Genomic DNA, 144179 nt, shown 5'->3' on the forward strand with positions numbered 1-144179 from the left:
GTCACTTGAGCCCTGAGTAGCCACTGTGGCCCAGACTGGTTGAGCAGATGAATCTCATGTCCCATTCCATCTTTCAGGAGTCTCTTTTTCATTTTTCCTTCAGATCTGAGGACCAAACCCAACATCTCCCACACGTTAGCAAGTGCTCTACCACTGAGCTACACCACCATCTGTCTTTCAGATTAACAAGCACAATAGTGTTCTTGGTAGTTGTTCGTTCATGGCATTTCTTTAAAGGTACATTGAGTTGTTTGTGCACAAATAGAGGCTCGGGATTCATGTAAATGTGGATATATGGCTCAGTCCCAGGCGGGTGGAAGCTTTGGCTAGGCAAGAATAAAAGTTTACAACATTTTCCTACCTAAAAGAATGATTTGTTGGAAGGGAGAAAGAGCTTAGCTGTCTGATAAAACATATCATAATGAAGATTATATATCTGCCTCAATTTGAAGAATGCAAAATTTGGTACTTCCCGTGTAGCCCCACCCTCCACACACACACCAGTTAATGTCCTCCCTGTAGCTTTCATGAAACAGATCAGTCAAAAAACACACGGTACCCCTATTTTCAAAGCAGAATCTCCAGACTCCTTTTAAAAGACTGGGAACAAAGATGGTAAAGCTAATAACTTAAAGATAGAAAAAAATATGCCTATGTACCCGTCTCAAAAATGTCTGCTCAGTCTCTTTTTGCCAAAAGCAGTCATTTAATAACTCCAATTAAACTCTCAGTGAACTTCAATTAGAAGCCTTCCTAAAAGAAACAAACGTCATATGAGAGCAGCTTTTCTTTTTCATTCTTTTTTTCCTTTTCTTCTTCCTTCATTTTTCCTTCCTTCCTTTTTTCCTTTCTTTCTTCCTTTCTTTTTTAAATTGTCTCTTTGTAATGAAAGCGAAAATCAAGTCATCGATATTCAATGAAAGAAGATCCACATTTACTTGCCAGAAGGAACTCGAGTTTTCAACACAATTATTTTCATAATTACATTTTTTGAGAGGGGGACCTATAGTCTTAGGAAGCACAATTGCATTAGAAAACTAATTATAGATCCTTATTCTTTCAGTATAATTTAGGGTGAGACTTGTGTTCATAAAATTATTTTCTGCCAGAAAAAAAAATACTTTTTTTCCCCACATGCTTCATTTGCATAGCAGTGAATTTAAAAAGATTGACTTCTCATCATTTTTGCCAGAATACAATGAATGCAGATGCTCTCTGGAGCTGGTCTGGATGTTTTCTTATTGAAATTAGGGAACATAATGAGGGATTTCACCAGCTGACTCAAAAGAAGTATCCAGGGAAAAATGGATGTTTTCGATGCCATCATTTGAGGAGGGTGACACAGTGTTGTGAGCCGAGTCTGCAGAGAGATGAAATGTGCTCTCCCAGGAAGGATCCGCTGTCCATGAGCATCGTGCCTCTCCCAAGTGGCTCCATTGATTCCATCCTAAATTGTAGTTTGTTCCTTGTGGAACTTCCTTTTCACAAGATCCTTGGTTTTACAGACACACTTGGGTCTCTCTCCCCCTCAATTACTAAAATGTTATTTGTCAAATTATTCAATTTTTTTTTTGAATGACACACCATATTTCCCTGAACTGAGCCTTCTGCTTCTGTGACAGAATAATCCTGTCTACAATAAGAAGCACTGTGGGAGCGGAGCACTTTGTCTGACAAAGCTGTTTGCATCCATAAATGCCCGACAAAACAATGACTGCTTTCACATTTCAGTATTTTTTTAAGCATCTACAGAGGATCTTCTATGTATAAGCCCAAAATTTAATATTTTAATCAACTCATTGAATAGGGATTTTATTCAACTCCACTGGAATGGTTATTGTGTAGAGTGCTAAAGGGACTGCTATTTATTGTCTACCAAGTTCCTCGAGCTTGATGTGGAAAAGCTTCATTTTAGTTCATATAATAGTTCTGGCACGTAGTATGTTCCCATTTTACAGCCTGGGAAATTCAGGTGCAGATAGTTGCCATAGAGTCTCGTGGTTTCGTGGAGGCAGGATTAGCATCTCTTCCAGGAAGGTGTGGCACCTGTGCCCAGAGGCTTTCCCTGCACTGCCCAGAGTTGGTCCTGGAGACTGTGAAAGCTGGGCTTCTCGCTTCCACCCAACTCATGTCAGCTCCCTCCCCTGCTGGTGTGTGAGTGACAGCCTATATACATCCATCTCCTGTCCTCCTTGTCCATGAGAGATTGAATCATTACTTCTACAGCTGCTATGGGGTGAGTCCTGACCATCACCAGCCTCCTCCAATGGGGTGACTGGCTTGAGGTCCCTACTCATAAATTGCTGCTCTTCTACTGCTCAAGTGCCAAGTCCCTGCATTTTACCTGCATTTTACCTGCTCCCTGACACAGGGGGCTTGTATTTATGGTCAGATTTCTCAGACCCAGTGCCCACCTGAACTTGTTTGTGTCACTAGTCATCAGGATAAGATGCTAGCTTACTGACCATAACTAATAGGCTCCCTCTACCCTCTGATAAACAGTCCTATGAAGAGAACCACAAACAGAATAACTGTTGAAAGTGTGCAACTATTACTCATAAGATGTACAGGCCAGGCTCCAGGAGACAGTAGTTTTTCCTATTTCATCAAATGTAAAGACAGATTGTAGACTGCATTCATAAATCTTTGTGCTTAGAACCAGAGCACAGTGGGTGAGTGGTGGACAGTCCCACCTCCCTGGCCAATGTCTGCAGCTTCATCTTCCCAAGGTCCCTCCTTTCTATCAGTCCAGTGTGACTCAGGAGCACATCCTAGAAGCTCCTGGGGTCATAATTGGCCTTTAACTCTCTAATTATCAATGTGAGCACTGTTTTTATTTGCGTGTGTGTGCGCGCGTGCGTGCGTGCATGTATATGTTGGTATTGAAGGTTAGAAACACTTCCTTCTCAGGAGGGGATGAGAGGAGGAGTCATGGGAAAGGTGGGGCTGTTCTGTGGATGGATCATGTGGGGAAAGAGAGGACTGCTTTTCTTGTTTGTTTGTTTCCTTTGATATGAGTGAGGCAAGTTCTAATGTTGTCAAAAGTGTACTGATCATGAGGAACAGTGGTGAGGAATGGCAGCACAGACAGCCCCAGAAGCTCATCTAGAGACAGAGATTTCCACAATTTCAGAGATCCTCGACAACCTCTCATCATTCTCCCTTCTCCTGCGTTCATTATTTCTAAGGTAAAAGGTGAGTTTCACATGGACTCACAGAGAGGTGGCTCCTGAGAGGAGTCTGAGTGTCAACGGATTTGGGAGGTGGGGAGAGGGCCTTGGGAGGCGCTTTTAGAGGCGTGGGGAAGTAAAGCAGAGAAGGAAGCCAGCCGTGGGCTGATGTCATGTAGGTTACCATCCTGGATAAGTAGAGCTAACCTGGAGGTCACTCTGGGGCACAGAACACACCCAGGTGTTGATCTTCCTGAGAATCTGGGAAGCTGGGCTTCTTGTCCTTTGCTTCCTAGAGCAATGGTGGAAGGGCACTCCCAGATTGCATCCTGGAGTATTTCTAGTCCATAATGAGGCTGAGAAAGCACCCTCAGAAAGAGAGCCCTGGAGACCTTCAGCAGGAGATGCCTCATGAGAAGGAGAAGCTGGAAAGGCAGCAACAACAGAACCTTTATAATACAGCATTTTACAAACTTCAATAAAACTCTGTCCTGGATGTCCTACTACCTTCATGAGACAGTGTGCATTGAGAGAGAGAGAGCAAAAGCCAGAAAATCATTATAGATAGAGCTGAATTTGAATCTCAGATCTGCCATTAAGAGACCTTAAGAGTCTGGGTAAATTACTTTGTGTTTCTCAGTCTCAGGGAGAGACAGCCAGTTACATCTTCATGCTTGTGTTACTCCATTTTTCATTGCTACAATGAAATACCTAAGACAGGATATTTTTTAAAGAAAAGAGGTTTATTTAGGACCGAATTTTGGAGGCTGAAATTCCCAAATTGAGCAATCTCATTGTTGTGGACTCTGGAGAGTCGTTTTTGGCTGTGTCACATCAGGTCAGATGACACCATGATGGGAGTACAAGCAGGAGCCAGAGATCACATTGCAAAACAGGCAGCTGCAGAGAGACTGAGGTGCCACAGTCCCTTCCAAGGACACGCCCTCCAATTGACCGAGTCCTCCCTGTCTGGGATGTCCAGGGTGTGCAGAGCTTCTTCCAGAGCCAGCCTCAGCTCCAGCAGTTCCCCGAGGTACAATCCAAGCCATCCTATTTCCGTACATGGTCCATCCAAAGAATGTCCCCACCTCTCCATGGCACCCCTCTCTCGTCCCCTCCTGAGAAGGGAGTGTTTCTAACCTTCAACGCCAGCACAAGAAACACAGAAGAAAACATTTGTGACACTTGCCTAGTACTAACCTGACTCTGCCCCACTCTGGCAGCAAGACAGGGTCCTCTGTGGTGAGGGTTTTGTGGCGCTATGTATGCAAAAATGATGTTTCAGATGTTCTCGAATGAAAGGAGGAAATAGAATAAAGCTAAGCAGTGGTTAAGGAGTAGAGAGAGATGGAAGTTGTTTTAAATAAATGTTTAAGCTGTCAAACAACAGAAGAAATGCTGAATTTGTCACTGAAACCAATGGAAGGGAAACAGCATATAAAGAGGTTGTCAATGTGGAGTCAGGTCTTCTGAGGCAGATAGGTGACAAAGGAAATTGCCTATAGTGCTTAAGGGGAAGAATTTTCCAAGACTTCTTCACACCTATATCCCAAACATTTAGAATAGTACCCAGGGTGCAATATGGCCCACACCAAGAGTTACTAGCAAAATGAATAAATGGATGACATCTCTGAGGATGGACCCTTCTGAGGTATTTGTGAAAGGATAGCAATGGATAAAGAGCCTGGGATCAATCTTTGTTCTACAAAATTTGCAGGATATTGCCTCATACTTGTTACCTTACAAATCATTTCCCTCCTGTGCAAAAACAAATCAGACTTGTTATCTTATTACCATTCTTTATACCATTCAAACAGTCTCTTCCTATCCATGCACATGGGATATATTTTTTTTTAATCTATTTAGACATTTTTGACATGATTTTTTTTTACTTAAAGGTAAATGTAGAATCAGTAGGCAGAATTTTAATGCCTGCACACCTCATGTTTTTATGGTTGGAAATGTTTCACCCCTGAATCATCCAAAACATTTTAGCAAAAGCAATACACCTGTCATCTGAAACTCCCATATCCCCAGGTCTACACAATGTCTTTGAATACTCTTCTACCCTATGCACACACAAAAACCCAAACACCTAGTTTGAAAGTTCCTCCAGTATTTTTCTACTTAGTGAACTTTTCATCATTATCATCTCAGAGACCTATGTCTTTCCATCACCATGTCCTAGGATTAATCTTGTCTCATATGCACCTGCTGCAGATTTAATGTGTACCTCCTCTGCTTTCCCTCACCACCTGATGGCACCCTTCCTTCCAATTCTACTAATTAGTAACTTTAGTAATTTCAACAAACATTATTCATAGGTGTATATTACTGCAAATTAAAATTCTGCCTACTGATTCTACATTTACCTTTAAGTAAAAAAAATCATGTCAAAAATGTCTAAATAGATTAAAAAAATATATCCCATGTGCATGGATAGGAAGATTCAGTATTGTAAAGACGTCACTTTAATCCAACTTTATGAAGACTTTTCACAATCCCAATAAAAATCTTCAAAAGTTATTTTGTGAATATTTACAAACTTATTCAATGCTTCAGACACACAGTCAAAAGAGCTAGAATAAACAATATTGAAACAAAAAAAAGCAAAGTCATAAGACTGACTTAAAGACTTGCTATAAATCTATAATAATCAAGGCAGTGTGGTATAGGCAAAAGAAAAGACAAATAGATCTAACAAGACATAAAAGCAAGCTCAAAATAGACTCATGCCATAGAGTCAGCTGATCTTTAACAAAAGAATAAAGGCAATTCAGTAAAGGAAAGATTGTCTGCACAAAAACATTTTCCTCTTTTCACAAAAATCAATTAAAAATGGACCACAGATCTATATGCAAAATGCAAAACCATAAAACTCTTAGAAGATAACATTGGAGAAAAATCTAGATAATCTAGAATGTGACAATGACATTTTAGATATGAAAAATAAATATGATACAATACAAATAGATACAAATAAATATGATTATTTTTAAAAAATAATCTGCATTGCATAAATTTAATTAAAAACCCCTTTCTATTCCAAAAAAGAAAAGAAAAAACTTAAGAGAACACAAAGATGAACCACAAAGGAGAAAATAATGTATGAAAACATGTATCCAAAAAGGAACTAGTATCCAATATATTCTTCAAAACTCAACAATAGAAAACAAATATCTGGGTTAAAAAATAGAAAACATTTACTTTACCAAAGAAGATGCATAGGTGACAAATGATCACATTAAAAATTGGTACCCTATGCCATTGGGGAATTGTAAGTTAGAACAAAGACATATCACAAAACAACAGTTAGAATGACCAAACTCCACAACACAGATGACCTCAAGTCCTGGTAGGATGTGGAGTACAGAAATCTTCACCTGCGGCTGGTGGGAATGTAAAATGTATAGCCACACTGAAACAAGGTTGGATGGTCTCTCGTACAACCATACATATGCTTACCTTAGGGTCTGGCAATGAGCTCCTTGTCATTCATTTAAGAGAATGAGTTAAAAACTAATGTGCACCCAGAAAAGTGCACACAGATTTTATACCAACTTTAGTTATAATTGCCAAAACCTAGAAGTAATCAAGATGGCTGTCAATAGACAAATTAACATACATGGAATAGCCAAGGAATGAAATATTATTCAGAGATAAAATGTAATGAGTAACTAAGTTACATAATCATGGAGGAATAGTCAATGCATATTGCTAAGTGAAAGATTCCAGTCTGAAAAAAATACCACATTTTTCCAACTTTATTCTATTCTGAAAAAGGCAAAATTATAGATTAAGTAAATTAGCAATTATCAGGAATTAGCAAGGTCTCTGTGGAGGAGGTCAGGTTGAATAGGTTGAGCACAGAAGTTGTTCAAAGTAGTAAAATTATTTTGTATGCTATAGTAATAGAGGATATATGTGATCACATTTGTCAAAACCCATAGAATGCATAACACCAAGAGTAAGCATAAACAAAATCTGTAAACTTCAAGTAATAATATGTCAAAATGTACTTATCAATTATAGCAAACCTGCACCATTAATGTAAACTATTAATCATTGGAAAAGTGAGGGGATAGTTTGGGGGTACATATGGAAACTATCTGGACTTCCTACTCAATTTTTCAGTAAATCTAAATTTGCTCTAAAAATGAAGTGTTAAAAATACTACCAAGCAATTCTCTAAAAAAAGAGTCATGTAACCAAGTGTTTATAATCTGAAACTGATTACAAGAAAACTGTTTTATTTGAGTTTGAATAAATTGGTCTTTGGACAATTTATATAGTTTATGCCATAAAAATGTTAAAAGTCCTATATACCCAGATAAGAAGGAAAAATATATTTCTCAAGAAACATTAGCACCTAGATGTAAATTACCATTGGGATTTGTAATTGTTTGTGAAATGAATATCATATGTATTTTTTCAGCATTATATATGTCTAACAGTTAATTATGTAGGATCTTGTCTTACTGACCATAGAGTAGGTGTTCTGACGTCAAGGCCAGTATTTCCCTTCAAGTTCATTCCAGGACACCCTGCTTAATGTCTCCGCTAAATGCAGCATTTTTTTTTTAACTACTCCTTGATTATTAGCTAGGCATGCTCTCTGTTCCTTTTTTCTTTCCATCTCACATTGGAGTTTAGAATCAACTGGGTGAAATGAAGTGTCTGGATGGGCAGAAAGCCCCAGCATTGATTGCCCCAGAATGACTGTAAGAAGGGAGGATAAGGCAATGGGCAAAACTAGTCAGAGAGCCACTCCTCTTCTGTGACTGTGAGCTAGGCAACTAACTCCTCTAAGCCTCAGTCTCTTTTTCTAAACAATGAACAATTAAGATGCACCTTCCTGCTCTCAATATGTTGGGCAATTCTTAGATCTTTATCTCCATGCCATGTTTTTTTTTTTTAGCTAACTCAATAGCTCTATATCTTGCAGCTAGACTCTGCCAAACCAGATAAACAGATTTACTTTTGCTCTGCACTTCTCTTTAAATTGCTCTTTCGAACCTAACACGCCCCAGAGTCTTGCTATTTATAAACAACGTGACTCTCTCTTTTCCAAAGAGACTCTATTTTTAGTTTTAGCAAAATCACCACGATTTTGTGTCTGTTAAAAGAACAGTCATGTGCCAGTTTTTTTTTTTTTTTTGACTAAAACATGGAATGCAAAATCATTTCTTGAAGAATAAAACCATGCTCTTTCAGGTTTTGCTCAAGTGCTTTAAAGAAACCTAGATAACTAGGTTATCTGCTGATTGTGAAGGCAGAGAGTGACTTGAGGAATTATATGGTCCACCTCTTCTATTCAAGGATTTAGAGACAGGGTACCAGAGAGAAACCTCTTTCAAGGTCACATAAAACCCTAAACATGGGAACTGAAGATTAAAAACAAAGCTCTTCATCTGGTTGGCCCTAAAAGTAAAGAAAAACAGAAAAAGTAAGAGAAAAGAAAATAGAATGAACATAGCTACTGGTGGGATAAATTTACTGATATATCATGGGTAAATGTACAAATTCTACTACTTTTCCTCCTGGTCTCAGTGAGGGAAGATTCCTAAAATTTCAACCTTTGAGTGGGTCTTATTTCCTTAAGGGATAATTTTAAAGTAGAAGCAAGTTGGAATACATAGATGTGTGTTTCTGTGAAATGATGTTTCCTTGTGACAGACTACAAGATGCTAGCCTTGGTCTCTGTTCTTCTAAATAAATGCTGGATTTGAGTTTCTGCTTGTGTATGGAAAGGTGAACAATGGACTGGAGTTTATACTGGCACAGATACAATATCCCAAGCTTTCTACCTCTCTCTGTTAATATTTTCCACTGCTGAGCAGTTAAACATTTTACTGTAATTTGAATGGAGAGTTCCATAGTTACGCTTTGAGACAAAGATCTCCTCTGATCTTAACCTTGACTAAGGGGTCTTAACACTTTGTTTGTGCTTATTCTAACAATTGTTTTAGATGAAGACCCCACTATGAATAAAGTGTTATTCTGGTTTTTATTATTTTCTCCAGTGGTCTGGCATAGAAAAATAGCTGACCAACTCAGGATACTAGCATCCCTGCATTCCCTGGACTAAACCTTCTACTATTTTAATAGTATCCCAACTTTGTAGTGAAACATATTGGATCCCTAATGAGGAGCAACTATGATCTATCACATGCTCTCTGAGATGCATTGTCTAACTCTTTTTTAAAAAATCTTTAATGATCCTGCAAGAAATCAAACATTCAGACTGAAAAATACATTTCCAGATCATTAGACTGCTAAGTATTTTTATGTCCTAACACTAACGGATGGAAACAAAGCCAGCACTGAATAAAAGGACGCATTTCATTTTTAATCAAACAACACCAGCAAGAATACCACCAATAACAAATATTAAGGAAGCATTGTCTATTTTGCAGCTGTGAAAATTGATGATCAGATTTCTGATATGAGTTGCTCAAAGTCGAAGAGTTACATTGTGACATAATGTAGGCTAAAACTCAGAGACGGCAGTTTCGTATATAACTCTTCCATGACAGCAGAACTCTTTATTTGGCTTGAGAAATGATTGATGTTCTCTTTGAGAAAATGCTTTTTAAAGACATGCACATTTGTGCATGGGTGTGCCTGAAATTCTGGGAATGCACTGCAAATAGGGTAATCAAGCAGAGCCAGAAGAGCCAGCTCAGGAAGAACGAGAAGTCATTAAGATTCTCCATCCTGGCCTGGCCATGGCCAGGAATAAATAGCAGCTTCCTATGGAGACTTGTACAGAAAATCAGAGGGTGGGGATCTGAGTAAGGTGTTGGGCATCCCAAGGCCTTCCTGACCAGATAGAAGTTCACACAGGGAAAATGGGGGCAGCCTAGAGAATTCCAAGGCATGAGATAGAATGTTCCAGTAATAGTCGATAGTGGTGATTTATTCAGAATCAATTACTAAAAAGTCAGTGGAATCAATGATGTTTGTCCTCCTTGACTGTCATTCACTGCCCTTTCTGCATTATGAATAATGGAAAGGACCCAGGTGAAGGTCACTTCTCTGAAAGCATGGTTCATTCCTCCATTACTCACTCCTTTACATATCATTATGTGATAGCACGTAAGTTTCCGTGTTATGACAATGCACTCATCATGTTCATCTCTACTAGATTGGGTTCCATCAAGGAAGCAGGGTCAACATGAGTAATATGAAATTATTATAGAAGGGGGCTAGGCATATGTAACCATGAGAGAAGGTGGAGAAATATAAGGAAAGCTGTTGGCTTAGCATCTGGAGATGGCCCTAAAGTCACTAAAGGTCAGCAAAGCCAGTAGTTAGCAGAAAAGTATGGAAGTGAAATTGGGGCCAGCAAGGACAAACTGGGATATCTAAAGGAAAACTAAAACCCACCAGGAAAACTGGTCCCATAAGGGCCCTGCCTTCCGATCCAACCACGTTAGTGACCTGCATAAGCCAATGCCTTTTGCCACAAGGAAGTGCTCACCTGGTTAAGAGACCGGGAAAGGCTGAAAGAGGCTTCTGCCCCAGGCTGGCAATTATATTAGCATGTCAGCCACAGCATATAGAACTTGGAGTGGCTTTGTCATTTAACTTGACACAGTAAAAAGTCATTGTAAACTGGCACCTTCCCAAAGAGATAAAGTATGACTTAATCATTACTGCAACACCTAAAAAGGCATAAACCTGACCTGGGACATAGTAAGAACTTTAAAAAGGCTAAAAAATTCAGTTCCCAAATTCTGACATGCAGTGCATCCTATGAGCCCTCTATTTACAATCAGGATCCATTTGCTACTTCTTGACCAATGGAGTGAGACAGAAGCAACACTCTACAAGTTTCTGAGTTCGGGGCCTAAAGGAAAGGTCCATTCTCTCTCCTGTTTCTTGGGATCTGTTGGATCTGAGCCATGCCCTAAAGAAGCCTGAGCTATATGACAAGGGCATGCACAAGTCTCCCACTCTCAGCTCTGGTTCAACTCCAGCTGCCAGCCAGCCGCAGCCACTGGGCCCAGGTTTATGGAGGCCTTTGTAGTGACTTAAACTACCAACCACCAGGCTTACCCCAGTGAAATACGTTGAGTTAGAACACCAAGGTAAGCTGGCTCAGTATACTGAGTTATGTGAGATAATAATAGAATGATACTTGTTTTAAGTCACTAATTTCAAGGTAAATGTTTTTCAAGAAATAGATCAAAATACCAAAAGCAAGGTGTTGTCATAATTTTTAAAAAATTGTCATTGATTTTGTAATTCCGCAAAGGGAAGTTACAAATAAAGATCTTGAAGAGACTGCTAATAAAATCTGATGATACCTCAAGAAGGCTATCAGGAAGGGTCTAAATGAAAGTGAGGGTGATGTTTCTGAAAGCTGAAGGAAAGGACACAGACACATGTGGTGGTTGAAAGTCTCACAACACTGGTCTCAATAAGAGGCTTCTGCCCCAGGCTGGCAATTATATTGGCATGTCGGCCACAGCATGTGGAACTTGGAGTGGTTTTGTTATTTAACATGACTTCAACAAAGGTCTCAGTGAGAAAAAGACAACTGATGATCTTAAGGCTGCAGATAAGATGTGCAGCCCATTGTGTTGTTATATGTCAAGAATTCAAGGATTGCTATATTCCAGATTAAAGCTGGTTCCCACTCCCAGCCCCTTCAGAAAGTAAATAATTCTAAAATTAAAGTCTCAGTTCGAAGATCATATACAAAGTGAAATATTCCATGACCTGAGGGCAATCTAGCATTGTCTTATTGAACCCTGCAGGCAGATAAAGGGGCCTATGTGGCTCTTAAAGTGACAGACACCTTGCAGATCGACTGCATTAAACAGTAGGTCTCCTAAGAACTGTAAGGTCCTTTTTCATTAGCAGTTTTATAACAAACCCAAGATAGAGAATAGAAGTGCTTTTCTCAAAGACATTTGTGATTTGGTTTAATCTAATGGAGTGAACTGATATGAAAGTCATAAAACATCCCATCAAGACTTCCAAGTAAGTGCATGGTAGAAGAAGTACCTGCTTGGATGGAGGGAATGGCAGTGGGCAAAATGTGGGGAAGCAAGAGAGAAGACTGATTATTTGCATAGTTAATTTTGTTATGAAAAATGATGAATGACTCATGAAAAGAAACCAAGAGCCAGCAGTACAGAACCAATGGCTGGGAGCATTACTGTCAGGAGGAGGAAAGAGCCTATAGAACAGGGGCAAGGCTGGATTTCAGAATTGTTAAAGGCTAGTTCAACTGTGAATGCCTTTTATTTTCTGCCTTTTCCTGAGTTTGTCAATAGATGTAATTCTGTATGGAATCCAGCACTGTATGGTGTGTGTGTGTGTATGTGTGTATGTGTGTGTGTGTGTGTGTGTGTGTGTGTGTGAGAGAGAGAGAGAGAGAGAGAGAGAGAGAGAGAGAGAGGTGGAAGGGGAGGAGTGGTCAGATAAATAGTCCATTCAGCTGATAACTTGAGAGAAACCAGAAGCCAAAGATCTGTACCCTAGGGTCCACAGTCAAGGAGCTTGAACCTGGATTCATTGACTGTTGTTCTAATAGAATACAGAAGAGGGGGCACTCTGGTGGTTTTCAGGCCCACTCAATATAAGTGGGCCCCTTTGGCTGCCTGCTCAGGGGAGTCTAGCACCATGCCAGAGGAAGCACAGTTTACATGGCAAGGCTGTAGTGGCTGTTCCAGTCTGAGTTTTAATACTGACTAATGACCAGCATCAGCTACCAGGCATGTGACTATGAAACCTTATGGAATAAACCCTGTCTTTTCACTGTCTAGTTAAAACCATTCAAGAAGTAAAGACCACCAAGCTGAGCCTACTCAATCCCCAGACTTTTGAGAAATATTAAAAAATGAATGTTATTCCTATAGGCTACACAATTTGGGAAGATTATTATAGGACAATGGATACCTGGAGAAGCATTTAATACTGTTTGCCATCTGGTGCAACTTTCTTGTGAACTGGGAAATTGCAACAGTCCTTTCCATTTTGAGCTGGTGAAAAAATTTTGGAGACCCATCTCAGGCTTTCTTGGCCTTGATATCCTAAGCAGTCAGCTTCATTCCACAGCTTATCATAGGCTAGCTTGTCACTTACTCTTTTTTGGCCTTCCTATCTAAATTGGCTGTCACCGCCTGCTTTGATATACCCTGCTTCATTTTCTTTATTATACTTATCACAAAAATTATCAGAAATTGTCTTGTTCTTTTATATCTTGGCCTCATAATTATCTGCCAAGCTTATTCAGATATTAATCTGTTTTCTGATTTGTTAAGCATCACATTCTCAGCACCTACGAGTGTGCTTGCTATCTTTTACAGGTTCAATACATATGTCTTGAGTGAACTGAATGAATGAAATATTATCTCATTCTATATGAAAAAAACAGATCTTACATGAACCTCAACTGCTCACTCTAGTGTCTAGCTTCCAGTTGAAGAAATTTTATGTTTATATAATTCAGCAGAGTAAAAATATCTATGACAACATGTAAGATTTTGTGAAGACATTGATGGAGAGGAGTTGAGAATGCCTTAGTATTGAATGGGAACCATCTAGTGTGCATTTAGCATGAGCATATTCCAGGGATTTAATTGTACTGTTTAAAGAAAGTACACCAATTCTGTTTATTTGATTATTTCAACCATTTCTGCTTATTTGATTATTATAGCTTACTTAACAAGAGTGTGCTTTGTCAGCTGCCTATTTTCAGAGAGTCCATCAATACAGTCTCCTTAGTATACCTTATGTTCTGCAACTCTAATTATTAGTATTTGTCATCTATATCTCTTTCTCTGTATATGTGTGCATTTGGGAATGGGGGTGTAGTTCCAGGGCCACTCGTTTTATTGGACATGCACTTTCCAAACTGAATCTAAGTGGAAAATAGATTGTTCTTTTGGAAAAAAAAAAAAAACATAGATACTATTACACTATGTTCCTCTCTCCCTCTGTCTAAAGCAGATAAGGATTTTTCTCAGAATCCATTTCAGCACCAGTAGTATGTAGGCACAAAAGCCCAGCATTCATTACGTGCTTACTGAACCTAACAGTGTTCTGAAGAATACAGAAGAATAGTTACAAGACAAGGTTGTGCGGTCACCTTTAAATAATTTTGTGTGTGTGTGTGTGTTTAAAAAACTAGCTTACTAAAGAATGCAGAGGTGCATAGCTTCATAAAAAGATAAACGAAATTCCCTTTGCATCTTTTCCATCCTTAAATGTTGATGAGGTAGTACAAATCCAAATGTGTAGGATTTAATACTTAATAAGACAGGGTCTGAGAAGGGGTGGGTTTAACAGAGTTCATGCCTGAGTTTCATATATCAAAGAATGTAAATAAAACTATGGATTCTTGGTGTTCATTCCTTCCTTCTTTACCTGATTTAATCTGGACTCACTCTGTGAAGGTGTGGTGAGGGATACAGAATGAGTGCTTGCTTGGATGGACTGAAGGCTTCTTAAGGATTTTGAATTCTGTCTGGAAGGTAGCTGGTGGATAATGATAGGTTTTAGGAAGCAAATTGCTTTGTCAAATTTACAATTTAAAAGCTGCCTCTGGATACAGCATGGGTGATAAATTGGAGAATGCTGAGACCAAAGACAAGGAGAAGATTCAGAAGCCTGCTGCCACTGTCTTTAAAAAGCATAGTAACTTTGAAATAGAGAACAGGATGCCTGTGAAGAGGCGAGGGAGGGAGATGCCAATTTTGGTTCAGGAGGTTCTGGGGAAAGCCCTTCCAGGGGTGGCAGTTGAGCAATGCCTGCATGACTCTGGGTTCATTAGTATGTCCCCGATATCCACCCCTACCTACTGAAGCTCCAACACCCCCAGAGTAGGGGGGTATGGAAAAGCCAACCTGATTATAATCTAATTCTAATATAATAAAAAAGAAAATCATCTTGAGTTGGCTTGGCCAGAGGAAAATCTGATGTTTTCTGTTTCTTTCTTTTTTTTTTCCAGATCCCTAATAACTCACTGTATTCTCAGGAAGCACACACTGTATCCCAATGTGCAAGTCTCCACGCACATAACTCAGTTATGAGACCTGCAGCAGGACCTCCTGAGCCAGGTTGGACCTGCCCACCGCCCCCACTCGCCACTTCCTCAACTCCTGTCCACCCTTGGAGGATTCCTCTCCTCCTCTTCACTAGCTGTCACTGAAGTGTGAGAAGGAATGGGGTGAGGGTGGTGCAGGAAGCTGAGTCAAATATATCAGGGAAGCTGAAACAGAGATGGAACGGATAGATGGGAGGATGCTGTTCAAAGTCAGGGTTGGGCTGTGTGATCTGCTGGTGGAGCCCTGAGTCACTGGATCTTGAATAATGACCTGAAGCTCTTCCTGTGCTCTGCTATTTGAGTTCTAACCAAGGTCTTTGGGATCTCTGGTTTCTCAACCCTGAGATCTTGTGTGACACACTTACTTGATTTGTACAATTCTACCATCCATGCTGGGATATAATGACATAAAGATGATGTTGGTAATAATGACAATGGGGGGGTGGATTATGGCAGTGGAAAGAGGGCATACAGGTGATTCTGATGGTTCCCCAACCTGTTTCTCTGTTCCATACTGGGGATCACTCATCCAGTGTATGGCCAGGGTTTTTCTGAAGTCCAATTCATGATATTGACTGCTGTAATTCAGACCCTTTAAGTAGAGATTCCACCATTGTTTTGTTGAGAATCACAGTTGATGCTAAGTGAAATAAGCCGATCCCCCCCAAACCAAAAACTGAATGTTCTTTCAGATATGCGGATACTAAAACTCAATGGGGGGAAAGAGAGGGAAGAAGAGAAGTTCACTGGATTAGGCAAAGGGGAATGAGGGAAAAAATGGGGGGATGGAAATAGGAAAGACAGTAGAAAGATAGTAGAACTTTCCTATGTTCATATATGACAACCCAAACAGTGTAGTTCCACATCATGTACAACCACAAACATGAGAAGTTATGCTCCATGTATGTATAACACGTCAAAATACACTATCATGCATGACTAAAAAGAACAAATAAAAATAAAATAAGAATCACAGTTGAGTCAGGGGCAGTGGCGAATGCCTACGCTTCCAGGGACTTGGAGGCTAAGGCAGGAGGATCTCAAGTTCAAAGCCAATCTTAGAAATTTTTAAGGCCTTAAGTACCTTAGTGAGACTATCTCAAAATAAAAAGTAAAAAGGGATACTTCTCAGTAGTTAAGTGCCCCAGGGTTCATTCCCCAGTACCACCACCAAAAAAAAAAATAAATAAATAAATGAAAATAAAAAACTAAGGAGATCCAAGATCCAGGTGTTAGGAGAGCTGGATCCTTCTGATTGCCATGAGGATGAATCAGTTCTTCATCTCTCCTTTGCCTTCTGGTGGTTTGCTGGCATCTTGGGCATTCCTGGGCCTATAAGAAGCATCACCCCTTACCTCTGCTTTCATCTTCACATGATATTCTCTGGGTCTGAATTCCCCCTTTTTGTAAGGCTGCTGTCAAACTGAATCTACCCTGATCCATTGCATCTGCAATGATCCTATTTCCAAGTAAGTTCATATCGCTGGGGCATTGGGTGTTGAGACTTCCATCTATGAATTAGGGGAAACGCAATTCAACCCGCCCCCCTCCCTTGCTGAGGTCTCAATGGAGGAGAAGTTGTAGGAAAGTCTGGCTGAAAGGCAAATGGGGGCAGGACAGCAGGAGAACTTGCTGCAGTCTCTCTAAGGAGTTCACTCTCAACATGACAGTAAACAAGCTTATCTCCTTGCAGAGAGAAGGATCAGGCTAAAAGCCGTGGGCTGCTGCTGCTCCCACTGAAGTTGTCCTTAAGCATAGCAGAGCTGTTTTCTCCTCCTGACATCCCTGAGGACACAGCAGGAGAACTTGATTGACAGCGATTATGCATAATAGACCAAGCAGGAATCTGGCTTTGGGCCTGCTCTCCTTCTCTGTAAAGGATCCTCACGGGGGCGCCGTTCCAGGAATCCAACTGCCAGGCCCAGCCTTGGGCCACCTGTGTTATCTTGAATCATTCATTAGCAGGTGTCCTCATCTCAACTTGGAAAACAGAAGTGTCTTAAGCCAGTAAGAACTCTCCATGGAGAAGGGGCATGGTGCCTCCAGGAAGACTGCATGCTAGACACAGTGATCAGGTTCAGGCTTTGGGGCAAAGAGAATTAATGAGCTGCAGTTGGAGTGACACCTCGTATTGCTATTGTAAGGACAGCACCCCTTATCCCCGTCAGCTTCTGTCTCCCTCAGAAGTCCTGGCTTCCAAGCTGAGTTTGAATCACTATCATTATCCTTAGACCAGACTTCTCACATTTCTCTTTTGCAGACAGTAGCATACTTGGGTTAATTTTAGATATAGCCAACTTGGAGTTTATTTTGGATTCCAGGAGTTTACATTTAGGTCTGCTAAAATGCACAACCTGCAGGTTTCAGTGTGTGTGTGTGTGTGTGTGTGTGTAGTGTGTATGTGTGTGAAACTCATCCACTTTCTTCAATAATTCCAAATATGAGTTATTTCAGAATATTGTCAATGGATTGCTAATTTTGTACCAAAAGAAAAATAGAATTTTAAACCTAAAGAACATACAGATGAATCTCAGTGCTCATTTGCTTTTTACCACATTCCTTCTGCTTGGGACTTTTCAATTGTGATTTTTGTATCCTGTATATTTTTCTGCCAAACTTTAATTTCTAAAGCTTCAATTTTAGTGATTAAAAGAAATGACACTGAATGATCATGTTATGCTCTGATTTTCATGGAAATTCTGTGGCTTAATTTCTTAAATTTCAGAATTCCAAGTGTTGTAATTTGGATGTGGTTAGAGTGTGTGTCCAGAGGCTACATGTATTGTGAACGTGGTCCTCAGTGGGGTAGTGTTTGGAGGTGGTTGACCTAGACAAGGTAGAACCTCATGGAACTGGTTAGACCATTAAGGATGCTGCCCTCACAAGGGATGAAGGTGGTTGTCAGGGGACCCTGAATATTTTTTGCATGAAAGCAAACTCTTATAAAAGAGCAAGCCTGAGACCTGAATCCTCCTCCATCTTTCTGTCTCCTTTGATCTATCTCTCCTACCTGTGATTGCATTATGACTCTGCCATGTGGCACAGCCAAGGGGCCCTCTTCAGAGCCTGACTGATGCTAGTGCCATGCTCTCGAACCTCTAAAACTGTGAGCTAAATGAACTTCTTTTCTTTATGAAGTACTCAGCCTCAGGCATTTCATCATAGTAACATGAAATGGACTAGTGCACCAAGAATCAGAGAGATGACATCTTGCTGAAGGACATTCAGCAGAAGAGCAGCAGAACAGATGTTGACATCATGCTTTCTTGTTTCAAAGCTTGCACCATTTCTGTAGGTACAGTTTGCATTAGGGTACTCCTTGGTGGAGGCTCATAAAGACCCTGCTGTGCCATAGTACAGAACTGGGTAAATTTATCAGATAGGTACATATTTCAGACTGTCAAGAAGGTTTATGCAGACTCCTGTCCCTATTTGAACCATTCAGAATGTCTCCAGGAGAGACATAGGGAGGCAGATTTTGTACACATCATAACAAATTGTGCTGATCAGCAACAGATATGACACATGGACATGGCAGAATATTAAGCAAACTTGAACTCACAGTGGCTGGATTTTAGCTTTGATTCTGTCCTTAGTGGGTAAGTTTAAGTGAGACAGTTAATCTCTGTCTTGAGTCTGAATTGTAAAATGAGGAAAAAATGATTTTTATCATGAAGATAACATGAGATAAAATTACTGAAAGCACCTTAAATCTATGATGAAGCAAAAATGACAGTTATTTCTATTCCTGAAACACATAGAGTGAACATTTGCTATTGAATCATTTTTTTTCTTTCCCTTGAAAATTTCTACCATTTCAATGAAATATTCAAAACAGGGGGAAAGAATCTTGGCATTCACATGGAAGAATAATAAAATTTAAGAAAGGCTTAACACTGGATTCAAAAGGGATTTATTTCTTACAGTTTTGGAGTTCACATATTTGCAATTTTCCCTCAATACTCTAGCAAAGAATTAATCACGTCCAAAATCAATCTTCCTGCACTTTGCACATATTTTAACTACCCATCAAAACAAATAGAACCAAGTCAACTAATGTTTTTCTTAACACTGCCACAAGCCACAGTTTCATTAGCTATAGTCATATTTAACCTTAACATGGCAGGCCAAGGTCTCCTAATTACCAAGTCAATCTTGGCATGGACTAGCATTAGAGCAGGAGTTGTGGCTAGGTGGGATTTGGAATTGATCATCTGTCCAAATCCAGAGGTGTGATATGAATTTTCATAGTCTGAGTTCCAATGCCCAGGGGTGAGATCTGTGCTGACTCTCCTCAACCTACCTTCCCATCCTCCTCAACGTACTTGCCCTGTCTCTTGAGTTTCTTGATTTAACCTTTTACGTTTTGCCCCAATAGACATTTCTTGGCTGTCACTCAGGGCTCTAATCTTGGTATCACATCCCCTGGTTCTCTGGGACTACACACCTCTTTTTGAAAACTCTGGCGTTTCCTTGGATGAAAACATCTTCCAGATCAGACAGGGCACTGGAACCACCTTATCTTAGTTATCAAACTTCTCAGACCCCTTCCCTGATCCAATCTCATGCTCTCTCATTTACTCAGGCTTCTGGCTCCAGCAATTTTTGCTTCTCTGATGTCATGACTGTTGTCCCTCTCTCTTAAATCCTTCATATTGATAGAGAATCATACAGTATTATCTTTAAAAAAAAGAACAAAATCTTTGATTCCATAGGATTTCTGGCTAGGGGCATGTTTTATCTGCTTTTTCATGGCTGTGACCAAAAGAACAATTAGAGGAGGGAAAGTTTATTTGAGGGCTCTTGGTTCCAGGGGTCTCAGTCCATACATGGTTGATTCCATTGCTCGTGGCCCAAAAGGTTAGGCAGAACATCATGGTAAAAGGGAGTGGCCAGGTAGGATCTAGAATTGATCATCTAGAGGGAAACAGCTCTGGACATCACACCAGGAAGCAGAAAGAGGGACACCCCTCACCATGGACATAACGTATACCCCCAAAGCAGGCCCCAGTGACCTGCCACCTCCAGCCACACCCCACCAGGGATCACCAACCAGTTAATCCCTATAAGGGGATCAATGCACCGATTAGGCTGAGACTCTGATAACCCAAGACTTTCACATATAAGCTGTCTTGCATTATGTCACCAGGAGCTTTTGGGGGACATCACATACCTACATCATGACAGGCCCTATTTTACTGGGCTTGCTTACAGTAAAACTCAAAAAAGCATTTTTTACTCTTTCTTCAGTTTTGCTTCTCCATTTTATTTAAACCCCAGATCAAAAAACTATCCTTGTCTGTCTCTGCCTCAATGGCTGCTCCCTTACTCTGTGCAACTGCTCCTATCTGGTCCTGGCCTGTGCGCCCAGTCGGATGCAATTCAGTGACCCAGGGCACCTTGGCCTTTAAGGCACCACTTTCTCAACTCTATTCCTACCTCATCAGGTCCTCTCTGCACTCTTCTACTAGTTCTTGGTTATCCTTCTTTCCGCTAAACAAAAGAATTCCATGGGGTTAGACCTGGTATCATTCTGTTTTTCTCTCTCCTTCCTTTCCAAATCAGATGTAATGTGACATAATTTGCATATAGTGTAGGTATATTTCACGACTGGTTCTTTGAAATTTGGCCAACACAAACATTCAAGTGATCACCACCATAGAGCATTTCCATAGCCTCAAAGTTCCCTAAGGCCCTTTTAGGTCACTGTTCCTCATTTCTCCCATCCCATAGAGGAAACAGATGTATATTTTACACCTATATTAAATGATACACCTATATTAAATGATACTATGTGATTCTGTTGATAATATAAACATGATACTTTATATTATATCCCATATATTTATATTATATCCCAGAGAATGTAATACATTCTCTGGGATATAATATAAGCAGAATCACATAGTATCTTTGCCTTTTGAGCACTATTCTTAATAGTGCATTTCTTATGCACCCACGTGATTGCTTTTATCATTTTTATTGCATGGTATGGATTTGACATCATCTATTCATTTATTTTTGACAGACATGTAGATTGCTTCCAGTTTAGGGCAATTATAACAAACATTGACATACAGGCATTTCTCTTTGTTTGAACAAACATTTTCATGTATCCTGGACAAATACCTAGAAGCAGGATTATTGGCTTTATCGTTAGTACATGTTAATTTTGTAAGAAAATACTCGTCTGTTTTTAAAATTTGCTTTACTACTACTTATTCCATCCACACATGTTGAAAGTTTGAGTAGCTCCAAAGTTTTTCAGCACTTCGTATTGCCAATTTATTTTATATAATAAAATTAATTTTATATATTAGAATTGAGGTGTGGTGGTAACTTAAAGTACAGGATTTTCTATGTTGCTGTCTACAAGTTCTATGATCATAAGTTATACATTTATGTCTGATAAATCTTAAGTTTTGCTGTTGTTATGGTGTGAGGTTTGGGTAGAGGACTTGCTTTTCTCATTACTGTACAATTGTTCTGGAACCATTTATGAAAAAAAAAAAAACCACTAAGAATTATCTACTTATTCATTGGTTAAAATAAATTGACCATGTCTCAATGGGTCTATTTTGACTGCACTGATCATACATCTATTTATCCTGAAGCCCAGAGCTCAATGAAATCCGGCCTGTTGCCTCTTTTTACCTGACCTATGAATTAAAAATGATCTTTATATTTTTTTAAATAATAAAAAGAATGAAAATTAAAATAATATTTCATGATCCCTGAAAATAATATAAAGTTCAAATTTGGATAGTATAAAGTTTTATGGGAACTCAAGTACCCTCATTTATTTATGTATTGTTTGGGGTTACTTTCACACGAAAACAGCATAGTCGATCGGTGGTGCTGCCCCTCCTCATTTGCCAACTTTTTATCCCAAATCTTGACATCACAGACTATGTAAATTTTTCAACTTTGCTTTTTCTAAAAGTATTTTGGCTATTTTTGTAATTTTTACATTGAAGATTTTAAATTATTTCATTGAAAGAAATTGTGGAAATTTTAACTGGAGTTGTGTTGAATTTGTAGACAAGTTTTGACAAAACTCACTAAAGTTGAGTCTTTCACTTTCGATCACGGCATGTCTATTTTATAGAATGTGCTTCACTTACCTGTGCTGAACATTAGTAGGAGGTAAAGTAGAAATCGAGAAAGCCACAACCTTGCCTTGTTTTCAGCTTCCTGGGAAAACCTTCCGTCTTCCTCTTACACATGAAGCTAGGGCTGAGGTTGTGGCTCAGTGGTAGAGCTCTCGCCTAGCACCTTCAAGGACCTGGGTTTGATTCTCAGAACCACAAACAAAAATAAATAAATAAATAAAGGTATTGTGTCCAACTACAACTAAAAAAAATATATATTTTTTTTTAAATGAAGCTAGCTGGAGGGTTTCTGTAGGTGACCTTAGATTATTAAATTTCACTTTAATTTCTGGTTTGCTAGGTTTTTAACATAAATGATTGTTGCACTTTGTGATATAAATTTGATTGTATTTCTTGATAGGATCATATTTCTCTTATCTGTTAATATGGTGAATTACATTGACAGATTGTCAAGTATTAAACCAATTTACATTGCTATGGCAAGACTACAGTTGATCACAATCCATTATTCTTTCTATATATTGCTGGATTTGACAATAGTATTTTGTGGATTATTTTTGTACCTATTTTCTGAGAGACAGTTGCCTGTATTAGTCAGAGTTGTCCTTACACACACACACACACACACACACACACATAAATATATACTTAAAACGTACATGTACATAGTACATATATATGTCTATGATATATGCATATATATGTACATACATAAGAGAGGACTGTTTTGGAGGAATGGGCTCAAGTACCTGTGGGAGCCAAGAAGTTCTACAACATGCTCCTTGGGGGCTGAAGAGCAAGGGAAGAGGGTGGTGCAATTCCATCTGAGTCCTGAGGTCTGAGAGCCAGGGGGAGTGTGGAAGTCACTGGTAGGAGTCTGAGAAAATCAAGGCTCAAGAAGCAGAAGGTCCTAGGTCTGAGGGCAGGAGAAGATGGGTGCTCCAGCTGAAGAAGAGAGAGAATCTGCTCTTCCACTGCTTCCTTTCTTCTTGTTCCAGCCCACAATGGATGGGGCAATGTCCACTCACACAGGTGACAGCCTACTGTGTCAAATGCTCATCTCCTCCATAAACGCCATGGTAGACACACTCAGAAATACTGCTTTATAAGTATCTCAACATTCCCTGGCTCAGCCAAGTTGATACTTAAAATTAATCATTGCATGCCTCGTTTACTTCTTTTTTTCTTAAAATCATCTTTGTCTGGTATTGGTTATGTGCTAGGGTTGGCCTTATTGACTAAGTTGGAAATTTTTCACATTCTCAGGTTCTGAAAGGATTTGTATAGAAGTAGCATTTTCTCTTTAACTATTCAGTAGCTTTGCCAGTGAAACCATCTGGCAAATGGAAGTGTTAGAGAGAGAGAGAGAGAGAGAGAGAGAGAGAGAGAGAGAGAGAAAGGAGGGGATTCCATAGAGTTCTTATAGAAATAATTTCAGAAAGGAAAAAGTTTACTTTGATTGGCTTGACCTGTGCTTTTTACCAGTCTTGAAGTCTTGAAGTTCGGTAGAACACTAATTAGTTTAGTCCTGTGGAGCATGCTCTTTATTCTCTTACATCAAAAACTGAGTTGGAAAAAGGAATTCCTCTTGATGGAAATTAAGGCCCATTTCTCAGAAGCAAGACTAATAGATGCTCAGTGGTACAAACCATAGTTCCCACAAATGGCCAACATTCCTTTCTGTGGATCTACAGATCTGGAGGCCAAGGTGTGGAAGGCAGGGGGTTGAGAGGGCTGTTCTCATAGGCTGAGGGAGAGCTGGGTGGCAGGGAGGATGGGACACAGCTCTTCCCTACAGCCCTGTGTCAAAGGCTGATTATTGACTTCAAAGAAATAATGGATAAAATCAAAGAAAAATTATATTCTCATATCTCTTAGATCCCATTACAAATCTTAATTTCTAGAATTCTATGATTAAAAGATGTCCCAAATCAATATAATATTACTTTATAAAGAAATGTTACGGTCAAGAATCTTTTGTAGATATTCAGAAACAAGACCATTTTGGAGTGGGTGAGCAGAGAACAATGTTGGAAACAAAAATAAATCTGGGTCTGGGAGTAGGTGTAGACTGTCTATGTAGGAAGGAATGGGGGAGAGGGAAGGGGCATTAAGGACATACTGATGCAGTAACCAAACATTGCCCAGCACATTCCATGCTGACACTATAGATACTAAATACAAGTGTCAACAGCTTTTTCTTTCCAAAATAATTCCAAATTATTGGAAGAAAAAGGCATTTTAATGCTAAATTGGAGAGTTTTTAAATGGCATCCTAACATTATCTCTTCAAATGTTTCAATTCCTAATTGGAAAAGAAAAAGAGTGGCCGAAACATAGCAGTGGCATTAACAAGAAAATATCTTAATCCATGCATGGCCCCCAAGCTTTCCATAGTGTATTGGTCCTGCACAGTACATTTGCCCAACTTTGTGTTTAAGCTTCTGACACCTCTCTTCCATAAGCAAAAAAAAAAAGAAAAAAAAATCTCAAGACATTTTTAACCAAGCAGAATGATTGCATTCTATTTTTAAAGCTATAAAGGTATACATATCTGATGTCCACATTTTTTTTTATTTTTAGTTATTCTTTTTCACTCTTTTCTGAGATTTTTGTTTCTTTGTCATCTCTTATCTGATGATTAAAGGACAAGAAAATGTTCTATGGGGTGCAGTATCTAAACCCTGAATTCCCTTGCTAGCATGAAATTTTATTCCTTCGTTGTCTAGGAAATATGTTCTATGATAATCCACATAGACAGATGCTTTTATCTTGGTTACACACTTTTTTGGGTCTCATGTCTAAACATATAATCATTTTCATTGTTTAATTCTTTGACAAAGAGACCCAGACAATATACGTTTGCAAAAATTTAATAAATTTTTTTAACATGGACTGTGGATTTTAAATATGATTTAGAAAGCACATTTACACAGTTACAGTGAAACATTTGCAAAAACAGATTTTGAATGAAAGATACTGGATTGTTGCTAGATGAATAACAATCCACAAGCAAATAGCAAAATGACCTTAGGAAAATTTATACCTTATATGAGATTCCATTGCTACTTCTGCAGTGGAAGAGGATGGATTAAAATTAGAAACCTTCAGGACTTACTTTGATGCTCAGTGTATATCATAATGTTCACCAAGTTAAGTGTTACACGTGAATAGAGACCTTTGGGAAATATAGTCAACTCAGGTTATATCACATTTTAAATGTACATGGTGGGCTTTTAGAAATTCTTCACTAAAATTCAAAAGGAAGGTCTGAACAGAACTCATAGAGAAATAGTAGGACATGTTATTGCCTTTCTCCTTCATCTTTTGGAATAAAGATTTGGTGTCAAAAATTTTGATGGGTGTTTAATATTCCCACCTGTATAAGTGATTTGGTCTTTTTATATGGATACCTAAAGTATTTTTCTTCATTATATGGTCATTAACTTATGTCTTGGCATTGTTTATAATGGGTTAACTTGACTTATTCCATGGTGTTCTCTTTAAATATGTGACTCCAAATCAATTTTTCATGTTATGTCAAAAAATTTTCTTAAATATACCTTCAGAATTTATGTCTCATTCCTTTCATTTTCTTCTATACCAAAACACTATTTAATGTCTGTTAGATCTTCTTTGGTAGTCTTCTTTAGCTATCGTGTTTCCTTGAGTATTATTTATCTTTAATTTTTTATTTATTTTGGTTTAAACTTTTCCTTGTGCCTTCTACTTTATAAGGTGGTATCAGTGTTTCCTACTTGTTTGTTGCTTCTGGTTGAACATTCATTTCTAAAGTTATTTTTTGAGTTTTTAAAATTATTCAATGATTTGGGGCATTTCTTTGTTCAGGTCTTTCTTTTCCTCCAATCATGCAATTTATGAACATTTTCAATTTTTGTTTGTAGTTACTTTCATAGATTCTAGTATTTTCTCAATTTTTTTGGCTGTTTATATTTATTAATTCATATTTTTTATGTTTCAGAAACATAATTCCTGGCAGGATTTCATTGTCAGTACAGACTTTGTTCTGCTTTTTCTACTTACTATCTTTTCTTACCCATACATAGTATAAAAAATATTTTTTCTCTTCCCCACTTTTATATAAAATAGATATCCTGGACATTTGGGTGGAAAGCAAAGGGGTAAGCTCCTTTCTTGAAGTTCACTTCTCTGGAATTCCCTCTTTTATTTTGATTATTGTTGTTTTTGTTTTAATATAGTAAAAATGACTTTGAAATTTCTGGTAATACTTTTGACAATTTCCAGATTTCATTTCTTTGTCACTATTTGGCCTGCTGACTTCCATTTGTAGGCTACCTTCAATACTTATTCTTCAGCATATCCTTGCTTGGACTTGCTGGTTTGGAGAATCCCAGGCCTTGGACTGCTCCAGCTCCTTACCGTGGTCCCCTTGGAAGCAGCCTGTAAGTTGAGGTCCATTGATCACCCTGCTTGTTTTAATTCCCACTCTCCTTCCAGTGGGTCCTTTTGGTGTTCAGTGAAGTGCTACCCAAAGTCCTCAGGAATGGAGACTTCCTCTTCCAGTCAGCGAGAGTGTAGCCCATAAGAAATTCCTTACCTGTTGGCCCACTGTGAGCATTGCCCCACCCATGACATCAGCCTCACGCAATGTCACATAGCCTCGTAGGATTAGCCCACAGTCAAGGGCTACTAGGTGTGGATTTATGAGAATATGCAGGTGACCATGCCCGACCTTGGAACAGCTCTGAAGACCCAGGAGAGTTGCACAAATCATCTTTGGAGTTCTACCACAGCTCACCTCCCTCTTCCCAGTAGTGCTTCTGCTTGCTGCCTTCTGTAGGGGCTTCTCCGAGGACCACCCTGACACATCTTTTCTGCAAACCCCCCTCATGTTGCCATCTTCTAGGTGAACACAAGCTGCAGGGAGAGCTGGGACAGTTGCAGCTGTTCAGTTTATGAGACTTCCAGCCACCTCATTCCTCTTCCTACTATTAATACCCACAGGTAACTGTCACAGGAGGCTCAATGGATAGTGGTTTGTCCCACTTGCTTATGTGTTTTGGGTTTGTAGAGATGTCTAATCACCTAGCTGTGGTGCACACATGGCTGACTGGCTACTGTCTTGCTAATTTAGGTGCTCTTTTTGCTATATTTAGGCCTCAGGAGAGTCGCATTAAAGGATATTCAACAAATAATATGGTTTCCTGTGGGTCCCACCAACCCACTGCATTATCCATTGCTAAACAATATTTTTTTTTAAATATTGACATAAAGAGAAGAATAATTTGGTGCCTAGCAGAAGAAGCAGTATGAGAAAAGACATACTTGATTAAGGAATGGCCATCAATGATAATATTTCTATAGAGATGAATTTGGTGCTGACTTCTCATGCTTCTCATGCTACTGAATGGTTATTGAATTTGTGATCCTGAGACTGAAGTGTGAATTCTCATTTTGATATGTTCCTCGAGACTCTGAGTAAATATCGGCTCCATTATCTGAGATATGCAAATACTAAAGTCACCCCGCCTCTATCACAGTTGCACTGTGAGGCTAAGACTGAAATAGTTCAAGTAGAAGCTTTCAATAAACATTAAACAACTAAAGAGAAGCTTTCCATACGAAAAGCATGTAGGATGTGAACAATTTAACAAATAAAACCACTGACGAAATTGACAAAAAAAGCCCATCAGCCAAAAGCAACTAAGTGGCATGCATTAGTTCCGGCAATGTCATTTCTGAAGTGGTCCAAGTGGGATGCAGGAAGATCACTTGCACTTTTCAGCTTCCCCCTCAAAGCTTCCAAAAGGTTCAAAGAAACCTTTTATGGAGGTTAGTCCATGGAAAGCACAGTTGACTGATGCTGTTGATTTTGGAATGCAAATATATTTGTTTTGGCAAAGGGAAGGAAGATGAATGAAGAGCAAAAACAAAGGAGCCCGTTTCTTCTGTAAATCTTTTAGTGATCTTGCAACAATGAGGACTTTTTCTCCTGGAGATACAAGGGTCCTAGGAGGGAATATGAAAAGAAAAATAAAAGAGAAGGAGAAATAACACAAAATAAAACCACCTTAGGTCTCTTGAGATGCACCTTCCTTCTTGGCTCTGTTTTACATCTTAATTGGTGTTGTTATTTCCATTTTTTTCATAGTAACTTTTCTGGGAAAAGACACAGCTCTTCACAATGCAGGCACTCAATCAATATTCACTGAGAACAAACAGCTCCAGCATTCTTGCATGGCTATTTTGTAAAGCATTAAAAAAAAAAAATAAGGCATTGTCATGCCACCTAAGGCAAGATTTGAAAGGAAAATAGATAAGTTTACTAAGGAATATTGGAAAAAATTGTACAAAAAGTACCTTCCAAATTATGAAGACTGGTATTATAGAAGTACATATGATTGGTCAATATTGGCATCTATTTAAGATTTATGACCCATTGATTTTGAAGATTCTTACATACATTCTCATCCTTAAGCATTATTTTACAATGCTATAGATATTATTTCTCCTCCTTGAAGATGATAAGTGTAAAACAAAGTGCATATGAATTATGAAAAGCCACAAGGTTGAAGTAGCTGAAAGACACAGTATTGAGACAGAGAAACAGCCATGTGTGTGGCTTGTTGGAAATGTCACATCTGCACCACACATGGAACAGCAGTCACCCTTCCCATGAAAATCATGGGGGCAGGTTGTCACCCCTGAAATAAAGACAGAGATGTGGCAATGAAGAGGGGCCCAGGCTGCAGTATGGTTTGGATCTGGCTTGAGTGTGTCCTCAGTGGCTTCTGTGCTGGAAGATTGGTCCTCAGTGAAGTGATGCTGAGAAGTGGTGAGAGGTGGACCCCAGTGGAAGATTGGTCACTGGAATCACTACTCTCTGGAGCAATGAATGTAGTTTCCTGGGGCTCTGATTAGTTCCTTTGAGAATAAGTTATAATAAAAGGGGCAAGCCTGACTCTGAATATTTCTAGCTTCCTTCCTCACCTATGATCTCTTCTACAGATGTTCCTGCCATTATTATGCTATGTATCATGAGCCCTCACCAGAGGCCTGAGTGACCTGATATTAGACTTTCAGTCCTCAAATTTTAAGCTAAATAAATCTCTTCTTTATAAAATACTAAATCTTGCATATTTTACTATAGCAACAGAAAATAGACTTAAGACAGATTTTCTGTCCTTTTCCTATTTTGAGGTGGAACATGGGTTATAGGGTAAATAAAATAAAAACACCTATAAAGAGTACTGAGGACTTGCCATGTCTTCAGGTCAAACCCCTGAACATCTATTCTTATATCAAAAACAGACAAATCCCAGAACACAAAATATACAAAAAGACTGGCATATAAGGCATATAAAAGTAAAAGGGGAATTCTTTAAATTAATGTATAAGTTCAAGAACTTCAAATATATGAGAAAACAGGCAAACAAATTTTCCTTCACAATTTGCAATATCCCAACAAATAATCCCGTATAGTGGAAACAGATGGAATTCCACAGAAAGATTATAAAAATGTGATTATTAAAATATAATTGAAATAAAAAATGTCTAAATAATGGATTAAGATGGCAAATGTAGAAAAGACCATTTAAATAAAAAAATAGAGATATTAAAATGAAACCAATAAGTACTCCTGGAAATGAAAGACAATGAATCAAATTAAAAATTCACTAGAAATCATCACCAATAAATTAGATTGCTTAGAAAATAGAACTTCAATACTTTAAGTAAGAGTAAATGAACTAGAATACCCAATATTCAATGAAGATAAAAAATAAAAGTACATGTTCAGAATATATAAAACTCTGGGGTAGCATCAAAAGAACAAACCTGAGAGTCACAGCCATAGAAGAGAATATCAGGTACCAGAGAAATGCATTAATAACTTTTCCCATAAGATAGTAACACAAAACTTTCCCCAAACCAGAAATGAGATATACCTCAATATACAGGTGCATATAAGATCACAAATAGACAAGATCAGTAGAGAAAATCTCCAAGACACATTATAATTAAAATTCTTAATGTAAAAAATGAAGAAAGAATTTTAAAACTGTGAGAGAGAAATGTCAGATCCCATTTAGAGGCAAACCAAAAAGAGCTACTCCTAATTTCTCAACTCAGACCCTAAAACCAAGGAGAGAATGGAATGAGATACGATAAGCTCTAAAAGAAAATAATTGCCAGCCACAATTACTATTGATAGCAAAATTCACTTTCAAAATTGATGAGGAATTAAACACTTATCATAACACAGACAAACAAAAATAATTTGTTACAAACAAGCCAGCACTACAAAGAATGCTCAAAGATATATGGCATACAGAGGAACACTTAAAGAAACACCAAAGCTCCCAAATATATGAAGATCACTAAAAGAGCAACCAACTAAATGAAAACCAAGACAAATTAAATATAGCAAACAAATCAAAATGGCAGGAAACTACAAAGATCAATTGTAACACTCAATGTAAATTGTCCCAACTACCCAACTAAAAAACGTAGATTTACAGAATGGATCATAAAGCAAGATCCAACTATATGCTATTTGCAAGAGACTTGTTTCATAGGCAAAGACACACACATGCTTAAAATAAAAGTATAGAAAAAATATTCTATGCAAATGGAGTTTGAAAAGCAGCAGAAGTAGCTATTCTCAAAACCAGCAAAGCAAATTTCAAGAAAAAATTAATCAGAAGAGGCAAAGAAGGCCACTGCATTCTGGTAAATGGGTCAATCCAACAAGAAAATGATAGTAAATATATATGCACCAAATATCAGTGAACCTAATTACTTAAAAAATCAAAGTGACATTAAATCCCAGGTTGAATCCAATAAAATAATACTAGGTGATTTCAAAACCACCTTATAACCAAGAGAAAAGTCATCTAAATGTAAAATCAATAAAGATATTACTGACTTATATGGTGCTGTAAATCAAATGGACCTAAGAGACATTCACAGAATATTTCATCTCTGAACAGCTGAATTTAACTTCTACTCAGCTATTCTAAAATAGGCCATATTCCAGGTCACAGTATAAATCTTATGAAATAAAATAGTTGATGTAATGCCATGTATTCTATCAGATCATAATAGAATAAAACTAAAAATCAACCACAAAGAAATGCTAGAAAGCACATAAATACATGAGGAGTGAATAATGAAGAATGAATAATAAAAGAAATGAGAAAAAATCAAGAAATTTTTATTAATAAATGAGAACTGTGATACAATATATCAAAATTTCTGTGACAATAAGAAAGCAGTTCTAAGAGGAAAATTTATAGCACTGAGTGCCTACATTAAAAAAGAGAGAGAGAGAGAGAGAGAGAGACCCCAAATAAATAAGTTATGCTCCACCTCAAGGTCTTAGAAAAGGAACAAACTAATTCTAAAAGTCAGCAGAAGATAGAAAATAATTAATATCACAGATGAAATTAATTATATGAATAATAAGAAAAGAATCCACAGAAACAATGCAACAAAGAATTATTTCTTCCAAAAGATAAATAACCTTAATAAACACTTAGCAAAACTGATCAAAAGAAAGAGAGAAGATCCAAATAAAAAAAAAATTACAGATATCACCACAGACACTTATGGAATCCAGAAAATCATCCAAAAAATAAAATCTATTTTGAAAATTTACCTTACAATAAACTAGAAAACAGAAGTCATTGACAATTTTCTAGACATATATGACCTGACTAATTTCAAACAGAAAGACATAGAAAACCAAAGCAGACTATACATTTAAACACAATTAAAATATTTTCAACAAATCCCAGGACCAGATGAATCCTCAGCTGAGTTCTTCCAGAACTTTAAAGAAAGAATAACACCAATTTTCTCTAATTATTCCATGAAATCAAAGGAAGGAAATGTACCCAAATACATCCTATGAAGACAGTGCAACCCTAATAACAAAAACAGACAAAGACACATCAAGGAAAAATAAAACTACAAACTAATATCCCCCAAAGAACATACATGCAAAACTCATCAATAAAATATTAGCAAAACATGTACAAAAACACATCAAGAAGATAATACATCCCAGTTGGTTCAACACGTGAAAACCAATAAATGTAATTCACAAAATAAATAGAACTAAGGAAAGAATTATGTGATTGAATCAATAGATTCAAAAAAGACTTAATAAAACCAGCCTCCATCCATAGTATAAATGATGGAGAAGCGGAGAATAGAAGGAACCCTTACCTCAACCTTGTAATGGTGATATATGACAAACCCTAAGTCAACCTCAAATTGAATGGAAAAAAAAAAAAACTCAAAGCATTGCCTCTAAATTTAGAAACAAGACAAGAATGTCCATTCTCCCCATTTCTCTTCAATACAATTCAGGAAACTCTAGTCAGATAAATCAGGCAGAGAAGAAATTTGATTGAAATTTGAAAATAAATCAAACTCTCGTTTTTCAGATATCATCTAAAAGACCCCAAAACTCTACCAGAATACTTCTAGATCAATAAATGGAATTGGCATACTATCAGCATACAGGATCAACACCCATAAGTCAACATCTTTCTTATACACCATCAGCAATTTTTCTGAGAAAGTAACCAGGAAAACCATACCTTTCCCAAGAAACTAAAAATAAAAGCAATAACAGCAGCAACAACAAAAACCTCAAGACACTTGGGAATTAATCTAATCAAGGAAGTAAATGATCTCTGTAATGAAAATGATTTTAAACAGTGAATAAACTGAAGAAAACCTTAGAAGACTGAAATACCTCCCATGTTTTGGATAAGCAAAATTAATCAAAATGGCCATACTACCAGAAGCAATGCATATGTTCAATGCAATCCCTATCAAAACACTAATAACATTCTTCACAGAACTACAAAAACAAAACAGTACTTATTTAATATGTAAAACTAAGTAACCCAGAATAGCCAAAGAAATCCTGAGCAAGAAGAGCGATGCAGGAGGCAGCATAACACCTGATCTCAAATCAGGTATCTCTGTATCTATAGAGCTATAGTAACAAAAATGACACGGTATGGGCATCAAAATAGACATGAAGACCATATTCAATGGAATAGAATAGGAGACCCAGAAATAAACCCACAGACTTACAGTCACATGATACTTGACAAATAGAGCCAGAAATGTATGTTGGAGAAAGACAGTCTTTTTAAAATGGTGCTGGGAAATCTGGATAGCCATATGTAAAAGAGATCCCTCTCTCTTATCATGCACAAAAGTCATATCAAGAAGAAACAAAGAGCCAGGGGTGACGGTGTACGCCTGTGATCCCAGTGTCTTGGGAGGCTGAGACAGGAGGACCAACCAGGAGTTCAAAGACAGCCTCAGCAAAATTGAGGTGCTAAAGAACCCAGTGAGACCCTGCCTCTAAATAAAATACACACACACAAAAAAAAATAGGGCTGGGGATGTGGCTCAGTTGTTGAGTGTCCCTGAGTTCAATCTTCCATACCAAAAAAAGTTTTTTTTTGTTTTTGTTTTTGTTTTTAAAGAAAGAAAGAAAGAAAAGTAAAAATAGGTCAAAGAGTTAGGAATTAGAATAGAAACTTTACAACTGCTAGAAGAAAACTTAGGGTCAATGTGCATGACATCAATGCAGTAAACAACTTCCCTAACAAGTTCAATTAATAAAACCAAGAATTAGTAAGTGGGATGGTATCGAATTGTAAAGCTTCTGCACAGCAAAGGAAATGATTGAGAACATGAAGAGAGAGCCAATGAAATAAAAGAAGATCTTTGCCTTCTGCTCCTCTGACAGGGATTAATATCCAGAATATATAAACAACTCAAAAAGCTTACCACCAAAAATGCAAATAGCCCAGTCAATAAATGGTCAAAGGAGCTAAACAGATCTTTCTCAAAAGAAGAAACTGAAATGACTAACAAATATAAAAATTTTCAATATCACTATCAATCAGGAAAACGCAAATCAAAATAACACTAAGATTTCATCTCACTCAACTCAGAGTGGCAACTGAGAACATCACAATAATAATTAACACTGGTGAGGATGTTGAAAAAAGGTATCCTGATATATTTTGGGTAGAACTGCAAATTAGTACACCCACTCTGGAAAGCAGTGTGGAGATATCTCACAAAATTAGGAATTGAATCACCATATGGTTCAACTATGCCACTCCTTGTTACTTACCCAAAAGAACTTAAATCAACATCCTATAGTGATACAGCTGCTTCAGTGCTCATACCAACATAATTCACAATAGGCAAATTATGGAATCAGCCCAATGCCGGTCAGTAGATGAATGGATAAAAAAATGTGGTATTTATGTACAATGGAGTTTTACTCCACCATAAAGAACAAAATTATAATATTTGCCCATAAATGGATGAAAATTGAGAACGTCATGCTACATGAAATAAGCCAGGACTGAGAAAATCATGGGACAAATGTTTTCCCTCATCTGTGGAACCTAGAGCAAAATACAGAAAAAAATGGTGAGGGCATCAGATATCATAAAGACCTAGAGAAGATTATTTATTGAGTAGAAGGAGGAGATCAAGGGAGAGAGAGGAGGATGGAAAAATGGAGAAACGTGGATTGGATGTAACAAGGTCACGTCATATGCATATATAAATATACCACAGGAACTTTCACCTTTATGCATATGTAGAAAACCCCAATCAAAGTAAATAAAGAAATGAATAAAAGGAAGATCAGTTCAGGAAGGAGAGTATGGGGGATAGAGAAGGGAAGGGTAAGGAGCGAGGCAGGGATTTAAATCAAATTGTATGCATGTAGCATTTTGTCAAAATGAACTCAACTACTATTTATATCTATAATGCTCTAATTAAATAAAAAGTTAAAAAAAAGCTACCATAAAAAAGGAGACCAAGGAAGATATAAAATATAAAAGACTAGTATTTGAAACAAGAGTTTAACGCAATGGCTAATACAGAAAATTCACTAGAAATATGAATGTATTCAATGATTAAATGAATCACCAAAAAAAAAAAAAATAGCTCTCGTTTACAGAGAATAAGTCAGTGCAAACTAGACTTTTTTAGAATTTCTGACAGCCCTTTTAGACTCTGATGTGGTTTTTACCTGATTTTAGACAGAATTTGGTGAACAATCTTCTGGTCTCATCATGTTCAACCTACAGAAATGTGGATTACATGACAGTATAATCATTAAATTCACAGGTGATCACATAAATTATAAGCAAGGAAAGAATGTATCAATGTCAAACTCTACAGAGGTCTCCAGCAATGCATCTGGGGGCTGGTCTTTTGCCCTGTTCTTTTCAACATTTTAATTAAATGCTGATGATTTCAGGTAGTTAATTACCAGATGCAACAGTAGTGTTAACTACCCTGAGTGCTAAGGTTACCCAAGATCCTCAAAGTGTGCTGTGATTTTAAAAGAAGAAATGGAACATTTTCTTAAAATTCTTTCAAGAAAAAAAAATAAATAAATTTCATAGGTATTCATAAGTATTGGCTTTTTAAAAATGTAAATAAATATTCATGAGCTAAAGTTGGGCCCCATACTATCCATTGTTTTATCTACTTCCATCTGATGTCTCAAAAAGAAGCACAAATGTAGGTGACACTCTGATACGTTTGTCCTTCTCACTAAAATATGATCTGCCCCAAGTCACTGTTTTCTGGCTTACACTGAGGATTTCTCTTTTTAAGGAACATGGTGTAGTGCATTCTTATAATTCTAAGTTGTCTCAGCTCTCATTTGGAATGCAAATTTTACTTTCTCATGCCAGAAGCAAGAGTCAGTCACAGTTTCTGGTCTGCTCAGGCTGGTAGCCAGAGATAACAACTAGGAGGAGTTTCTCCTACCTAGCAGCATGGATTCCTTTCTTTCCTAAAGTTTCTTTTACATGGATCATTCAGGAATTTTTCCAACAACTTGCGGTGACCAGCTCCTTATTCTTTTATATAGATCACTTGTTGCATTTCTTTCTCTCTCTCTACCTGACTCTTCATCCCTGCTTCCAGTGAACCAGGGATAAAGGACAGCTTATTCCAACTTCTCACACCCTCCTTACCTAGAATCTGTAAGTAAAGTCTTGGAATGTGTGTCTTATTTTGGCAATGTATTAAACATATGCTCTCTATCTACATACAGGGCCTGCCCCAGGATGGGTTTTCCCCAGGAAAATATTAACCATACCAGAGCAATGGTTAATATTATAAATTGAACAAAGATCAGAAAAGAACTATAAGGGAGTCGTCCAGTATGATCAAGTGTTCCCTATGGGAGACTTCTACCCTAAGGTCCTAGATCTAGGAATTCAGCAATCCTGCCAGGTAAGGAAGTAATCCATGGCACAAAGTAAGCACCCCTGTCTAATGCCCCTTGATCTCCCTAGCTGCTCAGTGCTAGAATCTGTTTAGCTAGGGACTCTCAAAACACATGGGAAAGTCACCTTCTCTTTCTTTCTATTAAAAAGGTTGGAAAGAAGCTTAATAAGTGAGCAACTTGCTTTCTTTTTTTTTTCTTCAGGTTATACCTTATTTTCTTTAAATTTTAAAATCTAGTTTTAAAACCCCAATCAGAGGTGCTCCCATCACAGGACAACCATCCTAAAATATTGACTTTCTTTAGCACCATTGCATATTATATTATCACATATCCTTTGGTTTTACTCATTTATTAATTCATTTCCTTACCACTGACCAAATACCACCTTTGCACTGGAAAGAGTTAAATTAATATGGACATACTGTCCTTCATGAGCACATATTGATAAGAATGGAAACATGGAAATAGGAATAGGTGAGTATGGTATATAATTGTGAGTTTAAAGGATAGAGATAAACATGGGGGATTATGGAAGAGAAAGAAGATTAAATTTTCTGGGGGAACTGCCCCAGATGGAACAGCAGAAGTTTCTGATATATGTTAAAACTCAATGGAGAGCTAACAATCAAAACAAATACAGATTAGATGTAGAAGTAAGGAGAAAAGACTTTAGGGATATATACAAATGTGTCTCATTCTCTCCAAGATGTAGGAAGCAAAAACCCTTGTTTCCTTTTACAGAAGGTGTTGAACTTGCAGGCTACGGACACAAAATCTTGGCCAGCACTCTCTCTAGTGGTGAACCAAAGAACTACCCCTCTGCATTTCCTAAACTGCATGAAAATGAATAAGAAGGTATATATGAAGACACCCAGTGCATGCATTTAATAATTGTCAAATCTGAGGAAGAATAAATATGTGAGTATTACAGAGATATATATCCAAGAAAGCAATTCCAACAGGAAAAAAAAAAACCCGTTAAATCTATGAGATCCTCCCTATTAGGGAGAAGTGGACCCAACCAAAGAACAAACTTGCGATGAAATTTAGGACCTGAAAATCCATAGAAAAGCAATGGGTACGGAACAGATGAGGTTTCATTTTGATTCCCAGCTAAATTACCAGCTATGGATGGGGACAAGTCCCTTTAGCAATCTGTATCTTTCCTCAGCTGATACATTTCGGTTGACCCTATGTCCCAATTTGAGTAGGACAATTTTGTCTTGTGTCAGTTATCCCATATGCCTAATAATAACATATTTCACTTCTAACACATCCCAGTTTGGTGATATATGATGTGGCACTCCAATTATGGGATTAAGTCTAGGAGAGTTAAATGGGCTAGGACAATGGAGGTGCAGCCAGCACTCAAATGCTCAGTACTCATTCAATGTGTCTTTAGCTAAAACTTTTTTTTTTTTTTCTGCTAGTGGCACCAATGACTCTGAGCAATGTCTCTCTGAGTTTCCAGTGAGTCATGTGATGTGAGACAATGGAGATAAACTGAGTTGTGTGTCTTCCCATAAAATTAATGGAGTTATTGTTATTCAGAAAAACTTGGGGTAAGTGCTCTCCCAAGTCACATGTTTCTTTGCATCTTCTGCTAGCTTTGAAATCCTTATATAAATTTTGATTTTTTTAAACAATTAATTGTAAGACATTGACATTTCCAATAAAATGTAAAAATGAAAAAGGAAACAAAACAAGGGTGGTATATGCTCTGTATTTGGGATTTGGGTGTAGCTGGTCATCTGCACAGCTGCACATTCAGTTCCTCAAAAACACAAACATAACCCACCCCAACATTGAATAATAAGCAAAGAGAGGAGTAAATTGCAGAGCATCACACAATGGGACCACTGCAGTCTCTGAAATGATGGAATTGCACTATATGAATTGACATGGAAAATAGCTCATAGCATATTATCAAGTGAAGAAAGCCACTACTGAGAAGCAGGTGCAACATTGTTATACATTTAGGTAAAAATTATAAAATATAGATGTATGCATGCTTATATGGATTCAAAATTTTTTTTAAAAGTTAAAAAAAAGTCTAAAATGTACATCAAAATATTAATAGTGGTTATCTCTTTGTGGCATGATTTCAAGGGATTTTCCTTCCAACTTTTATTATTGTTGTTAAACAATGAATATAATTTTTCTTAAGAACATAAAATGTATGACATATATTACATTGCAAGAGGAACGTATATTAAATTATAATTCAGAGTTTGGAATATTTGTTGCAGATGGTGAGAATAGGCATTGACATAAAACAGTTAATTATCCAGAATCTGCACACCACTGGCGCTTTCTTTTGTCACTATCTAAGCAATTCTGTAACTCCAATTCTCATTGCTATTCTCACCCCAGCAAGAAAAAGAAACAGCAGACCTTAAATGCTAATAACACAGTTACTTTGGAGTTTCAGTCTCCCATATGTTCCTCAATGGTCCTTGACCCTGGGAGACTGCGTCCTTTTGTATCCGGTCCCATTGAGTATACAATGCATTTAGTAGCTCACTTCTAGTGAATAGAATGGACTGTGTGATGTAGGGATTAGATCACAGAAAGCAGTGTGCCATCACCCTGTCTCTCTGTACCTCTTACTTTGGGGAAATTCAGTCACCATGCTAAAAAGTTATAGAGACAACTAGGAAGAGGCCCATGGAGTGAGGAACCAAAGTCTTCAGGGAGAAACCATGCTGTCAACAACTCAGATGACTGCAGCCCCAGTCATCTGCTTAAAGGATTCCCATAACAGACCCTGAGGTAGAACCACCCGATGAACCCCTCTGGGACACCAGACCCACAGAAACAGCAATGTCATCAAATACTTTAGGAGCATGTGACAGCCGCTCTCTGGCTGAAAATCTTGCCTGAAATGAGGACTTCAGAAGCACAGCTTCTTGTGATCTCTGAGTCCTAACTCTTCTTGGGTTTGGTTGGAACTTCCTGAAATTCCTAGGCAGAGTCTTATTGCTGTAGCTTGGATATGGTATGAATGTGTCCCCCAAGGGGTCACACATTGGAAATGTGATCCTCAGTGAGATGATTTTGAGAAGTAGTGAAGATTTTAGCAGGTGTAGTCTGGATTGGGAATGTAGCTCAATAGTTGAATGCTTGCCCAGCATGTGCAAGGCCTTGGGTTTGATCTCCAGCACTTCAAATGACAGGAAGGAAGGAAGAAAAGAAGAAAGAAAAGAAGGAAGGAAAGAAATAAAGTGGGAGGGAGAGAAGGAAGGAAGGAAGGAAGGGTGAGTGGGTCTGTAAGTCCATGTCCCTTTCCCAAAATGGGTGCTTAACTTGACTTCTATATACCTTACCACTGATTTATTTAAATGAATGAAGAAAAACAGAGAAGCTACCAGTGGAGAAAATTTTTCTATCACCACTTTCTAAAATTTTTGTATAATTCTCTTTTATACACTGTAATCATCAACCCCCTAATCATCCTGAGGGCAACTTTATTACATATAAGCCAGTTATTCTAAACTTCTGTGTACATAAGATTGACCTTTCTTAATTGTTGTATAAACTTGGAGAAAACAAAGTTCTTTTCTAAGTCTAAATTTCTTTTTTGTAATAAAGTGATGATTTTAATAAGAATTAATACCTTAGTTCTCATCTTGCTATAATTCAGAAAATAGACCAGACCATGTCTGAGTACACAGATTTATTTAGCTCACAATTTTGGAGGCTGAAAGTCCAACACAGGGCAGTCCCATCAGTTCAGCTTCTGGTGGGGGAGGACCTCTAACTCCATCACAACATGGCAGATGGCATCATGGCAGGAGTGTGTATGAGAGGAGAGAGCAGACACAGAGGAAGGTAGTGTGTAACAGGAATTCAAAGCCCAGGCTTACTCTTTTTTATATAACCCTCCCTCATAGGAACTAACCAGGGTTGCTCAAGAACTACTTTCATCTTAGGTCTACTCAGGATCCCCAGCCAGCAAACCACCTTCCTTTAGGCTGTGCCTTGTAAAGTTTTCACCCGCTCAGCGCCACCACACTGAGGACCAAGGGTCTAGCACATGCATCTTCAGGGGGGAACCCTCATATCACATCCAAACCATAGCAACCATTCTATAATGTTGTTGGAAGTGCTGACTGAAATAATCTACATGAAGCACTTTGTGTAATTTTCAACAAATGGAAAATAATAGTGTTCTTTGTTCTTACAAGATACAGGTGGGGTCTTGGAATGCATATTTTTAATAAGTAACTCAGGTGATCACAACCTAAATGGCCTTTAGGTCATTCTATGAGAAACACTGAATACAACTGAATCTTATTTGATTATACTGATTCTATTGATAGTAGGGTATTCTCCAGTTTGCTTCTATTTGACCTTTGCATCTGACTCACCAATAAATGTTCTGATTTTTTTTTTTTTGAATTTTCTCTTTTATTTATGATGTGTTGAATAGCTGACTCTGTCTAGCAGAGATTTTTTTTTTTTCCACATGGACAATTTGGTAATTGGACTCAGTAGGGCATGACCTAAGGCTCTGATCCATTTTCCCTCAAAAGCACTTCCTCTAAGGCTGGTCCATAATCCAAGTTTCTTTTCCACATCAACTCACATAACTGATAATTCAGTATGTAAAGCACACCCTTTCCTAGTTTAAGGGCCCAAAGATCATGGTGTCTTGCTGGAAATATTTGTGTTTTATTATTATATTTTAAAACTGATTGATAGGAAAAGCACACTTATTTTGGAAAGGACAGAGAGTGGATATAGGACTTATTCTTTGTCTGTAGAAATGACAGCAATGACATCAGAAACTGGACAAAATACATGAAACTGGTTTGAGGTCTTTGCAACAGAGATCTCATGGCTTTAATCCACACATGAAACATAACAAAACATAGAAACAAATAAAGACAAGTAAAATTTTTTTAAAAATTGCAAAACAGGGGACTTATATCCAATCATATTAATACTTAGATTTCATGTAAATGGGAAGATGATACATGTAAATGAGCTAAGTTTCCAATTAAAATGTAGAATTAGCACACTAGATTTAAATTAAATAATCAAATTATATGCTGTTTACATGGAATCTATTTTAAATACAAAGATATAAGTAGGTTAAAGGTAGAATGGTGGGATAAGATATAACCATTAAAAACCTGAAGTGACTATAATATTGTTCCATAATGTAAACTTGAAGATGAAGAGTATTATTAATAACAAAGAGAATTTTATAGTGATAAAGTATTATTGATTTCAAGGAGGTATAAGAATCCTAAAATTCGGGTAATAACAGAGACTGAAAATACATGAGTAAAAATGGATAAAACTAAAGCCACAGATTTTTTTTAATCAAGAATTTCAGCTGGAGACACAAAACAATCTTTACAATCTTTATTTTTTAAAAATAAATGACAGCAGAATGTGTTCCAATTCTTATTACATATATTCAGCACAATTTTCTTCATATATGTACTTTGGATAATGATGTGATGATATCACCAAGTCTAGTTTTTCAGTTATCCTAAAATAATAGGATAACTTGAAAACGCCATCAACCTACTTTTCCTAATTGATATTTATAGATTATCCCCAAATTGTCTAATGCATATGGTTTTTCCTTGCCATTCTTTTCATAACAAGGTCCATATGTTCTTCCATAAAATACCTCAACAAAAATTTTAAAACATTAATTCATGCAAAATCTACCTCTTAGAAACTAAATAAAAATATGTAACAATTTTAAATATTTGGCAGTAAATGAAAAACCTTAAAAATAACCCACAAATGAAAGAAATAATTTATAATGTCTTTTATCATTTATTATTAAAATAATAGAAAATAATACAATAAGATTATAAAAATAAATGTTATATTATCCAATGGATATTTATAATATTATGACAATATATAGGGTGATGCTAAAGTACAATTACAGAGAAATCTGTTGTTTCAAATTTTTTCATTAAAGAGGAGGCAGCTTTAAAACTAATAATTAGAGCTTAAACTTTAAGAAACAGTAAAAGAAGAGTTAATGATCTGCTTTTAAGGAGAAAGAATAATAGCAGTTAGACTAATCCTTCCTTAGATCTCTAAAGTTAGTAACAAAAACACAGCTTACCAATATCAAGTGGGAAGGAAATGAGATGCCGCTAAGAATCCTAATATTGAAAGTAACTTAATGGATAACTATAAAATTTTCTATGCCAATAAAGTCTTCAATTTCAGTGAAATGGAAACATTTGCTGAAAATGTACCACCAAAACTGTCTCAAGAAGAAATAGAAGATCCAATTAGCTCCATGCCTCCTAAAGAAAATTAACTTATCTTTCCACAAGGGAGACTCAAGGCCTACAGTGCTTCATTGGGGACTTGAAACAAGTCCTTAAAGATTACACAAATTATCTTGGAAAATAGAAAAGGAAATACTTTGCACACATTTTATTGTCACACAATATCTGTTGTGACAATAAATCTAAACAAAGACATTGCAAAAGTGTAAGACTCAGATTTCTCTAATTAACAGACACAGATCTCTTCAAGCATTAATAGATCATGGCTGGCAATATGTAAAATAGAGAGTGAACCATGATCAAGATAGAGTTATCCAAAGCATGCAAAACTGCTTTATCACTACAAGATAAGTCAATGAATCTCCTGATATTGACAGATAAAGAAGGCTGTCCCCTAAATCATCTCACTTAAGGCAGAAAATCAGTTGATCAAACCCACAACCCGTGAAACATCAAAGGTGACTTCTTCAAACTAATAAAAAACATCTGTGACAAATTTGCAGATACGATTATATTTAACAGTCAAATCATAATAAATATCAAATAATGATATCAAATGTTATATGCTTGATTGGAGTAGAAATAGAAAAATAAAGTGATTAGAAATTTGCAGCCCTTAAATGTAGATTATAAAACATTGCTGAAGCAAATTTAGAAAACTAATAATATAGAAATATATATTTTTTCTCCTTTTAAAGGGTCAATATTATCCTAACATAATTTTTTTTTCAAACTGGTCAACAAATTCAACATAGAATTAATCAGATTATAAGAAAGTTTTGTTCAGTAATTTGAAAGTTATATTTTCATATCCTAAACTTAGAAATGTCAGAAATGTTTCAGAAAATAACAAATCTATATTTGACATAAAACTTCAGTAATCAAGAGAGTGTGAATTTTTCATTAATATAAATAAAGAGATCAATGCAATAAATCATAGTTTCTACAAACACACTCCGTGTTACCATGTTAAATAATCTTAACAAAAGGCAGCAATCAGTTCAGTGATTAAAAAAAAAAAACTATTGTTAATAAATCAACTGAAACAATCAGAAAAATGAACGTATAAAAATATATATGTATATGTATGTATATATGTTAGGTAGTGATAAGTAAAATGATATATATTAATCTCAAAAACATTATTTTGAGCTAATAAATTCAGAACCAAACCAATATATATATTGCTAATGCCATTTATCTGGAATTAACTTATAAGCAAAACTTGTATCAGAATTTAAAACTTAATTTGGAGCAGCAGTTGCCTCTAGATCAGAGGTAGAGGCTGGAATTTCTTGGAAGGTGACAGAGGGGATCTTACAGGAATGCTAGAAATGTCCTCTTTTCCGATTAGGAGGAGAAATACATGAGTAAATGCATATGATAAAACATATTGCAATATACATTTCAATTGGTATTTAACCATATGGAACTGTATTAGTCTTCTAGGGCTGCCATAACAGAATGTCACAGACTGGATGGCTGAAACTACAAACTTTTTTTTTTTTCTTCACAGTTTCAGAAGCTGGAGTCTGGAGGAGAACCATTGGTGTCTGGTAAGACCTGTCTTTCTGGCCCTTTCTCTGAATGCACAGAGCAAAAGAGGGCTCTGCTGTCTTTTACTCTTTTTATAAGGACACCAGGGATATTGGATTAGGGCTCTACCTTTGTGACCTAATGGATTTTGACATACCAACTTAAAGGCTTCATCTCCACTGGGTGTCCAGGACTTCATGTATGAGTTTGTGGGAAGACATAACTGAATTCATATTAGTAACTTACGGACCTAAAAAGAAATATGACAAAGGCAAGATATATTCCTTAGCAAGTTTTATTTCTAGTGATATAAAGAAATTACAATATTCGAAGTCACATATTTACAAACAGGTACAGCAAAAATATTATGCAGTACTAATCAAAGGAAGCAGATGTAATTACTTGAAATTGAACACAATTGAGCTGTTTTCACTGCATTACCCTTCCTGGCAATAACACTTCAGTAAGGAAGAATCAAATGGTTTCCCTTCATATAAGGCTTTGATTTGGCCAGGTTAATGAAGAGCCACATCCATTTTCATAAATTCTAATTCTAACTAATCCATTTGTCTTTCTGACATGTTAAAATGATTTTTCAAGAATCTGCATCTATCACCTAACTTCACATATTATACTTGTAACAAATTACTGTTAATAAAATCACATTAAATTCCAGAGTCAGTGTTACACAAGAAATAAGCTGTTGAGTGCTGGACAAATTTGAGAAGCTCAAAATATTACTACTTATTTTTCTCCTTGTCCATGCAGATCACTATGTAGATTTGTGAGAAACTCTGTCTCAGGCTTCTCATCATGAGTATCTCCTATTTGCCTCGGGGAAAGGCAAGGTTCTTTCTTCTCTCCTTGTATGACACATGCATGGAGTATATCCTTAATTCTGAGCATAATGGTTGGTGCTGGAGTTAAGAGATGAAGGTGTGTTCTTTGCATGAGGAATTTAAACCAGCAAGAAACCATTGCAGGAAATGCTGTGGGTGTCAACAAGACCAGATCCTGAGACTGATGAGGAAAGCAGATGTGTGAGTTTCAGCTACTGGGTAACCTGAGGCTTATCTGGAAGACACTAAGCAAAGAATGCTCAGAGAATTCCAGTAACAAAGAAGGGCCTGGGATATTGAAATCTTGGAGGCAGCATGGCACATTTCTAAAATTCAGTAGATCTCTGTAACTGTTGCAGATGAGACTGGAATTCACAGGAGAAGACAGGACATGTTACAAGTGTTGCTAAGGATTTCCAACATTTATTATTTTAAACTTTCATGAGCTCAAGATAATTTTAAGCAGAATTTTATGATTATATTTCTCTCTCAGAAAATCTAGGGTACCCTCTATGTGGAAGTGAGTTAGAAGAGATAGAGTTGTAACCCCATTGTCATTGGGGAGCTGGTTTGCAAACAGACCAGCCACACAGTTCTTTGAAATTAATCTATTAGTGGAACCAGCTAATGAGCTAAGAGGAAAAGCTTAATTGGGGGATCATGGTTTCAGAGCTCTCAGTCCATGGATGCCAGCTCCATTCCTTGGAGCCTCAAATAACCATTAGTCTGGAGTGAGGCAGAACATCCTGGCAGAAGTATGTGGTGGAGGAAGGTGGCCCAGAACATGGCCACCAGGAAGCAGAAAGAGAACTCTCTATTCAATAAGAACAAAATATATACCCCAAAGGCACAGAGGCACAGACTCAGGGACCCACCTCTTCCAGCCACACCTTACCTGCCTACAATTACCACCCAGTTAGTCCCTATTGGTAGATTAACGCACTGATTAGATTAAGATTCTCATAAAACAATCATTTCACCTCTAAGCTTTCTAGCATTATCTTACACATGAGTTTTCGGGGAACATCTAATATCTAAACCATAACAACTTTAAAAACCTATCATCCACTGGTGGGGGTAAATAGGTGAATGGGTATTTAAAAATATCAGCCACATCCTGACCTTTCACACGCTTTCTCTATCTTCAATATCTTTAATGAGCAAAATAGTAGCACTTTCTCATCTTTATTAGGCATTTGGTAATTTCCAATGAGTATTTATGTTTATTTTACCATTTGAGCCTCAGGAAAGCTTCATTAAAGAGAAAAACATCCTAGGAAGATGCTGGGGTCCAGGTAGAGAAAATGACCTTCAACAGACCTAAGAGTGGCCAGGAACAGACCTGAAGCCAGTGGAGCAATATCTTGTTGTGTGTTTATTCGAGGTTCTGTGCCACTTCTCTTCTGAATTGTGCTTCAGCCTTACTACTGTCTCCCTTATTTCCTGTAAATCTTCACATCCTGATTGTTCACCCGGCACGGAGTCCTCCTGCCTTGCCTGTCCATTCCTTCCCATGAGTGTTCTGCTAACCGCCGCAGTCTGGCTGCAGCAAAATAACCCGGGGGGGGGGTTGATGAACAACGTGTGTAGATTGATACAGGCAGGAGTAGGAGCCAGTTTATTGTAGGACAGGAGTGGTATTTATACATTCCACACAGCTTATCTTAATTAGCATAAACGTAGATACAGCAGTCAACCAATAAGGAATCTCCACACTTAATGGCTCACTGGCATTACTTCACAAACCACTGCCCTCTGGCATTTTGCCAGGCGCCATCCAGACTTGTTTACAAACCCTAACAGCTAACCACTGTCTTTTTCACAGTAGGTGACTGTAGACCCTGACAATATTCTCAGACTTCGGATCCCTGTTTTTCTCACCAGCCTCTGATCCCGGGCACTCTCTTTCCTGGGGACTACCCTCTTTCTATCCCTGGACTTGAACTAAGAAGACTTTCGAGGTGTTGAGGATTTCCCCTCAAGATCAGTATTTCATTTTAACTCTAAGCACAGGTATTGAATGCACAAGGTCTACCATTTCTATTGCTTTCTTAAAGGACCTCAAGTGCAATTCCATTAGTTATCATCCTTGGCAGTGAAATTTATCATTGACTCATGTATTACTCTCTTTTAACATTTTAAAGTTAAGTTTAATGAATATGAAATAATGTGATGAACATCCATGAATCCACAAATCAAACCTGGTGTTGACAGTAAGTGTGTGGAGTCCTTTTCTATCTTTTTCATATGTAAGCCTCAAATAACCATTACTCCAAATTCTCTATCATTCCTTTCTCTTTATCACATAATATCCAACTATTTTCTAAAGAAATTAAAGCTGTTGCACATCCACCAGTAACACAGAAAGGATCCTGTGGATTTGAAACTTTCCAACATCTGATGTTGTTTGGATTTTTGACTTTTGCTAATTAAATGAGTATAAAATAGTAGCATACTGTGCTCTTAATCTGCATTTTCTTCATCATTAATCTGGTTGAATATCCTTCTGCAGTTTGTAAATTGCATGCTTTGTGTTTTCAGACAACCCTCTTTGATTGTCCTCATTTCTATTGGGTGTTATGTTTTTCTTATTAACTTGTACAAGTTACTTATATTTTCTTTAGTGAACATATGAGACATCTTGTGTCTCAGCTTGAATTGATCTATGTGAGTAAATATGGAGTAGTGTGGCCAATGCTAGTTTTGGAGACAGGCTGACTTAAACAATCCCACGGTTGGCAGTTATCCAAGGAGTGGCACATGGCCATTGAGCATCTCTTGGCTTCAGCTCTTTTATAAATGAAGTGGTCCTGGCATCACAACACTGCTAATAATTAGGAATCAAAGAATACTGTTGATCTCTTCTTACTTGCCTGGCCCAATGGCAAGACCTAGATTAGATATAGAGGACACTTTCTCCAACGTTACCACCAGCACAGAGTAGGGGAGAGTGAACTGAATGAACAGTTATCTTGAAGTTTAATAGTGATGTGATCCATAGTCCCAAGAGCTGCAGAAGCTCTTATGTGTGCCCCTCACAACCTAAATGAACACTGTTAGGAAAGGCTGGCTCCCCAGCCATTCATTTATGCATTGATCCATTTATCAAATACATAATGAATACCAACCTGGCCAGTGCCAAGTACTTGGCTAAGCATTATATTTTTGTAGATTAATTCGTATGACTTAAGTGGATTTTTCACTTTGCAGAGAGAAAAATATAAGGAGTTAAAAAGCATGAAGGTTTTCACCTGCAGGGACTGTGTTTGTACAGGATGTACTGCTCCTGCTTTAGGCTTCAGACACATCTTTTGTTTCCAGGTGCATTATTACTACTAAGTTATCTGCTCTCTAATTCCTGTAGCAGATTACATTTTTGTTCTCAACTCTGTACTTCTCCTGAAATGGAACTATGCATACGGGTTAACCTTACTGCCTCACCCGATGACATTGGATTGGGTCCTGTGACTGACATGTGTTGGCCAACAAGATGTGTGATAAGTGCTTTATCTGCTACCACATTTGGCAGCTCAGTCCCCCTGGAATTTCTGTGCATGGCCCAAAAAAAGGGAATGTCCCTGCTTTTTGGGTGCCAGAACGAAGAGCCACAGGGAGCATTGCTGGACAGTTCTTCTGTCCAACAACAACACGTTGGCAGCAGACCCTGAAACTTGATGGACTCCTGCTTGTTCAAATATCAGCTCCTCCAGAAAGTGTGTGTCCCACCTGTTTGGGTATCTGCACACTCTCCCTGCAGACTGTGCGCTGAAGTCTGGGACCCAGTAGTTTCATTTTTCTACCATTGTTCAGCAGCCAACGTTTGATTCAATGGAAGCTCCCTTTGCAGGGTCATTGAATGAGTACATGAGTGAGCAGGGTGGGATGCCCAGAAGAGAGGAGTTGGATTCTCATGGATAAAATTTCTAATGTCATTTTACATATTTGTGTTCTTAATTATTTAGTTTCATTGATGATTTAGTGTTTGCTGGAAAAAAGAAATGTGGACTATGCTGACCTGAGTAACATAAGCATCTGCAAAGCAGAATTTGTTCTAAAATGTGCACAGTCAAGTCAGGCATGGTAGCACATCCTGTAATCCCAGTGACACTCACCTATGATCCCAGAGCCTTGGGAGCCTGAGAGAAGGATTACAAGTTTGGAGTCAGCCTTGGAAAATTAGCAAGATCCTCAACAACATAGCAAAGCTCTGTATCAAAAACAAAACAAAAAAAAAATGGGGATGTTGCTTAGTGGGAGAGTATTCTTGTATTCAATCCCTAGTTAAAAAAAAGTACCCTCAAAAGCATTTTGGTCATCTTAGCAATGATTTTTTTTTTAAATAATTTTCCTCTTTGATTACTCACCCACACTTTGATTTGACATTTATATAGTGACTCTTATTTGAACACTGTAACGCAAGTTTCTCATTTTATACTTGAGTTAACTAAGTATTCATAAGGGAAAAACATTTGTCTTATTCAAGGGTAATGACTCATGACGTGCAGTTAATGATCTCTGGGGAACTTCCTGGAAACAAAATCAGCTGTTGATTATCTGAAAGACCTCGTTCTTATCCTTCTAGTTTTGACATTGACAAAAGAAAGTGTATTCTACCCTGAGATTAAACAGTGCCTTTGGACAGGTGTATGAGTGTGTGTATCTGTGTCTCTGAAGATATATGACAGTGTGCACGCCTGTGTGTGAACCTATGTGCATGTCTTTTTGTGCACCTATGTGTGTCTGTGTGTTTGCTTCTGTGTGCGTGTACCTGTGTGTCCCAAGACCCAGAAATTTTATTCTGCTGAATAAAAAGATCTTCACCAATATTTATTCATGTGTACTAGTGAAATTTGAACTGTCTTTTGAAGTTAACAAAGTATTTTGAAATTCATTATTTTATGCTGTAGGCACAGGTATCTAATCCTTTTCATTTCAGAAAAGGTAACTGAAATAAATATAATTACTAATACAAAAGGAGAGACTTCAGTGTGCCCGGCTCTGATTGAAGTGGGTCATGGATATTTAACTCAGTTAACTCCCATACCCACCATATTTCCTAGACTTTATTGATATCTATGAGTGCTATTATGTCAATATCCTTACTGACAACATCACCGACATTTACCATTTGAAGAACCTAAAATACAGTTGAGTACAACCTTCCCAAGAACCACTCACTTCACTGGGAATTGTATAGGTTTGGAACCAGGTACTTGGGTCCTGAGTCAGACTTTGAACTACTGCATGATATTGATACTATCTGTAGATAATGGTCCAATATTGCCCAATCTGTAAGTAGAAGATCAAACTTCAATCTCTGACTCGATTCTGGCACTTTACTAATTCTTTTTTAGCCTCATATCCCTGGTTGCAATTGTAGTTTACAAAGCACATGTATTATAATTCCTTTATTTATAGACTACAGTCGGGGGGTGGGGAAGTTAAGTTACCTTGCTCCATTTCTAGGTAGATAACCAGGACTCAAAATCAGAGTGTATAAAGAAGCAACCCAGGGTTAGGCCAGCTGCTAGAAGAAGACCTGAGACTGAAACCTGAGTGAGACTCTAGGCTTTTAGGCTGCCATGACATCTGTGGTCTATGTAAGCACACTCTGAGTTCATCCTATTCTAAGTGAGCTGTGCCTGCAGGTGTCTTTTCAAGTTGGGGCTGCTATGATAAAGTACCATAGATGGGGTGGTTTATAAGCAAGAGTAACTTATTTCTAAGGGTTATAGGGGCTGGAAGTCCGCATCAGGATACCAGCATATTTGGATTCTCATTAGGGCCCTCCTACAAAATTCAGATGGCTATCTTCTAATTCTATAGTCACCTATAAGGAAGGAAAGAGAGCTGGCTGGCTCCTGGGCCTCCTTGTAGATGGCACTAGTCCCACCTACCAGGGCTTTAATCTTATGGCCTACTTATCTCCCAAAGATGCCAACTCTGAATACTATCACATTAGGGTGAGATTTTCAAAATATGAATTTTGAAGGGACAAAGATATTCAGTATATTGTAACCAACACAATGATTTCTGAGTTCAACCTAGTAAAGTGATAGATAAATTCAGGCAACCCAGAATTTCTCCACAAACAGGCCAGGATCCTGGCCCCACTTTCCGTGCTGAGAGGAAATATCGTGGGAACAGACAAAATGCAAGATTATTGTAATATTTGGAGATTTTTAGGTGATAGTGGCACTTGAAGCTTCTGCATTAGTCCGCTTTCCATCACTATAATGAAATAAATGATATCATTAACTTATGAAGAGAAAAGGTTTATTTTGCTCAGAATTTTGTAGGTTCCAGGGCCAGATTTGGGTTTCAGTGCTTTGGATCTCTACTGGAGCAGCACCTCATGGAGCAAGTATGTAGTAAAGCAAACTGCTCACTTCTCAAACCAGGAACCAAAGCCAGAGAGAAATAAAAAGACCAGAAGCCCTGCAATTTCCTTCAAGATCTTATTCCCATGACATACGACATCCCAGTAGGACACTTCTACTAAAATATCCACCACCTCCTTTAGCACCATCCTGGAGACCAAGTCTTTAACACAAAGGCCTTTAGAGGTCATTCAGTATGTAAATTATAGCAATCCCATGGGCCAACGAGTTGGTATCACAAAGTAAATAGAAACAACAGCATTTGTGGTGCTAGTGGCCAAAGAGATTGCTGGAACCCTCTCATCTCTCTCTGAGCTGAGGCCATTAATTCAGGAAAACAACTGAGGAGGGGTGATGGGGGATGAAGAAAAGACAAATAGACACACATAGAGAGAAATAGGTGGACACAGGTGAGACACTGTTCTCTGGTGGAGAAGCAGTGACCCTGAGCTAGCTCAGCACATTTATTATATAGGTTTTTTCAAAGGGTTATTTGAAAAGTTTAAATAAAACTTTAGTTTAAAGTTTTATTTAAAACTAAAGTTTTAGCAAATCAGGGAATGTGTCTGAAGGACGCCAGACTGGTGAGACATTAGGGTTATTTTTTTTAATACCTTTATTTTATTTACTTATTTTTCTGTGGTGCTAATGATCAAACCCAGAACCTCGCACGTGATAGATGAGCACTCTACCGCTGAGCCACAAACCCAGTCCCAGGATTACGTTGTTATGTTCAGAATTCTCTATTCCAGGGAGTTGGTGCCTGAGATCAAGGTCCCAACTCATATAACTGAGCCTTTGCCCAGAGTTTTCTCAGGCCGATGTCACCATAGCAAGTGGGCCATCTTGACCTGCACCTTGGCTCAGGCAGTTCCCAACACAAAGGCAGCCACGTAAGAGTCAGAAAGACTCAAACCACTTCTCTCCACAGGAGATTAAGGCCCATATAGGGAGCTGGGGGCTTCCTTGTTGGTATTTACTGAGAAAGGTTTTCATAGGTACTGTTTAATTAAAGACATTTTATCAGTCTCATGGGTTTTTGACTCTCTTAAATTATCCCAACTCCAATATCAGACAAAACATAGCTCTCTTTTGCACTAATATCATAAGTTGATCCATTTCACATGCAAATTATCTACAGTTAATACTGTGTCAAGCTGTGCTCCGGTGGAGTCATCTCAAGAGCAAGGCCTGTTGCATAGCCTCACTGAAGTCGCACAGATAATTTTGGGATAATTTAAATTGCCGAGTGCCATTCCTCCTTTCCTTTTCAGTAAGTTCCTTTTATTTTGCTAGCCATCCCATCATTCCAAGTACAATTCAAAACCTAGATTGTTTATTGCCTGACTTCTTCCAGAGGCTTTCTCCTCAGTTCCTTACAAAACAATAGCATTAGATATTACCATTTCCCTTTTAGAATTTCCAAATTCCCTTTTTGATTCCCCAACGCTGGAGAATTTTAGATACTTGCCTGAGGTCACATGGTGAATGTGTAGCAGAATCTGATGGTAATGTAGGGGGTTTTAATTCCAACCTGAAACTCACCTGCTACACGCCATTGCATGGTGATAAAAGAAGATGCACCCAGTTCTTCAAAAAAGCAGTAAAATGCCTGGGCATACAAAGATCCTCCTACATACAAGGATGTAAAGGAATGCATATTCTTCGCTATTGTATGCATGTTATTTTGGAGCTGACTCTGCTAAAGCCTCCCTCATATTTGCCTCCTATTCACCATAGAATAAAATGAAGCCCACAGTCGTCAGCTTTCACTTCTGGCATTTGTCTTTGTCTTCCATCGCATCTGCTACCCTTTTCATGTACTCACTCTACCTTCCATCACACAGGACTGGCAATCCCAAACCACAACCATCCTCTCTGCCGATTCTGCATAGATTGCACTGTTTTTAAAGAAAAGGAAGGTAACAAAACACCATGTCCTGGAAGGCCCCTTTCCATTCCCAAATGACAAGCCACCTTAAGGGATTAAGGAGGATGAGTCTGTGCAGGAATGTTCAGATACAGATTGTCTTAATGAGCTCTGTATTCTGGAGTTAGGGTAAGTCAGTGGTATCGATAGAAAGTTGCTTTCTCGCATGTACTCCAGGACAACTGCTCCTTAAGGTATCGCTCATCCAAGGAACAAAACAAACTAAGAGAATTTTGATTGTCAATGGTTCTGAGGCCTAACCCTTCTCCCTGCAGTGGGCCAGAGCCCTTTGGTGAGGGAAGTACTATTTCAGGTGGCTATCACTGGCATCTTGAGGCTAAAGGTGCTATGTTTTGGTGAGGCGTGGGAGGCATTGTGTAGAACAGAGGTGTACCCGCCCAGCCTAGCACAACTGGACTTTCTGGTGAAGCACCTTTCTGGCTCATTGAGACTGGATCTTTTGGTGAAGCACCTGACCATCCCATAGCCCCTGGATCTCCTCTGTAAGCATTTCTAAATATACCTCACCCCTTGTACCTTCTCTAGGTGTCTTCTTTGGTCTCTTTGCAACCTAGCTCACTGCTCTAGCCCAACTTTTTCTCTCAAGTGCCATGCCATTCTTCTTCTGATGCCTGGTGAAAACCTCCTGCTCATCGCTACTCAGATCATAAGCCAACTGACTATAGATAAAGTTCTAAGCTTCACTCTGTGATGAAAATAACATTATGCATCTGATGGGGTCTAGATAGGGTTAGCAACTCATCATATTTCAATGACCAAGGATTTTCCCAGTTTGCAATCTTATAGTGCTAAAAGTAGGATAGTCCTGGGTAAACAGTTGGTCATCCACAATCTACAGAAACAAAATGACTCTTCCATGACCACTTATCACCCCCCAGGTATTTAGATATTTCCTCCTCTGGGTTCTCTGGTTCTTACCTCTACATTTATCTTATTATTCTATTTGCTTAGGAATTTCTATCTCCCAAATGATGGTGGCCTAGGGAAGGCATTCTTAACATTTGTTTTGCTTATCCCTGAGCTTGGCTCTGAGCCTGGATATAGGAAGGGCTCTTTGTAGGCTTGCATGTTGAATCTGGAGGAAAGAGAGTTCATTCCTCTGAATGGTGGACACTCAGGAACTTAACGATGGCATTTTTAGTAAGATAGGAGAATTCAGTTCCTTGCAAATATTGAAGAGCCACTTCCTGAACCCTGATGAGCTCCATTCTTTTGGGCCCTTGAGATGTCTAATACAGTGAATTGGGACAAGATCAGTCCAGACAGTTACATAAAAGGGATATCTCTGCAAGGGACATACAGAGAAAAGACTGTCAAGAAATGTAGTAGAATAGAAAATAGAGGTAGGAGAGGTTGTAGAACAAGAATGCTACAATTAGTGCCTTTTTCTTTGTTTAAATATAAGATTATTATAGCAAGGATACAATGATTCTCAAAAGAGAACCAGCTAAATCCACACAGGAAAATGACAACTTGCTCAGAAGATCTTACATTCAATTTCAGAAAGTGGTCAAAATTAGGTTCAATTCCAAATTTATATAAAGTGCTACAGAAAACTGGCATACACGTAATGCACCTGCATTTATATCATGAGGTGGAGGTGATCTTAATATCAAACCCTGCAAAGACTTTACTAGAATGATGCACAACCTCCTGTGTTTATAGCAGTGCCTTTCACAAAACCATGTTATGAACTCAGCCTAGGTGCCGTCAAGAGATGAGGAGATAAAGAAAATGATGTGTGTGTGCATGTGTGTGTGTGTGTGTGTGTATTCATGTTGGGTTTGATTCAATCATGAAGAAGAATAAAATTATGTTATTTTCAGGAAAATGGTTGAAACTTGAAAGCATTTTGTCAAGAGAAATAAGCCAGACTCAGAGTGAAAGTTCATATATTTTCTTTCATAAGTGGAAGCTACAGAGGAAAAAAATGGACAGACCTCATGAAAATAAAAGAAAAACTAATTCAGCAAAGGAAGTAGATCCCTGGGAGGGAAGAGAGAAATGAAAGGGGAGAAGAATATAGACCAGATTGTTTGTCACAGGAAAGTCACTGTTATGTATAATTATAATTCAACAATAAAATTTACTTTAAAAAGATAATAAGTGGAAATTATCTAGCATTCTTAGGAGCATAGTTGTAAAAATTTTATGCAACATTAGAAAATGAATCCCATGGCACAGGAACAAAATAAGGACTGATTTGCTTGTATATCAAGAATGCTGTCCGATTTAATATTAGAAAACCCTTTAAAGTAATTCCACTTCTCAGTCCATTAAAGAATAAGCACAATAAATTCACATCAATTGATTCAGGAAATAGATTCATCAATTCAGAAAACTTGTAGAATACATAAATTCTTTAGAAAAAATATTTAGATAGGTATCTGAATAATTATAGATTTAAGGAGAGTATTTTAAAAATGACACAGATACACAAATTAAAGGTCATGAACTATACATCAAAGACACTAGAAAATAGTGAAAGGCAGGGTCATAATCTGGATCATTGTACTTTAAATGTGTGTATTCCACCCAGGGATAGGGTTCCAGTTCATGCAAACCTGCACTGTGGTTCTGCCTTAGCACCAGCTCACAGAGGTAAAAGCACAGGCTTATTTTACCTCTTAGGACATAAAGGATTGGGTCTGTATAATTTTGCTTCAGGTGCCCAATTGCCAAAAAATGGTCAGATGTCCACCACATAGCCTTTTACCTTTGGACCACTGGAAATTATTCTCTCTTTTAGGTCTAGGGTTATAGCCTGAGTTCAGAGAAGAGAAAAGGCTTCTTCAGAGCATGACTTCAGCAATAACCATCTTAAAAGCTCCATGGTTCTCAACAAGTGTGGGTTTTCCCTTCCAAAGCATTTGAAAATGAGGAAGGGTGTTTTCTTTTTAAATTTACTGTGGGACCTTACTAGAACTTGATGGTAGAACAAGATAAGTAAAAGAGTATGTGGACCAGTCACGTAGCAAGAATACTGAACCTCTTCTTCCACTGTGGGTAGCTGTCACTGCAGGGGGAGAGTCACATTCTATGTGGGACCATGGGCAGGCTACTGGGCCTTTGGGGAGTTTTGAAAACAAACTTATATATATATATACTGTGCAAGAAAGGAGAATAGACTGATGTAGAAATATGTCAACCTAGAATCTGGTCCACTACTCTTAAATTTCCTGAAGATTATAGGGTTCTCTGAGACTGACCAGACCTCAGGGCTCTACACCTAAGAAAACCCTGTATTGGTGGTACTTAATCTATACCTAGGTTTGGGGAAAATATTTCCCTTATCAGAATACATTAACATCTTCATGCACTCTGTTTTGAATAGTATTTTCCTCTGAGTGTATGTGTGCTTTTAAACAAAATACTCTTTACATATTATTTAGCTACGGTTTTATTTAACTACATGCTGTGTTGATGTACACTTTATAGCACAAACCTTCATTTTATTTGTAATTATGGCTAATATTAATGACCACATTATTTTCTCTAAATTATACATATATATATATTATACATAAATACACACATGTATACAAACATACATCTAAACCCTCCTTCATGTCTATGATTCTTTATCTTAGGGTTTAAGCTTTCCATGGTTCATGTTATTATTTAAAAATCTTAAAGTAACTAAAACTCTGAGTTTTAACCTCCAGTGCTATTTCCCCTACAGAAACAATCAAAAGTCATAATAATGTTTGCATAGTGCTTGATGGATCATGGAACACTTTCAAATCTTACATAAAATAAATTTAGTGTTAGCAATAATAGAAGAGAATTTTATAGAAATCAAATCTCTTAAGCAGAACAAATCAGAGCCAGGCTGTGACCCCAATCCTTGTGCTACCATAGCCCATGGTCACCACTGCATGACAACAGATTCTTCTGAATGCTAGTTTGGGAATATAATATCTCCTTCCTATGAGCACTGATTTAAAGATTTAAACTTGAGGAAGTAAAACAAAACAAAGCACCTCATAATTAGATAAGAATAATGGTTATTTCTCTCCTTCCCATTTACACTCCTATACTTGTTGGAGGACATACATCCAATGAGAAATGTGAAAATGTAACTAGGAGCTGTGCAGATAACACTGTAAGATGATGACAGGGAGCTGTGGACACGTTGGTGTGTTTTGTAAGCAGATTCAGTTAGATGGTTTCCTGATTTGAACAGCACACAGGAGCAAGGCCTTGGGAATAATGTGGTAGCCACGTTAATCTAATTTCAAATACAATAATTTCCAGACTCCTCAACAAAATAGTCTGTAGTTCATAGTGGGCATACATTAAATGTGGTTCCGATATAAACAACAGGGCTGCTGGTGGCTTTTCCATGTCAAAAGAGTGTATCTGGAGACTTATTGCTGAGGTCTGGTCTGGCTTGTAATCCTAAAGGTCTGATGTCTTCACTGACTTATTATACTTATAAATATTGGCCTTTTATTTATTTTTTTACAGAACTTCTATGAATAAAATATTGTCACAAATAAAATGAGATAAATCGATAAATCATATACCTTATTTATTTATTCTCATATTATTTATCAATATTTTAAGTCAATTAAGTAGTTATCAACATTTTTTGCATGCAAATCAATTTTAATATATTTGATTTTTAAAAATTCAGAAAGGTGATCATACAAGTGTGTGTATATATAGTTATTATTATCATGACTATTATTATTTAAGCAAGAATAATACACTTACCTGCAGAAAATTGACTTGCCAAATATGACTCATATGTGCACGCAAGAACTAGAATTCAAATGCACTTTCAGAACTGTAAATATCCCCCTGCCATCTCCTCTTTAGGCCTGGGCATGTTGGCCTGTTCCAATGACTGGACTCATTCTGTCCCTGGGGCTCACCCCTGTGGTTGGCTCATAAAGCCCGTCTGTGGGGCTGGCCAATATTGCTGTGCTTTATTTTCTCAAAGCCCTTAAGTAGCATCTCTGGTCCTTTCAAAGTAGAAGATATAAACAAAATAAAGTAAGACTTTCTCAAAGTTTCACTTTTAACAGGATTAAATTCTGTTTCCTGGTATATTGTAATCATGAAATAACTATGATATTAAAAAAATGTTTTTGTCTTTTAAAATAAAGGTCTGGTCAATGAAATTTATGATGTTACTGTGGTCTGTAGAAGCAAGGTATTAACTATATAAATATTTTCACAAATATATAAAGAAAGCTAAGTTAGTTTTAAGAAATTTCTGTTACGGGATTATCTCTAATTTCTTTATAATAATGCTATCTCCTATCAATTAACAACAAAGTAAAAAACAAATGTACAGAGTGTAAGTTAGCAGATGTCAAAGCTTGGCTGAAAACAGTCTCAACAGTCCCAGTTTCCCTAGGTTCTGTCATTACAGTGTGACTTTCAGATTGTGTTCTGATATCACAATCACATTTTCTGATTGTAAAAACTTTCTTATTTACATGACAGTATTAGATGTGATCAAATTATACATCACAGAATTCTACAGAGACATCTGATTTTTTTGGAGCGTTATCACATAAATGAGTTTGCCACCCACAGAACTAGATATTAAAGATCTCCCACAGCTTTGGAGTTACAGAATGCAACATGGTTTTTAAAGTTCAGATTGTCCTAGAAAAGCAATCAGATAAGATCATCCACATATGTATAAGTTGAGAAGGTGAAAGTGTAAAGATACCCACAGATTTTTATCATGAAAAAACTTTGTGGAAAAGAACTCTCAAGACAGTTTTTTCTTTTTTCTTTTTTTGGCAATTGGTAGGACTTCAAAGTATAAGAATAATGAAGCTGGCAGTTTTATTATAGTATATTGTTATAATTATTTTGTATTATTTTTCATTTTAGGTCACTTATAAGTCATAATTATAGATTGCATTTTACCATTGTTATGTGGGTATAAGAGAAGACATGATAAGGATACTCTCCATTGCTCTCTGTAGCTTCAGGCATCTACTGGGGATCTGAAGCAACTTAGGATTTTGGTGGACATATACTAGATTGTTATGGACAGTGCCTATACCCAATACGCTATTCAGAAATGAGCTATTGAGTCTGTATTTGGTTCCAAGTGCTGCAAAATGCAAAACTTTAATCTCAAGTCATTGTCATGGTCTAGTGTATGACTGTGGGGACACATCCAGTGACAATGTAGAAAGTTCAAGCACTGTGACAGAAGCACTTGTTATGCCACCCTGTGCAAATTCAGAGGAGAAAATGATATAAGTCATTAAGTGAGATAGCTTGAAGGGAAGTGGGAAGGGCGGGGGCTAGAACCAGGAAAGCCAGATACAGGGTGTGGGATCAGCTAATGCAAATATGATAAGTCATTGGACAGAGGCCCTGGAAGTGGGCACGGCCCTGTGGAAGCAGATTTGCTGAGTTCTAGATAACTTGAGTAACAGATTTTCGTGCCAGGTAAAATAAGGGCCAATTAGCGGGAAAGAGTACTTTTGTGTAACTTCATAAATAAGAAAGACGCTTTTTAAAAGAGGGAGAAAATTGTGGGGAAGTGCAGCTGAATTTGAGACCATAGATTTCTAGTGGCTTGACTAGATCCAGATAGACTCCTTCAGTGAGAAATGACCAGCGGGAAGGCTTGTGGGTCTCCCCTCCACTTGACTTCCTATGGTACCCTCTTTTCAGGTTATGGCTGTCTGAATTAAACCTGTTACTGGGAAGGTCAGAAATCCTTCCTCTACAGCCTCGGGCAGGCAGTGCTCAGCAAGTAAATTTGCTGTGAATTTGGATGTTTAAAGAGTATGGTCATGGTGCTGTCTTGCTCTCTTGGGCCAACTTGGTTTGAAGGGTTATCTCATAGTAAGTATAAAAAGTGCCCTCAATGTCTCAAAAATGCCCTGGATTAGTCATGTCTGCCATTAACAGTATCATCATCATCTTAGTGATGCCTGTAAGGTTCATCTTACATATTCTCTAAAGCTGTAAATTCTGTTCACATGCTTTACCTATGGTGACCTTCACAACAGCCCAGTGGGCAGGTGGAGGCAGAAGACTGCTGTTTTCCAGAGCGCGATCAGCAGGTTGGTAAGGCAAGGTGGTGGGAATCCTTGTCATTTGGATACACAATTGTAAGATTTTCCCACTATGTGTGATTGTTAGGTTGACTTGATAGTCTCATGGTTTTTTGACTTTCTGATCTGATGGCAAGAAAACATTCTCTCTCTCTCTCTCTCTCTCTCTCTCTCTCTCTCTCTCTCACACACACACACACACACACACACACACACCTCCAAACCAGTGGAAGGTTATCTGTGCTGCAAGGCAAATTTTAACAGGAACCTTTGAAGGGACCCACCCATGATTCATAAATTCACATTTTTGTGCCAGATGTTTCCGAAGTTTCCTCTTGCTTACAAAGCCCTCTTCCTTTTTGTCAGCCTGAGACTCAAGTCAGCAATTCTGCTGCACCCCTTCTGCCTGAGCAGGGCAATAGGAAATTTAAAAAACAAACCAAAACAAGCCCTCAAAGAGGCATCCCATTCAAAAGGAAATCCTTTGAAAGTGAACACATTTTGTAGGCCAGAAACAAAACTTTGACCCAACCCAACACGGAAAATCATAGCTGGCACACAGAGAGATTGCCTTTCTAGCCTGCAGAACACATGGCCAGCATTTACCACGTAACTGCCACTCTGTAGCATAAGGGAAACCAAAACCAGTGTGAGCTCTGCTTCTCATATCAGATCTTCAGATGCTGAAAAGCACGTGTCCCCCATTACAGCTCCAGGTTCTCTAGGATGAAGCTGCATTCTCAAACATGTGTATATAGTACCTCTTAAGGAGAATTGCAGTTTGCTTGCCCTGGAGAAGTATCTATTTGAGTTTCATCCCAGGTTGAACTAAGAAAATCTGAGATCATTTCCTACTTCGAAAGAGCCAAGAGCTGTTTGATTTACAGCATTTCCTCTCACTAAATCTCAATTTCCTCAACTAGTGCTTGGCAGTGATTTTTTGATAGAGACACATAGAGGATGTGTGAGGCTTTGCTGACCTTTTCTCTGTAGCAACTACTCAGCCAGTAGCTAAGATCATACTTTAATAAATCAAAAGTAGCTAGAGACCATACACACAAAAATGAAAGTGGTAGGATCTAATAAAACTTTATTCATTTAAAAGGTGTCAGGTTGTATTTTGTCTGTGGAATATAGTTTTCCAAACCTATTTAAGGGGGAAATGTTATGCACCAAGTTTTTTTAAAGAATTACATTGCAGTTGTCTAATGTTAAAAATGACAACTAACAGCTTTTTTTTTTTCCGAATTCTATACTCTTAATTCTACCAGCTCTTATTTTTTATGTTTTAATTAGTGTGTTATAATTATTCATTGTAGTGGGGTTCTTTGTGACATTATGTCATGTATATAATGTAATTTACTCCAATACATTCACTATTACTTCTGTTTTATCAAATCTGGTGTGGGCATGGGGAGCCATGACAAAATGGAACACCATAGCCAATACTGACATTTTGTATCTGCAACAAATTTTTGTTTCCTATTATCTTAATACCTTTTAGAGAAAAGGTAAGGAACAAAGGATATTAAGTTATTAAGGTAACAAAATCAGGAACAAATCTGAACTCTATTTATTGTCAGTTTTTCCTACACGTGTTCCTTTAAAAATGTTGCTTAAAAATAGCCCTTTTAGTGAGATTCACAACAGACATTTAAAGAATCTTGCTGCTTAGGCCAAAGGTCCAAGCAACAGCTGTGGGTCTTTGTTTGAATAACAATAATAATGAGGAATCAGCTTCAGAGGCATTATTATTTTCAGCTTGACCTCTTGTGCTTGCATTCCGTGTCCTTCCTTGCCTGCCTCCGGGAGCAAGTCACTAGACCTGCCCCTTCGTGCCTCTGAATTGGCATATTGTTCTTTGGCGCTTGCCCTCCTGGCTTCAGTGTTTCAATTGCTTTTTAAAATGCTCTTACACATCTCATTTCCCCCCAAGTACCTTTAGATTATTAACGCAAAAGAACAATTACTGAAATGCACTGTAATACAGGAGGCTGGAGTGGAAACACGCTGAGCTTGCATCAAGGTTGCCAATTCAAGGTCTGGCTGCAAGGTGGCTCACCTGAGGGTCTCACACACACCACCTCACCTGGGCCAAGCAGGCTGCTCTTCTGTGAAATGCAAAAAAGGAATGATCCTTGCTACCTCTGTGGACTTCCTGAGTGAATAGACCAGACAAGGGTTATGAAAACAAGACACTGTGAAGTTGCAGGCTTTTTTCTCTTGGTTATAATTATGAATAAAATAACAATGACAGCTGCAGTTCAAACAACAGTGTGTGTGGGCCATGAAGTACACTAAGCATTGCACATAAATTAGTTAATATTCATAATAAATGTGTGGAGTAATTACTTTTCTTCCCATTTGGAGATTAAAACACTAAGAAGCCCAGTGGTAAGGTAATATGCCTGAATCTAAGGTTCAATAAACTGGAGACAAGGATGAAATATCCGACTCCATAGTCGTTCCTCTTAATCAAAATAGTGCCTGGAGGGAAGATGCAATTCTACCTCCTCTTTATGGCTTCGTGGAGTCTGTTAAGTTTAAAGTTTAAATATATATATATGGATAGATAGATAGATAGATAGTTTTCTCTGCTTTATAACAGTTTTATAATCATGAACACTATTCACAAAGGAATATTTTGTGGTCTTTATGTTTATTTGTGCTCTTACCGAACATTGACAAATCATACTTGTATGCATTTGTAGAATGCAAAATGATGTACTGTTACATGTGTCTGCTGTGGAATGACAGAATCAAGCTTACTGACGTCTCTGCTACCCTAAGACCTTCCCATTTATTCCTCCTAACTAAGTGATGTACCCTCTCGTCAACATCTCCCCACTGCCAACCTCCCCAGCCTCTGGTACCCGCTGTTCCTCTTTCATCCTCTGTATGTTTGAGTGCCTTAGGTTCTACATATAAGTAGCAACATTATATCTGCCTTCTGTACCTGGACTATTTTACTTACCCTGTTGTCTTCCGGTTTTGTTTTTGTGTTAAAAATGTAATTTCCCTCATTCTTAATGAAAGAATAGTATTCTATTGCAGGCAGGTATCACCTTTTCTCCTCTCTCTCTCTCTCTCTCTCTCTCTCTCTGTAACCTTATTTCCAAAGTGTCTGAAGAAGAACAGCTCAAGACCACTCAGTGGCTGTTCCTATCCACTCAGTGGCCTGAGCAGTGGGAGCTGCAGAGCAGTCTTCAGTGGCTGGCTGGGCACTCCAGTCTTCAGTAGGAAACTGCTGGATAGGCACAGAGGGCACCTGCATGCCTTCAGACCTGTCTTCTACCTCTGGTTGAGTAGCAGTGAGCTACTCAGGAGCTGGAGCAGTCCATTTACCCTGAAATTCCTTCGTGGTCACAGTGTTTTCTTCAGGATCTCTGTTGAAGAAGAGCTCAGGTATGACATCCCACGGGTGATGATGGGAAATGGGGCCACACAAAGGCAGAACGTCTTGGCCACATCAGACCCACAGAATGAGCTCCCTGGTTGTTGCATGGAATGGCAATGTCCACATGGTGCAGAGGAGATTCTGTGTCACACAGAGCAATGGTAGGCAGGTTGACATGAGATGCTTCCGTAAGTGGCTGGTGGTCACCCTGGGATCAGGAACCACCAGAAGATGTGGCTCTGGGAAGGCTGCCTGGATCTGGTTAGTGAAGGTTCCAGGAATGAAGCAGCTGGCAATAGGAGTGGCTCTGGGGCAGCAGCAACTTCGCACAGCCCGCTGGCCAGTATTCCTGGAGGATATGACACGGACATCAGCAGAGTTTTCAATGGCAACAATGGCACGAGCTGCCAGCAGAAGCTTCGCCCATCTCCTCTTCAGATCTGTGATGTAGAGGCCATCACTTTTGCTTTTGTAGATACATTGTTCCACCTGGAAATCAAGGTTGGTGCCACCAAAGTGGGTTCCTGCTGCAAGGAATTTGAGGACATCCTCCTCCTTCGTTTGCAGGACATTAAGGGCTCCAGACATTGTGACAGTTTCCCTTCAAGATGGGAATAGGGAAAAATGCATTATGGATCCCTCCCTAAGGCAGTGTGGGAAAACCCATGTTTTGGAGCTTTGTCTCTTTTGCTCAATACTGGTTACCTGTGGGTTTTTTGTTTTTTTTTTTACTTTTATTCATTCATTGGTTCATGGGTAAAGGTTGATTCTCTAACTTGATCATTGTAAATAATGCTACTACAATAAATATGTGAGTGCAGATATGCCTTTGATATATTGATCTCACATACTTTGGGTATATCCGCAGAAGTGGGATTGCTAGATATCAAGGTAAACACAATGATTAGCTTTTTGAGGAATCTCCATTGTGTTTTCCATAATCACTACAATAATTTGCATCCCCCTCTATGGTTTATCACAGTTATGGGCTCACATATCCTGAGAAGTTGCATCTTATTGTGGATCTGATTTGTGGTTTTCTAATAATTAGTGACATTGAGCATTGTTTCATGTATCTGTTGGTCATTTATATGTCATTTCTTGATAACTGGCTACTTGGATCCTCTGCCTTTTTGTGTGTGTGTGTTTTTTTTTTAACTTTTTTACAAGATTGTATTTGTCTTTTCATTGCTGTGTTGATTTCATTATACTAAAATTGTGACTTATAATGACTTTGCAAATTTACTGTTTCACACTTATAGATCAGGAATAGATTCATGAATATATCAGTTTCATATTACTATTGTAACAAATTATCATCTGCCCATTTCTTAATAGATTGATTAGTTCCCTTGCTACTGAGTTGTTTGAGTTCCTATATACTTTGTATATTAACCCTTATCAGATGTATGGCTTGCACATATTTTTCATAGTTCTGTAAGTTGTCTTTTTACCCTGTTGTTTCCCTTACTGTGCAAAAATGTTTCAGCTTGTTTTAATTACATTTGTTGATTTTGCTTTTGTTACCTGTTTATAGAGGCAATTCTCCCCGCAAATTATTAACCAGACAAATGTGTTATAGATTTCTTCATGTATTTTTTAAAAGAATTTTTGAAGTTTCTGGCCTTATGTTTATGTTTTTAATATAGTTTGAGTTGATTTTTATACAAGGTGTTAGACAAGGGCCCGATTTCATTCTTTGACATGTGGATATCCAGTTTTTGTTGACAGACTCTTATCTTCATGTTGTATATTCTTGGCACCTCTGTTGGAAATTGACATACTGGAAAGGCATGGGTTTGTTTGGAGGCAATCTAGTTGCTCCATTTACTGTTGTCATTGTTTTTATTAATCAGTATCATTCTTCTTAAATTAGTGCAGCTTGAAATCAGGCAGTGGGGTGTTTTAAGCTTTGTCCCGTTTGCTCAACATTTCCTTAGTTATCTGCGTTTTTTTTTTTTTTTAACTTTGTTCTATACAGATTTCATGATGCTTTTCTCAATATCTGAGAAAAATGACATTGAAATATTGGTAGGGACTGCATGGACTCTCTCTGCCTCACTTTGGGTAGTGAGTACATTTTACAATATTTTTTCAATCCATGACCAAAGAGTACCTTTGTATTTACTTGTGTCTTTCCACTGTCATTTATTTGGAGTCATTTCTTGCTATCGTGTTTTGTATTTTTTCCTTGACCAGTTCTTTATTCAGCAGCATGCTACTTTCCATGTATTTGTGGATTTTCTATGATTTCTCTTGTAATTGATTTCTACTTTCCTGCTGCTGTGGTGAGAAAAGGGAGTTAAGTGCTGGGGATAGAGTACAGTTGGTAGAGTACTTGCCTAGCATGCACAAGGCCCTGGGTCCAATCCCCAAACACACACACACACACACACACACACACACACGCACACATACACGAGAAAGTTAATATGATTTGAATCCTCTTCAATATGCTCAGACTCATTTTGTGGCCTGACATATGATCTATTCTGGAGGGTTTTCTGTGTGCACTTGAGAAAAATGTGCAAGTATGAATTAAGTCCAATGTTTCCTCAATAATTTTATGTCTGGAGGTTTTTTTCCCACTGTTGAAACTGGGGTATTACAGTCCCCTGCTGTCATTGTAGTGCAAACTTGTTTCGCTTCAAAATTCCTTAATATTTCCTTTATATTTTTTAGGTTTGCCCATGTTGCATGCATATGTGTTTATAATTGTTAGGTCTTTTGGATGAATTCATCTCTTCATCATTGTGTAATGACTTTCTTTGTTTCTTTTTTATGGTATTTGACCTAAAGTCTATTTTATTTCATGCAAATATGGCTATCCAAGCTCTCTCTCATTTATTTCAATTTTTATGGACTATTCCTTTTCATTCCTTAACTTTCAGTCTCCAGGTGTTCTTAAAAGTGAGACACATCTCTTGTAGGCAGCATGTATCTCCCTCTCCTCCTCCTCCCACTCCTGACTCTCCTTCTCCCCTGCCTCCCCCCTGTCCTCCCTCTCCCACTCCTTCTCATCTTCTTCTCCTTTTCCTCTTTCTTCTCCTCCTTCTTTCTATACCTTTTTCTTACTTAATCAATCTATGTCTTTTTATTGGAAAATCAAATCAATTTACATTCAAAGTAATTATTGACATGTAGAGGTTTATTACAGTCATTTGTGATATTTGTTCTTGTTATTTTATATATACGTATATATGTGCACATATGTCTATATAATTTGTGTAAATACAGAGGGAATATATATACATATTTATAGATAAGTATATGTATATATGATTTGAAAATATAATTTGTTTCTTTTTTTCTCTGTTACCATCTTCCTTTGTAGTTTTTTTTTTTTTTTTTTTTCCCCTGACAATGGTGTCCTGTGAGTCCTTCCCATTTATGCTTTCTTTTCTTATGGTGATTGCAGCTTTTGGACAAAGTAATTTTGGTGAGTACTTTTTTTTTTTTTTCTCCTCGGCACACTGAGCATATCGTTGCATTCTTTCTTTGTCTGCTGAGTTTCCATTAGGAAATCTGCCCACAGTCTTATTGCATCTCCTTTATATGTGAAAAGTGTCTTCTATGTCACCATTTCAAATTTTTTTTATTTCTTTATTTTTGAGCATTTGATTATTATGTGCTCTGATGAACTCCTCCTTGAATTAAATTGAATAGAAAGCTTATTTATTTGTTTATTTATTTTGTATCTGAGTGTTGGCATCTTCTGACAGATTTGAGAAGTTTTTGGCCCTTAACTTTCTGAATGTGTTTTCTGTCGCTTTTTATGTTTTTTCCTTCTGAAACACTTATTATATAAAAATATTGGGTCCCTTAGTTATGTCCCATAATTTCCATGGGGTTTCTTTTTTATCTTTCCTCTTCTTCTTCTTATTTTTTTTTTAATCTCTGACTGGATAACCATAAAAGTTCTGTCTTCATGTACACAGTTTATTTTGTCTGCTAGATTCAGCCTGCTATGGAAGCTTCTATAGACCTTACGTTCAATCTGCCAATCACTTTCTGTAGAATGAACATTTAACGAAGTTAATTTTCCCAGTACACAAACTAAGGATGTGGTCTTTCCAGTTTTTGTGTCATCTTCAATTTATTTAATCAATGTTTTATATTTTTCATTGTTGAGATTATTTACTTCCTTGATTAAATTTCCAACTCATTTAAGATGTTAAAACCAGAGTGGAATAATTCAAGAAAAATAAAATCATGGGCAAAACTCATTCGCATAGGTGGAAAATTGTGAATATTCATATATATATATATATATATATATATGAAAAGAAGTAACATTTATACATATACATGGTTCAAAATTGGAAAGTGAAATAATTATGCCACATTAATATATTAAAAGAGAAATCCCTCATGGGTGAAAATAGCATACTTAAAACAATCAACATTCATCGGTGATTGTAATAATCACACAGCATTGTGAATATAAATAGATATTTTTCTGAACTCAATTAAGATAATTTTTTTAATTCTAAAGGAAATACACTAAAAGTTGATACTTGGAAACATTGTATTTTATTTCTAAAGTCAAAAGAAAATTTAAAAATATCCAAAATCTATTATAATTTTATTCAATATTGTATTAGCTTTACTATATAATGAAATAAGATAGAAAAATTAAATACATAGGAAACACAAATGAAACTACAAAACTTGTGTGTGTGTGTGTGTGTGTACAGTTGTTTTCATCGAAAGAGAAGTTATTTTGACCTATCCTGATTCAATCATATCGAAGTTCTGTAATGAGACACCAAATCCACTTTGGAAAATTACTGTTGACTTTGAGAAAGTAAGCTGCCCTAAGGTGGAGGGCCTATCACAGGGGCCACATGCAAGGAGCCAAGTCAGTCTCTATTTGCTGAGCATGGTCCTTGGCCAACAGCCTACAAAGTGGCTAAGAGAACAGAGCCCTGGCCAGTATCTTGACTGGCAAAGACTAGCAAGAAGCTGAAACAAAGAATCCAGCTGAGAAGTCTCAACTGCAGGCCACATTGTGAGGTACTACATATTTGTGTTACTGGTTCAAGCCCTTAAATGTCTGCTAATGTGTCACACACCAATGGGAAAGTAAAGCAGAGGACAGTCCTTCCATAGTCATAGGGGAAAAAGGAAAGAGTACAGGCCTGTGGGGATCCCATTTTATATTTGGTGGTTTCTATTTAAGCTTGTTTGGGAGTGGGTATCTAGTGTTCCAAGTAGTGAACTGGCCTTGTTTCTGGGGACACTCTTAATTGTTCCCAAAAGACCTAGGGCATAGACAAGTGAGTTAAAAAAGGGAATGTGACATTCAGGGAAGTTAATTTTCTTTATCAAAAGCCTATGGTTCTTATCAAAATCTGTGCTTATATCTAGACTTTGTGACTCTCTCCCAACAAGTTTTAATATTAATTAATGCATTCTTGAAAAATCACAAATATCTAAAGAAAAACACATTAAATACATTTTATCCATATAAATATTTTTATCCATCAAAAATATTTCATATGCAAGTATTCTGTAGACCTACATAATCAAGTCAAGTGTTTGCTTTTCTGTTTTTAATTAGTATGCATAACTTTGTATATTTTCATTAACACTTTCTAGAGATACAATAAAGACTTTGAGTTGAATTGAAACACAGAATAATAGAAACTGAAGCAGGCATAGAGGGGTGATGAATATTCATTAGTCTTCAAAATGCCTTTATTAGCAGTGATTCTTTCTCATTCTGTATTTGATTGATGATTTCAATTTACTGCTGGTACAGTAAGGGCCTCAAGGTATTGACTTGACAGAGCACACCAACTAAGGTCACCAGAGTACTTTGGCCTCTGAATTATTGTTAAACTTTAAAAAACAGATGTAGAGTTTGATCATAAATATTATTTGTTTTCCTTGGTCTTCTGATATTTTGTGAAGTTCAGGCACATCAGACAAATTGTTCTTTAATGATTCCCTTATATACAAAAGTTGACTTCCCATAGTAGGGGCAGAAATATGAATATATGGAAAAAACAAACAAAACACAAGTAAAGAAAATTTGGGTCAGTCTAGGACTCCTCTTGTACTTCATAAAGTATAATTTACTGCATTTTTAGCTTAAAAAGACTAGACAGGACATACATTGATTTCCTTTTCTTATTTTTTTGACGAATAAGTAAATATAATTATTTACATAGACACAAAGGACAATGTGCAATGTGGAGAGAAGAAGAAGAGGAGGGAGAAACCACACAGCTCAGTGCCTGTGTAATATTCCAAAAGGGGTTCCATAGCTTTGTCACGGTCTAAGCAATGAATACACTCGAGCACATTCAGTTGGTTTTAAAAGACCTTCGAGCAAAGCGCTGGTTGCATCCCTGTGTCTATATGCTTTCATTCCTCCATGAATATTTCAGAGATCCTTAGGGATATTCTCTTTTAGACACTGGGGACTAATTCATACTGATTTGTCATTTCTAATGCATTTGAATTATGTTGAGTGTACACAGAAAGAGAACTGACGCAAAGGAACTTTGAGACACTCAGTGAGTTTTGTATCAGTTTGAAAAGCAGGTGTTCTAAACCCCTGCTTTAGGGAAGGCAATGTTCAAGGGAGCAAAATTGAGTAAATTGAGGATGGTTATCAGCTAGATTATCAAAGGGAACTCTTTCCAAAATGAAATGCGTTAGCTATGTGTTAATTCCAGGCTCCCTCAGAAGAAATAAGATTTAAGGATTCATGTTCTAAAATTACACATAGTCCAAAGTATGGCTTATCCTTTTACTTTGAAATAAACTTCTGATTTGGTCAGTTGTCCTGCAAGGTAGACTTTCATTTAACTCTTCTGCCATCTGACTTACTTATGAGTTCTTAGGCATGAAAGGAGAGTCTCTGTGACTGGGGGTGGGGATAAAGATTCATTTAATAAATTCTTTCGACAATAAATGATTACTATTTGGCTTCACTTAGAAATGGTTCACTTAGATACATGTATTGTGTTATAATAAGACAAAAAGCATGTCTCAGATATAATACAGTGTATAGTTTCCCTATGAATATAAAATAAAGGTACCCTATGAATATAAAATAAAGGTGTTTCCAATTTGCCATTTTTCTTGAGAGCAGGACCACATCATACATACTTTGTCTGAAATTTGGTAGTAACCTAAAAAAAAATGTGATTCTCATACTCCAGTTTTATTTTCTCAAAATGGTACATAATTGATTTCCCAAGGTTCATTATGGATTTAAAGAAAAAAAATGGTTTAATAACTGAAAGTAATCCTGGAATAATGCTTGACATGCCTGGGTCTCCGGGATATTTCTTTTTTCCATCATTTTTTGCCTACTCTCTAGCAGGTGTATTTTCAAGAAATCTTTGGAATTTTGAATTTTAATTCAAGGAATTTTTGAATCCTAATTTCATCAAACTTTGCATCTATTTTTGATGACTTATGGAAATCCTTGGATTTATTTATGTCCAAATGCTTTATGTTGTGCTAACATTATCTGAAATCCACATTGTAAGTGTGTAACACTGCCATCCATCACTGCACGCATTGCTGAGCACAAATGTTGACTCATTAGGCAAGCAATTGTGCTCCTACTTGACATTTCTTCTGGGATCCTTACACACACCTCAACTTTACAAGTTAAACCTCAATCTCCCACCCTCTTAAAAGATTAATAATTTTCAAATGTACAGCAGATCTACAAGGGGAAATGCGGGGAGTTACAAAAATTCCTATTTTAGAACAGAGATTGTGTTGAGACAATTTTGAAATGTCACAAAAGAAGATCAGCTGTTTTTGTTGATAGCATCCATGTGAAAATTTGGCATCTGCATATTTTTCTAGTTAAAGAAATAATCCTAGAGTACTAATTTAGTCTAATGATATCAACATCATTTAGCTTTATAAACACAGAAAACTGAGCTAAGGTCCATTTCCTATTTCTGAGATGTAATATACAGATTGAAAGGCAATATTCACTCAAGTTTAGAAAAAGAGTTCAAACAAATTTAAAGCATGCAGACACAGGCACAAGGGTTCTTTTCCCTGAATAGAAATTTTAATTTAATTACAAATGCTATCCATATGAATTTTCTATCTACATTTAGAAAAGCACTGAGCTTGTTCTTTTTCTTCTGTAATACTTCTCCATCTCATCTGCATTAAGTTATTTTCTAAACCAAACCCTCTTGCAATTATTTGTTTATAAATCTTTGTCTCCCACAGAAATATGTTGAAGATAGCAAATATATCCCATTTGTTTCTATATCCCTAAGATCTATTCCAATGACTCTCCAGCATTATGTGAATACAATGTGTGTTGAATTTATTGGATTGCTTTCTCTTTTCTAAACCTCAAAATTATTTCATTTTACTCAAATACCAAAATACTCTTTCTCCTCTGTTAATTTCAAGGGATTTAGATTCAGCAACTGCAAAGATTGCACTTAATCATATAATACACATTGTCTCTTAGCTCTTTTATTAATTACTCAGTTGATTAATCTGTTTATTCATATATTTATTCACTCATCCAATAGTTGGATGATGAGTTAGGCATTTTAAAGTTATTATTTTAAGGACAAGTGATGCATCTCCCATACAAATGTTTTAATTCCCCCAAATTCTAGTCTAGCACTTAGCATACACACAAGTTGTATACCCTTGGATGTGTTATTTAATGTTTCTGCCTCAGTTCCCACTGTTTTTAAATAGATATAAAGTAGCCCATTGCATTTGCACTGAGGGTGAAATGAATGACACGTGCAGATGATTGTAGCCAAAGAATAAGTGCTTTAGCTGTTCTTGTTATGTTAGCTGACCGATATTTTTGTGCACACTTGCCAGATACACACAGTGTATCACTGGAGATAAAGGACCTTTTAAAAAAATAATATTTATTTTTTAGTTGTAGTTGGACACAATACCTTTATTATATTTATTTTTATGTGGTGCTGAGGAGTGAACTCAGGGCCTCACATATGCTAGACAAGTGCTCTACCACTGGGCCACAACCCCAGCCAGAGAGAAAGGATCTTAACAGTAGGAAACTTACAAACATTTTCTTCCGTGTCCAAAGTTCATAGGACATGATTTCTTTTTTCATCAGGAAATAATTCAAAAGATAAAAATAAAACTTTATAAAATATGGTGATATCTTAAAACACAATTGTAATGTCTATGAGTCAATAATTCAACAAATTACCCTTCTTGCTTAAAAACATTAAGCTATGGGCTCACTGTGATGTTATAATCTCAAGATTATAACATTTAATGTTTACCCTTCAGATTTTCTTAGGTAGAGAAGATGGCAAATACAAGTCCACCTGGGCAAGTTTGCTTTAATTCTGCTAAACTTAAGTTTGGAACTCACTGTCACAAGTGACTTTCTTTGAAAATATTTTATTATTAGTGCATTATACTTATACATTACACTGGAGTTCACTTTAACATACTCATACATGCATTGAATATAATTTGCCCCATTTCAGCCCTACTATTTCCTTTTCCCATCCCCTTCCCCCTCCCCGTCCCTCTTTCTCTACTCTAGTAGTTTTCCTTCTATTTATTTACTATTTTTAATTGGTGGTTTATAGATAAACATGAAGGTAGAATTAATATATATGTGTGTGTATATATGTATGTACATATATGTATATGTTTATATGTATTATAATTGGGTCAGTTTCATTTGGCAGTTTCTCCTTTTTACCGTTTCTTCCTACCTCTCTCTTGCTTCTTCTGATCCACTGATCTTCCCCATGAATTTTCTCTTCAAGGGTAAAAATAGCTAATTCAAATTTCAGGATTCTTCATTCGAACCACAACAAAATACTCTTAGGCACTTTTCTAATAATTTATGCTTATTTTATTTGTGTACGTATTTCCTATCTTAAAAAAAAAATCTTTCTATAATATAATTGGTCAAATGCAGGGTGATGAATTAGTCTACAAGTTCAGTCCCAGGTCTGAGGTATGCAGCTTTCTCACTGTGTTCACTCTGAGCAAGTTGTGAGGCTTCTGTCAACCTTGATTTGCTCATTTGAAATGGTGATGTGCAGAAAGATAGAAACTGAGTGAAGTGACTCACACAGTCTTTGTTGCAGTGTCTAGCTGCTCTGTGAAGGTCATTGCCCACCCCATGCTTTCTTCTTCTCACAGCTGTAATTTATCTATTCAAAATTGCAGTGTGACTGTTGTAATTTTTATGAGAATTCTCAACTTTTCTTTTGTCCATAGAAGCTTGGTGATTGGTGTCATTGACAGTCAGCCTTTACTAAAAATCCAGGGAACATGGGAAGTCCCTGAAAAACATTTAATTCTATCTTTCTTCCAGAACCTTAATCGTCATTGTAATAACTTGCAGCCTGATCACACATGTTCTTGTTTAACATCTCTGTTTTCTAGAAACTTCCTCTTTCCATAGACCTTCATTTTAATTTTCTCCATTCTGCTGAGTCCTGAAATTTCTCTCCTGGAGTTTTTATCCACTAGTTTCAGCCAGGTAATGGGTTTGGGTTTGTTTTTCAAGCTCCAGCCCTTGGTTGGATCCAGTAACTGGCCTGCCACCCCCATCATTCCATCACTTTTCAGAGGAAGATTAAGGCTTTCGTGTGTAGAAGGGAGCAGTACAAACCTCTTGAGTAGTGTGGAATAAGTAAATAAAACACATGATAGGTGTGTAGGGAAGGGAACAATAAATAATAAGAAAAATATCCAGAGGCTGATTCATAATGGGATAGGGAGAGGGAGCATGGGAGGAATAGATGAACTCTAGATAGGGCAGAGTTGTTGGAGGAGAAGGGAAGGGGCATGGGGTTAGAAATGATGGTGGAATGTGATGGACATTATTATCCAAAGTACAGGTATGAAGACAAGAATTGGTGTGAATATACTATGTATACAACCAGAGATATGAAAAACTGTGCTCTGTACGTGAAATAAGAATCATAATGCATTCTACTGTCATATATAAAAAATTAATACTATATAAAAAATAAAAATAAAAAGTTAAAAAGAAAAGAAAAATAGTCAAAAGATATAGAAAGCTTTCTGGCTAGGAATATTAAAGTTACACAGGGAAAACATAAGAAAATTCATATTGAAAGAGCACTAAAGGATTGAAGAAGGTTTTGGACAAGTGAATATTCCGAGCAATTGGAACAGCAAATACAGGGCCCTTCAAATATAATCATAGCAAATGTCTCTCTCCTCAAATAAGAACCAATAAATACTAACAACTATTTTTTATATCACTTATTTGAATTTAAACTAATGGTCTCCAATTTTTGTTCCAGAAAAAAAAATATGTATCTATCTTTCCACTATAACAGAACAGGAAACTAGAAACAATATTATAATAAGGAAAGCAAGGTTCATAGTTAGAACTTGACTCCGCAGTGCTCCTAAGCATTAGCTTGCATTCCCAAACTCACCAAGCTATTGCAACCTAGCCCACCCACACACTTTCTTGCAACCGATATTTTTGGGTAGTATTCACCTGTCAAAGAAATCAAAACATTTTAGTTAAAAATATCCTCTATCTTCTAAAGTGGCAGAAAACAAAAGAACAACCAGTAGAAGAGCTACTTGCTTGTTTCTTACTCTGAGAAGTTCCACCTTGTGATTAACTGTAGGTGCACTTCACTGACTTGCCTCCCCTCTCAGAGACACACATCCGCCTGATCATCATGAGCAAACCCAAAGCAAGTATTGAGTATTGACAAAGGATACTGTTATTTATTTCATCTCCTTGTTCTTTGTGTTTTCTGTGTTTTGCAGATCAAATTTTTCAATATTTCCCTGAAGAATTTAAGGCTGTTTGAGGATATCTAATAAGAGATATCTAAATAAAATGTAGTGTTTTTTAACCATGAGTGATGTATCATATAGGACTCAAACCATGCTACAACTCCTGGGAGAGGGCATTTTCTCTAAGACTTTACCAGTTTGCTGCATATCAACAGAAAATGCAGCCAGCAGCCTAACTCCCAAGGGAGAGGGGAGGCTAGAGAGAGAGAGGGGAAGGGACAGAGCCTGAACTCTCAGGAAACGCACATTCACAGTAAGAATTCTTGAATTGCTCCACCTTGGAATATCAACATTTGTTACCATGACCAGTTAGGTATAAAAAGCAAACTTATAGGTACTTTCTCTCTTGGAGGTTTGTAGTTTCTAGTTCATACTTTTCAAAATTGCTGTTGCAGTTATACTGTTGGTTGTCCACCTGGAATTGAGATGCCTGACCATTCAGAAGTCTCAGAGAGTTGAATAAAACGTAAATGAACATTGTAAAAATAAATAAATCAATACTCAGACTGAAATGTTAGTTTAGTGGAGATTGTTTTGTCTCTGAGTCAATGCAGCCAATTTTACATAAGTGTGGCATTAATTTACAACTCTGATTAAGGTTTCCTAGCTGCACATTGTGGTACATGTCTAGGATCTCAGTGACTTCAGGGGGTACACCAGATGGATTATAAATTCCAAGTCATCCTGGGTAAGTTAGCAAGTCCCTGTCTCAAAAAAAAAAAAAATAGATGGGGATATAGCTTGGGGGTGGGAAGACTGTGGGTTTAAACCCCAGTACGAAAAAAAAAAAAGGTTAAGGTTTTCTGAAAATTTGATTATTTCACAAATATCAATGTGAAAAGAGCTCACTTATGTCCTGTAGGTGTGATACTTTCACCTGCACATGGCACAGAGCTACATGTTGATTTTCTTTTTCTCTTTCTTTAATTTTTTCTCTGTTTTTTAAACAACATATTGAAGTACACCTGATATTAGAAAAGGGAAGAAAGAAAAGAAAAAGCTTTTCATGCTTAATATAAACAGTTTGATGTATTTGCACACATCCATATACATGAATGTAACCATGGGCCTGATCATGGTACTGTCACCCCATCAAGGTAATAAATATCTGTCACCTTTGAAAGTTTCCTTGCACCTCCCTCCACCCTTTTTGGTTTAAGAAAAGTTATGATGAGATCTACTCTCTTAGCAAATGTTTAAATAAACACATATACTACTGTTAAGTAATACAGTATGTTATGCAGCAGACATGTAAAATTTATCTTGTGTAAATAAAAACTTATATATATATATATATATATATATATATAGTGCTGGGTAGGGGGATGTGCCAGGGATTGAATTCAGCAGCATTTGACCACTGAGCCACATCCCCAGCCTTATTTTGTATTCTATTTAGAGACAGAGTCTAAGTTGCTTAGTGCCTCACTTTTGCTGAGACTGGCTCTGATCTTGTGATCCTCCTGCCTCAGCCTCCAAGCCACTGGAATTACAGGTATGCTCCACCATGCCCAGCTATACTAATTTTAAAAACTCTGCTTTCCTACATCCTCCAAGTTCCTGGCAAACACCATTCTAATCTCTATTTCTATGTGTTTCACTATTTTAAACACCTCATACAAACAGAATCAACCATGTCTATCCTTTTGAGGTTGGTTATGACATTCACCATAGTAACTTCCAGGTTTATTGATGTTGTATAATACATGGTAGGATCTCATTTTTTTAAGGAAGAATAATATTCCACTGCAGGTATGCACCACATTTTCTTTATCCATATATGTGCCCACGGACAAATATTTGAATGTATGTACATCTTGGGTTTTGTGAATAGTGCCTCAATAATGCTTCAATAAACATAAAAGTGCTAATATTTTTTGAGATTCTGGTTTCAATTTTCATACACACACAAATACACACATGTCTAAGGAATGAATTGCTGGATCATATGATAATTCTATTTCTATTTTTAATTTTTTAAGAAAAACCCCATCTTATTTTGTATAGCAGTAATGCCATTTTGTACTCCCAACACAGTGTACAATTATTCTAGTTTTTCATAAAATTGCCAACACCCACTACCTTTATTAATAATTGCCATCTGACAAGTGTGAGGTGATATCTCATTGTCTTTTAATTTACATTTCCTTGGTTGGTGGTGTGGAACCCCTTTATCACGAACATATTGGCTATTGGTATGTTTTATTTGGCAAAACATTATTCAATTCCTTTGCCCGTTTTTAAATCAGGTCATTTGTGCTTTTAATTTTTGTTTTCTATTGAATTTTAGGAATTTCTTACACAAAAGATTAACATCTTATCAGATATATGGCTGCAAATATCCATTTCTGTTCTGTAGCTGCCCTCCTGGTCTCCCTTCCTGTGGCGAAGCTGTTGGATAAATTCAGTCTCATTTGTTTATTTGTGTTTTTGTTATCTGTGCTTTTGAAGTAAGACTCAAGAAATCATCACCAGGACAATGTCATGAAGCTTTTCCTCAGTGCATAATTACATGAGTTTTACCATTTCAAGTCTTGTGTATGCTAAGAATCTGATTTCATTTTTAAAACCTGTATATTCATTTTTCCCAAAACAATTTGTTCAAGAGACTCTCCTTTTCCCAGTTTATGTTCTTGGAACCCTTGTCAAGATCAACTGGCTACATATGTATGGATTTATTCCTGGGCTCCAAACTTTCATTTATAATGCTTAACATTTAAGTTCAGATCATGTATCTCAAAGCATTTTATTACATATTTATTTACTTGTTTTTAATTTATGTCACATGAATATATATGGTACAATACAAAATAAAAGCAAAGCAAAAAGTAAAAATAATCAGAAAATGAATATATAAACATTGTAAGTATATATTTTATTTTAAACTCAGAAATATCCTTGTATGCACTCTAATAACCAAGTCATGGCCCACTGCAAGTAACCAAAATCTCACTATACCACTTTCATCTTTTTCTGTATTTTCATATTTAGAACCTCTTTGAACATCTTTTTTTTCTCTAAGTTTTTCAAAATCAAAATTCAGAAGTGGGAAAAGTACGGTTTAATCAGAGACTCCCTGTGGTAAAATTTGATTCTCAATCCTTCACTAATCTTCCACCTGAAACATCAAACAGAGCAATACAAAAAGAGTGAGTCTTGACTTCAAATCACGATTATTTAATTAGACTGTTTAATGCATCAGACATTTATTTTCCTTATTGAAACTACATGTGCATGAGAGACCTGGGTAAGTGTCACAGAAGGAACTTCTCTTCACAATTAAGTGGGCTGGGATTAGATCCAACATTGAGGTTTCCCTTGCTAGATGATTGCATGGTATATAATTTGAGCTCTCATATTTCAGGTAAAAGGACAAGATCTGAAAGAACCAGGTCTTGCTTAATGTCACCTTGATAATCAGTAATGAATTCCAGATTTGTGAGTTACTGCTCAGTATTTTAATCCCAAAATAATTTCATAGCCAATAAACCTTGAAGAAGCCACCTTATGAAATAACTGCTATTATAAATAATTTCCATACATTGGAAAATGGTTCATCTTTTCTTTAAAAAAAAAACAAGATGCAGTGTGTGCTGTATTTGAAAACGAGGGACACCCCATTGAAGAGACCCCTTCCTGAGCATATTCCTGGTGAGGAATGAGCACCCATTAGGAGGACATGTCCTCTTGAACACTTCTGTCCATCATCTTATAACTGAACCAGGACTACAGACTCATTCCCCACAGTGTTCTGAACTTATTTCATTGAATGGGGACAACTTATTGAAAAAGTGAATTGTGAATAATTTCTGTTATTTCAAAATATACCTTAATTAAAAAGCTCAGAACCACCTTTGCATTTCAAAATTGGCAGAAGGAAAAAAGGCTAAATATTTCTGAATGCCAATATTGTGGCAAACTTGCTACTTGCGTGAATTCCTTTAACCATAAAACCAAGTTTAAGAATAAAACATTATTATACACGTTTGGAGATCAGAAAACTAGGACCAAAATGCTGTGTGTATTGTAACCAATATACAATAAGACTAGTGTTTTCATGTCTACTCATTGGTCTGTTTGCCACAACAACAGATGTGCAAAATACCCATGCTTATTTTTTATATACATTATGCCACTTTAAAAAAGTATATTTTGCTGTTCAGCATGTTTTAATAAACATAGACACAATGAACTAATTACTAATGTCAAGCACATTAACCTATCCATCTACTCTCATTGTTCCATTTTTCCCCCATTGATGTTGTGAGAGTAGCTGAAATCTACTTATTTAGCAAATTTCCAGCATCCAATACAGTATCCTTAATCATAGTACTCAGGCTGGAACTTAAGCCTCTAGACTCATTTTTCCTAAACAACTGCAACTTTGTATCCTTGGATCCTCATCTCCTACTTCCCCACTCCCGCTTCAGGTATTACCATTCTGCTCTCTGCTTCTATGAATTTCAATTTTTAATATCTCATGTATAAATAGAGCCATTCAATATTTGCCTTTCTGTTACATGTTTATTTCCCTTAGTCAAAAAACCCTCAAGATACATATATGATATCAATACTGCAGAATCTCTTTCATTTTTAAGGTTGATGGGTGGATACATTGTTCTACAAAAATAATATATCCAGCAAACATTGGTTTGCTTAGGCTAGACAGATAAATAGGTTGGCCATCAGATTCTTTTATTTATTCTATACTTTAGAGTGTTTATAAACACAAAGTATAGGTTTTCAAAAGAATAATTCTGGAATTGCTCCTGGATATCATGGAATGTCAAAGTCTATAGATAATAGTGGGGTAGATGTTCCAGGGTTCAGTATGAATAAATAATCATTGGGTCCAGAAAAATGAAGGCCTTTCCAATGAATGTCATATCTTATAGTTCCAGAAACTAGAAGTCCAAGGTCAAGGTGTCAGCAGGGCTGCTACCTTCTGAGGACTGTGGGAGAATCTGTTCCATGCATCTTTCCTGTGTCTGGTGTTTTGGGGAATCTTTGTTGTTACTTGGCATATAGAAGTTTTGGTCTGACTTCTGTCCACATCTTCACTCTTCACGTGGTGTGTCTCCCCCCCCTCTGTATTTATGTTCAAATGTCTCTGCTTTATAAGGACACTAGTCATAGTGGATTAGGGCCCCATTATACATCCATATGACCTCATATTAATCTTAATCACATCTTCAATGTTCCTTCTTTAAATAGGGCACCTTTTGAAGTACTGAGGGTTAGAATTTCAATATGCATTTTAATTTCCACAATTCAAACATAATAATGATGTAACATTTTACTCTGTAATTGGTGTTGGGTTGGGTACTCTGAGGGAAAAAGCATACAGAGAGGCCATATTTGTTTTTAAAGAATTTATGTTGAATCCAAGAAACACCTAGAGTGAAAGCCTGGGGAGACGTGGGTTCAGATATAAAGGAGAGTGGCTTTAGAGGTGAGAGTCACTGATTTAGAACCAGTCTGATCTTGAGCCCTCCCTGTCCACACTCTGGTTTCCTTGTCTATAAGATGGAGTTTTGGGATTCAATATGCAGCTGCCAAACAATAATGAGCATTGGGTTGATGGAGCTGGAGAGTCCCCATAATACACGATTCCTGATCTCTTTCAATTCTGTGAGACTGTAACTGCAATGCGGAAATCCTGAGAAAGCCTTCAGGGTGAATAAAGCTTTCCTTCCTCCCTCCCTTCTCCCTCTCTCTGGTTTTATTGCTGCCTTCCTTAACCCCCACCTCCGTTTTCTACATTAGCTCTGTCTTAATCCCTGTTTTCTTCCTTAATGTTCTCAGTTTGCCTCTGTATTGGTGAAACACCAGCAGAAAAGAAAAGAAATTGATGGACTGTGGGGAAAAGTTCAATGAGGAATCACATAGATGTGTGTGGACAAGGTAAAGAAAAACACCCATGAGGGACAAGGACCTGGAAATTCCTTACAGCTACTGGGACAACAGGAGACTTCAGGAGGAGCGAGGGTACTTCCAACATGGGGAACCCTCCACTCCTCGGCAATGACATTTATTGGGAAAGATTAAGTATTAACTCAATTTACTTATTAACTGTTGAACTAATCCATTTTCTTTAAACAATGATTTCAGTAACTTGACTTTTTCTGAAAGTGTCATCTACTTTTTAAATGACTGGCATAAAATTTTCATAGTACTGGTCAATCGTTGAAATACCTATAATTTCATTGTGTGTTGTTAGTACTTTTATTTTGAATCTTCTTATTTTTATTTATTACTTTGTAAAGTTTTTTGACAGAGCTACCTTTATTTATACCCTCTTGAATGTTTATTGTTTATTGACCCGAGCTGTTATTTTTTGTGATTCCTTTCCTTTCTCTTTAACAGAATGAATATTTAATATTCATTTTGATATTCTTCACATTTTGTTTCCATTTGCTGTTTATCTTGTTAATTTTCAACTTTCTTCATTTTAAATGTAGGAAGTTATGTTTTAAAGCACTTCTTGGACTGTGCTTCACAAATTTTTCTGTATTTTCTTTTCCATTTTAAACATATTATCTTTTTTGTTTTAAATTTTGTATATTAACTTTTTAGAATAATTGGGTGTTCTTATTAAAGATTATCAGAAATGATAATGGTGATATGTTAGTTTCTTAACAATTTGTTGATGGTTGTTTCATGAAAAAGCTACCTAATCACATTTTCTCACTGATTTATGGGTGGTTTAAAATAATGTATATCTATTACTTTTCAGGTATAAAATCCTACATTTGATATTTAAATTCAAATTATCAAATATTTTGCTCACATATTTCAATTTTATTAATCTTTCATTTTTTTCCCAAAGGAAATCAGCTTCTCCTCAATTAACCCCTGTCTTTAGAAGATAACTTGAAGCAGACTGTTTCCCCTAAATAGTTTGTTCAAAAACACTTTAAAAACTCAGTTTTAGTGAGGCAGAATAGCAGATGTCTATAACCCCAGTGACACAGGAGACTGAGGCAGGAAGATCTCAAATCTAACGCCAGCCTGAGCCAGTTAGCCAGATTCAATCTGAAAATTAAAATAAATAAATAAATAAAAAGGACTGGGGGGATGTCACTAAGAGGTGCAGGCCTGCTGGGTTCAATTTCCAGTGTGTGTGTGCATGGGCGCGCCCATGCACACACACACACACACAATTTCACAAATTAATTTTAAGAGACATAAATTGTGTGAATGACATAGATTGACTTATTTTGCCAAATTTGTATTGAATTTGTAAAAATGTAACACAATTCTGTGGTTTATTGTGTGTGTTTTTGAAAGGAAGTTTCAGTCAGGCACCATATTGTACCCCTAGCTGTCATTATTTACTCCTCCTCCTCAGAAAACATCTCCATGTCGTCATTAGGCATACAGTAGAGTCACCTGATAACAAACAGGGCACAGAGTTACACTTCAATTTCAGATACTAACAAACTACTTTTTATATAAACATGTCCCAGATATTGAATAAGACACTTTATACTTAAGAAAGTTCATTGTTCTATTACATTTAAACTTTGAGTAGCATGTGCTTTTCTTTGCTAAATCTAGTAACTGTAACACAATCTGTATTCCAGATCCCACACAGAGCTCAGCAATGCCATTACTTTTATATTTTAAGTTCCAGATCCAATCAGTTTCAACATGTTGCTCTCTCTTTCTCTTTCTCTCTTTTAAAATTATTTTAACATATAAAGTATTTCTAAAATTTTGTCTGAGATTTTATATTGATTTTGCTTTTCAAAATTACTGTGGTAAAGACTCCGGGCCCCTTGCATGTGGACTCTCCCATGTTCTGAGTTGTTCTGGTTTTTTACCCGTGAAGTTTAGAGAATTCTGGCAGAACAATGTACTGGGGTATACTAAGTATCTCATGGAGTCATGGAAGGGTACACATGATCCTAGCAGGTTCCATTCTTGACATTCCTGATTTTGTTGTCTTGGATAGGTAAGTTTGTTCACTGGTTTTGTTTTGTTTTGTTTTGTTTTGTTTTTGATGTTGTTTGTTTGTTTGTTTCCATTTTTTGGTGCCAGGTATTGAACCCATGGATGCGTAACCACTGAGACACATCCTTATTACTATTTTTTTTATTTTGAAACAGGGTCTTGCCAAGTTGCTTAGGGCCTCTCTGAGTTGCTGAGGCTGGCTTGGAACTTTGTACCTCCTACCCCAGCCTTTTTAACCACTAGGATTACAGGCATGTGGCACTTTTTAAAAATTTCTATTATCATGATACATTATTTCTTTTTCATAGAAAGCCCTTTTCTATTTATTTAAATCTATGTTATTAAGTGGTTCAGAGTTTAAATCTGTAGATTGGAAATAGTCGCTGCTTTAAAGCTTATTTTACTCCTATTAATATTGCTATCTTTTCATCATCCTATTCATTAATATTTGCCTGACATCTTTTCCAATTGTTTGATTTTCCACCTGTCTCTTCTAGAAAAAATATATTCACAAGCACAGAATTTTAATGTAAGAATTATTTTTTGTCTGTCAATTGAAGGTAATTATCTACTTTAGCCACTATCTATGGTTTTTTCCATCATTTTAATTGCTCTTCACCTCATTTAAAAACAGAAGCTGAAGTGATCATCCCCCTGCCTCTCTATCAACCTACTTTCCGTCTTTTTCTTCTTCCTCTTGATTTTATGTTCGGAAATGTGTCACATCCATGACCTTTTAGCAGTATACCATAAACAGACTTACATTTTTGGGGAGGGAGGCATTTTAGTCATGTGTTTTAGTTTAGTCGTGTGTGTTAGTGTAGTTGTGTGTGTTAGTTTAGTCGTGTGTGTTAGTTTAGTTGTGTGTGTTAGTGTAGTTGTGTGTGTGTTAGTTTAGTCATGTGTGTTAGTTTAGTCATGTGTGTTAGTTTAGTTGTGTGTTGGGGACTTCAGTTTAACATACGGTGCAAATAGAAATTTTCTTCCTTCCTCCTTTTCTTTCTTTCTTTTTTTTTAATGTAACATTTCTCCTTTTGCTTTCTATCTTCCCTTCTCCTCTGCAGGAGTTTTACACAGGAGCTACTCTGGTTTTTATCTTTTTATCTTATTTTATTCCTTGGGTTGAAGGCTGAATTTGTCCTTACTGGGCTGCCCACTTGAGTTTTTGAGTGGGGACTGATAGGGAATGAGCCAGGGCACATTTCCTGCATTGTAGGAAAATTCCCAGGGAAGCTCTTAAAGGTACTGAATTTCAAATCCATGAAAAGGTCTAGATCTCCCTTTCTCTAACCTGATGAAATTGGTAATTTCTAGGCAACTTATCACATACAGATTATTATTTACCTAGAATTATATTCCCCAGATATAAAGATTATATTTCCTTATCCATCTTATTTTATCATCAGCCCTCATTGATTCCTTAATGTTCTGGGATGCTAAAGAACATCCATAATACATTTCCAAAGCAGGCTTCCCCACCCTCCTCCAACCTGTCCTGATCTTACTTCAAACACAGTTGCTGGGTGGTGCCCTGGTGTGTCCTGCCTACTCTGCCTCCTTCAAGGTCGGTTCTGACCATCACTGGCCTTTGGAAGGAAGAACATTATGGTCATGTAGAATTCCTTCTCCCCATATGTCCAGGCATGATTTGAGTGAGAGTCAAAAAGAAAGATTTCCTATAAACATGAACACATTGGAAATCATATATCTATGTATCTAGTTTTTGCTAGAAAGAAACTACTATACATCATTTTTAGAATTAACTTTTTTCTACTTTTTATCAATTATTTTTTAATCATTTTAATTTTGAAGATAACTGGATAGAAAGCTGTATCCCACAGCTTCAGATATTTTTGCCTTGATCTGTCCCTTTGGATCTGGACGAATCATCCATCCTGTGGTGGCTTGGGCATCCAAGTCAGTGAGCTTGGCTGCACATCCCATGATGATCCTGCTGCTGGAACTGTGTGCCTCCTCCATGTTGTCACCAAGGTGTGACAGGCCCTACTTTGTGCCCACACAGGTGCAATACACACACTATGGGGTTAACTCTACCCCTGCAAAACTGCAGTATAGTGACACTTTCCACTTCTAGGATTAATGTCTTCAAGTTCTGTTCAGATGACCCATTCTCTGAAATGAGCATGCACATGATCTTCTGGAAGATGGGCTCAAGACCAAACAATCAGTTGAGCTCTATATCAAGTGCCAACCAGCTTTGATGACATTCCTTCCTTCCTAATCTCCCTCTCTCCTTTAAATGCTCCTTGATGGTACGGTCTTCTATGTAATTATGTTTCTAAGCTTTTCCCTACATGCGCTAAAGCAAATGAGAAGAATGCTGTTTAGAAATTAAGTCATATTCTAAGAACTAGAAAAAAAAGTAGAAAAAAAATAAGTTTTATTATTATTCATTTTTATTCCATCATTTTTTGCTCTAAAATATAGCAAATATTTCCTCTATACAAGTGAATCTTCATTTCTTTTATAAAATACAGGTTTCTAAATAACTGATTAAGAAATTTCAAAATTTTTGAGACTCCTTTTTTAAATTTTTTTCTATCTTTCTTGTTCCTTATTGTGGCATTTTATTTTTTAATATAAGTAAGGGAAGTAATATGATTTTGAAGTTCTTGTTTCTTCTTCAGGCAGCTGTGTCAGAACACAGCCCGGAAGCCCCCAGGAGAAAAAGAATGATTAGGATGTTGTCATGACCTTTGGTTGTCATAGGACAGTTTGGGTCCTAGTACAGCCTAGTACTGATATCTGTGGTCTTAACTGATGAGCATTAGGAAGTTCTGTTCTCGCTGTCAGAGGCTTACTAGTTTCAAATTCTCATCAAGGCCCTTAATTATAAGCAGCTTAGATGAGAGAAGAAGAGCCTCAGTACTTCCAGATGTAAATCAAGCCTACTAGAGTCATAGAAACATTCCACCTGCAGTGGCGTGATATCCAAGACAATTAGCTGAGACCGTCACCTGGACTTTGGTCACCCGTCCTACATACAAAACAACAACAACAACAAAAACAATCCTCAAATAATTGAAAAGTATGTTAATGCACAGTATGTTATGGCACATGTCCTTGGAACTGCTACTCCTGAGCTAAGCCTCTGGTTGCCACATGATCTGGTCAGGCCAAGGGGCAGTACATGCTGGTCCCACAACCCCCATACGTTTACTCTGTTATGATGCAGAGACATAGATCTTAATTGCTGTAAAGAAACTACTCCAAATTTATGTGGAGTTATCATCAACAGGTAATGCAAATTACATTTTTAAATATATGTCTATACACATTATATAACGTAAATATACACATAATTTCATTATATATGTTTATCTATATATAAACATAATCATATGTAATTAATGTCATATGTATAAACTTTTAAGTAGAATGACACCCTGATTTCTTATCCAGTGATTACTCTACTAGCAATTTAACTTACTTTGGCCAAACCACATACCTGCTTCATGCCTCAATGTTCTTATCTGTGAAAAAAATACTAGTTGACCCACATGGTACCTCTGTCATCTTGTAAGTCATAAATGCATCTTATAGCATGACTTGCAAAGTAAATACACGTATATTCAGCAGGAGGAGCACATTGGAACTCCTTTCAGTATCCAGAGTGTAACTGATATTCTCTTAGTTGCAGATGGTGGACACCAGTGCACCTGAATAAAGAAACAAATGGGATTGCTATGTTTTGGGTGTGAGGAGTTCACCAAAGTTTTCTTAATACAGGAATATTCAAAGGTGAAATGATTGCATTAGAGAGCTGTAGTTAATCCTTCCATCCTTGTTTGAATGGACTGACTGTAGGTAGGTGGGCATGACTGGGAGAGGTAGGTCAGTAGAGGCTTCCCTGGAGGGTGTATCTTCTCTGTTACCCCTTCCATGCATTCTCTTTCCTTCTCTCTCTCTCTCTCTCTCTCTCCTTTCTGACCCACCATGAGCTGAGCAACTTTCTTCCACTGGGCCCTTCCCCTGTGAAGTGTTGCCCTACCTTGGTGCCAGATCAATGGAGTTGGCCATCTATGGACTGAGACTTCTATAACTGTGAGTCCCAAATAAACTTTTCCTCCTCTAAGTCTCTCTTGTTGGTTGTTGGGTATTCTGAGCACAGTGAAAAAAAATACCTGACAGGATTTTAAGGATTTTCTATGCTGCATCACTTAGCTGGACATGGTGGATCTGAACTCAGGCTAAGGTGGGTGAATCGACTGCAGAGGATTTGGCACTGTGTTTCCGTCCACTCTCAGCCATGCTGTGTTCTTGTTCACCACAGCAGGTTTGTATTCTCTGCATGATAACATGTTCAAATGCTGACCAGCTTCACAGATCTCCAATGCCTAATGAAACAGACTTTTGGACCCACTGTTGAAACGATTCCAAAGAGGACTGAAGCCACTTGATTTGGGCCAAGTTTCAATCCCTAAACCAATCACTGAGAGGCTATGTGGACCAGGATACACCTGAGGAGACAATTAGTATGCAGCCAGAAGAGGCAAACAGACTTAGCACAGATTTATTCCTAAGTAGGTAAAGTAGGTGAGCCGTGCTGAATAACTGGATCACAGTGAGCTATGGTGTCTGACAGTGTCCTGAAGCCTCTCTCCCGCAGTTTTCAACATGAACCTCAGTTTTAACCACTGTAAATTACCCCCAGCGTTCTTGAACTTACACTCCTTCATCCCTGCTGATCTTGTAAATCCCTCTGCTTTCTAAAACCCCTCAATTTCCAAACTTCCTTCATTAAAAAATGTCAAAACAAACAAACAAACAAATAAATAAATAAATAAATAAATAAATAAATAAAAATGAAACAGATAATAAGTAGCCCTTCTTTCTGCTTAATGTCATTCCTCCCAATGCGGACAGGAGGAATTCTCTGTTTTCACCCTAGAGTCCCTATTATGCACCTATATTTTCATGCAATACATTTTCATCCTGATCTTACAAGACTTTTACAGAATAAGGTATAATTTGATTCAAAATGACAGAATACAAACTTGAAATATTTTATTAAAAAAGGAAAAAAAGCATATTGGAAGAATTTCAGGAACTTTGGAACTATAGATCTTTCTACATCTTCTCTTTGCTGATTTTCCATGGCTATTGCTGTCCTTTGCCAAACATGCTAGGAGTGTGACTACTGCTAGTTCCCAAGTCACATGCCTTGTAGCCATCACTACTAGAAAGGCTCTTTCTGCCATTTGTTCCACTTTGAAAACCCCTGAGAGATTTTCCCCATTAAATGATCTAGTGTCCACCTCATACAGAGGGTTTTAGGCAGTGGTTTGGGGATTGTTATAGAAAAGGCATGGCTGTTGGAGTTCTATGACATGTATTTAAAACAGAAATTGGCACATGGCATGCCCTCAGTATATGAATTGATTCCAAAGGGGCATTTCACATGGCTACACCTAGAGTTTGGACAGTGAATAGATTCCATTTCAAGCTCAGCTAATAGTTCCCAGTTGGCATAAAGCTTGGCTCCTCTTCTCTTTGGAGAATCCTTAGGAATAATTGACTTTCCCAGACTTTAGTTCCCTGCATTTTTCATCTTTATAAAAAAAGGTTTTTAAATTATGGGTATGTGGGCTAAAGGCCCAGATTTCAGATTAATAGCACTAGCTTTCTTATGGGTGAACACTATAACTATAAAGCATTTTTTCCTCTAAGGTTGTATTTTTTTTAGCTGATATTTTTTTCCATAACCAAAAAAGGATTTAAGAAATTAAAGGACAGGTTGGATGTGGAAGCAAAACTATAACTAGAGGGCAAAAAAATAATTCTTGTCATAATATTCATGAGTAGTTATTAATAACAAGGATTTGCAACACTTTCATATAAATTATCCTGGCCATGAAATTAAAATATACAGATTACTTTCCATTAGCATTAAGATACTCTGAATAAAGACCAAGTTTGTGATAATTAGAACAGGTTTAAAATTTTTGTCCTGAATTCAACTCATTTCACTTTCTTGTTGAAAACTCTGGGTCTCAATTTCTTATGTAGATGAGGAGTATAATATTTTAAGTATTAAATGTGAGAACTACAAAGATTTATTTTTGTTTTAATTCACCAATAAACATAGTACAGGGGCTCCCATGTTTTTTTTCTTTTTTCTTCTTTTCCCCCCCTCTCATCTTCAAGCAAAGGTGGTTTCAGAATTTATTTGTAGGAGGAGCTAAGAGGAAACATTTGTTTATTTTATTTATTTATCTGAGCAGGGCTAGAACCCAGGGCATGTGCTCTTCTACTCTTCTACCGAGAAGCACCCTAGCACCAGGAGGAAGCGTTTGTATGGACTTGGGTTGAGGGAACTTGTCTTGAAGCTTAGTGTGCATACAAAGTATATTGTTGTGACAGCCTGTGTCTGTGAGGTGTCCCCCAAAAGCTCATGTGTGAGAAAATACAAGAAGGCTTGGAGAAGAAATGATTGGGTCATAGCTTTAACCTAATCAGTGAATTAATCCCTCATGGGATTAAAGGAGTGGTAACTGGAGGCAGGTGGGGTATGCTGGGAGGAAGTGGTTCATTGGGGTGTGACTGTGGGATATATATATGTTTGTATCTGGCAAGTGAAGACCTCTCTATGTTTTCTGACTAACATGTGAGTTGCTCCCCTCTGCCTCACTCTTCTGCCATGAGCCCTGAGGAATGGAGACTGTTGTCTGTGGATTGAGACCTCTAAAACTGTGAGCCCTCAGATAAACTTTTCCTCCCCTGCAGTTGTTCTGGTCGGATCCTTTGGACACAGCAGTGAAAAAGTCGACTAAAACACTGTGTTATGCAACAAAAATATTAGCAAAATATTCTAAATGGATCCATGAAGTCTACTCAGAATTGAGAAATTGTTAGTATTTCCGATAAAAGGATAAGTATTAACTAATAAATTAGTGAAATTTCTGGATGGGTAGAAAATTTTGAAAATATTTGATTCGGCTAATATCCCAGTCCTTCCTAATAAAGAACAGCATCCGCATAAAACCTGACAGGTACTGCTCCAAGTCTATGGAATCCATCATAACAATGTTCTGGGCTAAGAGTTGCTATAATTATGATCTTTGTTTCTTTCTCATTGCAGAACCATAGTCTTTCTACCTAAAGCCTCTTCATTAAATAGATGAGTCCAGAACTACAATTAAAGAATGAGTATAATTTATCATAAAAAGAAATAGAAGAGGGATATTCAGAGAGTGCTCTTCATGAATGCAAAGACATGAAATATAGAAGTCTCTGGCAAAGAGAGAGAACAAGGTAAATTTTGGTGTGGTGTAGAATAATTTAGTAAGACACATAACATTTATATAGACACAGTCATCATCCTTGTGGGGGGGTATGTCCTGAGACCCCCAGTGATGCCAAACTCTCTCTCTCTCTCTCTCTCTCTCTCTCTATATATATATATATATATATATATATATAGAGAGAGAGAGAGAGAGAGAGAGTGGCTTTCTCATATATACAAAGCCATGATAAAGTTAAATTTATAACTTGAGCATAGTGAGAGATTAATAACTCACAATTACAATAAAATGTAATATAAATTATTTAACACATATAATTTTTTATTTCTGAAATTTTACTTTAATATTTTCAGACTTTGGTTGGTGTAGTTAAAAGTGGTGACTCTTCTATCATGGTTGGATATTGGCAATGCAGCAACGGATTAGACATGGTGTTGATTTCATGATGTCCAGAGAAGGTGATGTGCCCCAGGGCAGGCCTGTGTTAGGCATTGTAAAGCATGTTATTTAATTGATATAAAGAATTTTCAGGGACAAACAAAGCAATTTTGTCTATATTCTTCTATATTCCATTTTGTCAATACTAATAATAACACTAGTGTGACACTAATTATATGTCAAGCACTATTCTAAGAACTTTACATTTATTCTCTTGCTTATTTGGGGAATAGTCCTACAGGCACATGTTTGCTATTTCCATTTTGTGGGTCAGAATGCTCTGGCAAGGAACACTTACTTTATGTGGGTAAGGGCTCAGAGCTAATAAAAGTCAGAGTTAGGACATAAGCCCAGGTAATATGGCTTCTGAGTCTTAGTCATACTATTTGTAATGATAAACATGTGGCTAAAGTGATACTTTTCATATATGAAAAAACTCCAAAGCATAAATGTGCTAAAAAACTTTTTTGAAGATATTGTAGTGTGCGTTGGAATCTAGAATAAACCCCAGAAGACTAGAAGGTCAGTACTGCTTCCAGTGCACATAGATGGCGCATCTGTATTGTGATACACAAAAAGGTTGTAGTGGAATGCTTGCAGCAAAAGACAAAGGTGCTGTTTTCCTTTGTACTGGTGAACCCAGTAGAAGAAACAAGAGGGCCAGCCATCTGAAGTTCAGTGTATTCGAAAGTAGAAATTGTTGTCCCTAGTGAGTCAATGTCTGGGCAAGAGGAAAGGGCACAGATTGCTGGGCCTGCTGCATGAGATTGCATTGTGACAAGGTACCCCACTGTGAACTGCCCCATGGGGACTGGATTTAACTTTACCAGGAATTGATTTAGGGAAATACATACAGGAATAGGAAATATCAATGAACTCAGGATTCATTCATCACTCAATGACAACTTGAGATGATGTCACACATAAGAATTGGACTCATTTATCCATCTCCATTTCCAACCTTGCCTCATCTGAGCCTGATACATAGGACGAACAATATTGACTGAGAGCTATTTCTATGTGGAAAAATACTCTGAATGATCACATCCCACATGATCCTGCCCCCATCACCCTCTTCTCCCCCTTCAGTGTGCCCTAGACAGGGAATGGCCATTCCAGACAACATGACTTGATTTGTGTTAGGTCATTTACCCTTCCTGTAAGACCTTGAAAATCCTTGTGGCCTCTAGCTATGTATACTAATGATAAAGAAATATTTCTTAAAAATAAACTAGTCAATCATTAGATGGAAGAAAAGCATCATTCTTGTTGTTGTTTTTGTTGTTGTTTTAATGACAAAACATAATTTGAAGGATGGTGCTTTTGCAGGTAGGTGCACTCTCTGCTCCTGCCAGTCTCCTCTCAAAGTTGTAAAGACATCTACAGGAATTACGAAGATGCTGCTGTATCTACAGGTATCACAGGACCCCATAAGGACCCCGCCCCACAGAGAACAAACTATACCATATATGACAGAAAAGATGGAAGGAAATTTAGACTCTCTCAAAAGGAAAAGGGTGTCCAGTTTAAAGCAGTTAAATTTCCCAAATGACTCCAAGATCAGTCACTAATGCTTCCAGATGGAATGAGTAATGAGACAGAGAGAGGACAGGCCTGTTTCACTAATGGTCTTAGGTTAAAAGAAAAGAGGTGTGTTCCTCCCTTTCCCCACTTTGCCCCACACTGTGTCCCCCTAGCACTGAATCTTCCCTCCCAGGGACCAGTGCAAACCTCTTTCAAGCCCATTCTTTTCTTCCTGGGTGCTCTACCTCTGACAGGTGCTAACATGCTCCTTGAAGTAACCTGGAGGAGGACAAATGAGCAGGGCAGACATATCCTGTCCCCTAAAATGTGTTCCCCCAATAAAAATAAAATCCATTATGTTTCCATAGAAAGCATTCTTAGCATGTTGGTGGAGGCTAAAATTTTCAGTATTTGGCTCTCTCTTGTGAAGACACATTTCCCTCTACTGTGACCTCAGAAATTGCATTAGTTCAACAGTGAGTCTCTAATGTTCCTCACTATTTTAAAGATTCGAAGGAGTTATTAATGAAGGATGAGATTATCACAGTGTTGGCATGATATACATAGAATTGAAAAAATAAAATAATCCCTGCTCCTAAAAAAATTATCTCAGAGAAAATTACCCTGACCTAATTGTTCCTGCTATTGAAGACCACTGAAGAAGACTTAGTATTACCTTGAAAGAAGATGGATGTCTTACTTGGGGAACTTTTCTGGTATGACAGCCAGTCTATGCCAAATCCTCAAATCTAACTTGGAATTAAACTCATTTGGTAAAAATCTATCAGCAAGAGGTTAAATTCCCTCTACCAATAATATCCACTATCAATACTGCCTGGTAGGGGCTGGGGATGTGGCTCAAGTGGTAGCGCGCTTGCCTGGCATGTGCATGGCCCGGGGTTCAATCCTCAGCACCACATACAGACAAAGATGTTGTGTACTCCAAATACTAAAAAATAAATATTAAAAAAAATTTTTAAAAAATACTGCCTGGTAAATCAGAGTGAGTCTAGTCTTGCCTCCCCCATATATTCCAAGGCTCTTGATTTGCTCTTCTGTCTTGAGATTCAAGATCGCAGTCAATAGTGTGTACTGTGGTTTGTACCCTCTGAAACTCACACTGAAGTTCAATCTCCATTAAGAGGTATTAAGATATAGGACCAGGAATGGCCTCTAAGTAGTGAATAGGACTCTGATCTCACAAATAAATTGATCCATTCATTCAATTAATTGGCTAATGGCTTAATGGGATGTCTTATGTTTGGATCTGTTATAAAACCCAGTGTGGCTGGGGTACTCCTTCTTCCTCACCTTGTGAGGCCTTGTGCCATCTCAGGGATCTATCAGCAAGAAAGCCAACACAAGATGTGGCCCTTCACCTTGGATCAGAAGTTTGGCCCAGATGTCCTGTTTACTTTATAATTTTCTCAATCTTTGATTCTGATGTGTTAGCCACAGAATACAGACTAAGACACTATGCAATTACGTGGGGGCTCCAGCCAGAGACATGGGGTGCAGAGCACAACCTGATGAGGAAGCATTTTTTAATTCTGAAGTTCTTTCTTCTTCATTTACCTTTGATGTTTTTAAGATTAAAAAAAAAACTTACTATGGGGGGAGTTACAATATATATAATCAAATCATACTATATCAATACAACCAGACGGTGTAATTGAGTGAGAGACTGGGCTTGACCCTGTGGAAAACCAGTACTGGTCCTAGTCCTGAGAATTCTTGCCTCCGCTTGAATCCTCAATGAAACTGGGGACACACAATTCAGCTTCCTCCATAGACCTGATGCTAACAATGTAAAACTAGAATTTGTCTTGTACACCATGATACATTAATAATTCACTTCTTCCCAACTATCAGTTCTTCTGCCAAGCGTGTCTAAAAAGTTCTACAGTGGCATTGTCTCCATTGACCTTCTTGTATTTGCTCACTTTTTACTGAGACTTCCAAAGTCACTTATGTATTTGCATGACTCTGGCTTTTCATGCACATGAGCCAAGTGCAGGTCAAGGTTAAGGTGCTGCATCCTGTACCCACAGGCAGTCTACAGTTTCTTGGAGTTTCAAAAGCCCTTGCATGTTTTCAGGGGAATCCTTATAGATAAACTGTCGCAGAACTCTAGTCTCAGCTACAATAAACTATAGTAACCTGCTATCATTAAAATATCACAACCCACACATTCATAAAACAAACTCCACAACTGAAAAATCAGCTGTATTGTGCATCACGGGCTGTAAATCTCGAAGATTAAAAAAATATATATATCAGCATGACCTATGCTGGGGAAATCACATCTGACCTGTATCCATTCAAACCATGCCAAAAGCAAAATCATTCCATGCATAATTTATTCTCCAAAATTTTACACCTTGCTCCATTTCTCAAGGTCCATAACCCATACATCAGTGTAACTTGAGAGGAGCTAAATAAACAACATTCCTCTTTGCCATGACTTGGGTTATGAACTAACTGAGAAATAAAATAGAGAAATAAAATACAGTTATACCTTTTATTAATAATAAAACTTTGGCTGGAGGGAGAAGGCTCTGTATATGAGTAGCTTGACTTACTAACTCCAGATTTGTGAATTCCACATACCTACTGACTCACCCACAGATCCACCTAAAAGGAGTAGACTGCTGTGGTTTGGATATTGAAGTGTCCCTCAAAGGTCCATGTGATGAAAACTTGGTGCCAGGGTGGTGTTATTGGGAGGTGGTAGAACATTGGGGAGGTATGGCTTGTGGGGTGTTCTTGGGAGGCAGTTTGCATATGACCCCTTGAGAGTTCTCCTGAGACCTCTTGGGTTCTCTTGGCTTATTATAAAAGGAGCCAGAATGGCCTTGCTTACTCTTTGTTGTCTCCCCTTCTGCTTGAGATGTACCCATTTGTTCCTACCCACACTTACACCATAAAAAGCCACCACCTTCTGTCCTCACTAGAGGCCAAACCAAAGGGACACCCAGTTTTGAACTTTGACCTTTTCTCTTTATAAGTTAGTTTCTTCATTGTAGTAAAGCAAAAATAACTAGTGTACAGATGCTATAGAATTTGCATCATGGCAGACCCGGAAGAGCCTTGTGAATTAATGAGACACCAGGTGCATTTTAAGGGCACATTGGACGCACATGGAAGAACATGCATTTTTCTTGGATTGTGGATGCTGAGGACTCCTAGAGAAGACTAATTCATCATTGAGATGGGTTCACAAGATTTAGTAGGAGCTCTCCAGATGAGAAATTGAATGGGTGGAGACTCTTGGATTAAGGGGTATGCTATGTAAAAACAAAGAAGCATTGTGGTTTTTTGAGAAAGAATAAACAGTTTATCACTTTGGAGTTTAAGATAGGAGAGGTGAAGTAGAGGGCCACACACAGTTAAGAGATACAGAGATACTGACATGAGAGCCATGTGAGAAGTCATTAAAAGGCTTTTAAAGTTTTAAGCAGTAGAAAATCCGGATTATACATTCCTTGCCATTTGATGGTAGTGTGTCAATATTTCTGAGAATATACATTATAATACCTTATTCAAAACACAGATAATGAAAACATTTTACTGAATATTTACGATAGCTGTGACCTATGCTAAGGCCTTTGCAAATGTTCCCTCTTTTAATCTTCAAGGGGATTCTGTCAGGGAAGGATTAGTGTTGTCTATGTGACACAGAGGAGTTATCTCTAAGTACAGGAGAAGTCAGGACATGCTCTGAGGTCATGTAAGTAGTAAACAGTAGAGCCCAGGCTCAGACCGAGGGCTGCCCATGCCAAACCCCAGGTTTCCAAGCACTGCAGTCCCAACTCATTTTCAATCCCGGCTCCCTTCCTCGTCTGAAAGCAAGAAGCCTTTCTTCAGGAAAGGAGAGGAAAGAAAGATGGTTTTATTGGAAAGAGTAAATTCATGCCAACGGGGGAGGAGGCAGCTGCACAATCAAGGGCGAGCTGAGTTGTATGTGAGAACTATGAGGGAATAGACTGAGTCAAGTCATATGGCCAGGACCAAAGAGCTAATCAAGAGAAGCCTGGGTCAGATGCCACAGACCATGTCCAACAACAGGCAGCCTGAGGTAGCTGTGGAGAGGAAATGGAGACAGTGGGAGGGATGGTGCCAGTCGGAGGGGATAAGAACCAATGTCAAGTCCAAGTTTCAAGAGAACTTGCTGAAGACCCAGGGTAAGATGTGAGCTTATTTGGGTGACTAGAGCTGAACTTTAAGAAGATTAATTGGGCAGATGGTGTTTGCCAATAACAAGAATTTACAATAATGAAAGTCATTTGTAACTAGTAGTATCTAATAACTGACATACTAAAGAGAAATTTCTTACAATGGCATCTCAGCTTTCTCAACTATCAGCTCTTTGACCTTTCTTAGCCACTCTCTGCCTCAGTGTTCTGATCAATAACATGAGGTTAATTGATAACATTCATAAGGTTGTTCTAACAATTAAATAGAGTAATGTGTGTAAAGCACATTACATTATCAGATTACAAGCATCTGTAATGATATTTCTTATCATTTTTATGAAAACGATTTTAATATGTAGAAAATAAGGCACAGAGTCTATGTGAATTTTCACAGATTAAACAACTAAAAATTGGTTAAGGTAAGATTTGAACCAAAGAAATAGGTTCTGAGATCCTTTGATTTCATCAGTATGTTTTTTCCTTTAATATGGTTTGACTAAGGTATCTTCCTAAATATAATCAAAAGTTGCTTTGCAAAATATAAAAAAGTCATTGTTCACAAAGATAATATTCATTGACAATTGTATCCTATTGATGGATCTCTCATCCAATTCATAGTTAAAGAATACTTCTTGTTTAAAATAATGAATATATTCAGATATACATGGAGTAAATCTTTCACCCACATGGTTGCTTGTTACTTCTGAAATATGGTCCATTTCTGGCCATAAGTTGTACTGTTAATTTTGCTATGATTTTGCCATCATGGAAAGGAAACAGAGACCGATCCAGCTGTTCGCTTCCTCCAGCGCCTTGTCTCCATCTGTTGTGATCAATCCATTCTAACACCCTTTCAGACTCCCTGCCGATTAACTAATGCCCTGCTGTAAAGGTGGCCTTATTCCTGGATTCTGGCATATAGTGACTTTCCCCATTGCAGGCAAGGGCAGTGATGAGTCATGAATCAGAGCATATTTCAAATGGCCAGGGGTGGAGCAGAGAGGGTGGAATTCAGCCTTGCCAGTGTGTTTTCTCTTCAATGAAGAGTGTTTTTCTTTTATTAGAAAGTTGATGGCTCCTGTTAGTGAGTCATCTGGTATGCATGCTGCCAAGATCTTAACTCTACTCAGAGCTCTGGGCTTATTGGATTTGTCTTGCCTGCCCCATTCTGCCCTGCAGTCAGGCACACGTGAAAGGGTCTGGATGTCCTGGGTCTCTGTTGTGGCCGTCATCTTCTGAGTTTGAAGTACTTTCTTTTACTCTGCCTCACTTCGTAATCTTAGAGTCTGCTCAAGTATCATATCTTCAGGCTGACCCTTCACATACCCTCCCCCCTCCTACAGTTGCCAGGGCAGCTGTAACAAACTGGCACAGGCAATATGTTTTTTTCTTAACAGTTCTGGAGACCAGTAGTCCAAACTCAAGGTATAGATAGGGTTGGCACCTTCTAAGGGCCCCTTCTGTCTCGTAGCTGGCCATCTTCTCCCATGGCCTTCACTCTTTTAGATATGTCTAGATCTCCTCTTCGTAGAAAGACACAAGGGTTATGGACTAGGGCCCACACAAAAGACTTCATTCTAACTTAATTTCCTCTTAAAAGATCCTATTTCCCAAAACATTCTGTAGTACTACAGATTAGGTCTTCAACACAGACTTTTAGAAAGACACAACCTGTCCCATGCGGAAAGGTCCTTCTGCCTAGATGACAGGCAGGCAGTGACTGTCTCCATCAGAGCTCCTGAGAGGTGCTTGATCTCTTGTTGGCTTCTCCCCCTCCAGAGGGAGATCTGGGCTTGGCCTGGTTCTGGGTGCCTTCTCCTTTATCATCTAGCACACTTCCCGGCAATGTAGGTGGCTAGTGATCCAGGCAAAGGGAAGGACATTAACTTAAATGTTTATTATGTGTAAATGTCAATTGAAACTTATCTATCTTCTATGAACTACCTAACTACCACTATTTAGTTATGAGATTTTATAAACTCACTCAGCTTTCTGTACTTGAAATATGAAATGATTTTTATTGTTTTATTCATTTTAAAATGATGATAAGCTCCTATTCTTGCTTATATGCCTTTTCTTTTTACATTGCTGAGTATCGTAAAGCTCCTATATTGTGAGATTTTTTAGCAACTAATATATGTCTTTGAGACAGGGTATGTGTAGGTTTTGCACGAGAAATGGTTTAACGTGGGCTTTCAAAGATGAGGCAACTGCTCGTGTAGACGTGATGATGTAGATAAATGTCTAGATTAGGAAAAACACTGTTTGATTCTTGATTTAGAATTCTCTTTAGGAAAAAGGGCCCTTGAGTTGCATGAATTCCTCCAATCTCCTGATTGGAGCCCTCTGTTCATCTGACAAACCTACTTACCCTGTCAACACTGAGAGACCTTGTGAAGAAACAGAGAAGACCAGGAAATATGTAATAGAAAAGTGGGACAACAAGCCTGGCATAAAGCTGCTGGTGGACCATAGAGATGACACCTGGTGGGTAAGGCCTCTGCCCGAGCGGTGGATCTCCTGCTTTTCCATCTGCTGCACACTGTGCGTTTGCTTCCGATGGTTAATGAACTGCTGAGAGATCAATAGCATAAGGAGGATAACATTGAAAAATTCCCCTTCTCTCAGTCGGGTGTTTTAATTGCTCATTAATCCTGGTGATGCCAGCCCTTTCTGATTAGCTTGGTCATTAAATATCCACCCATGAGTGCTGGAGAGGTTATCCAACTTCATACACTTCCACCTTTGAACTCCAGGTAGGGTTAGCAGGTCCCTAGTGCTGCTGGCAAGCCATTGGAAGTCTCCGTCTGTTAAGTGCATGCACTGAATCTATTCTGGGTTCAGATAAGCTTTGTTTTTTTGTTTGTTTGTTTGTTTGTTTACTTTTTTGTTTTTAAAAACCCCTCCGACAAACGTTCACATACATACACTTTAGAAACATTGATTCTTTTATTAAAAATGTATTGTGTGACCACTGTGTATCCAACATTGAACTCATGTTTCAATGCACAAGACTGAAAAATTAAGATCTGGGTGAGTGACACCTGTGCTCTGCTAACTCTAGGAAACCTGTGTCGAGCATCATATGAGCAGAGATACATGTTTAACCAGATAACTTCTGGCCATGTGTGAAAGTAGTTTCATTGACCAAATTTGGCATGAAAATGAAATGAAAACTGGCTAGACTCTTTTTTCCACTGGCCCTTCAGAATTACTCTCTAGGATGTTGTTTTATTTCTTTTTGAAATATCACCTGCAGATTTTATAATTTTATGGATTACTATTTGATTATATTCCATTCTCTTACCTCCTTTTGCATTGAATTTTTTTAATTAAAATTTTTTTTAGTTGTCCATGGACCTTTATTTTATTTATTTATATGCCGTGCTGAGCATTGAACCCAGTGACTCACACATGCTAGGCAAGTACTCTACTACTGAGCCACAACTCCAGCCCTTGCCCTTTGCATTAAAAATGATTTAGTACTCTGATTTAGTAGCCAAATAACCCCAATTCAGGCTCCAGCAGCATTAGACACTCAGGATTCTCAGCAATGTAAAGCCCTGGATCTGATTTAGTCTCAGATGTTCTCAATGTGGAGCAGGATCAAGTTGGCTTCTCTCTGTCTCTTCCATTCACACTCTTAGCAGTTATTTATGGCCCTTTCAGGGGAAGAGGCAACTGCATCGAAGTGGCTGGCAGCATTATTGTCTGGCATTAGTAACCCTAGGTGTCACAGGCCTTGATGGTGGTCTCTCTCACTGAGTACTTTGTGGCTTTCTTAGAGACCCTTTTCCTTGGCCCTCAACTGTGGTTGGGCAATGCTTCTTTCTGGAGGGCATTTATGCCAGCAAGCACATGGAGGGAGTATGCCAATTAGTCCCCCTCTTGCCCTGATATGAAGAGGAGCAGTTCCTGGGCTTTCTTTAACATTTAGACTTTCTTTTGCCAGAATGAAAGGCCGCACCTCTGCTCTGCTAACTCTAGGAAACCTGTGTCAAGCCCCTGGGAGTTCCACGGAAAGCAACCATCTCCCTTGGGTGAGGTCAGTGATGAGCATGGAGAACACCAATAGCATTTGTTAAGAAGTCCTCTCTCATGGAACAGTGCCCTAAAATATATGCCTGGCAGAACAAGCCTTTTGTCTTTTGAGTAGTTGTTTATTGAGCACAGAATCCAGGGAGATGGTTGTTGTCAGCAAAACTCTCCCCATGCTTGTGATCACAGATGGGATCCCTGTCACACTCACTCTCAAAACAGGTTAGAAAGACAAACCTGCATTAGGACTATGTCTGAAGGACATTGATCATGCTCAGAATACAATAAAAACATAGCAAAAATGTGTTGAATTAACAGAATCATCAAATTATTGTTGACTGTGAATTCTATGCACTTTTTTTCTGTGTTAACTTGCTATCAGAGGAAAGACTTCATTCACTACCATCCAATATCAAGTTGGACAAAAGAATCTTCCACATATTTTATGGCAAACCCTTCTAGAAACATTCACAGAGCAAGTCTTCCATTATCTATAATAATGCTGTCCATAGGTTTATAATATCCACTACAAATTCAAGCTATACATGTAAGACACAATTTTATTGGAGCCATATTCATTTCTAAAGTAACTTTCATTTTACTAATATATTTCATCTAATCTAATGAATCACAATTATAATTTCAACAAGTAGTCAATATAACCATCACCATATAATTTGCATTCTTTTTTAAAGTCTTCAAAATCAAATGCTTATTTTATACACATAGCACATTTCAATTTAAAGTGGTAATGTTTCATATGTTGACTAGGCTCATATATCGATTTACAGTACTAATATATCAAATGTTAAGTAGGCTCATGTAACTAATATGTTGTATCAGACATTAATACACTTCAATAATGAATTATAATATATATTTACCCAAACCCCACAGTATTACCTATTATCTTTATTATAAATATGTTTTGTAATTCTAGCAGCTAGCAGCATTTGGGTCATATGTATTTGGTAGCTTTGAAACATCTAAAATGTATTTATGTGTGTGTGTGTATATATATATATGCATATATTTACATATATTTAAATATATATATTTATTAAAAAAAATTTCAGACAATTAGGTTATAAGCTATGCTCAAAATTTTATCAAATCTCGCATGAGGGTTTTTTTTAAAGCCCCTAGTGAACTAATTTGAAGATTGATTCTTGGTAGGTATTTTAAAAGGTGAGAGGAGGAATAAGTAAGTAACCTTGTTAGATTATCTGTTAAATGTAGATAATCATGTTTGATACAGAAAGAAAGGGAAGCCTCTGAAAGGTCACTGGATTCCTGACTGACAACTCATTGGCAGGCTACTGGTGGGTGATAGCTCAGGGTACAGATTAATCCTATCAAAGTTCAGCAGAAAGGCAATTAGGATTTCACCAGGAATGCTGATCTCTCCCCAGATAGTGGGTGCTGTGGAACTCATCTTGCAAGGTGTTCCTTCTCCTCTACAGCATCGTCCCTTTGTCTTCTCTGGTAATAATATTACTTCCTGAAATAGCTTCTTTCCCAAATCAAATGCATCAAATGTATCCTATTTTTATTGTTTTTTTTTATGGTTGTTTTGTTATATTTTCCAGTTAAGTAGTCTCACATGATAAAGCCTGGGAGGAGAGCCACAAAGCCTTAGGAACTGAGGGGAGAAGAGGATGTTAAGCCCATAAATCCCGTCCATCATTCTTAGGCTCAGCCTCTGGAGAGTCAAGTCCACATTTACAGCAGGGTTAATCCAGGGAAATAGTTTTCATAGTGGAATCATTGGGATTGTTACCTAAGCATCAGCTTCCTGAGTGTCCTCAGGCTTCTAAGGACCCATCAGCAGTACATGTGCGTCCATGGACAACCCCACATTTTCAGCGGCTTCCCAGGATTTGCCAGCATGCTCAGGACAGCTTGTTTCTCATAGTCCCTTCTTCCTCTAATAGTCTTCTTCCACTAAATTCTTCAGATTCTACCTCTCTCATTTCTTGTAGTTCTTTTATTTTCTGTACCAGATATTGACCAAAACATCAAGTTAAAGTCCTTTGAGTTTGATTTCCTCAAGACACGACTCTGACAGGCCATTTTCCAAGTAGAATTGACATGAATTTGGGTATCAAAACCAATGAGGTAACAGCAAAGAGCCAATCAACAAATCATTTATCATGGAACACTACACAGCTTCACTCTTAAAAGAATCCAAATCTATTTCTTGGATGCCTTATGTTCCAAAGTCCTTGCATCTCATTTCGAGCTTGGCCATTTCTCTCTACCACAAACCTCTCACACTTTTTTTTTCCTTTCTGAGAATACTCCTCCCTGTTGGACTGCCTATAGAAACCTCAAATTCTACCTATGATTTTATGGGAAGTAATCCAACTCTTGCTATTTTAATCCCATGTCATCTGAGTTTTCATCCTAAAATTCTCTATTCACACCAAATGTTGCAGAAAAGTGTTTGCTAAGCTACAGCTATATTCCTCCCAAGGAATTGGGTAGCTAACTCTTAATCCATCTCCCCCCTCACATTGACCCCAGGAAGATTTTTTTAACTCTCTAAGAAATAATTTCGAGAAATGTAATGTGTAGTGCATTAAGGAGTAGACCTACCACAACCATCACCAAATAGGTGAGACTGTGTGGCAGCTGGACACTGCCCCTCCCAGGGATACACAATGGTGTGAGTCTCCACTGTGGGAGACCACGGAGGCTGTTCTGTGGGAAATGCTAACAGTGATGCCAAATCATTGCGTTTGCAGGGAATTATCTGACTGCTTTCCAGTTAATGACAGGTTCTGGTCCATTTTCCCCAAAAGGCATCTTAAGTAGCACATCTCCCTGAAAAATGAGAACAGGCAACAAAACCCACTGCATAGATAAATGCCTCACTTGAGAAATGTGATTCAGAAAAGAGGACTCCTCTCTGTTACCTGTAGAATCATCAGGCTAAAGAAATTTGCTGTGGTTATAACCATTCCTGCATGAGAAGAATGTATATAGACTGGCAGCTTCTTCCAAATGTCTCTGTGCTCATAGTGCCAGAGCCCTGCACAGCATAGAGTGAGTGTATGTTGTCTGTAAATGAGAGGCCACGGGAGACAGGGCTACTGGGGCTGCAGCCTCACAGTGGACTCACTCAGGGCAGGCTGGGCATAATACATGTTGTAGCATCTTTTCTTTGCAGCTGAGCTCTCTGGGAGCCAAAAATAAAACACCCTTTGAAAAACCTTGCTTTTATTTTGGTTACCAGTGTTCTTTGTTTTTCCTAAAACTAAAAAAGAGAAAATGAAACAAAGAAACTGAAAAAAAAAAAAAACTGCTGTCAATCAATGTATGGAAAACATGTGTCAATTTGTTTTGCTTTGCTCATGTCCATGTACCCGCCCCATCTTCTTCTGAATTTAATCATTACCTACCAAAATGTGAGAGTAAGTGTTACAGAAGTATTTTGCTTCATGTTCACATGCTTTGTTAGAATTTATCAGACTAGAGTCAAGAATTCCTTGTGTCAAAACAAGAATGATGTGTACAGTATACAGATATTCTTAAAATCCTTGCATCTGTGCTTAAAGATGGGTGGAAATTGGCTACAATGTTTTGGTGATGGCGGTTGTTTTAATTATATAGCAATTACCATTTGTTGGATAAACAAAATCATTTTAAAAGCTAGAATACTCCCAAGATTTTATTAGTTAGGAGAAGGAGAGAATAATGTGGAAAAGATAATTAGCATGCATTAGTTACATATTTTGCCCAGATACTAGAAGAAATATTCATGTGCTATTTCATTTAATCCTCATAAAAACTTCATGATATAGGAGTTATGCGCTCACTTCACACAAATCAAGTCTCATAAGCAACTTCTGGAAAAAATACATTCACATACATTTGCATGTATATATAGAAGCATATATACTTAGGTGTATGCATATTTTTTCATATTTTCAAGCATTTGTGTATAGGTGGAATATGATATATATTATATTCCACCTATACACAAATGTGTGTGTGTGTATATATATATATATATATATATATATATATATATATATATATATATATATATATTTAGAAGCCAGAGGGCATAGAAAGTTTAGATCACATTTTGTCAAGAACTACTGTGTTGGATTTTCATTAAAAGGACAGAAGAAGCCTAAAAATAAGAGAGAAAGTGAACCTAATGTCCATGATTCTATAGTACTTTGTGTAACCACAGGAGGCAATTAAGAGGTTTCATTGGCATTTGCACAAAACACGCTGTGAACTCCTCATCTGGCTCTGACTTCAGACCCAGGGAAGAAGCCACAGGGAACGCAGTCTCATTTCAGTCTCATCACACAGTCATTGTCTCCACTTGGTGCCCACAGCTCTTTCTCCAGCCTTGTTCGTTGGTCTTGATTCCAAATGCTTGTGGCATTTTCCAGATATTTAGTCAACTCCCAAAGGACCAATATTTTGCCATCAGTTGTCACTGGTCAACCCCAAAGTCAGTTCCCACCAAGAAGAGCTTCAGAAATGCTTACAGCAAAGATGTCCTGTCAGTGGATGCCCAGCTCCTGGTAGTGGTGGGCAGGAACTGCACAGCAGCCATAAGTGGAAGTGCTGTGACCAGTTGGTGTAAGATGTATTCATCCAATGTACCTGGGTGTGAAGGAATGTGCCCCCTCATACTCACACACTTATAGAGTTTACTTATGGATGATTAAAAACATATTGAATTAGCTGGTAAACATGTTCATAATAGATAAAGATATTTCAAATTTTGCAATAATATCCTGTGATGTAAAATGAGTGGAATTTAGAAAGAAACACACACCGTGTGTGGTGTGTGTGTGTGTGTGTGTGTGTGTATGTGTAAAAGGTACATATGTGCACCCAGAAGCCAGATGGTTATAATCCCAGTGATGGAGATATCTTATAATATCAATTAACTTGGCAATATGGCCCAAGGGAAGGAGATAAACAGAAGTCACAGTTCTGAGGGGGAAAAATTAAATAAAAACTTCTGTTTAAAATAGAGAGGTTAAATGATCAATTAAAGTGCCAGAAGTTCAGGAAATTAATTGAGATCCAGTCACTAAGAGCTTTCAGTGTCAAAGTAATACCTTAATTATAAACCAAATACAACTTTCATCTGTTTGGTATTTGCTGCCAAGGACAAACTGTGTAATTTTGTACCATTGAAACACGTCTGATAAGGAATCAGAGGTGTTTGTTTTCACTGCCTATACACAAGACAAAATCTGGCTAGTTGGTTGATGTGTTTGAAAAGCCATTTTTATTGGCAATGCTGCCCGGTTGTCTTTTCATTTCCTTCTTTTATTTAATTTAAATTATCACAAATAGGTATTCAGCATCAGTGAAAGAACAGCAAAGCCATGTAGCAAAAGCACAGACATGAGCAAAGCTGAAATTGTGGACACAGTGAAACTCCCAACCTCTGCCGTCCCCTTGGCTTTCTGTGCCTGGCTTCAACTAAAAATGTAATTTTTTTCATCCCAAATAATATGTTATATTTAAAAATTAACTTTATTGACATAAAATTTACACAGAACCACATTTACTCATCAAATTCAATGAACTTTGATGATGTATGTATCTGTGCAACCACTATATATGTGCACATGTATATGCATATACATTTACATAAATTTATACATGTGAACATATATAATATGTGTGTGTGTGACTGTATGATTATATGATATGTAGTGAAACTAGTTTCCCAGTGATATTGTGATAGGATATGAAACAACAGTGAGATACATTATCCTGAAAATGGTGTTTGAGAAAGTCTGGTCAATAGCAGTTGTTTGAGTCAGCTTTATTGCTGACTAAAGTCTGGACCAGTATGATTGTAAAGGAGGAAAAGTTTATTTGAGGGTTCACGGTTTCAGATGTCCCAATCCATAGACAGCAGACTTCATTCTACAAGGCTCAAGACAAAACTGAACATCATGGTGGAAGAGTGTGGCAGAAGCAAGCAGCTCACATGGTGATCAGGCAGTAGGAAGAGAGAAAAACTCAACTCCTTAGATACAAAATATATACCCCAAAGCCATGTCCCCAATGAACCATTTCCTCCAGCCACACCCTACTACTGCAATTACCACTCAGTTAATCCCTATCAGGAGATCAATTCATTGATTGGGTTAAGATTCATAACCCAGTCATTTCTCCTCTGAACCTTCTTGCATAGTCTCATACATGAGCCTTTGTGGGATGTCTTGCATTCAAACCATAAGGGCACTCTTCCTCTCTTGTTTCTGTACCAAAAGATTAAGGTGGGAATGAAGTAGAGGTGAGTGAATCTGTCTTTTGCTGCTGGTGTGCATCTCTTCCTAACTCCTCTCCTAATGATGTTCATGGGTGTAGCTGACATAATCCTCCTTAGAGCCATTTATACCACAGAATTCTGGCACAAACATGAATTAAATTTATTTATTTGTTTGGACTGGTTTGTGAAATATGTGTGTAAGAGACCAAAATGTTTCTAGGATAACAGACCCAGTGTTAAAGTGGGCTTCTCAATCCTGAACTTTGTATGTAGATGCTCTATTCCTATTCACAGATCCTTAAGGCACTGGAGTCCATCCCTATAGGGGCTAAGCTTTCAATGGGTTCAGTGCAAGAGCTGTCAAAACTCATGCCCTACAGAGGCAGGCTGGCTGGCTCCAAAGAAAATGAAAGGGTATATCACGAATCCCAGCACTGGATGTAGGCCAGTTAGGCTCAGTTTTCCTTAGGCCCATCATTAACAGTTTCTTGTAAGAGTAGTTTCCACCTCTTTAAAATAATTTTTAGAACTTGCCTCAAATGATTTCAAAAGACCACTGATGCTCATTTCTATTATTTACAATTCTAGGTTTCTGTGTCTGTAATTTAGTGTAACAAAAGCTTGAATGTTATTTCAGTAAATTTATACATTCTAAAGAACTGATCCTTTCCACTTTTCAACCTACTTTTCAGCAGGTTACATTGGAAAGCTTTTAATAGAGGGCAAATGACCAGAGAGCTCTGACCTTCTTTGAGATGGGAGGAAAGCCAGGGTGAACAAATTGGCTGCCAGGCTAATATATAGAGGACAGATGTGTTCTATGCTAGTATCCAGCAGGCCAGGTAAAACTGTCCTTTCCCTTCTGAGCTGACTGTTGGGAATGACTGCCATTTCATATAAGGGCATCTCTAGCTATGAATTCTTATGGATTTGATATCATTTAATAATTGTTAGGAAGGTTTAAGACCCTGGGGCATGTGACAGTTTATGCCTTGTGATTCTGTTTCTTTCCTGGTTCTTATCATTCCCTTATGGAACTTTTTTCTCATCAACCTGTGAAACCCTGAGATAGGCTGTGTCTTTCCACTGTATCACTGACATTGGGGAGAGTGCTGGGAAGTATTTAGTAGAGCAGTCTGAAATGCATGGTGAGGGAAAGTATTCCAAAGGGCCTAACTAACTCCTGGTCTAAAATTCCTTTACATACAAGAACTGAGCCACCTGGCTTCTTGGTTTCCATGCCTAGATATCCAGGAGTTTCAGGAGAAAAACCTAGCAACACAAAACCACCACCACCACCACCACAACAACAACAACAAAAATTCATTCTATGTTTTAACTAAAGATACACTTTGATCCCAACTTAATTCCCTAGGATGATGGATCACCCTGTCTCCAATTAATGGGATTCTAACATCCTGACAAAACCAGAACTCAAATGAGCACATTTCAAAACCTGATAAGGCAGTCATTTTGTTTGATCTTCTAAAGTACCAGAGAAGAAGAGGAAATCCCCTCAGCAGGAGGCAGGACCTTTTTGCAGGACAAGAACTGCTAATGCTAAAACTGCTACTAAGTGAGTACAACCAAGGCTGCAAAATGACCCGCAAAGCCAAATTTTAAGTAGAAAACAGAAAGCCAAATTGGAATTGCAATGTTTTAACTATTTAGATATCTTCTAGAAGCAATGTTAATCTAAAAGAAAATGAATTGTTTATAAAATTTCTCAGAAAATATTTATAGATCAACCTCTCTATATTAGTACTGCTCAAATTCAAGGGAGAGAAATAATTAGGAAGATGGATTGTGTAAGAGAAAAATTTAGCACCTGATACACATGCTTCAAAGCAAGACCCATTTTATTTGGACTCTTTCTGTAGGGGAGGGAGACTTCAGAATTAACTGAGTGCAACCCTACTGAAAGAAAAGACTGGGCCCTTTTAAAATGCTGGTGAGGAGTAGACAATGTGTTTGGAGATGTGAGTTTGCCAACTGATGCTAAGGAAAGTAGCTTCCATCCCTCACAGAGACTGGATGGCACAGGTCCTATTCTTCTTGACCTTTACATTTCAAAGACAGGGATGCCAGGTCTTTAAGTAAGACATTCTTGGATGACAGAAGATGCATCTCAATGGGACAAAGAAATTTATAATTTCAAGTTTTCTGAAGTCAATGCTCTAAGGAAAGGGATAATCAGGGGGAGAGATTTTAGCTGGAATGAACAGTGAACTCTTGTAGCCACTTTCCCAGGCAGGCATTTTAAGAGCTGGGAGCCCTTTGTTCATCCAGGAGTGTTGTCTTGGGCTGATTGAAGTCCTGCTGGGTCTCAGTCCTGCTCTGGGTGCGGAAGGAGGAGTGGGCGAGTGGACAACTTTAGTTTGGCTAAAAGCTTCATACTTCTCTCTAGTAAGAAAGGTGGTGGAAAGTGTGCTCTCTTCTGTAAGTCACATGCAATTTTTGAAGAAAAAACTCTCTAAACTCATTCAGAAGTACTGCAGAGGAGAAATCATGAAAGAAGCTGACACAAGAGCACATCGTTTTTTATCACTGTTTCTTACAAGCCTGTGCAAAGAGTGATTTCACTGAGGTTTTCAGATTTATTTATACCTGTTGAGGAATGCATGCATGACTTTAGGAATTACGTGACTGCTTCAGAGAAGGACCTCCCGCTTCTCTCACCCTTTGAAAACTGCTGCACACACTTTTCAAGAATTCACAATCCATATGGCTCAGCCTATGAAATGCAACTTGAGGTTAGTTCCCCCCTGCCTCCAGTCATTTCTTATCCTTGAACAAAGACTCTCTTCCACTTCATTGTACTTGCTTTGTCTCCCACTCAGGAACTGGTAAGATATTACAGGGTTAACCTTAAGTTAAATTAAGCAATTTATTGTCGCTTCTTTTCCTTTACCTGAAAGGCTAGAAGACTCCTTCATACATTGTTTTAGAGGGTCGATTACATGTCAAGTACTACATAATATCTCAATCCAACTTTCATGGCTAACCATCTAACTGCAGGTTTTCCTAACAATCATAGTTCCCAACAGTTGCAGCCAGCATTGACTCTATTTTCAACATAGGAACCCTGACTGTGGTCTGCAAGCACTGAACTTCAGTTTACCTCTGTGTTTTGCCTACTCTAATCCACTTGCTGGAAACGTTATTATGTGGTTTCCATCTAGTGAAATGGTTTTTACCTTGAGAGCCCACTCTGATGTCATCTTTTCTCTGTAAATATATTTGACTTTCTCAAAGCCTATATCAATAATTATCTCTTCTGACTTCCTGCAACAGTTTGTTCTGATCTCTGTAGTAGCACTCACCTGAATATTTAACAATCAGAGATTCAAACCACCCCTGATAGACCAGAGTGCCTTCACAGCAGAGTTGAATTTCATCTTATTTATAATTTTAGTATTCTGTACCATCACTAAAACTCATTTTTGTCTCTGTTACTTCATACAAGAAATATCTACAAGTATGAGTAGGCATTCAATGCATCCAATATTCTTTGAATGCAGAATGAGAAAGTGGAACTTGTAGTTCCTTAAGCTCAATAAGGATAAACTCAGGTTAAACAGTCTGGGTTCAATTTTGACTATGCCATATAATAATATCCTTGACCTTAGAGGGCTTTGCTAGCTTTACCTGGTGATTCTTTCTTTCTTTTTTTGCCTTTAAGCTAAGCTGTAACTGGTGTACAAAAAATAGCCTTAGTCCTGACATGGAACATTCATGATTGAATGGATGATTTAATAAATCCTGCTCACCCCTTTTTCACTGATGCATCTTGGGAAGAAGAAGCTACTTGCTCTCATGTTCATCCCAAATACTCAAAGAAAATTAAAATTGCTATCATAGTGTCATTTTTAGTTCCCCCCCAGAGAGGAACTTTAAGGGTAGGTTAAGTAAATAATATCCCAAACACATGTGGGTTGATAATGGCAATGCTTGAGTGGATGTAAATCACCTATCTCCTAACATATGTGGGTATTGTAAAATTCAGTTATTTTTGTTTTCTTATTCAGGACAGGACTAATTTAAATTACAAAGTCAGGTTATGCTGCCTTCAAAAATCACTGATTTTGTGCAGAAACTGATTTTCCTTCCGGTGAATTTTTTCTTTGATTCTCAAAGGAAATGGATGTGGACTTGGGATCTGCATTTGCTTCACACGGCCCAGGGTGGATTTCACCTCAGGGGAAGAGACAAAATCAACTCTTGTTACTTGTGAAATATTTGTTACTGTTGGCTAGGGGCAGAGGCTTGGGGACTTTATCATGCCCTCACAGGCTTCCTGAGACTTTCGAGGAGGAAGTGTTTTTATGCATTTACTTTCATGGTTAACTTTCCCTGTTATTTCCTCCTGTTTATTTTTCTTTTCTTCTAGAAAGAAACCAACAAAGTGTGTAGATGCTGTATCTAGTTGGAAAAGATTGCTGTTTGCTCTACCTCATCTTGAGGTCACTATTGTTCATAACCCGGGATCACTGACGAGAGAGATTATTTTTTGCAAATGTACTACAGTCCAGTACTGTGTAGGGTGTGGCCAAAGCAGCAGATGTTAATGTTGTGTCTCTCATGGTCAAAGAATGATCAGTCTTACAGAGGAGACACTACAGGTTGAAAGAACACTGCAGCAGAATTTGATGTGTGATCCATATCCAAGAAAAGACAGAGAGCACATTCTCTGGAAAAGCAGTAGAGATTCTGGTCACTTGGATTTTGATCATCACTAAATAAAAATCAGAAATTTTTAGTTAGATGATGAGCATTGACTTGCAATCTAATAGAGTGTGCGGTACTAGGGATTATTCCTTTGTTACTGAAATTTAAAACAAAATTATGCAAAGAGCAATTTACAATTAAAGCATTTGTGAGAAAAACAAGTAGAAATCAGAGCAGAAATCAATGAAATTGAAAATAAGGATAGAGAAAATAAACATAATGGAAAGCTGCTTCTTTGAGAAGGTCAATAGAATTTATTAATTGAAGACACTAATTATCAATATCAGAAGCAAAAGAGGATCATATCACTATTGATCCCATGGACATTGAATGCTACAAACAGAATGTTATAACTCTGTGCACACAAATTTGATAACTCATGTACAAAGGACCAAAATTTCTTGAAACATAGGAACTACCCAAAACTCACATAAGGAGATACAGGTAATTTGAATATCTCTATTTATATTCATGAAATTAAATCAATAATGACTAACCCACCCATCCCCTGCCCAAATAACCAGGATCAGATGCTTTCTCTATTCAGTTACACCAAATAGTTAGGAAAGGAAATATATCAATACTTCATAATCTCTTCCAGAAAACTGAATTAAAGTGATTATTCTCTACCTCTTTAAAGCCAGCATTGCATTGACAGCAAAACCAGATAAAGATATTACAAGAAATTATAGACTAATATATCTCATGAAAATACATCCACAAATCCTTTGAAAACATCTTACCACCTAGAATCCAACTGTGTATGACAATCATTGTAGTATATGCTCAATGAGATTGAGTTAAGATGTGCAAGGATGCCTCAGTATTAGGAAATCAATCAAAATAATTAACTGCAATAGCAGGTTAAAAAAAGTAAAATAAGATGGTCATATTAGTTGACTTGGAAAAAGTTGGTAAAATCCAAACGTGCGTTTTTGATTAAAACGCTTGACAAATTAAGAGTAGAATGGAACTTCCTCAACTTGACGGTCACCTAGTAGATGTTAGAGTTCACCTTTCATTGAATAGTGAGAACTGGGATTATTCCTTTCAATATCAGGAGGAGGCAGGGTAATCCCTCATCGATTCTGTTCAGTATTGTGCTGGCAATCCTAACTGGTGCAATAGCATGAGAGAAGAAAATTTAAGAGTGCAGATTTAAAAGGGAGAAACTAACAAAACTGGATATAAATGGTCTTTGGATTTCACAGGCAAATATTTAAATTTGCAGGATACAAGGTTAATAAAGAAAATTCAATGAACTGCATATATACCAGCAAAGAATGATTTTGACAGTTAAATTAAATTTGATTTTTAAAGAAACCAACACCAATGACAGGAGCAATTAAAATAACAAAATAGAGTTTTTTGAATTATGGCTTAAAGTATATGTAATGACTGGTACAAATAAAGAACTGACTAAATTAGTGGGGGCAAAGAGACAAATGTTTTACCTAGAAGAATCTCAAATAATCCCTCCCTCCTGAAGGACAGCATAACTCTCAGTTCTTTGCCTGTGGGTGGTTGGCAACTTCCTTCCAAAGAGCCCAAGCTCAAAGGGAAGAGAAAGAAAAACTTTAGGGTTATAAGAGAGATCTGGCAAATACTACCTCAGCCAGGCAATCAAAGTCAAAATCAATAGTGATAAGTCATGTTGAAATCTGAAAAACTGTCCCAGCCAAGAGGAGCCGTAAGAGATTAAATATCATATGACATCCTAGAAGAGAAAAAGTACTTTAGGTAAAAGTAAGAAAATCTAAATCAAATGCAGACAGACTTAGTTCATAACAATACATCACTAGTGGTTCATTAATCATAACAAATTTCCATACAAGTGTAAAGTATTAATCACAGGGGAAAATATGTGGCAAGGATTCTCTGTTATCCTCTCATTTTTTTCTGTAAACGTGAAACTGATATAAAAGTAATGCATATATTAAAGAAATATCAGATGGTTCTGGGACATAATTGTAGCTTAATGCTTGGAATAAAACTTTGAAGGACTCTTCCATTTTACAGTAAAAATATTCAGATTCTCTATCCTTTTCTGTCCCGTAGAAGCCTAGTGACTTGAAAAAGTCATTTAATAGTTCAATCATCATTTTCCTCATCTGGGCTATAATTACTACAGCGCTTCCATGCACACACCCACTCCCACTTTAAAGGATTTTTCTAGGCATTAACTTATACAATACAAAAGGAAAAGATATTTTCATGTACAGATAGAGATATTTAACACAGTACAAAGCACCCAAGGAGAATTAATAGACACAGCATAACCACAGAAGAATAAATGTGAGGTACCTAGAGAGGTGCCCTAGACTTGAGAGAAAAACCCTCTCAAAATAATTAAAAATAATTATTTTGGCATCTCAAAATAATTCAACTTCTTGGTAAGTGAACTTGTTCTAAATTTAACCTCTGATTCAAACTAGGTTAAATGTCAGCAAATCACTTGTCCTCAGTAACTTTGCTTTTCTCCCTTGTAAACAAGATGTGAAAGTATTTTCTCCCTAAATTTGTGGAAGTTCCAATCTCTGGCATTTAAACAGCAGTGGCATTTCTTAACCCAGCGGAAAGATCTGCCCCACTCTTTCTATGAAAACCATATCAAACCCAGTCTCTTAAATCCTAGATATGTTAATTTCCTCAATTTCCCTGTAATAGTTTGGTGTTTGTGGACCACCAAAGACTTTGAAAATGTTTGTGCATGAATTATAACAATTGCCTAATTTAAGCAAAATTCTACTTTGTTCCCTTTAATCAAAAGACAGGCTTTTTTTTTTTTTTCAACTTTAAACGCTTTTAAAAATAAGTCGATCTTAAAGCCATTTGTGACATCTCAGGTCTGAAATAGTCTTCTGTTTTTCTAGTGCATGAACTTGAATTTTTCCCTCCAAGTTAACTTTGAGTATCTTCTTCAGGAAATAACTCAGCTGCCCTGGTAAAGGGAGACATCCTCACTGTCTGTGGCCACTTCCTGTGGTTTTCTAACACTGGCAGGGCTTGTCTCTTTCTCCCCACTAGGTGGCAACTCGATAGCCTGCAGGGTTGAGACTGTTTCTACACTCTCCTTAGCCTCCCTTTCTTGTAGAAACAATGCCTACTATTTCATTAACAGAATTAAACCAGATTCAGAAACTCAAGGGACACATGTTTACTCTCCTATGTGAAAGCTAAAAATAAAAAGGAAAACCAAAAACAAACACAAAATCTCAATCTCATGAAAATAGGAGGTAGACCAGTAAGAGGACAGGGGAAGGAAAAGATCCAGGAAAGGGAAGGTACTGGGGACTGTATTGACCAAATGATGTCATGTGCACATATGAATACACCACAGTGAGACCCACTATTCTGTATAATCATGCACCAATTAAAAATGCCTGCTGTGATGCTTTCCACATACAGGGAAATATATTTGTGACCCGTGTCTCTTGAATTTTATCCGCCCCCGCCAACCTCCTCCACTAGAGTGTGATTCCTCCAAAATGACAGGAGCCAGACCTTCCTTAGTGTGTTCATTTGTTCCTTTGTTTTTATTTACCTAGAGTCTTTCAGAGTAATGACAGATAGCAGTACCTCAGGACATGTCACAGGCATACAAAGGAGGAATGAAATGAAGAAAAGATTGAAAGAAAGACAGACATTTGCACTGGAATGACCCATCTCCTGAGACAGGCACCGCATGGGGGAACTGGTGTTATGTGAGAAACAATGAGGACAATGGCAAGAAAGAATATCAAGAACAGAATAAACAGGAAGTAGAGTAGTAGTTAAGGTGACAGGTGTGGGGTGCCCTTGGACTTTCAGAGGAGGGTAGCAGAACTTTGGTCCCTAGATCATTCTCACCCGAGAATTATAATGGACTTCAACTTCTAACAGCCAATAACAGAGTTTGCACGTGCTGTGTACCAAAGGTGCTCTGTGCTTTATACTTTAAGAAATGGCCAGTGGATACCTAACCGCCTGTGGACAGCTTAAGTAACTGCCTTTCTCTTCAGTTCTGGAAAGTTCTCCAAGCTGGATCACCACCTTCTAGGGGCATCTAAAGTCAAATTATCATTTTAAACCAAAGTAGGAAGGTGTGAGGAAAGTCAAGAGGCAGAAGAGCTCCCAGGCTCCAGGTGCTGGGTGTGGTCCTCCGAACACTCCCAGGTCCTGGGTGAGGGTTGGTCTCTGGAATGGGGGTAGTGAAGGGGAGGCTGCTCCTCCACACCTTCAGATGCACCTGACCGTGGAGCCAGAGGCTAGTGTGCTGGCTTCCAGACAAATTGTTTCTTTATGAAATATTCATTGAACTTGCCTCAAAAACACAGAAAACAAAAATGGACTAGGATCAGAAGATTTGCCATCTGAACGTATTCATTCTGCTAATTAAATACTCATCAGCAAAGTCCATGGAGATTCTACTTGGCAAGGCCATTGAAATATGCAAATAATTATTCATCCATAGTAAAAATGTTTGCCCCGTCCCAACGTCAGCAGTGGAACCCTCTGACAAAAAGACCCAAGGGAGTCTCCCATTGTTTTCTCTATTTTTACCCTCTAACAAATGAGCAAGGTATTTTGAGACATAATACATTGTTCTTGTATAGATACCTGAAATGCATGTCTTGGCTTGTCTACAGGTACTAAGTAAAGCTCTGCTTCATTATTATTTTTTACCTTATTTTCAGCTTGATGAATACCTGTTTTGCTAGTGCTGAATTTATAAGCCATAAGATCCAATCACACTTCCTTTCAAACTTTAGACTGCACAATTCAAACCAGAGGGGGAGAAACTGGCAAACAGATCCCTGGCCTCAAGATTATTAATTATTTTCTATGCCTCCAATTACATGTCAAATAGAACTGTTATCCACTAAGAAAAATATATTTATTGCAAGACAACTTTGATATGAAATATGTTTGTGCAAGTTTAAATATTATGGCTAGTTTTTCTTTTTTTAGTTAATAGCCCTATATTTCAAAGAAATCATTTGGTTTTGTAACAATGTCAGGAAAAAATATAAAACTAAGAGGAATAATACAAACACTATTTTCCTTTGGGCTCAGTTTATATAACAAATCAGCTGCAGAACAAGAATCGCATGCTGTAATTCTTCTATTGTTACATGTGCTGCTAGAAGCTCCTTCTTACATAACTCAGAACACACGACAGAAAATAATTGACAGAGAGATATAAAGCAGGGTAACGACAAGGGGAATCACTAACAATGCCAAGAAACATGCAAGTCTCTCTCTCCAGCTTCCCTGAACATTCCTTTGCCAGGCAATAACAGACTCTCTTAGAAATAACTTAAAAGACTTTTGAAGAAAACAAATCACCAAGGAGTAGGCAATAGGTCTCATAAAGTGCATGTGTGTTGGGGGGTCATAAAAGACAGAATAAAATATGGATATTCTAAGCAAGTAGTACAAAATATTTTTCAGAGCATACTAGTGTCCTCTCATTTAAACTTTAAATGATGACCTGAGAAATATTCTCAAATTTTATTAGCAACATTGGGCAAAATAAACCTCATAATATTTATTCAGATAATATTTAAAGAATATCTGCTATGTACCAGGGTGGTCTCTAGATTCAGGATGGAATTGTAAAAAAGCTAAATAACAGTACCACTAAATTAGGAATTGAATAGGAGTACATTCAGATCAACTCTTCAATCCTTCCTAATTAATTCTCCAGTCACCTTCCCTTCCATATAAATCTATAAGAAATTTCAATATATTCATTAATAGATACCCAAGCAAATGCCTTTCACAAATATTTATTGTACCACTACTCACCACTTCCAGAGTAGACACAGTCCAAACATCTGGTGAAGATGAATGGATGAACAAAATACAGTAAGGATATGTCATGGGATATCATCCAGCCATGAAAAGGCACAAAGTACTGGGTACATGATGCAACTTGGACAGACCTCAAAAACATGATGTTAAGTGAGAGAAGCCAGACACAAGAAGTCACATATTGCATGATTTCATTTCTATGAAATACCTGGAGTAACTAAATCCCTAGAGACAGAGTAAATTGGTAATTGCCAGGAGCCAGAGACACAGGTAGGAAAGGAGAGTGACTTCTTAAGGTCTACAGAGTTTTATTTTGGAGTGCAGAGCATGCTTTGGATGTTGACAGAGGTGTTGGTTGCAGAGCTCTGTGGAATACTAAATGCCATTGTGTTGTATATTTTAAAATGGTTGACTTTGTTGGTTGAGTTTTACCTCAATAAAGGCATTTATTAAAACTACTAATGTGAGCCCATGTCTGATGAGCCAAGCATACAAGATGCTCTGCCAGCTAAAGTAGATCATCTTAAATTGACTTTACTGGGGAGATCATCAAGATGGCGGAGTGCATGCCAAGTCTGGCTGGGTAAACATGTCTAGACACTGTCCAGTCAGACCTTTCTTTACCTCAAATTTATTATTGCAGCAACTATTTTAAGGTTTTGGATCTGGCCGTCTGTTAAAAAAAATTTTGCCTGGTGAGGGAATGTTGTACAGGAGCCAGGAGATACAATCCAATTATTATTTACTTGAAGACTTCATTTTGAAGTAGAGCTTGAAGAGAAGCAGGAATTTCCAAAGAAAAAAAAACTAATAAGCTATAACATAATCCAGGAGACCTTCAAACCTCTAGTTTGAAGTGCATTGATAAACTATTTGTCCTTACAATATAAATAGAAATAGAAAAAAAAAATTAATTGGAAGTTAGTCAGTCACTGCTAAACCTATCTTTATTCTTAGACATCAAATCATCGTTTGATATTTCTATTAGTATGTCAACACATACTGTCTATACAGAGGAGAGAGTTGCCTCCTTCACAGAGATGGAATGTATCTTGAAAGTGACTATGTTCCTGAAAAGCATATATTTTTTTAAATAAAAAAGAAATGATAATTAAAACCTACAAGTTGGAGGAAGCCATAAAAGTCAAACAAAAATAGGCCCATAGTATCTCTACATTTTATTTGTTAGTTTTACCATAATTAGCTAGAAATGTTTCTGAAATCTATTTTTCCCCAGGAATCTACAATCAAAATTTAGACATCCTCCCTAATCCCTGCTTTTTCTTGAGCACTTACTCCCAACTATTCAGCAGAACAATCATTCTAAAGTCAATATTTTAATTTACTAAATGAATGTGTCATTTTCTCTTATCTTGTAATTTCATTATCATCATGGCAGGTAAATAATCTTTAATTGTAAATTTAAAAATCAGTACTAAAATACACAGTGATTCACATAAATTCTATCACCTGTCACTACATTTTACAATATGTGAATTCATTTTGTCTGTACACTGGAAAAATGTGCTTTGTTCACAGGGATAAATTTTTGGAAATTATCATGAAGAGGTGCTTGGAAAATGACATGTATTATTAAATCCATCTTAATGTACAAAAAAGCAAGTTCCTAGAGCAATAGTGAATATTGTATTAGTTACCCTTTGATATGTCACAAATTCTTTCCAAGCAGCCATTGAGAACACGTACTTATCATTTTCACAGTTTCTCTGGGTGAAGATTTTGGCTCATCTGGGTTGTCTGGTTTATGTTCTGTCATGGGGCTGCAATCAAGATACAGTCCCAGCTGTTGTCAATTCAGCCTCCAGTGGAAAGGGGTCTATTTCTGTCACTGTTGGTGGGCCCTGGAAGATCCTTTCAAGTCCCTTCACTTGGCTAGTAGACAGCCCCAGAAGACATGCTTCTGAGTCCACCCTATGAACCTGTCTACATCACTCTCTCTTTACAGGGTGGTTGGCTTCTCCCAGAGCAAGCAATGGAGAAGAGCCAGAGAGAGTATCCACATGGGAGCCATGGTCCTGTATATCTAATCTTTGAGATCAGAATCCATCACTCATGGCATGTTCTATGCATAAGAAGTGAGACAAATGATTTCAAACTCTGTGCCTTGAAAGGCATATTTTTTTAATCTTAGGTGGATACATTTTAAAAGAATGTATGAAGACACTTAGTTTTCAGGTAGCACTAAAGTAAATTTAATAACATACATTATTTTTCTTATACAATATTTCTGCCATTAACATTGTCCTATCATTACTATGGCTTGAAATCCTCCATATCCCTTATATTTGATTTTCCTTATACTCCTGCCTCCACTTGGTTTGAGCAGCTTATCTCCAAGTGGCAGACACACACGTTGCTGAGATAAGGCTTCAAAGGACTATCCCTCTCATAAATTTCAAGGAATGTTCTGAGGTGCCTCAATCCATGCCTTGCCCAGACTCTTGCCAAAATGCCTTGCCTGGGTGTACCACACCTGTGGTTCTGACTTACATGGAGCAAAATTCTGTTTGTCTTATATTTCCAATGAATCTGTAGATATGGCTTGAGTTAGGGAGATTTTTTTTTTTTTTGGCTCTTACTATTGTATTCATTGAACCATAACCTGCAGGCAGGCAGTATGAGAAAACTTGAGCTACATTGTTAGTGTCCCTGTCTCTCCAAAAATTCAAATCTTCCTTGCTTGAAATCTGTACTAACTCATCTCTAGATCTCCTAAGCTGGACACTTAAATCATGCTTGGTTAATGTTTTACTGAATTTAGATGCATATTGAATGAGATATAGCAGGTTATAAGAGAAAACCCAGGGAATTTCAAAATAAGGAAGATCATGGTAGAAGCTATAAGTATAGCTTAGAGCTCACTTGTATGGTGACCAAAGAGAAAATAATGATCACCCACCTGCCTAGCATTAATGATTGTTGGGGAGATCAACAAAAGAATGTGGGGATATGACTCTAAAACTCAACATTCTATATTATTACTAGTTTTTTAAATAACAAAAAAATTCTGGAATTCTTAAGTAAAATTCCAACTATGTTCATGAACAACCACTGATATTAAACCATGTTAATTATCCCCATTGGTTCTATTATTATTATTCTCATTGTGTCCTATTAATCAGCATGCAAAGTTTGTAAGCATATAGGGGTACTAATAAAGTCTAATAAAGAAATAAACAGAAAGTATGTATGTGATATGGTCTTTGTCTTAAGCAGAAAAGGGACACTTTTATGTCTAACACAAAACAACAACCACAGTAACAACTACTACATGGAAGAATAAGGAGAAGGAAAATCGGAAGAGGTAAAATTTGTAGTAGTAAGCAATTACATACATATATTGGGCACTGCACTAAAAAATTTCCATGAGCAAACTTAGTCATTCTATGTTGAAAACACTATTTTTGACATTATTTATGTTCTACTAAATGTGTGAAAAACATGGTGCTTGGGTGAAAGTTAAGAGGGGCCTGCACAGCGGTTCTCAGGACTTGGGTCCTATGTGTTTCATACCTTGGTGGTATTTAATTAATTATTTAAATATATATCTTTTAAAACATACAACCAAACTGATATGGTTTCCAGAGAAAGGGCAATGATGGAGATTCCTCAGTAGAAAAGAATAGACCCCTTGGAGCCCTCAAATATTTTTCTTATTTTTCTAGGAAAGAAAACTAAACATTTTAAACACAATTTTAGGTTGACAGTAAATCAAAAGAGGTCACAGAGGTGTCCCATGTACCTTCTACTCCATAGGCACAGTCTCCCCCATAATCAACACCCTCACCCACCAGAGTACTGCATTTGTCACAACTGATGTATATTTAGGGACTTACTATTTCTATTTCTCATTTACATTGAGGGTTAGCAACTTCAGTTAACAGTTTAGCAAGTTTAAATAGCTTGGAATTAGGATGTCAAAATTTGATTACATGAAGTCTGAATCTTGGGGGCTGGGGGTACATCAGGAACATTTTACAGATTATTCTAAATTTCATTGTATGACTTCCAACTGAAGAAAATAAGGCTCAAAAAAAAAATACACACGTCCAATATTGCCAGAGGTGGAAGCAGCAATGGACACTGCTCCCTGGGGCTCAGGGGACTTCACTGTCCCTCGCCTTTGCCTTAGCTGCTTTCCTTTGGGATGTTAGTGACCAGGTCATAGCTCATGCCAACTACACCTTTCCATCCATCCCCTGGAACTATTATAGATTTAAATGACTGCAAGACAAGAAAGACTGTTCAATTAGAAGGAGTGAAAAGTAAGATCTGAAATAAATATTTGCTTAAAATTTTGTCTAAACCACTTATTAGCTCTGTGAACTTGAGCAAGTTACTTACATCCTCTGGGTTTCTGCTTGTTCCACTCATCCATCTAACCATATTCAGCTAGTGGCAATTCTGCACCTGCCTGCTAGACCTCAGGGAGCTGGCAGGAAACAAAACAAGCCCCTGCCCTCAGGGAACAGATAGTCTTTGGGGTCTATGAAAAATAAAATAAGAAATATTTGAAGTGTACACATGACTATAAAAACAAAGCAGGCCAGGGAATGAGTGAAGGAATGCAACTTAAATACAACATGGTCACAAAGACAAGTAATCTAAATACAACTATTTTATTGTGTGTTGATATCTAAAGTTGATAAGCCATGGATTGCACATTTTCCTTTGTTCCTGTACTTGGTACTTATCCTCTAGGTTGGTCATCTAAGTTTTTTTTTTTTCCTTCATTTTTTGTTTTTTTAAAGATGACATTTAACTTAAGATAGACTAGAAATCAAGTGATAATATTGGGAAGTGTATGGATTCAGCTTTCCATGATTGAAGACATCATCGGTCATCACCACCACGATTGTCCTTGAATAAACCTGGTTGGTTTTTCCTGCATGGTTTCCCAGAAAACTATAAATAAACAAAGCCACTAGAGTGGTATGTGGAGCTTCAGAGCTGACCCTGACTCCAAGGACACACCTGACTCTAGGATATTAGTTTAAGGTAAATCAGGTACTCAAGTACTTTCTGGCTAGGATGAACTACTGACCTGTATGTATACCCTCTTCCTGACCCACATTGCATAAATGACGAATCTATCATAAGTTCCCAATAAACTGCACTCTACAATCCTAGATATGTCTGCCTAGCACCCCGGGGCTGTCCCTCATACACTAGGACTGGGCAGTTCTGGAACATGAGGGAGGAGAGAGAGCAGGCCAGACCTATGGAACAGTAAATACATACACACTAGAGGTTTTGCAAAATGACACCTGAGGTCCTATCTCCACATAGGGGAGGAGTAGGGAGGGTGGTGAGAGGAGTGGAAGGTTATGTCCAGCAGATGTTCACACCCAGTTGGCCTTAGTTTGTATTTTGGATTTTAATATAAGCATGATAGAAAGTCATCAAAAGATTTTAGAGCAGGGAGTGACACAATGTTATTTCTTTTCTTAAATGTGACCTTTCCCGTGGACATAATTCTTACCTAATTTCTGGGACACACAAAAATGCCAATCTAATGGTCAAGTTGAGATACACACAGTATAAAATCAGTTTGTTCAGGATAAAATGAGAAAGGCTACCAGGAACCATGAATTCTAGTTTCTCAGAATATGGGCACTGAGGGGTCTGTTGTTTTTGTTTGTTTGTTTAAGTTAAAAAAAAAGAATACAAGCCTGGTTACAGCAAAGCAGTTGTTCCAATTGCATTGGTTGACAGGAATAGCATAGGTCATTGACTGATCAGTGGTCATGTATCTCATCTGTTCCAGGTAGGTATTACAATAAGCAAAAACGAGAATTTCTCTAAATTAATTATTTTTATAGTGACATCAGTACATATGCACAAAAATAAGTTGAAGTGCTTAAAGGTCAGGTCAACCAGATCATGAGATATTGGAATCCAGGAGGGCATGTTTGCCATTCCTCAATCTCTGCCTCCCATGCCAGATCAGAATTTGCAAACTCACTTTCGTTAATTTATGTCTTCACAGCCATTATTTGAAATCAACTATGAAAAAGAATACACAGGACACCATCCCTGGACAAAGTAGATTTCTACAAATATTAGCTCTTTCCTGGCTCCTTCCCACCATGAATGCAGAGGCTTAGATTCTTTGGACAGAGGCAGCATTCTTAGAAAGGGGATGCTCAGTGGTCCTGCTTCCTTGGAAAGCAGTTCTCTTGTCTTTGTTCTTTGGCTGCCAAATGGTTCTGGGCCTGAAAGAGTGGTCTTTATTCACGGGCTCTTGCAAAGTCCCAAGGGAGGCCAACCATCACAGGGCCAGGATAAGAACTGAAGTTGAAGGGGGATTTGATCTAAGTAGGAGGCAGATAATGAGCAGATTAACTTAAGTCAAGGGAAGAAAAAAGAGAGAGGGAGAAAAATAGATGAAGTGGATGCATATTGGAATGCCAAGTAGCTGAATGTGACCTTTCCTGCTGCAGGGGAAACAGCTGATAATGGAGCACTTTGCAGCAGGTGAGAGATCTTCCTGAAACGGCAAATACCTCAGGAGGGAGGCAAGGGGCCTTCCAATGCTGAGCACAGAGAGGTCTGCTCGGTCCTCCTGCAAAAATCTGATGAGAGAAAAAAACTTGCTTTCAGAGCAGATAAAAGCACCCTCGAGAGAGCTGATGGCTTATAGAGTTTCTTCCAAAAGGCAACTCTTTCATTCAGATGATTGCAAACTGCATCGAACTGAACTCCACAAGCGTACTGCATTTAAATAATTGTGCTCAGGTAAGAACATTGCTTAGATCAGGGTTGGCAAATTCATCAATATGTCCATTTATTCTTAAGAACCTTCTATGTGCCAAGGAATCCTTTTGGAACTGAGGATTGAATATTGATTAAAATCTCTATTATAGAATTATAGAATAGAATGTATACACTTTTGGAGGTAAAGGAGCTAACAATAAACAAAAATAGTACCCTTGATATGAAGTATGTCAGATAGCAATAAATGTTGGGAAAACTATGAAGGCTATTAGGGCATTAGCAAGTGCTCAGGAGGGAAGTGGGGGAGTGACTTGATGTCTGTGGTATCAAGTAGGGGGCATATGAAAAGTGCTGTCTGAAGTGGTGGCAACTGGTCAGGACAGAAAGGGCTTAGCTGTGTCCTCTGGGGGTGGGCTGGCACAGAGAAGATTAGGAAAGCCAGTGCAGTCAAAATGAGATGAATAAAGGAGGGGAAGTAGGTGAGGTCAGCAGGGGAGGAACTGCCGGTCACGGGTGGAGAGTGGCTCTCATACAAATGGTGAGACGTGTGGGTTCTTATTTGCCCAGATCTAAATCTATTGTACAGGACTTTCCTGTTTGAGGGTAGACTGCATTGTCTTAAGGGTTTCTAGAAGCAGGGAGACCAGTTACAGACAGTTTAACTACAGATGATAACATCTTCAGCCCAGAGATTGTTCTTTAGTTAGTAAGAAAGGGGTGAAATTCTGGATCTGTTTTAAATTTACACACAATTGGCAAGTTCATCAATTATATTTCACATGTAAGCAAATGTAGAAGTTATTGGCAGAGATCAGAAAGACTTTGAATGACAGTCAGGTTCTAGAATTGAGGGGAGATCAGAAGATCAATTTGGGGTCTAATGAGTGTGAGACATCTCTTAGGTAGGAGTGCAGTGTTCTGAAGGCAGAGTGACATTTGGGGTCAGTTTTTTTTTGACTGATCAGAGTGCTGTGTGGCCTGGGATTCTGTGGCCCCACCTTGGCTCAGGGGAGAGTCTTGACTGACTAGCATGCTACTGTGGCTGCAAGAGGACAGAGTCTGTGAGAACACCATCCCTATTTAAATAAGATCATTGATCGTTATGGTTTGCACATGACTTCTTCAAAATTTATCCTATACCTTAATCCACAATGCAACAGTCTGCAGAGGTGCAGCCTTTCAGAGGTTATCAAAGTTCGAGTACTTGGCCCTCATGAATGGTTATGCCCTCATGGAAAGGCTCCCAGTGGAAGGGAGAGCTCTCTTGATCATCAGTCATATGCCCACAGGTCTGTCCCCTTTAGAGAATGCAGCAACAAGCTGCCATCTTGGAAGTAGAGAGCAGCCCTCACAAAAATCCCATCCTGCTGGTGCCTTGATCTAGAACTTCACGGCCTCCAGATCTGAAAGAAATAATTTCCACGGTTTATAAATCACCTTGTCAGTGGTATTTTGTAACTGCAATAAAAAGGGATAAAACGATGGCCATTTTTTACATCTTTTTTGAAGATTAGATGCCTTATATAGAGGAAATGTTGTAAGTTTAATTTGGAGCTTGACATAATCACAGTCAATTTAAACATCACAGGGTGACTTTGAAGGAAATCCAGAGCTCATTCTGATGCTCGGACACACTGAATGGTGTTCTTCTCTGGAAGTATCAAGAGTGAGCCCTCTTCCTCACAACACTGAGGACACCCCACTGGGGTAACTAGGAGACCTCGCCCTGGCAGAAATACCAAGAACTAGCTGTCCATTTTCTCTTCATAGGGACTTAGACTGATCCCTTCAATCTGCATCTTGCTTGACCTCCTGGTCAAATTAAACCCCTCTTTGCTCTCCCTCTTTGCCCTGGATCTTTGTATAGCTCCAGGAGACCCAGCTTCCCCAAAATCTTTTACTGCTACAGACATTCTTTTAAGATGACCTCTGAGAACCATTGTCTCTCACTGGAAAATCCAGAAGAGAGCTGTATTCCATGTGCTCATATTTCCAACCCATCTGCAGTTGCATCCTTTACACCTCCTTTTCCACTTCAAAACCCTGGCTGTCCTACTCTATGGAAGGCCCAATTTTTGACTCATTCGTTGGATCCCATGACCTCTTGCTTACTCATGTTATTCACTTCTGTGGTGATGTTCTGTCCACAAACAGCATCCGGGTTTCTTTGCTGAAACATCTCTAATATTCCTCATTGAGTATCACATAATTCTCTGTAATACCTCCCTTAACCCCAAACTGGCAGTTCTCCCAGAGAGAGCTGAAAGAGAAGTGGGCCCCACTCAGTGCCCCCTACCCTTGCCTACCATTCTTTCTTAAACCTGTTCCTGTCCAATCCACTCTCCATTGCACTACAGAAACAGCTTGGTCAAGGGCACTAATGACTTGCACGGGGTTAACCTGATGGCCAGTCTCACTTCTCTTTTGATTGAACTCTTCTGCAGTGTTGAGCCAGATGGAAACCTCCCTTCTCTTAAATATTTTGACCATTTAAATTTCTTATCATTTTGTCAGAATTTACCAGTGGAACTTCCTCAGTTTTCTCTGAGTTTGTAAATATTAAATGGTACGATTGTTCTGAACTATCAAGTGAGTATATATCACTCTTAGTTATTCTCTTCTCCATTTCTTCTTCATGCTTTTGACTGTGTGTGTGTTGGTTTTTGACTTTCACTGTGAGTTGGCTTTTTAAACATCCTCCAGTGAGCACTTTTGCAGTAGCCTGAAGCTCACGTTCAAAGACAGTTTTCTCTCTCCTGCCATTCACTGAAAGAACTTATTAAGTTTCATTGATTTCTAAAATAACTACACGTTTAACACTTACAGATTAAGTCTCAACCCACCCTCTTTTTACCTGAGCCCAAGACTTAATCTATCACTTGTATGTCCTATAATTTTTCACAACTAATATATTAAAAAGAGAATTTTCAATGGAAACAGTCTCACATCTTTTTCTTACCTCTAAGTGCCATCAGCATTTATTCCACTTTAGAGACCAAATGTCTACTGGTCATTTGCAGATTCCTTTTTCCCTTCAAAGTCTTCATCCAATATATCACATGCTCTATTACCTATACCTTGAGTTTATTTTATTCAACCACTATTTACTGTCTCCAGTGTTGCCATCGTTACTTCACACTGGCTGTCCTGGTGGTCTCCCAAAAGACTCCCCTCTGCACTTCCACTCTTGCCTTCCTGAGAATTTATAATTATTTTGTTTCTTGTTTTCTATTTTTTTTTTATTTCAATGAATGCAAGATTCTTTGTTGAAAAGGACTTTTCTACTTTGTTTACCAGCATATGCTTTGGCCCTGGACTATAAACTATGTTAGTCAGTTTTTCATCATTATGACAAAAATGCCCAACAAAAATAACTAAGAGGAGAAAAGGTTGATTTTTATTTACAGCTTCAGAAGTTCAATCCTTGGTGGGCTGATTCCATTCCTCTGAGCCTAAAGTAAAAGAACATCATGGTGGAAAGGTGTGGTGGAGAGGCACTGTCCTGTTCTTAGCCATCAGGAAGCAGAAAGAAAGGAAGGGGAGATAGGTTGATGAACCCTTTCAAGGAATGCCTCCAGTGACCCCCCCTCCTCCAGCCACACCCCATCTGCCTACACTTACTACCCCGAGCTCATGGGGCACATACTATATTTAAATCATAGCAACCTAACACAGAGTAGTTTGTGTTATATATGAGTGTTAAATACATGCATAGTGAAAGAACTAATGCATATGGTTTGAAAATGTATCTTAAAAACATTTGTGGAATAAAAGCATACAACAGTATGAAAATAGTGTTCCTTTCATAAGATTATTTGATTAATTCAACTCAAGAGAGTTGTGGATGTAGTAAGCACAGAACTACCTGGCTGAATATATTCTGGAGAGTTTTTTCTGGGTTGTGGTATAGGATTGGTTTTGTTGTTGTTGTTGTTTTTAAGACTTTTTTTTAAGCTGTAGATGGGCACAACACCTTTATTTTATCTATTTATATGGTGCTGAGGATTGAACCCAGTGTCCCATGCATGCGAGATAAGTGCTGTACCACTGAGCCCAACCCCAGCCCAGTCTAGTTTTTTGATAATAGGCAAGGGGCTTAATTTATCTGATACTCAATATGCTATTATCTAGAATGGTTAGATTTGACTGCTATGTTTTCATACAGAATTAATATCCTGATTTCATATCTAATTTAAAGCCCCAAAGGATTGAGTATTAATATCTCATATGTTTACAATTGGTCTTCTGTACCCAATCAAATAAATCAAACCAGCTTCCATTAATGCCTGGAAAAATCCTCATTACCTGCCTTTGTATAAAGAGTTACAACTCACTTTAAGAAGAATCTCTGCTGTGAGAGACCTTTTGTTTAATAAATTATGAATATCTGTGTTTGGAAAATATCTTTCAAACATTTCAGTGCTGTATTGCAACCTGCTAGACCTGGATTGTGAGAGTTGGTTGTTAACTATTCAGAAATTTTGCAAACCTCTTCTTAAATATTGGTAGTTTGAAATTGGCCATAGAAGCAGCCATAGAAGTCAACAATTGCTACAAATCTGGAATTTCTCTTTGTTTTGATTTGTTCTGTTTTCCTTTTCCCCCTGAAGGGCTGGCTTACTAGCATAACATTGCCAGTGACATTTTTATGTCACTAGAACAATTAAGGAAATCTATCATGCTCTTCTGCAGGGCAAGAAACACAAACAATACAAGGATACTAGCAGCACACTGCTTACCTCCGTTCCCTCATCGATAGCCCCCTTGCCTGATTTTCATAATAGGACTGTACACCTCATGATGTTGTCTCCACCAACTACATTTTGAACCTGGAGGCAGGAGACCTGTTTCATTCCCTCCAAATAATTTTTCTTTTTCTTATCATACTTCTGCTTTCTTTCTCTCCTTCTCCATGTCTCACTCCCTCCTTCTTTTATTCTTTCTTTTTCTTCTCCTTTCTGTTCTTCATTTCTTCCTTTTACTACATTATTCAGAACAGAAAGCTTGGAGTACAGATGTACTTCATTGTTTGGAGCAGGACTTTCTACTCACCTGTGAAATTTTAAGTAAGCAACTCAAAAATATCAAAACTACAACTAGAAATGGTAACGGAGCCAGAGAAGATACACTATTGGAAGAGGAGCATTGGAAATAAACCACCTATTACCCCACACAGGAGTGTGTAAGTGGAGAGGAATGACATGACCAAAGTATGATGTAGGACAAGGAGGGATGGAACCAAAGGGATGAACCTGCCTCACTGTTCTGTCCCTCTTTTAGTGTCGCCATCCTGCCTGTCTGTGCTGTATGTGCCTTCTGAAGATCTTGTGAGACATTTTGAGGGGAGTCAAACTTGGGTTTTTTTCCTTTGTCCTTTTTTGGGGGTGGGTTTTGGGAAGCCATGTGATGTGCTGGCTTCACTTTAACTAGAGGAGACAAAGAGGCTGCCACTTGTGTTTTCAGAGACAAAGGGAAGTGCATTGTCCAGGGCTCAGGAACAGTGGATGGAGCCAAGGTGCTAGAGGTGTGCTGAAAACCACCATGAGCCAGGAAAACAGGCAGCCAAGGGCCGCTGGGAGGAAGGACTGCTTCTGTGTCTCTCCACTGGTCCCCAAGGTGTGTCCAGTGAATTGGTGGTTGAGCTAAAGATGCCAGAGATCATCACAAAAGAGGTCACACAAGCCCTGTGACTGGGCATGTAAAGGACGTCTTTCTCTCTTTCGTTCTTTGACCAAGCATAGGGCAAGGAGAGCTGGAGAGTGGGCCATGTCCTGACCCGCATCCCAGGCTTTAGGAACTCCGAGTCGGCTCTGGAAAGATGAGAGGGAACTTAGAATCACTAGCTATTCCCAAGATCATAAAACTTCCTATATGTTTTATCACAAAGTTTGATCTCTTGGAGCTAATTAAAATAAAAAGGAAGTGAGGAAAGCAGTCAGTGGAAAACGTGCAGGAATCAGAGTAGCTTAACAGGATGTCAGAACATTAGGACGCATGGGGTTCAAGCGAACCCCACCTCCCTCTGTGAAGGAATACAGAACCCCAGCCCGTCAGTGGGGAGCCCCAGGTTGAAATATTGGAGGAATGACTTCATCAATAAGCAACTTCCAAGGACCTGTGCTTTTGTTCTGAGTTCTACCATTACTCAAATGAGAAATGGGTTAGCAAATGATTTTTTTTTTTTTGATGCTTAAATAGTCTCAGTTGTGAAATAAAAGGTATTCCCCTGTGATCAAAGGTATGGAGACATTCTCTATGGAAGCTGATGGATGAATGAATGAACAAGGAAATCATGAATGAGAAAGAGCACGGGGTATTGATCAAAGAGGCAGGTGACAGAGGTCAGAGGCAAGCAAGGGTTCCATTAGCTCTGACACTAGCTGTTGTGATAGGAAGGACAGAGGGGTACCAGTGCCAAGACTGATAACAATAGCTGGGGACGCATGCCACGAAATTCAGGTTTAAGTTTTGGGAGCTTTTGTATGACAAAAAAAAAAATGAACCACATTTGCCCATTGAAAGCGTCTTACTCTCTCACTCTGGAAGCTCATGAGCTGTCAGACCACCGAATTATATCAGGAAGGAACTTTGCACATTTTCAAACAGCCTATTTTTAGGATTGTGAATAATTGCACCAGATGGCTGTTTAAATCTGTTGGCATTGTTTCTACTGTACATTCATTGTTTAGAAGCCCATTTTGTTACATTTCAAAGTGAAATACAAAGTTGCAATAGTCTACAGATCTAGTGTTGATCGCCTTTGTAAGTCTTAAGAAACTTCCACTGAGAGGTTAACAGAGATGCTGCTAGAAGAATTTCAATAAATTATGTTGGCGATGGAATCAGAGAGCTTCCTCCAGAACAGAATTTCTATCCTCCAATGCTCACTAGGCATGTACATGGGGGGTGTATTGCATCTGTAACCCCCATTTCTGTTGTTGTCTTCATTTATTTATTGTGACTTCCCAAAATTACTCATGGTAATTTTATCAGTGTGATCTCAGTCACTGGCCTTTTAATTTTCTGCAGCAAATGAAAATATATACATTTTCTCCTTTTTTTTCTTCCTTTCCTCTTCCCTTCCTTCTTTTCCTCTTTCTCCTCTTCCTCTTCCTTCTCTTCTTCCTTCTCCTCCTTCTCCTTGTTTTTTTTTTTCTCTTTTTCCCCTTTTATTCATTTATACATTAAGTTTCTTCCTTTATATATCCTGATTGGTAATGTACAATGAAAATTTTGTCTCTAGTAAACTAGCAAATATGTCATAAAAACAGAGAAAGCAGAATGGAGTTATTTATTTTTAAATTACTAAATGTATCTATGGTTCAAAAGAGTGAATTCTTATATCTCCGTCAATCTGGATGCTGGAAGACACATGGAATTTGATGCAGATGAAGGGGACAAGTTTTTAGATCCATGTGTCACTTAATGGCGTTTCAGTCAATAGCAGATTGCACATGGGATGATAAATAACACTTGCCTCAGTATGTATTAGCAGTACCATCCAAGTTTATGCAAAAATTGGCTAACGATGCATTTCTTAAAAAGTATCCCTGTCACTAAGCTATGCATGACTGTATAATAGAGAATAAACCCTCAGACCTGCCTTCAAATAGTGTCTCTCAAATATAATCTGCAGGATGGTCTTCACTGATTGAATGAGTTGTCCATTTGCCTTATGGCTACACAACTGAGAAATTTGTCAACCGAAAACTTAGCAACATATTTAAAGCCAAGCACTACCTGATTACATGCAAATGGGGTTTGAAGAAACTGATTTTGTAGAAGTTAACAGCAGAGTGGCAGTTACTAAGAAGCTAGAAAGAGTTGGAGAAGGCTGGTCAGTGGGTACTCAGGTAGGAGTAGTAAGTTCTGGTTTGCAGTTGTGTGGTAGATGACAATAGATAGCAATCATTCACTCTGTCTTTGAAAGCTAGAAGAAAGGATGTTGAATGATTTCACCATGAAGGAATGATAAATATTTGAGAAGACAAATATGTTTAACCAGATTTAAACATTGCACAATTAATGCAAATATCAAAACACAGTACCTCATTAATGTTTGTAATTTTTAGGATTTTATGTATCAGTTAAAAATTTATACACTTATTAATAGCTTTTCAAATATTTATGCACTTTATTTTTCTTTAAGGGAGAGCCACCTTGACTTAGAGAATTATTTAAAAATGTTGAGAAGCAGTATAATACAGAAATCACAACAGGAAATTACAAGCAGAGGGGAAACTTACAGACTTGGAAGCTTAAAGAGCAAAGAATTTTATAGTTCCCCCCAAAGTGAAGATTTTGACAAATTGTATGTTTAATCTGGAATGTGAATCCATAATGAAGTGTTTTGCATAATTCTGGTCAATAATTCATTTTTAAACTGAAACAAAATAAGATTGAAATAATAATTACAATGGAATCTAACAATTATCTCTGATTTAAGTAGGTTTCCCCCAAAGTTTAGAAAAATTATAAAGAAAAATTAATTTACCATTATCAGTATAAGTTAAAAGAATGTTGTCTTTGTCATTTTCAAATAACATTAATGCTTACCAAAAAAATTCAATAAATCCCGCTTAAAAAGCCTTTTTACTAAAAAGTGATAATAACAAAATGACTAATACTTGAGGCAGAAAGTAATATTTCCTTTATTACATTATAACAACTTCAAAATATAAAATTTTATGCTGAGTAGAAATGAAATTTAAATAATTAAGAATAAAATGATCAAACAATTTTCTAGAACTCTATAACTATCATTTAAAAATATTAAGAAGCATTAAATGGAAATATTTGAGTTACACTAGAGAATGTAAATAGATATTTAGACTATATATTTTCATCAGAAGAATTAATGTACAAAGTTTTCAACTCTATCCAAATTAATGATACTTATAAAAATCAAATCTTAATTTAAAAGTCAATAAAATTTAGGAAATTTGAGAAAATTTGCCTGGAACAGTCAACATGGCAAAAATGCAAAGAAACAGTGTACAAAGCCTTGTCTTGATTAAAGTTGAAAAGTTAACATAACTAAAATTCAAAGACCACAATATGGAAATGATGAAGCAAGATTATTTGATAGAAAACTCAGAGATTGGAATTTGTTTTGAATTTAGAATGTGATAAAGGCAACAACTCAAATAACTGATAAAGAATTGATTATTAAAAAATGGAACAAAAATGTTGTTTTTGAGAAAATAAGATTTGACAGTATCTTTGTATTTATATCAAAATGACTTACCCATTAGTTAATATGCCAATGAAAAATTTAACCATCTAGGAGACCTATATAGACATTAATTTATAGGGAAGGACTTCACAAGTAGGGCTCCATAATCAGAAAGCAAAAAATGAAAATACTAATAAATTAGACAAGTAAAGATAAATATAGCATCATAGAAATAATTATTGAATACTTATAAAGCAAACAGCTATTTAAGAAATTTTTAAAAGATATATCATGAAAAGTATTAGTATTGTCCACATGCCAGAGAATTCTCATAAATTAAAGGAGGAGAAGACCAATATTTGGTATTATGGGCTCAAGTTCAATAGGCAATTAAATACAGAAGGGACAAAATGAGTTTTATAGAAAGAACCCATGTGCTAAAAATAAGATGGCTCTGAGAGGTAATAAAAGGATCCTATTCAATCATTCTGCAAGTATTATCAGTTGTCTCTGTGGGTCAGGAACAAGGCACCAGGGATGAGGCAGAACAGAGAACATGGGCCTGGCCCACAGATCTGTTTATAAAAAGGAAATCAATAAAAATACAAGAGGATTTCAGGTAACAGTAGGTGACTAATGCAACAAAACAAGGTCCTCTGACAGTTGGGACTGGAGCAGAGACGTCCTTGGCCAGGGTCCTCAGGGAAGCCCTCTCTGTGGTGATGATATGTAAACTCATCCAAAACAGGATGATCATCAGGGGCATCCTGATGATCTGAAGAACAGTGTTCCAGGCAGGAGGTGGCAGCTGCAAAAACCCAAGAAACAAAAGAACAGGGCAAATACCTTTAGGAATGTGAGATTCCCTAATCCATGTGGGAGCTTTGATTGGCAGAGTATGAAATTGGATCAGGCAGGTAGAAGGGGACCCTAACTAATAGGACCAATTAGATTTTATTCCAATAGCAACAAGCCCTTATTGAAGGATTTTAGTGTGGGCAATGGTAAGATGAATTCATTCCCTTAAAGGGATCTCTTGACAGCTCCGTGGAGAATGTATGGGCAGTGGCAAGAACATAAGCAAGAGATGGGAGGTACAACTCCACACCAAGCAAGAGAGAACTGTAACAAAATAAATGAACACTGACATTTTTCATTTATGATATGGACAAAAATTGAAATACATAGTATAGGGAATGTGAAAATGAACATTCATATGTATGTATGCATGTATATCATGTTGTATATGTACACAAATGTATACACACATTGTCTTATTTTATAGAACTATTTAATTAGTTCAGCCACATTTATCAACGTTCTCCTAAACATCTGCTTATACTTTGACCTAGCAATTTAACCTCAAAAAGAATTATCCTAGGAAAATAACTGAATTGGTTCCCAAAGATTTTGTACTATAATTTCATCCAGAATTATTTAAAATATGGCAAAGCAGAAGTGCCTGAACTAACCTTCAAGGGATAATTGGTAAGTAAATCATGCTTTGTTCCTTTCAAAGATTGATTATTCTGAAGTCATTAAAATGATGTTGCAAACCTTCACTTAATGAAATGAACGAGCTTTGAGTGATCAATTTCATTAATACATGCCTCTACACATACATGCAAAAAGCATAAACTATTATAAGCCAGAACATTAATAATTATAATTTATGAGTATAAAATCATTACCTAATTTTTGAAGCATTTGTATTTTATGTTATCATCATGTAATAAAATAATAATTGTAAAAATTTAAAGTGAACAAACAGCTGTGTTTAATAATATGGTATGATATTACTAAAACCATATGATATTGGCACTGAAACTACTTGTATTTTATATATATATATATATATNAAAAAAAAAAAAAAAAAAAAAAAAAAAGATCAAATACAGCTGGGGATGTGGCTCAGTGGTCAAGTGCCCCTGAGTTCAGTCCCTGGTACCAAAAAAAAAAAAAAAAAAACCACAAAAAAAAAACAATGGGGGGAAAAATATTCAACTTTATTTGTACAACCCTGAGATACTACTCTACTCATACTAGAAGAACTAAAATCTCAAATACAAAAATTGGTGAGGATATGAAGAAACAGTAACTTTCATTTCATGCTGGTAGGAATGCAAATGGCCATACATATTTGTACCATATAACCCAGGAATTGTGCTTCTAGGTATTTATCCACATGCATTGAAACCTTAAACGTCTTCAAAAGCATTACACATGCATGTTTATAGCATCTTTATTCATATCTGTGGTACATCTATTCAATGAAATCATGTTTCATCAGTTAAAAAAAATACACTATCACGGTACAAAAAGATTTACGAGAAGCTTCAATGTGTCCTATAGCGAGGATCGAAATGGGAAAGTATGATTCCACTTGACTGTGCATTCCTCTGAAGAAGGAAAACAGCATACACAGCAGCAAGATCCATGGTTACCAGAGTTTGGGTGGAAGAAGGGGTGGATGCATAGGTAGAGAACAGGGGGATTTTAAGGAAATGATCTATTTTTATAATACTATTAGGTATATAAGACATTGTACATTTGTTAAAACCCGTAGAACTGTACAACACAAACTGTGAAGCCTAATGACAATAACACAACAGTGTCTCTTCCTCAGTTCGAACACATGTGCTGATGCGAATATGAAAAGAAGCTGCTGAAGGAGGAGGGGTGCATGACAGCTCTTTGTACTGCTTGTCCAGTTCTGTGAACCTGAAACTGCTTGGAACAATAAGGTCCATTAGTTCAAAGAGAAAAATGTCAAGAACAACTTGGTTGGTTGTTTAACTGAGGCTTATTCTAGAAGGTTTTTTTTTTTAATCATTAATTTAATTTTCTCCTCAAGCTCATGTGCTTCATGCTTGTTCTTTCTACTGTCTGGAAATGCCCTTCATCATGTTGCTGGCTTCTTTTTAGAGCTCTTATGAGCATGAACTGAAATATACATCCTTTGCTTTTCACCTTATCAAAGGGGAAGGGAGGAGGGATGGGACGGGGAGAGACAGTGGAATGCCTCAGACCTAACTCTCCTGTGCACATATATGATTGCTGCCTCAATCTGGGCTTCCTCCAAAATTATGCTCTTGAATTTTATGTTTGGTCCAGTGTATTTTCATTTCTGCCTAATACTGACTGCTGGAAGATAACTCAAATAACAGGGAGCATTTGTAGAGGATGTGGGGGAAAAGTTACACCCATAGATTGTTGGTGGGACTGCAACTGGTGAAATTACTCTGGAAGGCAGTATGGAGATTCGTCAAAAACTAGGAATAGAACCACCATATGATCCAGCTATCTCACTCCTTGGTATATAACCAAGAGATTTAAATCAGCAGACAGTAGTCACACAGCCACATCAGTATTTATAGCAGCACAATTCACAATACCTAATCTATGTAACCAACCAAGTTGCCCTTGAACAGATGAATGAATAAATAAAATATGGGATACACAAATGGAGTATTACTCAGCCATAAAGAAGAATGGCATTATGGCATTTGTTGGTAAATCGATTGAACTGGAAAACATCATGCTAAGTCCCAGAAAGTCAAAAGTCAAATATTTTTTTCCTGATGTGCAGAAGATAAATCCAAAATAAAAGGTGGAGGAATAAAAAGAAGAAATATCAGTGGAGCAGATGAAGGTGAATGAGGGAAGGGAGGAGGAAAGGGATAGAGAGAGAAAGTGGAATGCCTCAGACCTAACTCTCCTGTGTACATATGAGAATGCACAACAGTGGATCTCACCATCATGTACATCCACAAAACACTAATTTAAAATAGATAAATATATTAGCAGAAATATTAGTAGAGGAAAGGGAACAGGGGAGTTTGGAGGGGAAGGTGAAATCCTGAGTACTAAATTAGAACAAATTATATTCCACACTTTTATAATTATGTGAAATGAATTCTGTGTCTTATATAATTAAAAAGAATAAATAATAAAAATGCAGTGTTCATGCTTGCCTTTTTACCTCTGTTTATCCAGTGTCTAGTCCAATGCATGTCAGAGAGTGTACACTACATGTGTATCCCTTGAAATAGAGGCAGGCATGTAAGTTCCACATAGAACCCTGTTTAGGTGGTTCTGCGGCTCAGAGTTAATCCTCAGTTTTTCTGTACATGAGTTCAGAAGCTCCCAGAAATTCTTTTCTTCTTCCAATCTCAGCTTTCTTTTGTACAAAATGGGCTTTTAGAGGGCATCGGATCTGAAGTTCCCACTAGCTCCAAAATTCCACATTCTTTTTGGTTCAAAAGGACTGAGGTCCCACTGGAGAGCCCCTAATTCAGATATATTCTATTAGCTGCACAATTTCCATGATGATAAATATCAGTTCAGCATACTGGAACCACCTTTCAGAGTGACATTGTCACACATCTGGTCAAATAAATTGATATTCCCATCTGGATCGATGCTTCTGGCAAGAACAGCTAGTAGTAATGCCACATGACCCCTGCATTATAAAACAGGAATGTGTCATCATTTTGAGCCATCCGACAATGCAACTGTTCGTGTTCCATTTCCTGTTATTTCATGGAGCCGTGCATTAACCTCCACCTGTTGTCCCACGTCATAAAGGGAGGCATAATCGCTCTCGTCTTCGTGAGACTGTGTGTGTCTCGTTTATTCTATCTTGTTTCAGTGGAAAACATCAGCGTAGACTGGATTGGTCATTATTTTTGGTAAACTATGTTTCAATATTACAAGAAATGACTTCTGTGATTTGAAAACTTTGTGGATGTGAATACTGAGAGGAGTCTGGATCCTGAGAGGATGACCACGTCATTCCAAATTGCTGCTCCCTCTGGAAAATGACAGCCTTCCTCAAGTCCTGTCATCTGGGTATGTGCGGGCTTTCTCCTACGAAGGTTATTGACTCATTTGTTTCTCTTACAAAAACAAGCTCTGCTAATAGTGAGAAGATGACTGGGTGTAGGTAGTAATCCCCTGTTTGTGTGTATCTGCTGTTGCTTTGAAATTCAGCCTGGTTGATCATGATGGATCCTGATATTTTGAGCTGGCAATTAAAACTGTCACATCTCAAGGACTTTATCCTTCACTTCTCTCTCTTGCTGGAGGTAAAATGGTTTGTGGCAGATGCGTCCCTGGTAACAAAGCAATGGATGCTTCATAAAAGACAGTCTTGTGTGCTGAGAAGCCCCAAGAGCCCACATGCCAGAGTGGTAACTGACATTTAGGGACCTCTCCAACAATGCTGTGCCCTCCTGCGGTCCTCTCTCTGTGGGAGCCTAGCAGGGAAAAATGTTAATGGTGAAAAGTGAGAGGGTGGAATTGAAGAAAAGGGATTAACTACTAACTCAGGTCCATGTAAATGCCAGAAGACTCGTTTATGTTTCCAAATATACATGAGGAATAAAATTTCCTGCTGGGATAGAAATAATGCGTTTTGAAACGCCTGACACAGAGTATTTGCTCGGTAAACATTAGTTTTCTTCTTTATGAAAAAAATCAACTTCATACTCTATTTGCTTGATTCCAAGACCAGCAGTATTTTGGAGAGCTCTCAATGTGCATAAAACCTAGGAGAATCTGGCCAGAACGAGGTATTGTCTCTAATCTCCTGGAATCTTCAGTCTCCTGGGGGAGGCAAGAGTGCAAACACTCTCTAAGATTAAGTGAAATAAGTGCTAAGGAGAGCTTTGGCAGGGCAGTGTTAAAAGCCCACGTGTGATTAATTTGAGGCAGAAAATTGTAGAGGCATCTTTGAGAGATGCTATTTGAGCCAAGCTTTGCAGAATGCTAAGAACACGAGGAGCAGACAGGCTGGGAGGATAATAGGAGTCTAGTCTTAATGGCAGAAAAATTCAGGCTACTCATTTAAAGGTATTTGCCATATAGAAGGGGGTTGAAATACCAGATCTAAAAGGAAAGAAAGAAAGGGGAAAAAATGTGAGCCAGCAAGAAAAAAAAAGCCAAAGGAAGTTGGAAGGGAAGGATGATTTATATATTGTTCATAGTATTAGCTAAAGCTGGAAGGGTAGACCAAGATGAATCATGAATGTAATTATTGCGTTCCCTTTAGTTCCAGTTTTGTTCTGAAACTAAAGAGGTACAAAATGTAAGAGATCATTGTGTCTGTTGAGTTTTGTTTACTTGCCTAATGAGGAAAATGACTTCCATTTGGAAGAGGAAAGTTTACATTCTAAAATTGGCCACAAAAAAATGTGTGCATGCCCCCCCCCACACACACACACCACAGGTACACAAGCAAGAGGCTAGGTGTGACTACTGAATTGATTCATTGTACTGCCGTTTAGTATGCATGGTATGTTTCTTATCATGACCTGAGTAGCCCTAGCTATGTGTTCCTGAGTTGAGACTTAGTGAGCGAGAAGCCATCAATGACAGGTTTGCTTGGTGAATGGAAAAATAAAATTTGTGAAGTTATTCATCGAGAAGAGTGAGTTGACAAGTTAGTTCCAGGGTTGGCAGGAAGCCACCTGAGAATCAGAGAGCAGGGGCAGGTCGGAGGTGGACAATGAGTCTGACCCCAGTGGTGGAGTTAGTTAGGAGGCAGCAACTCCATCATACCATCATACTGAGCACTTAGAAGCTTCTGCAAGCCTCTGACATCAGGGAGAACAATTCTTCCCCATCTTCTCAGATGACTCACCAATGGAAATTTCACAAGATATGATTTTGATGGGTTGAAACATTAGGGTCATTTGTATTCCATGCTATGATCTGGACACCCTTCAAGGATTTGGAAAGAAAGAATCAATCCCTTTTAAATCTTGAATTCTATCAGAGGAATCCAACAGTGAGGAGAGCTGATGCCCAATAGTAGACAGGGAACTATTTGAGATCTCAGAGAAGATTTTTCCAAAGAAGACCTTCCTTCTTCTTCCACTTAAGTAGAAATGGAGTGGAATGAGGCAGTGAGCCAAGAGATATCAGGGTAAAAAACACCAATATTTGCAATAATGACAAAACTATTCCAACAATTGAATGTTAAAATAAAGCTTAATACGTAAGCACCTTGGTTTGCCCAGGAAAGTTATGATTTTCACTTGTTGACCCCTAATAAGTATGGTAGCATTCTACTTTACTTTTATACATGACCTTGCATGGGCAATAAACTTTATGGTTCTTCCTTGTACAACAAATTCATATGTAATACGTTTGGCAGTTCTCTTTTTGACAATCTGTCTCTCTCTCTCCACACACACATACACAAACACACACACATGCTTACCTTTGGTGTCTGTAGCTTCCCCTTCATGATGTAAATCTAGGTTTCTACCAAGAGTCAAGAAGCATTCCATTGCTTTTCTAAACTGTCTCCATTTATGACTTCAACCACATTTTTTTTGTTTGCTTTAAAAGAACAACATTTATATTCAAGCTGCAAATTTATGTTACAGAACACTCATTGTTCACACTCTGATGAGTGCGGAGGTTAAGTAGATGGAGAACATGAATAACTCCTGCCCCCACAAAGGACGCAGGGTAGAGGAGGACATGGTTCACGAATGGCAACTCATAACATAATTTGGCAAAGGTCTAGGATGAGCAGAGGACCTCAGGACCACAGGGCAAGTGTTTCTAAATTGGGCTGGGGGCTCTGAAGGGAGGTCACACTGCATAGTTTGCTTTCCTTCTTGAAGGTCAAGTGTAGTTAGTTAGGTAAAAGAGGGAGAAACTGTTCCAAAACGTGTGCCTTGATAGGTAGAAAGCGCAGATGAGCCCATGGCATGTAAAGCAAGGCAAACTTCTTGGAGAAATGGCTAGAGAGAAAGCTTGTGATTGAAGCAAAGACCAACTAATAAAGAACTTGTGTGTTGATCCCTGTGTTTGAATTTTATCCTATAGATACAAAAGGCTCTTATTCTACACTGGTGAGTTGTATAATCAGGTTTTGGAAATAATAATCTGATTTTTTAAAAAATATTCTTTTAGTAAGGAGAAAATCCCCAATTTTTTTTTTTTGAGATATAATGTACATACATAAAACCCACCTTTTTATGGAGGTGTGATTCAGTGGTTTTTAGTGTATTTCCAAAAATGTGCAACCATCACCATTATCTAATTTCAGAAGATATTCATCTTTCCCAATAGGCATCCCATCCACCCCACCCTTTCCAGATCCTAAAAATCTCTGACTTTTTATCTCTGGATTTACCTATTCTGGATATTCATATAAGTGGCATCATGTGATCTGTTTTCCTTCACTTAGATTAATGATTTCAAATTCCATTCTCATTGTAGTATGCATCAGTAGCCTGTCCCTTCTGACAGCTGGAGAGCACTCCATTGTGTGGATATGCCAAGTTGTGTTTATCCACCTGTCATCTGATGGACCTCTGACCTGTTTGCACTTTTTGGCTGTGAGTGTGTACAGTGTTCCTTGAATCATGATGGGTTATGTCCCCATTAGCTTGTCAAAAATTGAAAATACTCTTAGGTGGAAAATGCATTTGCTACATCTAACCTACCAGGTATGACACAGCTTAGCCCCACAGTGAGCCATAGAGAGGCAGCGGTTTCTCTTTACCAGCACATGGCTGGCAGGGAGATGCTCTTGCTGCCACTGCCCAGAATCACAACACTGCACACGTCTAGCACAGGACAAAATTAAAAGTCCAGAGTCTACTGCATGTGTACACTTTCACACCATCATAAATCAAGAAATCATAAGCCTGGTGCGCTCTCTCGCTCTCTCTCTCTCTCTCTCTCCTCTCTCTTATTTGGAAGGCATTTGGCTAGCATTTGAGTTTGCTTTGAGGAGTATCATATTAATTAGGCCAAGAGGGAAACAAGGGTGTACATCTCTCTGTCTGGACCTATGATAATGCATAACTTATAATTCATGTTCTAACTTGTTCTTGAGATGGGTTAATGAGGATAAAACAAGAGTAGTTTTAGAGTGGCACAATCAAAAAAGCTTCTCTCATGCAACCTTCATTTGACTAGTACCTGCTGTGTCTAATACATGTTTGGTGGTGTTCAGCGTAATGCCTGCTGAAGAGGGAATGCAGGAGTTCAACTCATCCTCTTTAATTCATGCTTCTGGAGTTACAGTAGACAACTGAAGGTTGTAGCACAGTCATATAATTGTAGTGTAGGCATAAGGGTGGGGGAACATCTGACTTGAAAAGGGAGTCAACCCTTTATACTTCCATAAAAAAGGCTTTGGGTGGCAAGAAATTACATTTGGTGGGTTTTTAAGATCAAAACATTCAGAAAATCCCTGGATTTCTTAAAAAATATATTTAATAATGCATAAGAAATCAAGTCACTAAAACTGTGGAAATACATTTAATTATATGGTTTCCTTTCAGAGCACAAGACTGAAGAAATAATTCCTAAGAGAGAAAAAGGGTTTCCTAATGGATAAGGGTGGAAGCATTTTTACCATTTAAACAGACCTGAGCAGGTCTCTCCTGCACGTGTGGGAAGCTCTTCTCACAGGAACTCAGCTGCAGAGAACTCCTCCTCCACAGGGAGCACCTGCAGCACTTAAGAAAAACGTCTAAGCACTGGGCTTAGCTGCGGACATCAAGAGCTCCAGGTCAGAGTGTTAGGAGCGAAACCTTGTCAGGACACTCCCCTGGCTGAAGGCAAGGAAAGTGAGGCTCTGGTTTCCAGAAAACAAGGAGTTCAGAGTCCCCAGGTATAGTATCGGGTTTTGTCAAAGTAAATATTATTATTATTATTATTATTAAATATTATTTGTCCAAAATTTTCACATTTTTAGAGGACAGTTTGGGTCTTGCCATCCTAAGCAGCCCTGAGTCAGGATGGAATTCAGTTTACTGATTCAGCAAACATTTGCTGAGCAGGTACTATGCTGTTGGCACTTTTAAAAAGCACTGTAAGTACAATAAAGAAAGCCAAACTCCTATCCTTACAAAGTTGACTGACTTGTTAAAAACACAAATATACTAAAGGGAAATTGCATTTAAACCAAATTCTCAGGTAGTTACAGGTGCAAATAAAAAAAAAAAAGATGTGACTGACAGTCAATATTTCATATAGGAAAATTTGATGTATCATCAAAAAGACATTCTTTATTATTTCTGTAAGAGCTGGTTCATAACTAAGATCTTAAATAGGAGCATCCTGGGTAATGCATCTGATAAGGGACTTTTCTCATTCTAGAAGATGGGATAACTGTAATTATATGGGCACTTTCTGTGAAAGGGGTTTCCTTTTTTTTTTTTTTTTGTGGTGCTGGGGATTGAAC

At 37.6% G+C, this 144179-nt stretch overlaps 1 pseudogene; it reads right to left on the minus strand.

The window, feature by feature from the left end:
• Window positions 1–63784: 63784 nt before the first annotated feature.
• Window positions 63785–64651, minus strand: LOC107139002 (annotated as a pseudogene).
• Window positions 64652–144179: the final 79528 nt, after the last annotated feature.

The sequence above is a fragment of the Marmota marmota genome, unplaced genomic scaffold (genome assembly GCF_001458135.2).
Source record: "Marmota marmota marmota unplaced genomic scaffold, marMar, whole genome shotgun sequence".
Classification (NCBI taxonomy): Eukaryota; Metazoa; Chordata; class Mammalia; order Rodentia; family Sciuridae; genus Marmota; species Marmota marmota.